General features: G+C 42.1%; 3 protein-coding genes across 5 annotated transcripts in view; 1 reads left to right on the forward strand and 2 right to left on the reverse strand.

The window, feature by feature from the left end:
* Positions 1-59,515: 59,515 nt before the first annotated feature.
* Positions 59,516-60,795, forward strand: NKX2-4 (NK2 homeobox 4). 2 transcript variants are annotated; one of them, XM_075594747.1, is made up of 3 exons: positions 59,516-59,885; positions 60,131-60,588; positions 60,655-60,795. In XM_075594747.1, exons 1-3 carry the CDS (start codon positions 59,516-59,518, stop codon positions 60,793-60,795), a joined length of 969 nt encoding a protein of 322 aa, XP_075450862.1. The 2 variants fall into 2 exon arrangements, with proteins under 2 accessions (XP_075450862.1, XP_075450861.1); XM_075594746.1 differs by having other exon boundaries at positions 60,131-60,795.
* A 3,471-nt stretch (positions 60,796-64,266) lies between these two features.
* On the reverse strand, positions 64,267-116,742 carry XRN2 (5'-3' exoribonuclease 2). Of its 2 annotated transcripts, none has more exons than XM_075596235.1 (30): positions 116,569-116,742; positions 93,483-93,610; positions 93,288-93,399; positions 92,078-92,189; positions 91,924-91,982; positions 91,748-91,837; positions 90,959-91,031; positions 90,822-90,872; positions 90,002-90,159; positions 89,561-89,635; positions 89,342-89,475; positions 89,176-89,233; positions 88,957-89,064; positions 88,541-88,585; positions 87,511-87,639; positions 86,936-87,033; positions 83,149-83,284; positions 80,733-80,840; positions 79,735-79,824; positions 79,491-79,563; positions 78,259-78,342; positions 77,625-77,722; positions 77,268-77,347; positions 76,073-76,129; positions 75,779-75,847; positions 75,533-75,667; positions 72,331-72,464; positions 69,801-69,879; positions 67,688-67,805; positions 64,267-67,166 (listed from the first exon to the last, which is right to left on the reverse strand). In XM_075596235.1, the coding sequence occupies exons 1-30, from the start codon at positions 116,641-116,643 to the stop codon at positions 67,104-67,106; spliced, it is 2,829 nt and encodes a 942-aa protein (XP_075452350.1). In that variant the 5' UTR covers positions 116,644-116,742; the 3' UTR covers positions 64,267-67,103. The 2 variants fall into 2 exon arrangements, with proteins under 2 accessions (XP_075452350.1, XP_075452351.1); XM_075596236.1 differs by having other exon boundaries at positions 69,801-69,861; positions 116,569-116,741.
* A 19,711-nt stretch (positions 116,743-136,453) lies between these two features.
* The window catches only part of KIZ (kizuna centrosomal protein), a 147,613-nt gene continuing 139,887 nt past the window's right edge, over positions 136,454-144,179 (reverse strand). The window contains exon 15 of the mRNA XM_075594941.1: positions 136,454-136,731. Within this exon, the coding sequence (XP_075451056.1) occupies positions 136,628-136,731 (104 nt within the window). The 3' untranslated portion in view covers positions 136,454-136,627. The remainder of the gene's footprint in view (positions 136,732-144,179) is intronic.

The raw sequence follows: 144,179 nt of genomic DNA on the forward strand, positions 1-144,179 counted from the left end.
GTTGCTAAGTTTAGAGAAGCTGCCATTGACTTTGCAGGCAAACATTGCATTTGGGTGTGTACCTTGATGTAATCATTGCATGTGCATATTATTCACATGCAATTATAAAAGCACCTATTTAACTGCAAACATCTTTCTTGTACGTGTACAGCAGGATTTTGTGTTAAATATTACTTACCTTTGCTGGCCATTGTAATGTTGTCCTTTAATCATTTATGTGTTCTTGTTTCAAGAACATCTCTGAATTTATACTAATATATATGTAGTATGTATGCATATATGCACACACACACACACACACACACACACACTGTGTGTGTGTGTGTGTGTGTGTGTGTGTGTGTGTGTATGTATATATAGTACTATCTAAACTGGTATAGATGTATTTACAAAAAACATACACTTCATGCTTCCTTGTGAAAACACAGTATTTAAATAATACAGGCCTAATGTTTGAGAACTATACTAAGTGTGAGCCTCTAACATTATTGGGCGCAAACAAATGTTTATTACTTAATTCACTCATGTTTATCACCATTTAAATAGGTTTTATACAAGGCCTACTTACTGCCATCAATATGTTGTGTGTACTCCTGCAATATTTAAAAAAAAAAAAAAATAATAATTTTATATATATATATATATATATATATATATATATATATATATACACATACACATACACACACACAATATACATATAGTACAATATACACTTTATATATATATATATATTTATGAGAGAGATATATTTATATATATATATAGATACACACGTATTTAAACTCATGCAGACAGGGAGTTAACCAGACTTTCAAATACACACAGAAATGTATGTGGGAAAAAAACATTTCATTTTGCAGGTGTGTGTATTTACTGATATGGCTGTCTAAGCACTATTTTCACACAGTGCTCTTTGTTATTTTTCAAGAAAACTCAATGTTACTGAATTAAAAGTGTAGTAATGTTTTCAGAAACGAGATAAAAAAAGGATACATGTTTGTCCCACATGCGGCTATCACAAACCACAAATGTTCAAGCAATTAAAACTACAAATCCAATTGGCGTTTGAAATAAGGAGTTACAGTTTATACTTTTGTTGACCTTGAAAAGGAAACACAGCAATTTGTTAGCCATTGAGCAGTTTCATTTTGATGAGCAAAGAACAGATACCTGCACACATCTTTTGTGCTAATCTGCAATGGCTGATGAATTCGTGAAAATTATGAATCCGAATTTAGGGTATAAATACATGGTGTCAGAAGCTATTTTGAGAACTTGCGGACACCAAGCGAGCACACGCCAAATCTATGATTTGATTCGAGCAAAATATCCTTATTACCAAGACCGTCGGCATGCGCGCAATTTTAATTCCTCAATAAGATTCACTTTATCAACTAATGACTTTTTTGAACGTGTGCAGGATAAGCTAGAACACAACTATGGTTTCTGGAAGATTGCCAAAGAAAAACATTTCACCGTGAAAGAAGGCACATACTGCACCGACACACTTTATTCGAGCAAATACCCAGTATGTACCTGGCAGATACCTGGAATGCGCCGCTCCTCACCTCTGACAAGCCCCGTTGCGTTTGCCTTCCCAGCCTGGGTTCATGCCTGGCTGATGGGCGGCTGATCTGTTAAATGAAAATGATTAGGATTTAATAGGCTGCAATGCTTCGCGTGTCTACCAGATGGCATAAATTCATGAATTGTAATGCAGTATATATATATACTGTGCAGTATTGCAGCCATCGGGAATAAAATGCTTCAATCCCTGCCTGGAAAATAACCCAATGCACTCGGGCAGAAAACAGTCACAAACCTCAATACACCCGGGTATACCCGAATTCGTGGGACTAGCCGAGCTCGAATAAAGTATGTCGCCAGTGTATATTGTGGTTAAAGGCATATTTATTCCTAATGCCAATAGCAATGGATCCGCTACTACTGTTCCGTGTGAATCGATACCTGCTGCAATATCTGCACCCTCCATTCCTGAAACCCACATTGTACAACAACAAAACTACTATGATTATGTACCAAGCCTTTCAGCTGAAAATGCATTGGAATGGGTACCCGAAGAAATGAACCTACCTCCCGACCAATTGTTTGAAGAAAGCAGTGGCGATTCCTATGAGCGCTTCATGGAGGAGATGTGTGTCATACTGGATTCAGCGGGTGGGTCAAGCGTGGATGAAAAAGCCTTGCATTTCTGGAGCGACCAGTTGCAGCCAGACGAAGAGTTAATTCTAGAAGAATGGTAAATATAACAACCGTTATGAGTTGACTCTTTTAAAGTATGAGTTAAATTTATTTTTTTTTTCTAACCACCATTTTCCCTTTCAATGCGTGGATACAGCGTAACATTGCAGACTGCATAACATGTAGCGATCACAAACAAATTGTTTCCGAATACAATATAGTAGAACCTGAAAGAGTAGTACACATTGCTGACGGAATAAATATACGTACTTTCCTATCACTTTAAACATATTAGCAACATTTTACCATAACTCTAACACATACCTGTTTTGTTATCATGCTACATCTACAACATTTAAAAGCGGGTCCACCACATATGACGTGGGACCCTTGTCATGGCCCAAGGCGTCCTTAAAAAGGATTACGGATGTAAGTCCCGCCCCCAAGCGACATGCGCGCCTCAAAGCCTATTGGCTGTCATGTTTTGTTATAGTAACGGTAACTGCAGTGTGTCATGTGTGCGGCTCAGTGTTTGTAGGCGTCAACTGGGCGTTAGCCGAATGTTAATTGAGTGGGAGGAGTGTTAGCGTGCGTTTCACGCTGGTTTAACATGACGTCACACGTATTGCATTTGCGCATTGTGTTATCGGCCGTCCTTTCTGTCCAAACACGTCTGTTTAAAAAGAATACAGATGTACTCGTTTAGAACGAATGTAGTTTCGTATTCATTGTATTTGAAATAAAGATTTTATGTTTAATGATATTTTCAAGATGTATTGAACGCACAACGTACGCTTTGTTTTGCGCATGCGCAAACAGTTAGTGCAGCCAAGCGTGAAGTGCGTGCGCACACTATGATGTGCGCGCACATTTTTCAGTATACAGGCAACGTTCACATCATATACATAGTTATGCCTGCTACAAATTTAAAGAAACATTACATACTGATGTACACTTGTAGTTCTAACATATAAGTGAGTGACGTGTGTATGTACACAATCATATAGAGCTGTGTAATGCGTTGTCACGGATACATATATAGTAAGGTGCCATCTTTGACCATCATGTGTTTGCTGTATTTCAGAGATGTCGGGGAAGATACAATCAGATCAATGTATGATTTCTGAAGAGTCTACCTTTATATGAGATGATTGTGAGGAGGAGCCACCGACTACTATACTACATATGGAACTAATTTTATATTGCTTGCAGCGCTTATTAACAAACAATTTAAAATGTGATACCCTTATGCCTATATTGCATAAGCACTTAATTAACATAATGATGTTGCAAAATAGTGCCTCATGAATTTTTATTGAGTGTTCTTTAATGACTACTATCATTTTATGGCATGGTGTGTTTTATATATAACAACCATTCCCACTCTGCTAACACATTTGTGTATTCTATTGTGTAATGGAACGTATGACTGTCGAAACTATGTAACAATAATAATAAGAATAATAAGAATAATTATAATATGAGCATGTTCATGTATAGCGCTGCTAGTTGTACACAGCGCTTTACAGACACATTTTTCAGGCTGAGGTCCCTGGCCCGTGGAACTTACAATTTATTTTTTGCCGCCTGAGGCACAGGGAGATAAAGTGACTTGCCCAAGGTCACAAGGAGCCGACACCGGGAATTGAACCAGACTCCCCTGCTTCAAACTCTCAGTGCCAGTGTGTGTCTTTACTCACTGAGCCACTCCTTCTCCCAATGTAAAGGACACTTACAACCAACTAGCCCTTTATTGTTAAAAATCTCTTGTTACATGGGTATGTTGATAAAATGGTTTGGGACTGTAGCAATTAATGTTATTGGCCAGATGTTGTGGTCCCCTACAATGCATGATGTTCTGAATATGACATCAACATCATGTAATGAAGTACGTTTCTGTGTATATTTCATTAACCTAACTAACTATAGTTTACTGTGTTTATTAAACGCTCTAAAAATACATAGTATAGTCAATATGATGATATAAGCTACCATAATAAAGCTGGTGTTATCATTTGTCGGTGTTATACATGGATCCTACACAAATTGATACAGACACAAACAGTTGTCTTAAAAAGTGTGTCTATGCTAATGTGCACGTGATTGACGTTACAATTGTGAGAATACTTGATAATTATCATCATGATAATGATGAAGTGACGTGATTTATATTGCAAAAATATTACCAACATTGTCATATAGGTAAATTAGAAATGCTAAATGACAGTAACATTTGCAACAAAATTGTGTTTTCTGTTAACAGTTTTACACTTGGTACATGTAGGACACATCCACACACGTGTGACTTATACATACACATGTCACAAATTTAAATTAATGTTGACTATTAATTCCTAGCATTAAAAAACACCTACATTGCTAAATATAAGATGTAGTACGCATTGTTGTGATTACAGGCATTCATGCATGGAGTGTTATGATCAGTCAATTTCATCCGTGATGAATGAGCTCCCGTAAGTAAACAAATAAGTACAGTTATCCCCTTGTCTCCAAACACCTCTATATTACATTAATGGAATTTATAAGGAAACATACATAAAATGTGATGAAATGGGAGTAATCATTTTCTAATACAATGCACATGAAAGCTCAAGAGTAGCTAAATGCATATACATGATACAGAAAGTACATATATGTTACATTTGTGTTTAAACCAATATGTTGGGTTTTTACTTCAAATAATTATAGGAAGATTGAGGTAGGCACATCTTATGATAGATGTCAGCAAATATACATACCATGATCAGTCATACTGGAGATATACCTATAATGCAAAGGAACAATATATAAATAGCAAACATTGACATGCCATCTTCAGTACCGTAAGCAACACAGCAAAGTGTGTATTTGGTGTTAAATGTGCAACACCATGTATATTTAATGACATTCAAAATGTAAATGAGCCTGGTGTACACATCATATGGATGTACATGTTACACTGCACCAATAACATTGTATGTAAGCATACTAGAAGCATGAATGAGTATGGGCATAATATGTGTATTGTCTTAGCATAAGGAACAACACAATGCTAAAATATTAGTGCTTTGTTACCCCAGTTGTATTCACATACACACAACTAAAGTACAATTGAAGAGGGATTATATAACCTGTGCAACAATAACATACCGGTGCCACATCCCTTTGTGCACACAGCAGAGAAAAGAAAGGTGTGCAACCCATATTCATCTGTGTCCTACCAGAAGGGTATATAAAAAAACATTATTGTTAAGATAACATAATGTAAGTATAAAAGTAGAACTTGGAACATATATTTTTTTACTTACAAGAAAAAAATGAATTGATGAGATTCTGACGTGTCTGGCCACCACTGGCTGTTTGTTCATTTTCAGCAGCTACATGGGTTGGATGCTCGTCTACCAAAGGCTCAGCTAGGTCTGATTGTACATTGTGCCTGAGTGCAACATTGTGCAAAATGCAACAGGCAAGTATAATATTAGACACTTTTTGAGGCTTGTATAGAAGAGCCCCACCAGTTCTGTCCAGACACCTAAATCTGGTCTTGAGTAGGCCAAATGTCCTCTCTATAACAGATCTTGTAGATATATGGGCAGCATTGTACCTCTCCTCTGCTTCAGTTTGAGGGTTTAGCACCGGAGTCAAGAGCCACGGCCTAATTCCGTATCCTGAGTCACCTATAATGAATGGAGCACACATAAGCTGACATTAGTGATCAAATTGTACAATGCCAACATTCCTAAATAAAAATGTGTTTTGTGTTATAACATGTAAATGTGTACTCACCCAGCAGCCAACCATGTTCAAAATGTCCCTCTTCGAACGCATGGAAGACTGAAGAGTTCCTCAGGATAGAGGAATCGTGACTGGAACCAGGGAATTTGGGTACCACATGCATTATCCTCATCGTCGCATCACATACCACCTGTACATTGAGTGAATGGTAGTGCTTACGATTGCGGTACACATGCTCACTCTGACTAGGTGCAATCAAAGCAACATGTGTGCAATCGATTGCACCCAGCACACATGGTATCCCTGCTATATTATAAAAGCCAGTCCTGACTTCCAGCCACTCTGTCGCCTCTGTTGGAAAATGAATATAATTCCTAGCGCGTCTATTGAGTGCATAGAGAAACTGGGTCAAGGCCCGCGAGAATGTAGATTGCGAGACCCCGCCCACTATACCCACAGTTGTCTGGTATGACGCGGAAGCAAGATAATGTAATGAGCACAGAATTTTAACAAGCCCAGGGACTGCACGACCTCTGGCTGTGAAAAAATCTAAATCTCCCCTTATCTCCTGATAAAGAGATAAGATTGCTGCTGAACTCAAACGATAGCGACTTACAATCTCCTCCTCACTCATCCCATCTAACAGGGTTCTCTCCCTGTACAGACGCGGACGAGGCACAACTTGTCTCCTCTGTCTTCTCCTCTGATCTCCTGTCCCTCTCCCTGTCCCTCGGCCTGTCCCTCTCCCTGTCCCTGTCGTATCCGCGTGACTGTCCCTGTCACTGTCCCTCGGTGTGTCCCTCCCTTGCCCTATATGATTCTCTTGATCATCAAGCATGTCATAGAAAAGAATGTTCCTCCGTCTCCTAAACAATCTCAACATTTTGAAATGAGTAGCTGTGAATGAGCAGGTAATGGGCGTCCTTTAAATAGGTATGTGATGATGTCAGGTGACATAGTAAAATGCAAGGTGTTACATTAACATAATAAAGTACTTGTGTGGCAAGCTGTGTGCAGTTGTTGTTATAAGTATTTGTTGTGTGTATTCTGCAGGGAATGATGATATTTGCCAATGATGTGACGTGAAGCTTTGTACAAACATTGCTTGCAAATAAATAGTTGCATGTGCAATGCATGTAAAACTTCTGAACGCAAGAGTCAGTCATGTAATGAGACAAAAAGGCTGAGATTGACGTGGGAAAAGTTTTGTGTAACATGTGTAATTAGCCATGTTATTGTGACATGTTGCCAACAATGAATAGTCGTGTGCATATGCATGCATTTCTGTAATGAGGATAGTTGCTATAGAATGAGTTTACAAGGTGTCCCAATGATGAATTACTGTACATGTGTGTATAAGTTAGGTTGAAGTGCTTGTAATGCAACGGTTACAATGTAAACATGCAATGTGATTGCTCGTCCAATAAGTGACGTCATGAAAATAGGGAGGACCAAACGTAGATGTAAACATGAGAATTTAGATGTACATGAACGTTTAAAGATGCGTGACACATTACAAGCATTGTGTAATGTAAAGGAACATGAATATACTGTGTATGTGTGACATGTGTGACATGTGTAACATCATGTAAATAATTGTCGATCAGTTCAGTAAAATGTGTGCTATGATGTGAGGTTCTCCTTTAAGAGTTGAGTATAGTATTTTCCCTTGACACATCATCACATGATGAGTAATGTGACACGCAAATGCTGAAAACATGTAAAAGTACAATGTTATGCAAATAATACACGTCAGCTGTGACACAATGCAGGGAATGCCCCCACACTGTAATGCAAATCCCCTTTGTATTGTGAGCAATGAAACGTAAACAGTACTATACTGTTATACGTCCCCGCTCCATTGACTCCATTGATGTACATAAGATTTTTTTTTTCTAAGTGCCGTTCCGGCAGCCTTAGCGATCGTTCTCCCCTCCAAACTGCCAACTTTAGTTGGCGGGAGAAATTGGCCATAACATCTCAATTTCGTAGTGCCGATCAGCCCCGATAAGCTGTTTTTTTTTGTTGAATCCAGCCGATTTAAAAAAGTGGCGATCAGTGGCGAAAACAGGCTTATCGGCAGCCGACTGGCCATAACAAAATAATCGGCTCCGAAACCTGGCGAAATCAAGCACTTATCGGCGCTTACTGAATCTCAAACCCAATTTTGGCTATAAAATGGTGATAATTCCCTTATCAACGCTTACTGCATGAGGCCCATAGTCTGTTGTGCCATGGCCATGGACTAAGGTGCGAATATCAAGAGTTATTTATTAAACTTTATGTTATCTCATGTTGTTCTCTTTGTTCATATCACATCTTCTCAACACAGCATCCTTCCCCCAACTACAACCCTCAGAAAACAGGGTTCTCACAATAGCATGAGCCTGTGCACAGCTCACAGTTTAGTGCATTAATGTATTACATATACAGTAGCTAACAGTAATTACCAATATGTTTCAAATGTTTACTCTTTGATATGATTGTTCACATAAAAACCCGCAGTATCTATTTTTATGGTTTTAAGAATTTTAAGTGAGTCCAAACATGAAAAAAAAAAACCTGGAAATGTGAACGATCTTAAGAGTATTGTCGGGACACTGGGACGTTTAATGAAAATCCGGGACACCCTAGGCATACAGTACATACCTTACTTGGAAAAATTACACTGGTACCCATATATGCTATATGCTGCAATACTTTATATACATTATTTCTTTCTTCTTTTTTATTTTCAATATATATATCTATCTTTTTTCTTTCTCTTTCCTTTATTAAGGTTTTTCTTTATTCCACTGCCATCTTTGCAATACCATTCCTAGTATATAATGCATATTGGTAAGTAGCTTCACGTTGCAAAAAAAAAGATAAAATAAAGAAACCTTTCGATTGCCTTCGGAAAACATCTGCTGCACAAAGTCAGGCCTAATGACAATACAGAGTTTTCTTTTGTGTGCTGATTTTCCTCCAGCTGTACCTAACTATCAAAAGGATCTATCAAAGAAAGCTTTGCCATATATATTGATTCAATACAATTCAAAAGGCAATCCTCTAACTTCTGGTAAATCTTTTTTACATGCTCTTCATTTTGAAAATTGTCATGAGATATATTAAATTAGTTTACCTCCAAACTGTTGCTCAGAAAACTGAATTAATTAAATATGCCTGTGATTAGTCATATACCCTAAACCTAGAGTAAAAATCCAATGAGTGCAAAATTACTATTTTAATTGTACTGTACTGGGGGAATCAGTAGTTATTTCGCAAATGGATGGAATACAAAGATTCAAACCTTGGAACGACCTTATTTCTCTATGTGTATACCATTGCTGACTTACTCACTGATCTAAAGGAGACAAAATAGGGATACTTTTCAAATGAGGATATTGCTAAATAATGATTAAAATAAGTAGGCCCCCTTAGGCGATTTATACCTATTGCCATCAAATCCATTTTTTTGTTGTTGCAAATAAATCATTTGGTAAGAGGCTTGTACAAACAATGAAGAAAACAACCTTTTTTTCCACCATTTATTGGCTTATATATTGTTTATGTATACAGAACATATTTGTCGCACTTTGCTTATTTGATAATGTTGATGCGATTACATATTCCTATCACATTTCACAGCACGGCACAGCTGCTATGGTGATTCCAGCACTTAGCATACTATTCACCATTATTAAACAGGCTTTCCAATAATTAGTCAGTGATACAAAAATAATAAGTGGATAAATCCATCAGCAATGCCCCCCTTCTTGTAGGATTTCAAATAATAATAGAAAGACGTGTATTTAGATGGCACACATAATAGTGGGGTGCAGATGGGATTGTGTGGCTTATGATTTGAAAATACACATAAACATATACTTGCTGTATCCATCTATTATCCATTTATTGATGAACCACAAAAAGAGATATTCATTCGGTAGGGAAATGACAGACATTGAAATAGAAACATAGTAATTGTCAGCCAGTAAGGACCATTTGACCCACCTACTAATATGTATATTCCCATTTGGCACTCATGACAATAAGAGAATTACTTTTGTCTCGAAAACCAGACAGTATACAGAAAAACTGTCAGCATAGAGGAAACATACAACAGTAATATGAACATACTGTATTTTTTTATTTTTAAACATGCAAGGCACAAATAATTATTTTTCACGTGCACAGTAAGATAGTAAAAATAGAAACTATTATTTGTCAATAGCATTGGCTATTTACGCAACACAAAAGACTAAAGAAAATCCAATTGCGCTAAAAACACAGATGTAAAAAAATTGCATAATGGAGAATGCAGGCTTATATACTAATACATAATAAATTAATTAATTAATAAAATACAGATACAAAATCAATTCAGTCCAAAAGTCCAAGGTTGGCGCTTTCTTTTCAAGTAGTATTTGCCAATGTATGGCACAAAATAGATCAATATAACATAAAAGGGTACACAACACCATTTCTCATTGTGCAGTACATTTAATAAATAATCAGATAAAAACAAAAGTATACAGTGAGAATAGGATTTCTTGCACATATGACATGGTCCAATGTTCCAATGGCCTCCTTCGGCTGATCTAAGTTGGGGCCTATACTTTCAAGGAGCACCCCTCACCGGTTCTTCTTTTTTCTACTCTAGCAGGCATTGAAGTGGCATTCGCTCACAAGGGATGTCTAATTGACGTCATGTCCAGCAGCTCACAAGAGAATGGCTTCAGCTCTGATACAACCTCTACGCAATTCGTGAGACTCTTCTAACTTTCTAATGGGCAACGGGCATGGCTATGTGGGACCTAAAGGACCCATAAAAAGATTTTAAAAAGCCTGAATAGATTACTGAAAGTAATCTCTGAATTGTAATAGGAAATCGCTGCACAATAGCTAGTACTTAATAGTTAGAGGATGGGTAATAATTGCATGCACTGTATAAATGAATGTATCAAATAAAAATGTTTATACCAAAGAAGGAAATGGAATTGGTTAGCAAATCAAATATATTTGGGGAAAAAGAGAACAAAAGGGGAAAAAAAGAAAAAAAGAAATATTGGGAATATTTAAATCTGGGTTGATTATCTCCTGTAGGAAACGTATTTAAAAAAAGCTAAGCAGGCTAAGGAAAAAGTATATGGGAGATATGCATGAAAAGTAAAACATCGGGAAAAAAAATAGATAAAAAAATATTAATATTCCTCCAATAGATGTTGGAGAGGATGGGAGCAAGTTGGATCAATGTCTCATATATGGTGTGATGCCCTAAAATTTCCCAAACTTGGTCTCAGATTTGTTATATTAATGAAGAATTTACTGGATGTGTAGTACCAATGGATCCGTTCCATGCATCATTCAATAAAAGAATCAAATCACAGTCCCAAATACTGACTTCATAGGTATTATCGACCACTAAATGCATTATGGTGAGCTACTAGAATCAAGTGGAACCTCCTCCTGTGGCTATGATTTTGCCTAAATTGAGTGATGTTACCTTATGGAATGTCTCACAAGCTTACTCAATCAAACTCAGTCACATTATGCTACTGCCTGAATGTAAATATAATTTTACTGAAGAGGTGAGAGAGACTGACTGACTAATGGCTCTCCAAAGTATGTTTCAATGAGTCCCATCCCACACTTTCAAAAAGGATTTCCATACCGACTACATACTGTAGAGTTGATAAGACAAAGGTAATGGCACCAACCTATTGATTGGAATAGTGTCACACCCAACAGGACTGGGACCTCCCACCATTACTTTTCTAGGTCACAGGTCCAGCAGTGTGAGCTAAACCAGCTGATAGGTAGTACCACTGTCACATCCTGCTTTTGAGCTGCTCACTGCTTACACATGTCACTAATCTAGCTATTAGCGCATCTCACAGGTATCTCAGGTGTGCTCCGCAAGGAACATTAAACTGTCAACCACAGAGTTGAAGTGGTCTGCTTTAAAGGAAGCCAGGGGTGGGAGCTACTACAAATATATGCACTCATTTTGATGATACAGTGGGGATAAGACGTATCTTTCCTCTGTCTGGAAACATCTCCAGTCTGTTAAAACCTCACATATTTATGTGATGTGACGGTGAGGGAGTATCCAGGCTTTATAATAAAGGTTAAGCCCACTTGGTTGCCCCTGAACTGTGTTTTGGGGCCCTAGAGTGTCAGCTCTTGGACCCGTGTATTGGGCATGCATTACTGTACCATGTAATAAAATATGAGACAATTGCAATGTGTTATGTTTTACCCTTTCCAGGAGTGCTAGCAAGTGGAGAAGACCAGGCTGTGAGTTTCAGGGTAGGTTTGACGGAGAAACCTTTTTTCAAATTGAGTCTATTTAGCGAGGTTCCAAAGTTACTAGAGACCCCAAAAATGTACCTGAGATTCAGGTTAGATTCCCGGCTAAGTTGAAGCACAGTGCTCCGGTCAAAACTCTACTATGAAAGCGTTCTTGTGACTCACCACTCACCACTAGGAGGTCCTGCTTCAGCATAGACCAGAAGGTAAAAGGAGGCACAGGAATGAAAAGGGTCCCTGAAACAATCAAGGGGTCCCTAATATAACAGATGGGGCTTCCCAGTTCTTGCACAGGTTACCCTAACTCTGGTATTAGGAGTTTAGGGGATACTCCAGCCAAGGATAAGGCTGAGAGAATTTTATTAAAATAAGAAGTCTGTTTGCAGAGTGTCAGGGATGTGGCTGGGGAAGAAAAACTGTTTGGTTTCCCCTCCATCCCTCCCACCAAAAGGAATTAGGATATTTTTAATAAAGTGTATCAAGCATGTTAGTATGGTTGCCTGGCTCTGGTATAGGGGTTTAGGGATGCTACAGTCATTTATAAAACTGAGCAGGAATTTATTAAGATAAGGCTGTGAGAGTTTTAGAAGTAAAGTTAAAATGTTTAAAGGTCCAGTTTGCTGTGTGTACCGGATACAGGCAAGTGTAAAGGGAATAGTTAGAATTACCCTGTATGTCATACACCAAAGGACTGTAACACATTTTAGCAGCAGAATGTATAAGAGTATATTTTATTAAGCAGCAATGTTTTAAAATATGTTTGACTTTATACATGAAACATAAGGCAGGGTCGTTCATCTCAGGGACAAAGGGGGGCTTATGGCTACCACAGCTTTGGTGCCAGTGAGTCTAATCCTAGGTCAATAGATAAAATTACACTAGCTGCCAGGGTAGTGAAAGCCACCTAAACAGGATAACTGAGTTAAGTGTTCAAGTCCTGGCCAGTTGTCACCTTCCTAGACTTGGAGGCACTGAGTCTGCAGGGGCCTTTGAATAGTAAGTGAGCAAAATGGCGGTTTGTGCACATACTCACTCACTTTTCTGAAGCTATAGGTGCCAGCTTTCACAAACCTGGCAAAGTTTGTGTGTGGCTAGAGATAAAGTTCCCGCGCTGCGGATTGGCTGCAATACTGCAGGGATGACTTTGAAAAGGTTATAAAAAAGTGAGCAGCCAGCCCAGAGATTGTGATTCAATGTTTTTTCCAAGATTCCCCAGAAGGGAGATTCCTAAGATTCCAGATTGCTAAGGTGATTCAATGTGTGTTCCAAGATTTCCAAGGTCCAAAGTGTGTAACCTTCACAGCGGGGTCGGACTGACCCAAAAAAGCCTTGCGGAGACAGCAAGGAAACAGCTACATGACTTTAAGCAGAAAAACTTCTAAGTCACACTTTCAGTACCATTTGGAATGGACTATTTAAAGACTTTATTTCAACTAGGAAAGTCAGTTTGTTAACCCCAGACCCCCAGTAAGTGTATTTTTCTTCTGCCTATTGTAATCCATTGTGTGTTTGCCTGTTTCTATGAAATAAATCACAATTTATTTTACTTATTGGCTTTGCTTAGTGATATGATCCCGGTATAAATGTGTAAGTACCTGGTCCCCCGTGACAGTGGACAACGTGTCTCTGTAGGTGAATGATTGGACCTGTGTTCGGTGTCAAAACTTCTAGGTGAATTGAATCTCTCTTGACGTGGATTATTCCCAAATCTTCACCTCCATGGGTGATGTGGAGTGGTGTCTGCCATATTTGATCTATTTATATATGTATCTCCATTTCTAAAATTATATCTATTTTTCCCCCAATCTTTATAACACCCTCTAGAGTAATCTTCTTCATCTCTCATGAATTTCTTACGTTTCCCTAAAATAATGTTTCTTTCCAGTCCATCTATCCTTCTTTGTAAATCTGTGTCATTATTTTTTAAATGGTTAATTGTTTCAAATGGTTCTAGGTTTTCTCTTATCATATTAATTTCCTCATCTAGTTTACTGAGATTTCTAGTGTGCTGAAATATAATCAGGCGCATAAGATCATTTGAACAATTGTTTAAGATTTTATGCCAGGCCTGTGTAAATTCTTGATCTTCTACACCAGATCTAGGATTTTTAATAAACCTTAAACCTCTTGGTATTTTCCAATTTTTTTAAATACTTCTTTAGAAATACTAGGTCCCACCATTTTCCAGTGTTTTTTATTAAAAGTTTCTCTAATTTCATGAATTCTAAATCTATATTTTCTTCTCCCCTCAATTTTGGAGCCATATTATCCAGGGAATTCATCATCAAAGAATAAGGATACTAGATTACTTCTTTTAGATAACCTTCTAATGAAAATATTAGGTGTATTGCCTTCTTCCATAGGTGCAGCCTCTAAACCAGAAACCCAAAACGTGCCGAAATTTTTTTCTGAAGACCATTCTACAAGGAGATATTTGGACCCATACGGGTTTGAGCTGCAATTTTTGTTACACATTCTATTATGTTTGGTACCAATTTTGACTGTAGCACGTTTAGCATCAATAATTATCTCACTTTATTATCACTTTTATTATCAAAACTCTGTGATTTTGTCGATTTTCACTTATTTGTTTGAGTGACACATATTTGGCACTTAATATAGGAGCGACATTCACATCTTTTTTTCTGAACCTTTCTATATAACAGTACACTTTCATCAACCTTAGCCAAGACAGCTCCTGCCACTACACATCGCCCCAGACAACTTAGGCACGTTCTAAAGTGCCGTGCTCGCGCTACGCCGTGCGCGCGCAGAATTTCTATAGAAGGGTCGCGCGCGCACGGCAGGGAGAGGGGAGCCGGCAGGCAGCGGCAAAGATGAAGAAATTAATCTTTTCGCGCCGCTACCTGCACTCAAATGTATGTATATGTGTATATGTGTGCATGTATGTATCCATGTATGCGTGTGTGTGTGTGTGTGTGTGTGTGTGTGTGTGTGTGTGTGTGTGTGTGTGTGTGTGTGTGTGTGTGTGTGTGTGTGTGTGTGTGTGTGTGTGTGTGTGTGTGTGTGTGTGTGTGTGTGTGTGTGTGTGTGTGTGTGTGTGTGTGTGTGTGTGTGGTTCAAAGATTGTAAAACAAAAAAAACATATTTATTAAACTTTTTTTTTTTTCGTTAAAAAATCTATCTAGGACTTACTTTCACTCACACAACCATGAACACACATACACTCACACATACACACACATAAACACACATAAACACACATATACACATATACACCAACCTGCAGCTCCTGGCTCTATATACATGAAAAGAATGCGGCACGTGCACACGCGTTCGCATAGGAACGCACGGCCGCATGCTGTATAGAACAGCCATTACATCACAACCATGCCAAACAAGTTCTACCCACTATCACCAAAAGTGCTTACTCACTGCTGAACGTTACTGGAGGAAATCACACTCTAAAGCTAATTCCCTTCACTATAAATTCCTACTCTCATCCTGTGCCACTGCCCTTTACCTTACCAAGCAAACCAACTTTTCTTCTCTATTACTAACTCTGTCCTCTAACCCATCAACACTATTTGCCACCTTTAACTCCCTTCTCTGCCAAACTACCCCTTGGCTCCCTTCCACTCTGATGGTCAAGACCTTGCCACCTACTTCACATGTAAGATTGAGTCCATCAGACATGACATCTCTTCCTATGATGTTCCACACACAACACATACCTCCCTTCACACACCTAAACCCACCCTCAGCAAATTTCCCCCTGTGACCGTAGGGGAGTTCCCCATGCTCCTCTCATCACCTCAACCTAAAACCTGCCGCCGTGATCTTATTACCTCACATCTCCTCTTCTCCCTCTCTGGCACACTAAACCAAACCCTAACTCACCTTTTTACCCTCTCTCTCATCACTCGCCATTCCCATCTTCCTTTAAACATGAACTCATCACACCCATTCTAAAGAAGCCCTTTCTTGAACCAATCTCTGTCTAACTGCTGCCCTCTCTCTCACCCCTCCCCTTTGCATCCAAGCTACTTGAGCAGCTTTTATATGTAACGGATTTTCTGGCCTGTCTGACCCACCCAATCTCACATTGGCCCCTGTGGTCTAACCAGTCCCCATTACATGGTTGTGTCTGGTGGTGCACCTGTTGGCAACAGGACTCCTGAGTCTCCCGCATGATGTTGTGTGGGGATTGCCAACCCAGACAGGTATCTGAGGTAGTGTGCGTGAGTCCAGTGCAGCGCCTCCACCTCATCAGGATCCCTGCGTCTGCGTGGGAATGCTTCTGATGAGGAACGCCTCCGTGGTGGTGCTTTCCCCTGGTGAGTAATTCCAGACTCACACAGTGAAGTGTCTTTATTCAAGGTCATTCTTTATTGTTTCTTGGTATGGGCCAACTGCCCCTTGCAGCGATTTACTCAGCCGCACATTTCGCCGTGTGATCCTTTCAAAGGTACAACCTCCCAATGGAGTGGGATCCCCTCTCCCCTCAGGGAGATCACCCCTGTGCCAGGTCCCTGGACACAGTATGGCGTTGACAGCTTTATGCTGATTGATATAGAATGGGGTCACTAGTTACAGCACTAGTGGGCCTCTTTCTCCCAGGTCTCAACGCAGACCTGCTCCTTACTCCAACACATTAACTTTGAACAGTGCTGTGCCTTATAACTTCAGGGGGCAGGCACATCTCTGATGTCACTAACGGTGGACTCAGAGTATGTAGCTCCTCCCATCCACACATAGGGCACCTCACCAGGGTGTGAGGGCAAACCTCCATGATTACTGCTGGCATCCCTGTAACTTACCAGGCCTTACTGCCAGCAGGAGGGATAACTGCAGACCATTTTACAGCATGGCTACATATACAATCGCTTGAATCACTTTCTCCCCTCCAAGTCCCTGCTACATCTAAGGCCCGTTCTATACTGCATGCGGCCGTGCGCACGCGCATGCCTGTGCGAACGCGCGTGCACGTGCTGCATGCTTTTTCCTGTTATAGAGCCGGGAGCTACAGGTACTGTGTATATGTGTGTATGTGTGTGTGTGAGTATATGTGTGTGCATGGGTTGTGTGTGCATGGGTTGTGTGTGCATGGGTTGTGTGTGCATGGGTTGTGTGTGCATGGGTTGTGTGTGCATGGGTTGTGTGTGCATGGGTTGTGTGAGTGAAGAAAGTCCTAAATAAGATTTTTTAAAGAAAAAAAAAAGTTTCATAAATATTTTTTTTTATTTGTGCATTCATTCATACACACACAAATCCATACAAACACACATCCACACATACATACATACACACACACATACATACACACACATACATACAAACACATATCCACACATACATACATACATCAAACACACATACATACACTTGAGCACTGATAGCGGCGCAAAATCATCCTTCCCAATGTCTTTGCCGCTGTCTGTCGGCTCCCCGCTCCCTGCCATGCGTGCACAGCGCAGCTCAGCCATCTATAACTGCCATGCGCGCGTACGGCGTAGCACGCCCCTGCACTATAGAACCAGCCTAAGAACTACTCCCAGCTAAATGTAAGGGTCATTTCTCCTTACTATTTCTCCTGGATTTCTCTGCTGCCTTAGACACTGTTGATCTCACACTTGTCCTGCACATCCTATACTCCATTGGCCTCTGTGATTCAGCCCTCTCCTAGTTCAAATCCTACCTATCCAACCACTCTTTTAGTGTTTCCTTCTCTAATGTCTCCTCCTCTTCCCTCCATCTTTCTGTCGAGGTTCCACAAGGCCCTGTCCTTGGCCCTCTGCAGTTTTCACACTATACCTCTTCGCTTGGGGAACTAATAAAAATCTTTTGGCTTTCAGTATCATCACAATGCAGAGGACACACAAATATACCTCTCCCTCTCCTTTCAGGTTATAGATAAACACATTGAACATCAATGTGTATGTAACACCTTTTGCCCCCCCCTATCGCAGATGGGGAACATGTGGGGAAATCTACACTTGTGTTACCGGGTGTGGTGCGTCACCTGATAGGCTCACAGAAGGCCTGAACCTCCGCCACTGGGAGCCTGGGGTCACCTGATCCGTCGTCGAACACAGCGCCTCCACCTGTAAGGGTTCCCACCTGAGTGGGATGGTCCTCTTACAGGAACCACAATAATAAAACACGCACACAGTGTATGCTAATAACTGTTTACTATTGTAACTACTAATAATAACTCCGGTACCGGTACCACACAGAATAATGTGTATACACACACACATGGACGTGCACTGGGTGCACACATCAACATAGGTATTCCCCAAAGTACCTTATGTCCAAACCCCACCCACGTGTGTTGGAGATAGCGCTATCCCTGGACGTGTTGGTGCACGCTTTATAGATACCTGCCCGGGCTCCAGCCACGGGTGCCGCTATACACTGAAGTGGATCCGCCTGGTCCGACGTGATGTCCTCCTACGCGTGGGGTGACTTCCAGCGTGGATAATATCACCGCAGCTCCGCACCGTCTGTACTTTGACGGGGATCCGTCTGCAACCGGCCGGCCGCAGTTACTGCTTGTCAGGGCCTCCGAGAAGATAGTCTCTATATAACTCGGCGGGGTCTGAGCCCAGACCCAGTAATCAGGCTGCGCACTCCTGAGTGGCTTCTAACTTAACCAAATAGCTAAAAGGGCAGAACTCCTCAAGTAGGGCCTGTCCCTGAAGCAACCACAAACTGGGGCAATGGTAACTTATCTGGGGCCTCTGGGGGTAACTAGGCCTAGTGCCAGGGGCTACTGCTCCCTGCACACAAACCCTAACTCACCCAGCTCCCAGCTCCAACTGACACTCTTTTTAAAAGCTGTCTAAACTGTCATCTCTCACAGCTTCACTGGTTGCCTAGCAACATGTAACTGCAGCCTCTCTTAACTGTCTCTATTCAGAACTGTCAGCGCAGGCTCCCTTGCACTGAAAAGGCCTTAATTGCAAATGCAGCCGCCCTATTGACTAAGCCGCAGCATGTAACAATCCCCTGAGGGATACGGGGGCTATACACTCCCCATGGTAAAATCCCAATGGCCTCGCTTGGGTAGCAGACATATAACAGAGAGTTATATAATGAAAAATGCATTGCATAGGATACACAACAAATCACGTTGATACCCGAGGCCCTCATAGTGGGGTACCCCTAACTGATTGAGTGATTGACTCCTGGGAGTCTTTTGGAGCTCATGATCGGGGGCTAGTGTCTCTGATACCAAACCATCTCCTCCCCCTGGTAGAAGGAATAGTAAGGGGTCTTGGTGCCAAACTTTTACCCGGCCATCCGTGACATGGATGAGGTGGGCAAGGAGATCTTGCCCTTTGCCTCGGTCCACCACATGGTGAATGAAGCGCTCCAGCGTGCGCATGAAGGAGTCAATAATTACCAGAGCGGTCACAGCACAGTCTTTGTTCACTCCAGCAATCTCTTTTGTGGTGACATCTTCTGGGGACATCACAATATCTACATGCAGGTCCTTGTTTTGAGACGAGAAGGATTGAAGGTTCCTCTTGTAGGTGTAAGTGCCGCGCATAGCCGCTGTACTGGATATCTTGATGGGGTCAAATCGGTTCTCTGGTCTGCAGAGATCTTCTAGGGGAGATACCTCCACCAGGATGCGATGACGGGGTGAGCCCATCGCCCGGGTGACCCTACCTTTGGAGCCACCATGCTCCACGATCGCCGGGGCGCTCACACCCAACACCCCTGGGGCAGTCAACTCACCCCTGTCATCATTGGCAGGTACTGATCCCAAGCCTGGGACCGATGGTACCATCGTTGAAGGCCGGACAGGCCGTGGCAGGGCACACGGGCCCACAGCAAAGTCCGCAGTAGGTGAGTCAATCAGCCCGTTGACCTCAGCGTCACTTGAGTGGTCCGCCGGCAGGTGCATCACCACGGCTGATTGGATACTGTTGTCAGTAGAAGAGAATGGGGGTAGGGACGCCTTACCCTTCGTTGGTTCGAACATCTGTGGTTTCGTCATTGGAACCGAATCTGGAACCGAATCTGGAACCGATTCTGGAGTTGAGTCATGAACCGCTGTTAGGGCACCTGTGCCCTCCAAAACCTCTGCTCTTGAGGTAGGTAGATTGGCAGCATTGACCGACCCAGTAGAGGGGTCTGTCGCATATTTCTCTGCGGTTTCCGTGGGCTGCAGCAGCATGGGTTGCAGGAACTGTGCTCCACAGCAAGCACTCTTGGGTCCCCAAGTCAGTTCTCCATCTGGAAAATCACATTTGCTGCAGAAACATCGTACGCACCCCTGCCTGTCCACTTTTGCCACCAGAAGTTCTACTGGTATGTGATAAGGGTCAAAGTCCATACCGCCATACTTATTCAACTCCTTTTGTAAGCACGGGCACAAAAGATAGGGTGCTTTCACTCCTTTTACTCGCCAACCTCTGTATAACTGAGGGTGCAGTTCGCTGCATCCTGTTTCTCCCTGCCGGGGAACAGAAGTGGTGGACTGAGACTCACTTACGTCACGGGGGTGGAGCTCTTGTTCTCGCGCCAGACCCGGGCTGGTTACTGTAACGCATTGTGGTGCAGCCTGGCCGCCATTAGTACGTGCGCTCTCCTGACTTGGCGGGAGACGCCATTTTAGGTGGGACTCGTGATTAGCCTCCCCAGATGAGGGAGCCAAAGAAACTGCTAGGTAAGGGTAGATAATTGGGCACCCATTGGTCGGACCCTCAGGCAGAGTTAGGAATTGGGGACCATCTTCCTCGCATATGGCATGGCCTACCTTTAGTATCATGGCACTCCATTGACGGAGGGAATCATACTTTCGCCCTATGACCCATGCTTGCGCTAGTCCAGGGAGTTTGCGAACATGCTCCTGGATGTCTGATGCTAATGTGTGAGCACGAACTCCACCCATAACGACCAAGCGGTTCGGGGTCGGGCTACGCTTTGTGGCCCATGCGTGGACCTCATGCCTTGAGGGCACCCACATAGTGGAAAATTAAATTGGACAAATTTGGATGAAAAATAGGACAGGGCACCCCAGGTTTGCGATCTCAGCAGCGCCCTATCGCAGATGGGGGCCATGTGGGGAAATCTACACTTGTATTAACGGGTGTGGTGCATCACCTGATAGGCTCACAGAAGGCCTGAACCTCCGCCACTGGGAGCCTGGGGTTACTTGATCCGTCGTCGAACACAGCGCCTCCACCTGTAAGGGTTCCCACCTGAGTGGGATGGTCCTCTTACCGGAACCACAATAATAAAACACGCACACAGTGTATGCTAATAACTGTTTACTATTGTAACTACTAATAATAACTCTGGTACCTGTACCACACAGAATAATGTGTATACACACACACATGGACGTGCACTGGGTGCACACATCAACATAGGTATTCCCCAAAGTACCTTATGTCCAAACCCCACCCACGTGTGTTGGAGATAGCGCTATCCCTGGACGTGTTGGTGCACGCTTTATAGATACCTGCCCGGGCTCCAGCCATGGGTGCCGCTATACACTGAAGTGGATCCGCCTGGTCCGACGTGATGTCCTCATACGCGTGGGGTGACTTCCAGCAACAGGCCGGCCGCAGTTACTGCTTGGCAGGGCCTCTGAGAAGATAGTCTCTATATAACTCGGGGGGCGGGTCTGAGCCCAGACCCAGTAATCAGGCTGCGCACTTCTGAGTGGCTTCTAACTTAACCAAATTGCTAAAAGGACAGAACTCCTCAAGTAGGGCCTGTCCCTGAAGCAACCACAAACTGGGGCAATGGTAACTTATCTGGGGCCTCTGGGGGTAACTAGGCCTAGTGCCAGGGGCTACTGCTCCCTGCACACACCCTAACTCACCCAGCTCCCAGCTCCAACTGACACTCTTTTTAAAAGCTGTCTAAACTGTCATCTCTCACAGCTTCACTGTTTGCCTAGCAACATGTAACTGCAGCCTCTCTTAACTGTCTCTATTCAGAACTGCCAGCGCAGGCTCCCTTGCACTGAAAAGGCCTTAATTGCAAATGCAGCCGCCCTATGGACTAAGCCGCAGCATGTAACAATCCCCTGAGGGATACGGGGGCTATATGTATTTTGGCAAATGTTTGTTTTTATTAAACCACTGCTTCAATACTGTGTTAATAAAATAAAAGCAGTGCGATCGCCTGTTAGAGGTGCGCTGCTCTGTTTAGCACCAACCTGATGTTGGTGATAAAAAGTAGAGCTACTTTAATACAAGTTTAAATAGTGTTTCTAAAAATATAGAAATTTGATGAATACTATTTTTTACTTAAACTTGCTAAATTCTCTCAGTTTATCGAAATCAATAATGTTTCCATAAACGTGCAAGATTCTCTCTATCTCCAAAAGACGGCGCCATATTGTTCGCGATACAACGTTGATGTATTGCACCATAAAAATAACTCACGTTTTTGGAGATAAACTCGTATTTTTAGGTTATCGACATTTGATTAATCCGGTTCTTAGACGGTTATGTTCCAGTGAAGAATCTTTCCTGGAACAATCGAGAGACTTGGCCTCTAGATTCTACGCCAGTGATTATAATGACACTGACATATAATGATTGTGCCTTCTGGAAGGATAGATTGGATTTCTTTTCAACTATTGAAATCAAGGTTAGACACACTTCTAAGTGGGTCCACTCTGAAGACACTAAAACATTGACTCCTTTGTTAATCACTAGATATAGTAAGCAGGCATTTTGCCCACTACTGTATTGTATGTTTTGTTGGGGGAGGGTTGTTGGGGGTTATCCCATTCATTGCTGTTGGGGTTATCTTTTCTCCCATTGAGGGCATAGGTAACCACAAAGGTTGAGTTATGTATTTATCTATATGTTTATTTATATAGCACCACCAATCTATGCAGCACGAGAGAGAGAGAGAGAGAGAGAGAGAGAGAGAGAGAGAGAGAGAGAGAGAGAGAGAGAGAGAGAGAGAGAGAGAGAGAGAGAGAGAGAGAGAGAGAGAGAGAGAGAGAGAGAGAGAGAGAGAGAGAGAGAGTTCCAGGTGAGTTAGCTTTTGGGCAGAGTAACATTGTCTTGTTGCCTTGAACTGTATTTGCAAAATGTAATAAAAAAAATTTTTTTGTGTTTTTCCCTTTCCGGGCATGCAATCAAGCAGGGATTGATAGTGGGTGAGTTTCAAGGTTTTTTTTGCAGAGGAACCGTTGACAGAATGTGTCTAGAAAGTTGGGGTCCAGAGTTACCGGGTCCCCAATAAATGTACCGGGAATCATGCCTGATTCTCGGATACATGTAGGCACATTGTTCCAGCAATACTTCCCCTATAAAACATAAGCACGTCTCACCACTAGGGTACCCTACTTCAGCACAGCCCAGAAATGAGAATGAGGCACAGGGATAAATATGTATTCCACTAGCTGAGGGAATTCCTGGGTAAAGGGGGGTACCCCAGCTAGTGCCAAGGTGACCCACAACCAGTATAAGGTTTCTGGGTACCCAACCATATATAAGGTTGGGGAGACTCTGAGAGTCCAAACTGAGTCAGAGGGAAAGTGTGTGGGGAATAAGGCAAGCAGAAATAAAACTACAACATTTTTCCTTTTCTCTTCCGTGTACCCCCAAGACCTTCACCTAAATTCCCACATAGCTGAAGGGGTTCCCCGAGACTCAGTGTGTATTAAAATATAGTTTTAATATGTTTAAAAATTCAGAACCGATGTCCAAACAGGCAACCCGTGCAAACCCATAGGCGCCGGTATGTCTGCTGGACATCGGAGTTCAAAGCAGCCAGAGGATGCCCAGAGGTGCGAACAGCATTTGGTTAGCGGGGAAAGGCAGTGTACTAGGTCCAGAGATCAATGGCAATCCTCCAGTATGCTGGACCTAGGGGCGCCTGCCCAGCAGGTGGCATTGGGATAGCTAGGGGGAGATGTGGCAGACTTGCACATGTCCCTTAGCTATTTCAAATTTCCCGCTGACCCGGCTTTTCTACCCGGCTTGGCTCTGATTGGTTGCTTAAGAAAGTTCCCACGCGCTGATTGATTGTCCGCTCTGCTTCTATTTTATGAATGAAGCAGGGAATACTATAAGAAGCTGTGAGCCAATCAGATGTTGTGTTCGCATTGAGTCAGAGCCGAAAGAGCGCGGACGGGCTTTTCAAAAATGCTTTGTTTGTAATAGCAAAGCAACCGGCTTCGATTTCAAGCCTGAAAAGCCTGCCCGCTAGAGACTAAGGCCAGGATTTTCGGACCAGCTCTCAGAAACTAACGTAGCGGTCGCAGCTGGAATTTTATGCTGATTTGAGTTGCAGGAGATTTGGGCTGACACGTGGTCAGGAGGGATCATGTTCTCAAAAGAGAACGTAGTGGAGACATATGGATTTTTATGCTGATTAGGGTTCCAGGAAATTCCGGGCTAAGTCCCGGTCAGGGTAAAACTCTCCCAAAGCGTTCCCTGCACCTAGGAAAGTCTAGTTTTTAACCCCAGCCTCAAAGTAAGTGTGTCTTTTCATCTGTATTTTGTGTTTCATTGTGTATAAACTAATTTATGCCGAATAAATTACAATTTATTTCTCTACCTTGTTTTGCTCAATGAATGATCCCGGTAAAAAGGTGTAAATAACCTGGTCTCCAGTGACAGTGATGTGATGTGCATGGGGGGTAATGTGATGTGCAGGAGGGGTGATGTGATGGGCAGGGGGGGGGTGATGTGATGGGCAGGGGGGGGTGATGTGATGGGCAGGGGGGGGTGGTGTGATGGGCGGGGTGATGTGATGGGCAGGGGTGGGTGATGTGCAGGGCGGGTGATGTGGGTGATGTGCAGGGGGGGGTAATGTGGGTTATGTGCATGGGGGGTGATTTGGGTGATGTGCAAGGGGGTTCCCAGTTGAAACTGTAGTCCAGGTATCCAGAAAAGCCGACTGTGGCCCTGCCTGCAGCTATACTGGTACCAAAGTTCTTTTGTGAAGCACAGGCCTGCAACATACTCTAAACACTATCCTATGAGCTCCAGTGGTTGTGCTGGCACGTCTAACCTATAGGCCAGTACCCCCAGGACTGGGAGGCGTGACAGTGATAGACTCTATAATTTACTCACGCAGCAATCATAGTTACTGTACCTTTTATATGTGTAGTGGTGTGTATATATATATATATATATATATATACACATATATATATATATATATATATGTGTATATATATATATATATATAAAATATATATATATATATCCTGTTATAATTCAGTACAGCTGTGTCCAGTTGCTCTGGCCCCACACCACATGTATGGTACACTATAAAATCTATACATACATCCATAGGACTCAGGCCCCCACCTCAGTGATATATCCTATAGTATGAGGCAAAAGAGGGGTTACACTTACAGAATACTATAGGTGCAAGTGCAGTAGATAACATATTTCAGGGGGCAAGTCGGTGCATCCACTGTGTGAGGAGTAGCCTCAGGTCTACATTGATCAAGTGCTTTGCTGAGGAGGTGAGATTTTAGACGTGACATGAAGATGGGGAGGGAAGTGAATTGGCGAATGCTGGGCGATAGAGAGGGAGCCAAAAGTGAAACAGGTTTGATTTACAAACATTTCCAGAATTATTTTAAAATGCGGCCTGATTTAAAAAGCACCAAAAGGCAACAGGATTTCAGTCATTAAACTTATTATTACGATTCATCTTACTTATGTGACTATACCTTTATTTGAACAGAAATTCTATCTCTCTTATAGTTTTGCATGAACCACTGTCCAGAGTTCTGAAAAAAAATGTCATGAGGTTATGAGAACTGGTATATACCAATCCTTCCTGCAATTGTTGCCATCATTGTATAGTTAAGTAAATGGAATCATATCCATTGTCTGTGATGTACTATTTTGAAAAACCTTTCTGTAAAGATTTTTATTCTATGTACTATGATTATTCCCTTTCTTTCTATAATGTGGAACTCCATATAGATATTTAGATTATTGTAACTGACATTTACTCGGATACTGTCAAATGATTCAGGGCATACAACATGTTTACCAAAAATACAATAAATGTTTTGTTTTCCTGTCTCTTTTTTTTTTTTGGAGTGATTGCATGTTTTATATCCGTGCTGTGCGCTTTGTATCTCTTGATGAAAAAAACATTGATCCAATTTCGGAAACATGTTCCACGGTGGAGCTATATGACAACTCAGGGGTTCTCAACTCCAGTCCTCAAGACCCCCAAAGGTCAGGTTTTCAGGATATCCCTTCTTCAACGCAGGTGGCTTAATCAGTCCCTGCTTCAGCACAGGTTTTTCAGTCTTTGACTGAGCCAGTGATTGAGCCACCTGTGCTGAAGCAGTGATATTCTTAAAATCTGACCTGTTGGGGGGGGGTCTTGAGGACTGGAGTTGAGAACCCCTTTGATAACTAATTATTTGATACCTGTTTTCACATTTCTGTCGAGTTCCTCTTGTGTGTAAGATGAAGAAAAGACAAACTGGTTATTTCCCATGTCTTATATTCAGATCAAGATAAAGAAATGCTTTTTTTTTTCACGAATGCCAGGAGCCTTTCAATTTGCAAAGTATAGTAATGGCTTTCAAATCAGCAATTATGATCCATTTAGGTGCTTGCCATCGGATGACTGTTTCTTTAAAGTAATAGGTAGCACATTTTTCTTTGTCTAATGAAGATAATTTTTTACAATACGTTTCCCCTTGTATCTCTGCATACCTGCAATTTCAGATTATTGCTTTGAGTCTTAGAAAATCGCAGCTCTTCCTTCTACGAGTGCTTAATTGTGGTCAATGCTTTTCAAAGTATTCCAGCAGTTAGTTTAAGTTCCACTTTAGACACCCTGTTAACAACATCTTTATCAGCTGTTACAATTTCCTTGCCTCAAATGCTTTTTGAAGTATACTTGGTAAGTCTTGATCACCTCACTATTTGATACTGTATTGAGTGGTGAGTCGCATGACCCTAACGCTAGAGAACGGTGGATGGTCCTTCATTGATAAGATTCCAGAGACGTGTTTTCAACTTAGAGACCAAGCAACGTCTGTGATTGTGAATAAAGACTTTGCAGGCACATTGGAATAGCCATAATGAATAACTAGTTCCACTACCAGTTGAACATATCCCAAAGCATCCTTTGTTAGACCCACACATGTGCTACAGTGTAGACAGGGGAGATGCATTCTTCCTCATTCACGAAACAATGAAAGACATCTCTAGGCAGACATTTCTATCAAAACTAGAAGGCAGAGGCTTTACCATCAGCACGTGTCATTTTTAGAATATATTTTGACACCTAGAAAAATATATGTTTAGAAGGAAAGAATATATTTTTTGAAGTCTATTAATTATCAGCATGTAGCACGCTTTCATTTTCAGGACTTGGAAATGGTCCAAAATCATAGTGTTACAGAGTAATACAAACCTTCATAAAGAGACACAAAATTAATCGTTTTATATGAATTTTTGATGTATCGCATCATAAATAATACTTTATTACTACAATTTAAATAAAAACATAATTATGTGTATATTGTATTTATAACTAGCATTAATAAATATACATTATTATTATTGTAATATTATTTATACTAGCCATACTGTGAAAATAATACATTTTAGTAACCTACAGTGTATAATGAACGCGTGCTGCATAAAATAAATTTTTGGTTTTATACATAGCATCTTTAGTCTATGCTTACACTTTTAACAGGTTTTTGGGGGGTTTACTCCAAGTTTCCAAATAATTTTGATGCACTTTCTGCTTTTGGTGCACCAACACGTTATTTTTGTGTACATACTATTAGCATGTGTATGCCTAGTGCCGTCCATTTCTTTGCACCAAAAAAGAAAGAATAAAAATCAGTTTTGACGCCGATAGCGCAGAATGATAGATGTCATGTTAGTACACAGGTGCACACAAGCGCAATTTAAAATGACATTTTCCTGCTCCAATTGTGTGCCAAAAAAAGCCATTCGTGACACTTACTACATAAGCCCCTATATCTTATTTGTGCAGAGATATAGGGCCATTTTTACTAAGCAGTGCTACTCCATAAGATACATTCCAGCACGGCTCGACAAGGGAAGGGCTGTAAAGTTTCTCCCAGCATCGATGGGGTCTTATGAAGTGGTGCTGCTTAGTAAATATGGCTAATAGTTCTGAAATACTACCTCAGTTGTAATAACATTGTCTATATTACTGGTAAACATGATTTAAATCCTTGCATGCTTGCAAGTCACGTTTGTTTAACATCTAGTAGTTAAATACTTATCTGTTTTTCTTCCGGTCTAGGACGTTTGGTCGCGGTCATTTTGCCGTCTGTATGCCATTCCCTTTTTCTTCATGTGAGGGTCATTTTGTTAAATTCTTGTGCCAAAACATATCAGGATTGCAGACCACGCCAAGGTGTGCCCTCTTTTGTAAGTCGTAACACTACTGCACCCGCAAAAATCTATCCTAACATCCCTAAGGCCAGGTCCCCGTTGGCTACTGCAGCGCCCACTGTGGAGGATGCTGCTGGGACAAGAGCTGCCCCACCATGGGGCCGGGCTCGCTGCGAGGGGGGGCGCTGTGCCGACAGAAACTCCTGCTCTCAAGAAAATTGAGAGCAGGACTCACGACGGAGTAGTAGGCCATGCCCCCCAGCGGTTCAGCCAATGAGGGTGAACCTGCCGGGTGACATCATGGCTGCGCCCCCGTCATGCCCCCGTCACACACCCCTGTCTTTCCCCTGCAGCTCACTGCAGACCGAGGAATGCAGCTGCACGCGCCGCCAGCCTTGCAGGTGCGCGTGCAGTGCAGGCACTGGGGCTGTTGACTGCTGCATGCGTGCCTGGCATCCTGGCGGCACATGCACAGATAAGCCACGATCTGCAGTCTGCAGGGGAGCGATGGGCTGCACGGGGCAGAGCCATGATGGGGGTCACGGCCATTGCCGGCCAGCGCGTAGCGGCCCGGGAAGACAACATTCTTGCCTTCCCTGCCAGCATATGCATCATCGCACTTTGCGTACCCACACACACGCCCACTGGGGCCTGCCCCATAGAGGACTGTGCTGTGGTGTGTGGTCCGCACGCCGCAGCGTCCATTGGGGACCTGGCCTTATGGATGGAGAACTGTCCTAATAGACTGGTCATTCACAGGTGCTGAACAAGATCTGCTATTTACAAAGTGGGATGAGTGAACTTACAACCAGGAACAATTGTTTACCTATGGAAAGTAACAAACCCACACAATCTTTTGTACTCCACAATATGGCTGCTGATTGTATAAAAAAAGGTTGTCTCTCATTCAGATGCTTTTCTGCTTTATAACCCCACAAAAGGTAATTGCAGAGTATAGGTTAATCTATTTGGATGTGTATATACTGTAAGTCAATAGTCATTTTCATAAATCTCGCAATCTTTCCCCTCTTCCTCTCTCAAGCAAAAGCTCAAAATCCATGTGTTTCCAGCCAGTACTGTAGCAAATCAGACAAAAAGTGCAAGCAAATGTCATGTCAAAATCTGTATTTTTACATAGATCAATCTTAATATATACAGCGAAAACTACACATTTTTATTGTATGCCATTCTCTGATTCGTTTAGCATTGAAAATATCAGGGCCCCATTGACTGATATGGGAGAACAAACATCTTGGGCTCTATTTTTTTATAAATACAGTTATAGCTGCTACATATTGGGTAGAAAAGTTGTGCCACCAAATGAACTCGCTGCATACTAAAACATTATCCACAGTATGTACTTTACTATGTTTTAACATAGTTTAATAGTAAAAAAAACAGTGTTCCACAAACTGTGACATCTTTATATAAAAGGGTTTAAGTCAGCTGCCCAAGAACATTTCAGGTTGTATTGCTGCTTGCACGGAAATGTGCTTTATTTTGATACTTGAGATGTAAAGACAAGATTACAATATACTCTCCTACTGTACCTCTCACTGCAACATCCATTTCCTGATTGTCACATATATTTCCAAAGAATCGTAGGAAGCCTTTAGAAAAGAAGAAAATAGATTTATTTGAAAGGTACTATGAGGTATATTCTATTCACTCAAGAGCTGTTGCTAAGGGACGATCTTCATAAAGAACAAGAGCGCTTTATAGGAAGAAATGCTGTAGCAATCCTCTTTAGATCAATATAGAGTACAACAGACACATGCGCACAACCATTATAGATGATAGTTAATATTCTATAGTCTTTATTTCAACAGGAATATATGTGTAACAGATATATTTCCTGTTGTTGAAACGCTTATTTTCAATTGTAATTTTTTTAAATAAAAAGGGTAGGTTCAAATTAACCTAATCTAGCTGTTGTGTCTTTCTGACAGAAAGGACGGGTTAATCCGTAGATTTAACATGGGATAATATTAAGTATTAGGTAGAATACATCATTACATTAATTATTTTCTGCAAATCTTGAAATCTCTCATCCCCAAGATAAACATAGAAAAAGTTACTGGTAAATAAGATTACACTGTAGCAAACTAAAAAGGACTTTAACACATTCAATAGAGACGATGTATGTTTGTGGTCGAAACAAATGTAAACAGGGGATTATTAAAGTTTCTATATATAAAGGGAGATTTATGCCACTTCAGACAAGATTCACTTTTTGTGATGCTTTCACAGGGGAAAAAAGATGACGGACAAATGTAGATTGTGTTATACTGTATCCAAGAATGTGTATTGTTTACCACACTCCTCACTCATTCCTGTTGATACTCTGCACATTGCAAGCTTATCCACACAGGTAAAATTCGGATCCTTAGTACATTCACACAAGTGGTTGTGAAACAGCTAAACTCTGTGTAATGTTTTAGAGCAGGGTTCTTAAAAGCAGTCTCTGAGCCAAATGCAGCCTGCAAAGTGCTTTGATGTGGTCCCCAAAGACTTTGTTCTTGCTAATTTCATACTAGTTGCTTATGAGCATATTCAAATCAGAATCAGTCAAAGTGGCCAGTCAAGCTGGTTTTAGATTAAATTCCCTATTGATTTCAATGAGGTATTTCAGCTGAAAACAGCCTAATTAGCCATTTGGGCTGTCTCAGGAAGTGAAGAGGTTAAAATCCCTCACTGTTCTAAGCATTGTTCCAGCCACACCCTAGCTTCAGGTCTGCTAGGCTGGTCCAATTAACACTTTATTGGAAATTGGAGTTTAAAATAAAGGCAGTTGACTCCCTGACCAGTGTATGAAGTTAGACAAAATCCTTTCCGGGTTTTCATATTCCGGTTCGGGATCTTGCTCTTGCTTGCCCTCTGTGGCTGGATCGTCCATTTTTGCTCCTGCCAACTTCCTTTAAAAGGACAGCCCTGTTAGCAGGAAGTTGCCGAGCAAAGTTCCAGTTTCTTGCTGTGTTCATGCAACGCGTTTATGCTTTTTGTCTCTCACGTTACCAGACCCGGCTCACGTACCTCAACTACCCTTGTCTTCAGCCCGCCCGATCATTGCAAGTACCTCGACTAACCTTTGATTTCATCCTGTCTCAACCTCTGCATCCACACCGACTACACAACTCTGCTGCCAGCCCTGACCTTCGGTTTATGACTCACTACTCTATCAGGACTCTGTCCCTCGGCTCAGTTCTTTCACCTTCCTACCTCAACCCTGCGGGTCCGTTTCCTGCTTGAGACAAGCATCGTTACACAATGCTACACAAGCCTGCAAGGAAGTAGGTTCCCAGAGGGCTTAACAAAACACAAAACCCCAGCGAGCTCTTTTTGTAAACCCCTGAGCCCCCACAAAATATATATATGTTTTTAAGTGTCAAAATGGAGTGCTATTGAGCGGGGCATATGTATACAACAGACGACAGAGAAGCCCAATGCTACATTCAACATGACAGAAATACACAGTAAAATACTTATATATTCTCTTGAAAAAGGTTCATTACGTTTAACCCTTTGGCCAAAGCATTGTAAGCTTGCGAGCCACGACAAGGCAGACACCCGTTAACAAGTCCTAACACTACCAGATAAAATACTATAAATATACCTCTATTAGGATTAAAATTCTCATTTACCTCTATTAGGAGGTAGAAAGACCACATTGGATCTATATCCAGTAGAATGAATGCGGGTCCATTTCCTGCTTGAGACGAGCATCGTTACACAGTGCTACACACGCCTGCAAGGAAGTAGGTTCCCAGAGGGCTTGCCTGGGAATAGCTGGGACTCTCACCCAGCACCAAAACTAGAGCGCTTCACTACCTTCAAGTGAACAGGCTCACAGAAGACTGATCTGTGGAATAGCTGGGACTCTCCCCATGCACCAAACCCAAGAACATGTTGTTTTGTTTGCAAACCTATGCTGTTTTTTTTGTACTTTTGAACTACTGACCAAAGTTAATTGTTACCTTTTTTGGCAGATCAACGAGAAGTGCTGGAAAGGGAGCGTAGATCTTCAATGGCACTAGAGAAGAAATCTGCTGAGCTCCAAAATATAATACAGTAACAAAATAAGCTGTGGAAGAACTGCGCACCATCCTGAAAGAGGATAAGGCATTAAAGAGATTTTAAACTACCGACAAGCCACTTGTCATGAATCCTGAGGCTTGGAAACAGAACGGCTATCTTGAGAAAGTCAAAATGTATGAACATTTTCAGTTGTGTTTTCTGAGTTCACGCACATGGGTTCCAGGAACTATGATGATATCCTCAGGTAAAATGAAAAGAGGAGAATATAGTGCAATAATGTATGGTACAAAATTGGATATGAATAGAAAATGGGGATAATCCCACTCACATTTTATCTAAATTAATCAGGCAATTTGGGGGAAGACCCCTCTGTAACCAAAAACAACAACACCTCCTCCAACCGCAGATAAATGGATCTGATTTTCCTCAAACAAATGAAGAGAGATAAATATAGTGCAAACGAGTTTACTATATAATGCTGAAAGTGAAAATACACCTACACACAGCAAGTAAAAACAGGCGTTTTGACCACTTTAGGTTCGTACGCGATGCAGGAACCATCTTGGAATCCTCACCCTCCACTCCTCTCCTTCTTCTACACGTGTGCCAGCGACATCACTTCCAGAAAATGGCTGCCACTGGCGTGATGCACGAAGGTAATGTTCTGCAAGCTGTAAGTTTGAAAGGGGTCGGTTTAACCGTTTCGTTAAGGCGAACTTCCTCAGGCCCCTTGAATGGTTCCCCATGGGAAAAAATGTATGCACATTTTGCACTTCATTTATGTTGTTGGAGCAATAGGAATTTACAATTACATTTATTAACATTGCCATGAAAACAGAGGAATTATACAAGTACTAGTACGTATAACGTTTGGATCTTAAAAGGTTTTTAATTTCAGTTTCTACGCTGTGTTACAGGAAATGTAGGGTTATAATTAAGACACCTTATGGCCCATACATTTGAATGGGCTGTAAGGAATCTTCTGGCACCAGAAGATGTCTTCTGAAATTGCCCCACTTACTATATATGGCCCATAGGGGCCTATGCAGTAAGCATTCATAAAAAAAATCGCCAGGCCATTTATATCGCCGTATTTTGGAGCGTTGCTATCATGGTATTCAGAAAGCCTTGATTGCCTGTCATAGCAAAATTCCCAAAACGGGCGAGTTGCAGGCGGCGATAGGATTGACCCTCTGAAAAGGCTTAACCCGGCAATTCATTTCTGCTGCAGTGAGAGCCGCCTCTCCCAGAGAAAATCTCACCCGAAATTTATGTTTTTTAATATACATTTTATTCCTAGTGTAGATGATCAGGGGGTCTCCGGAGCAGAGCCACATTGGTTTGACGTCGGGGACCCCCTGCTTCCTGAGATACAGGCCCCGTTATGGGATGCCGCAATCTCCTATGCATTGGATTCCCGCATCACATGATCGAGACATTTCCTTGGACAGGAGATACCGGCACCCCATAACGGGGCCTGTATCTCGGGAAGCAGGAGTACACCACCCCCACCCCCCCCCCCCATATTGTAAAACCATGATTTATTTTTTAACATACAGGATTAATACCCCAGGCCGATGGGCGACCCCAGTGGGCCCGACGGGTAGTCAGCAGGCCCCCCAGTGCACCCCTCGGGGTGCCCACGGGTGTCTGCGGGTCTCCGTGTGGTCCCCGCTAGGTGGTGTGGCCTCAATGTGGTACCTGCGGGTCCCCAAGGGCCCCAATGGGGTGTTCCCCACAGTTGTGGGGCCCCCGGTTCTTCCCCGCAGGTGTCTCCTGTGGGTCTGCAGGTGGTACCTGTGGGCATACAGGGGTCCTTGGGTGGTACCCATGGGCATCCAGGGGTCCTCAGGTGGTCTCCATGGGTCCCCGCAGCCCTGCAGTACCAATCCTGTATTGAAAAAAATAAAACATGGCCTACATTTAAATCAATACCCCCCCACCCCCACCAAACACATACAGTGCCCATTATTTAACACAACATTAGCCAGCATAAATAAAATTAATAATTACAGTTCTACTTACCACATCTAATATGAAGGGATTCATCTTCAGGAATCTGCAGGTCCCTGTCCTACATTAGACGACAGAGAAGCCCAATGCTACATCCAACATGACAGAAATACACAGTAAAATACTTATATATTCTCTTGAAATAGGGTCATTTAGTTTAACCCTTTGGCCAAAGCGTTGTAAGCTTGCGAGCCACGTCAAGGCAGACACCTGTTCGCAAGTCCTAACACTACCAGATAAAATACTAATATACCTCTATTAGGATTAAAATTCTCATTTACCTCTATTAGGAGGGAGAAAGACCACAGTGGGTCTATATCCAGCAGAATAAGGAACTTGCAAACTAGGGAAGTGGGGAGGGTGGGCTTAAAACCTGGGAAGGAGGAGCCACTAACCTCCACCAGCTGGAACAGCTGAGAATGGGTTAACAAAAACAAACTAAATGACCCTATTTCAAGAGAATATATAAGTATTTTACTGTGTATTTCTGTCATGTTGGATGTAGCATTGGGCTTCTCTGTCGTCTGTTGTATACATATGCCACGCTCAATAGCACTCCATTTTGACACATATACATATATATATTTTGTGGGGGCTCAGGGCTTTCCAAAAAGAGCTTGCTGGGGTTCTGTGTTTTGTTAACCCTGTCCTACATTGCCAGAAAGCATACATACATAATATATACATTCTAATGGCCCCTAACCCCTTCATCACCTTATCGGTTAATATCCGCTATAGTAATTAAGGGGTTAACCCACCCTGCCCCGCTACCTACCCGGGAGGCCTAACCACCCACCCTGGACCCACTATACCCACCCTGTACCCATTGAGTAGTATAGTGGTACATCATACCCATATAATAATATGAGCATGATAAGCCACTATAGCACTCAATTGGCACCCTAATCAAAATACATTAATGCACAAAAGACACAATAATAGAACATTAAAAACCACCAAAAAAAAACAATTCAATAAATAAAAACACTAGCCAGCTAATGCAATTAATAAAAGCACTAACCAGCTCAACAAGGGATTAATTAAACCATTAACCAATCAAAGCAATGAATTACTAAAACAACAATTAATTAATTATAACAGTAACCAACAAAGAAATGAATTATGAAAAAATATTGGCAACACAACCATTAAAAGCATTACCCAACACAAGACATTATTAATTAAAAACGAAAATGAATCGGCAATTTTTTTTAAAAATAAAGCCGCAAAATGACAAAAAATTACATCCACATAGTAAGGAAACAGAACTACTTGTCTGTGTCTGACTCTTTGCTTCCCGAGTACTCGTGCTGTTGGTGGTCAGGAGTCTGTGTGTAACCAGTGCTGTGAAAGTTTCCCTGGGTTGAGTAATAGATGTTGTGCCTACCATAGACGAAATTGGAACCTTTCATTTGGTGGCAGTTGTGGGATCTCCACTGGGTTGGTGAGTAGACTCTGATTTATTGTTTCTCGCCCTCCCTCTGGGGATCCCAACTGGTAGGAAAATCGAGGGTTTAAGTCCCTGATTTATAAATGGGTTAAAGTCCCTAAAATAGTTTTATGTTCTAAAAAAGACTGGTTGACATTTTCCCCCGTTTTCTTTTTGTGTCACTATTTCATTTTTATATAAACTTATTATGGGTACTAACAATAGTAAAACCTCTGGAGGTAAGCCAGAAGTCATTAAATATAAAACTAACAAAAAGAATGACAAAAAGAAAAGTAATGTTAAACAGCAATACAAAGGAGATTATAGGTGGCACACCACTGTTTTAAAGAATTTTTTTTTAAGAAGTTTACATTTGGTGCTCACCTTCCGTTGATCCTGGCGTCCCAAAGCTGGATCCAAAGTAATAGCAAGATAGGAAAAAGGAAGAGGCACACAAATTGTAGTGGAATCAAATGATTTCAAATGTATTGATGCATCAGAGCTAACAATAGTAAAGTTTCAGGACAAGCAGTCCCTTCCTCAGACCAAACACCTCAGACTAAACAGGTCGTCCCTTGTAAACGTAGACCAGATCAAAGTCCTAAAGATTTTGTAGTACAAACAGCTCGAGATTATTATTGCGACCCGTTTGTGGACAACTTGACAGGAACGTAAGAGAAATTAAGGTCAAGTAATCCATTTCCTAGGGACGGGGCTTTCGACGACTTTCATATACTTATGATCAAGGGAACTTGTTTAAGGGACCCCGAATGGGTTTGGTTTCGTCCTGACCCAGATTGGATATGAAATACATGAAAAAATGTGCCGTAGTTTTGGTCAAAATTGCCCCTTTTGGGTGTGAAATAGAATGTAGGGGACACTATTAACTGCACCCCCTATCCCGCCATATCCCACAGCCATCTCTCTTTACCCTACATTGTCCACACAACCAGCGTTCTCAGACAAAGATATAATCATGGCATTAAGTCATCAACACCAGATGGTGTATCAAAGTCCATGTCCTCCTACTCTTTATAAGGCTTAGTCATCATGATGTGCCAAATGTCATGAAAGGCATATTGAACACGGGCATCTGGGCTAATAATACCACTAAGACATGCACGATTCATTCCCCCACGCTGTATGAATGGTTTAAAACCCAGAACCAAACTTTAAAGTCTTGGATGAACACGGGACCCGCTAGTCAATCTTGGGGTATTGGTTGTCGTTGCAGTAACTCTTCATGTGACCACAGTTGCACCTATTTGATATCACAAAAGGTCAAAAGATCAAATATAACAGGCCCACCCAGAATCAAACTTCCCTACGGGTACTACTGGTTATGTGGTACATGGGCAACCAAGCATGTGCCTTGTAATCACTCAGCCCCATGCTATCTAGGTTTTGTTCTACCCATCTTCCAGGTGAAACTCAAACTACCTGAGGGTCGGTTAAGAAATAAGAGGGAACTAATTGTTAAAACTGGTCCAGGGGAAGCTTTTGCTGGTGCTCTATTTCCTTTTTATGGCACTCTTGATTTATATTCCAAATTAGGACTGCTAGTGGACGATTAATGCTACAAGTAACGCTATAATCAAGCTTACCAATGAACAAGAGCAGATGAGAACTGTAGTCTTGCAGAATCGTATGGCATTAGATTATCTTTTAGCAGCACAAGGGGGGGTTTGTATGTTAGTGGGCAAGGAATGTTGTACTTACATTGAAGATCAGTCAAAAAATATACACCATGATATGGATACACTAGCAGAAGTTCAATCCAGAATGCAACAAGAACTAACAGGGTTTGACTGGACCTTCGGACTAGGAGAATGGCTAGGTGCATTAGGAATGAAAATTTTATATGGATTTATAATAGTGATGGCTATATTGCTTGCTGTTCACGTTATTTTTCAATGTACAACATGCCTTATTATCTCTATGTGTAAACATTCATCTGTATCAGCTTCCAGCTCTGTTTCTATGTATATGTCCACCTCCACGGTTGAAAAGGATGCTAGTATTTTATGCACCTTTAAACCACTCACCTATTCTGATCTCTAATTATAGAACGAGATACCTAGTAAGAGATAGGTCCTCTATAACCACCATGGTCCCAGAGGTTTCTCCTTTGGAGTTTTTCCTCTCCTGAGAGGGGAATGGAGGGAATAAAGTGGACCGGAGTAAAAGTTGTTCTTTTAGAACAAAAGGAGGACGGAAAGGGTTAAAACTCCAACTACAATACATTCTGTGTTTCTCACAATGTCTATAGATTTCCATCTATGTACCATTTCTTATTTATTCTCAGAACAATAGCCACAGGCCAACTATAAGCAGAAGATACACTAGCCAACGCCTTGTTAAAAGACACGTGCACATGTTTCCAGCTGTAACCATTGTGTTCTTGTTATGCTTTGATGTATGTTATCTCATGTCACGCCCCTTATGAACTGTATAAAACTGTCGCTCGTGCTACAATAAATGAAAGTAAGGAAACAGAACTACTTCTCTGTGTCTGACTTAAATATGGCTTGTGATGTCAAATTTGGGCAGGAACTGATTCAACAGCCATCTGATTGGCTGTTAAAACCATGTGCCGATTGTAATTTTTTTTTAATTACGTCATTTAAAGGGAATGATGCCAGCTAATCAGAATGGCTATGCTTCATTTCCCTTTAACATGACGTCACTAAATCCAAGATAGCCGGCGTCATGTGGTATTTCAGATCATGGGTACTAATTCCCCAATCTGATTGGTTGTTGTACACCATGTGAGTCATTTTAAGTCAAGTATGTGACATCATCCAAAGGGAGTCTAAGGAATCGGGGATCACGTCCCCCGCTGCGTGTTCCCTCCTTACCTGGTGCTCCACAAATCTCCACGCTTCTTACAGAGCACGCGTGCCTGCTCACGGAGAAATTTCAATGTTTCCACGGAGCTTGGCTCTGCCTCCCACTTGCGACACACGTCTTCCACGCACGGTGCACACAAGTGACACGCGTGCACCGCTCCCCAGCTGCGGGTCAACCTTCATTATCACTCACACCTGTCTCCTGCACCTCCAAACCTATCCCTGCCTCTGCAGAGGCCGCTCCTCTGCTCCACCCACCTGTCTCCTTGGCCGCATCCCTTCATTTATGCTTAGCCATTCCCTTAATTCTTTGGCTGAGCATAGTTCATGTTAGCCTTGTGTTTCCACGTCCCTCTTCCTGCTGCGTTTGTGTTGTACATTGCCTTACCTTGCTTTACTGTCTGATCTCCTTGGTACTGACCCGGCTTGAATTAGGACCCTTCTCTGGATAGTGACCCAGCTTGACAGCGGACCCTTCTCTGGATACTGACCCCGGCTTACCTCTGACCTTCCGTACATCTCCATCCCTGACCATTGCACTCGAACAAACTACTATCCTAGTGGCCGAAGTGTACCTGTTCCGGTGAGGAGAGGCAATTCAGCGGGCACCACAATGCAGAAGAAAAAAGTTGCTGAAGCTGGACTGTGCTGTATAACAAATCCTTTATTGAAGCATGGTTAAAAAGAGGGGGGACGCATACCCCTGCGCCTCTAACGCGTTTCACCCGCAAATTGGGCCAATGCGTCCCCCTCTTTTTAACCATGCTTCATTAAAGGATTTGTTATACAGCACAGTCCAGCTTCAGCAACTTTTTTCTTCTGCATTGTGGTGCCCGCTGAATTGCCTCTCCTCACCGGAACAGGTACACTTCGTCTGCTTGTCACATCAGCTTGGAGCACACAGAACCGGTGGTTTCACATATACGTGAGTACTATTGCTGCCCCATGAGAGCTGCCCCAGGCATATAGGCTCATTCAGTTCAGAGAGACTGGAGAGGTCAGGGGGGGGGTTTCAAGACTCCCCCCTTACAACTCTGCATATCTCTGCTACCTTGTGCCATCTAGGGGATTCATGCATACAGCCTCAAGCACGCATTTTCACATCAAGTGACCCGGTTCAAAAGCAGTTAGACATACTCATTTTTTATTATTGTGGGTTAATACAAAGCTCTGTAGCACTGGGTGACTGGGGTCCTCTACCCCATATTTTTATTTTACTATCCTAGTGGCTCCTACCTTTGACCACGGCACCCCGGACACAGACTACTCTCCTGGCTCCGACCTCCGACCCCGGCAAGTATCAAGACTAATCTACCTTCTCCAATCCCGAACTGGCGACCTTGACTGTCCACTCTCCAGCCGTGCCTCTGCTGCTGTGGGTGGCACAGTATATACTTTCCCACCTCATTACCAGGTCCCGCCTTGTTCATGGTGAGCGCAAGCGTTGCAGGGAGTCACATGGTGTACTACAACCAATCAGATTATGTTTTCTGTATCTACAAGTTGAAGACTCTGACCCCACAAGGCCTCAATGTGGATATTGACATTGGGGCCTTTATATAGATTCCCTATGTTCCGTTTGATTCTGCAAACCTTTGCGATTTTTTCGTTACAGGGTATAGCAACAGTACATCGATTGTCTCTTTAGATCACCTCCCACACAGCCACCCCCTCATGTTTTTATTCTTTTTGCGGGTGGTCCAACTTTGGTTGCTCCTATTTCCCCTAAGTCCACTCAGTTATCCCCTTATCCCTGCCCCTACTTTTTTTTTCTCCCTCCATCTAGGTGAGGATTCCTTACTCCTGGGCTGGTTTAAGGCAATTCGAGAATGTAGGATGGGACCTTAATCATTCTTTGGATTTTTATATTCTCTGTTTATTGGTTCGTTATCTGTGGTAGCGATGTATTTTTGAGTCCCTCCAAGCATGGGGACTGACTACATCTTTTATATTAGATGTTTGATTTTATATTGCTAATGAATATCGAGGTGCCATCAAGACACAGAGAGCCTGAGGAAGCTGTACCAGCGAAACGCGTTGCTCAAATTCACCAAGGTTTTTTTTCCCCCGGAGGCCACTGTAGTGAAGGAGTGTGGGTGCATTTCAGCTGTGCGTTCCAGCAACTTCTGACCAGACGCAGAAGCAGGGAGTGACCAGCCCCATGGACTTTTCTACACTGAACGGGAGTTTTTAGATGTAAGTGTTTACTATTATCTATGTGTTAATAAATTCTATGTGGTTTACTTCCACTCTCTCTGCACTTTTACTGGCATTCGGGGGAAGTATCCAATAGGACGAGAAGCAGAGACTTCAGGATTCCAGATGAACAGGAAAAGATACCTCTGATGATACCATACTCACACAAGGCCATGTGAGTAACTGTATTATTGCTTCTTTCTATATAGATGTTTCGCTGACTGCGATACCCAGAGTCATCATTGGTGGCTAAAACAGGGTCTGTGCAGAGTTGAAGACCTTACAGAAAGAGGTATGGTCAAGACTTTCACCCAGATGCAGGAGAGACATATTCCAACTCGGACCTATTCAGATATATGCAGTTGAGACATTTTGTCACACAACAAGCAAATAAAAATCTGGCCACTAGTAGAACCACATTTGAGAAGATTTGTCTCTCAAATCTATTTGAAAAAGGCAAGATAACTGCAATTTACCAAACAACTGTCCCACCTTCACCAGAACAGGATAAAGTTTATATTAGATAATGGGTTGAGGATTTGGGAGATCCCCAGAACCCTTCTATTTGGGAGGATGTATGAGAAGCGACATCCTCTATATCCATAAATTATAATATAAAATAAAACATGTATAACGTGTTATACCGATGGTATCTGACCCCAGACGGATTACACAAAATGTATGGGAGCGTCTCCCCAAACTGTTTTGGGGGCTGTGGTTAGAGAGGAACGATAGCACATATCAGGTGGAACTGACCATTAATAGCTGGTCTTTGGACAGACATTGCTTGCCCAATAAATAGAGTCCTAAACAAAACATTAAAAATAAGTCCATGGTCAGCCCTGCTATATGAGCCCCTAGTCTAGTAGCTTCGATAACTAACTCAACAAGCTTTTTGAGCAGTTCCTGAATGATTTGGTCAGTTTGCTATTCAGAAAGTTTCGATAAGCTGTCAAACCCCTTCAGGAAGTGAGACTTCTCGAACGGTAGCGCTCAAACACACAAAGCGGGAACTGAAAAAAGCTCCTGATCACCATTTTTATAAGATCATGCTATTCTAGTAGCCCTGATAATCTCATCGGGGTCTGATCTGGCGAGTTTATCACAGATCTCATCCCGGAATTTGCAAGTAGGACTTAGAAAAAAAATATGTATTTTTCCTGCATCGGATTGATGCTGGGAGTCTCTGGAGCCGATACACATTAATATCAGCTCTGTAGACCCCCAGCTTCCATCCAATGCAATAAAAATACATTTACAGGCAGCTTTGTTACCTTAGCGGCTAACCGCTAAGGCAATGAAGGGGTTCAACTACCCCCTTCATTGACCTCTTGTATCCCCCCAAAAATGGGTACTCATGTTTAACCCCTTCATTGCCATAGCGACTAGCTGCTAAGGTAATGAAATTGTTTTTATTTAAATTTTAATACTAGTGTATGGAAGGATTGGATCTCCGGAGCTGAACTGCATTGATTTCAGCCCCGGGGACCCCTTGCTTCCCGAGTTACAGGCCCAGTGCCAGTATCCCCCTGCAATGCTTAAATCTCTTGCGTCATGTGTCGGGACATTTAAACACATAGGAGATACCGGCACCCCATATCGTGGCCTGTAACTCGGGTAGCAGGGGGTTCCCAGGGCTGAAATCAATGTGGTTCTGCTCTGGAGACCCCTACTCCTGTACACTAATACTTAAATTTAAATAAAAACACTGCAATCACCCTGGCATATGAGGAGTGGAGTGCTATATACCTGGCCACTGCAAAAAGCTCCATATGCACCACACTAAAGGAGAACGCATATAAGGTTCTAATGCGGTGGTACCTCACCCCATTGAAACTATCCAAGTTCGTGCCGGGATCCTCCCCGCTGTGCCCTAGGCAGTGCGGGGGATCGGCCGATCTGTTACATATGCTGTGTTCCTGCACCGCGGATCTCCCCATTATGGGAAGAAATTAGAAATTGGATACAGAGGATCTTTGACCTCACTATTCCCCCAGACCCTTGGCTGTTCCTCTTGAACAGACCATTAACGGGTCTATCCAAAGCAAAAAATAAATTAATAGCACATTTTGCAATAGCAACGCGGAGCGAGATTGCAGCATTATGGAAACGCCCCGATATCCCAAGCATCCCAAAGATTCGGAATCGCATGTGGTTTATTTGTCAGATGGAAAAGTTAATGAGTCTAGTTAACGACACTGGCACCAACTTTCTAAAAGTCTGGACGCCTTGGTTGGCCCAGACAGATATCCCTGGGGTTGAGAGTAACACAATCTGGCTATGATAGGTATAGATGCGTTCTCCTTTGGGAGTGGAAACCCAAGTTGGGGTGGGTATACAGTTACTCAGGCAGGAATACTTCAGAGGCGGTCTGACTAAGACGCTATGGGACATTTTTTTTTTATTATTAGTATTAGTATTATTACTATTGTTTCGGTTATTATTGTGCCGTTGCCCATCTTCCAATTATTCCACCCGGAATAGCTCGGCTGAGTAGGGCCCGAAAGAACAGGTGTTCTCACAATTATTGTCTCATTGCCTACAGTTGAAATTACTTTCAGGATTGTACGTATTGTGTATTGTATCTTATGTTTGAAATACTCAATAAAATTCAAGTTTAAAAAAAAAAAAAAAAAACACTGCAATCGCCTGTGAGAGCGGTGCATGGAGAGACAGCTCTCTCTGTGCAGCTCTTACAGACTGCAGGCCAGATTGTACAGGGGAGAACTTTGAGAGAGGCTGAGATCACATCGCTGCTGTCCCGTGCGATATTGGCATTCTCCTACCTCGGTTTGAGACTTGTGCAAATGGCTTCAGATTCTTTCTGAATACCATGATAACACAAATGACAAACCATTCAGTGGGAACATGCCAAACCGTTCAAGATGGCAGCAGAGTTATGAAACCTACTAGAGTAGGCCCCTATGTGCGTAAGCTCATTTTGCATATTATGGCAGCAACCAGGTACACTATAGCTGCCTCCTGGAAGAGTCCTATGCCAAATATAGCCAAAATAATCATCAGAGTCCAGCTGACACTTCGCTACGAAAAAATTACAGCATATTTTACAGACTATGCACAAATTCAGAAATATCTAGGGACCTTGGCCAGACAGAATGGCAGAACCAGGGTTTGTAGGGCAGGATCTGGAACTCTAGACTATGTTTGTTTGTGGATGGCAGCCCCGGGAAGGTTATCAGCATCTGTGTGTTGTAATGAATGTTGTAATGTAAATAGCAGCTCCGATGATGGTTTGTGATGTTGTTATAGAAGAGGTGATCTAATTAATGTCGTATTGAATAATAATATTGAAAAATAAACAAATACTAAACAACAAAAAAAAGAGATACTAGAAGAATATGTCACAGATTTTGTATTTATAACCATGCAGCTGTCGTGCCATGTCCCTAACCACCCCTCCCCCTTTTACCTCCCTTCCCACTTTCACTTTTTATCTGTATCCTACAATTCCCCTTCATCCCCCCTTCCCCAATGTTAGAGGAATATTTCAAAATTCTGTAATGTTATCTGTTATCTATTGTATTACAAAAGAAATAAAAATACAAGTTCTCATTACCATATGATTTGCATATGAAGAAGCCTACGGTCCATGAAAATGTAAGGTTCCCTTATTTTTAAGGAAAATGGCTGATGAACATAGCATTAGGCATGTTTGGGGATATGCTTTACGGAAATTGTTACATTAAAATGAGATAACAGAACCTGAAAATTAGCGACCTTCTCAGTGTCTACCCCATAGTTCTCAAGGTAGAATGTTTCAAACCTAGTATATGTGACATACTGTTACGTATCTCTTTGGGATCATAACCCTTTTCCTAAAAACGATCCCCTATTACTTTGATCTCCACCTGGAATTGTGTATTATCGCTTACCATTCCGTGTAGCATTTGAGAAAATAGCCATCCTCGTTTGAGTGATGGAGGGTAGTAGATAGTAGTAAAAGAGTTTCTCTCTGTAGGCTTTCTATACAGTGTTGTACGCAATCGGTAACCAAGGTTGACTATGGTCACATCAAGAAAATCAATGGTAGGAGGATCACTATTGAGTGTAAGTTTAATGGGCATACTAGAAGTGTTAATGTCATTGATGTGTTCTTTCAGACTATCAGTATCACCCTTCCAAATCATAAAAATATACTCTATAAAGAGTCAGTAAAAATGCTAGTCATAGTTACATAGTTACATAGTAGATAAGGCTGAAAAAAGACGTACGTCCATCAAGTTCAACCTATGCTAAATTTAGACAACAGATATTTTATCTTATATCTATACTTACTTATTGATCCAGAGGAAGGCAAACAAAAAACCCCAGAGTCATATCATCCAATGATATCTCATAACGGGAAAAATAAATTCCTTCCTGACTCCAAGAATTGGCAATCGGATTAATCCCTGGATCAGCATCCTTTCCATGTATACTTATTTGGTATATCCCTGTATACCTTTCCCATCTAAAAAGATGTCCAACCTTTTTTTGAACAAATCTATTGTATCTGCCATCACAGTCTCCATGGGTAATGAATTCCACATTTTAACTGCACTTACTGTAAATAACCCTTTCCTTTGTTGCTGGTGAAATCTCCTTTCCTCCAACCTTAAGAGATGGCCCCGAGTCATTTGTACTGCCTGTAGGATGATAGTTCTTTTGAAAGCTCCTTGTATTGTCCCCGAATATATTTGTATATAGTTATCATATCCCCTCTTAGACGCCTCTTTTCTAATGTAAATAAATCTAATTTAGCTAGCCTCTCCTCATAGGTTAGATTGTCCATCCCCTTTATTAATTTGGTGGCAATCTCTGCACTCTCTCTAGTTCCATAATGTCTTTTCTTAGGATTGGTGCCCAAAATTGTACTCCATATTCAAGGTGTGGTCTTACTAATGCTTTGTAAAGGGGCATAATTATGTTTACTTCCCTTCCATCCATTGCCCGTTTGATGCAAGATAAGATCTTGTTTGCCTTGACAGCTACTGCATGACTTTGGGCACTATTGCTAAGCCTGCTGTCTACATGCACTCCTAAATCCTTCTCCATCAAGGATTCCCCCAATGTATCCCCATTTAATTTGTAATTCACCTTTTATTCTTGCATTCCAAATGCATAATCTTACATTTATCTGTATTAAACCTCATCTGCCATTTACCTGCCCACGTTTCCAGTCTCTCCAAGTCCTTCTGAAGAGAAATAACACCCTGCTCTGATTCTACTAACTTACACAATTTAGTATCATCAGCAAAGATGGAGACTTTGCTCTCGATGCCAACCTCAAGATCATTAATAAACAAGTTAAAAAGCAGATGTTAGTCAGATGTTAGAATTATTTAAAAAAATGCCTGGTCTCAAAAACTGCATTTATACATATTGACATTTGCCGGGGCCATATTTGAACCATGGCACATTAAAGATGGAATTAATTGCCAAACGTGAAATAGTTGTGACTCAACGTAAATTCCAATAAGGATAGAAAAAAAATCAATGAGAAGTCCAGTGTTGAGTGGATTGTCCAGAATTAATTGTTTAATACCTTTAATTCCCTCATCATGGGGTATAACTGTGTATATGGAGGTGACATCCAGTGTGGCCAACAGAACAGATCTGGGAAGGTGTGTTATAGTCGTGCAGGTTTCTTTAAAAAGTCAGCTTATCTTTAAGGTAAGCAGCAAGTGATTATATGCAGGGGTGGATGAAAAAGTGCAAGTATTTCTCTACAAGGTGTAATAAAGTTATGTGTGGGGTCATTAGGTAAGCAATTGTATGTGCTAATAGCAGAGTTGGCACAAAATATTGAAAGCAAGAGAGTAGGAGAAAAACAGAGCACTATCCTGAGCAAAAAAGATCCAGAGGGGGCTCACTCATAAAACAAAAGGCGACTTTAATGGATCATACAACAGCCCCCTATAGAGGCAGCAATAACACACTATCATATGATCCATTAAATACACTTTTGTTTTATGAGTGAGCCCCTTCTGGATCTTTTTTGCTCAGGATAGTGCCCCGTTTTTCTCCTACTCTCTTGCTTTCAATATTTACTCAACGGATCAAAGGGCCTCCAAGGACTGATGGAAGATTTCCACATAAGTGAGTTCTTATCTCTTTGTTATCCATTTATCTCTGTTATTGTGCTTTAAGAGGGGAGATTATCCTATATAGCAGTCGCTATATGTGGTATACCGACAGGATACACTAGACACTATTCTCCCATTATTTGTTATGGATATAATTAATCAACATGACGGAGGTACCTTATCTCATTACCTTCAAAAGTTTTACTTATTGGACGGATGTTTGTTTATGAGCACCAGATCCCTGCTTCTATTGGCACAAAATGTCTCTGATATATTGGTCAAGGTACTGAAGGATGATGGTTATCCCTTTTTCCGCAGTGATAGATCAGATTCACTGGCTGCGCCACTTACCGTATATATGTTGGCTGGCAAAACCTTTAAACATCCAAACAAAGGATCAGTTATCAAAATAAGAAAACATCTTACATGCCTCAGCCAACTCAGCAAACAAGTATATTTCATTGTGTGCCCGTGCAGATTATTCTATGTTGGAAAGAGAGAGCTCACATTTAGTGAAAGAATGCACAACATCGCCCAGTAATAAGGGCTGTCTTTAAGGAACAGAAAAATTAACAACCTGTTGCACTACCTGTTGGTCAGGTAGATGAGACAAGGAGGAACGGCAGAAGATAAAACATAGTACTGTGGGTAGAGGCTCACTCGATCTTTTTCTTGAATTTGGTAGCACCCAGGGGACAAAATGAAAGCCTCCAGTTGGGATGGTTTATTGGCGAGTAGACAGGAAATTGATTGGAAGATGTTTTATGCCCATGTCTTGAGCAATTGAGTGTGCATATTCTTCCTACATGGTATATATCTGTGCTTTGCACTTATCTATCTGCCTTCCTTAAGGGAACCCCAAGATGTTTACTGTTTGTCAATAAAAGGAAGTACCAGGGAAAGGCCCTTGGGAACATAAACTGTGCACTCATCTATATGTGCTATATCTATCAAGACATTTCCATGACATACAATACTGTGTTGACTTTGTACCATATTGTGAAGAGACCATTTCAACATGTATATGAACACTTCAGTGTGCGTTTGTTTATATACGGTATATCATGATTTACTCAGGAGTATACGCTAACACAGGGGTGCGCAAGCTTCCTGTGCTGCTCCGCCCTGCCTGCTCTCCCCGTGTCGCACCCCCCTTATCTTTAATGCAGCGTAAAATTACGCAGCGGAGTCATGTGACATGACGTCACGAGACCCCGCGGCGTGATTTGACGCGGCGTTGCCATGGCGACACGTGCCCTGAAGCCGGCTCAATTCAGGTGAGTTACAGAGGCCTCGCGCTGAAGAGCGCGGGGTCTCTGTAACCACCGCGTCCCCCAAAAAAATCTCACGCACCCCAGATTGCGCACCTTTGCTCTAACATGCCCGATACACATATACGTGGACACTAATGTGTGCACAACATATTGTCTCTCTTATATCTACTTCATCTCCAAAGAGATCTGGGAGTTGTATTTATTTATTTTTTTGCTTCTGGATTTATTATATTTAATCTCACTAAACTCACATCACTTTGTGTATATTGGTCATTCTGACATCTATTTTTTGGCTTTGCTTGTTTCGTGATGGTGGGCATTTTATATCTATGCTATTGATACGGTTCACATATCCATAATGTAATATAGCTTTGCAGTGTGAGCTGTCTGTAGCTCAAGGAATCACACGCTGTGAGCGGTATCTGCTCTAAACATAATAGCATAAACGGAGAATGTAGGGATATAACCTGGTCAGACGCTTTGTCCGTGAGGGGAGTGACTTAAGGCAGACCCGTTTTATGTGGGGTATGACTGCAATGACCAGTATAACAGTATGGAGTTGCAAGTACTCACTATGATAACCATAGTTCCCCTTCCTCTCTCTGGCATAGCGAAGCACCTCAGCCGGTGACCGTATCCCTTGGCGTGGCCAAAATCCGGAAGTAGAATAGAAGAACAGATGATCGATACCGCCGCCGCCACTCCTAACTACACAGACTCACCAGGAAGTGGTTGAAGATTAAAAAAACTTTATTCGGCTACATAAAACGGATATCTTGACAGACAGACTAGAGCCCTCCTGGAGGATAGCCAGAAAATGAAAAAAATGGAGTGTAGAAATCCTCAATGTTTATACTCACATACATGTATTCACATATAAAGGCAGAACCCAATCAGTGGCGCTGCATACAAAGGTGTAGGGAAAGCTAGGGAAACCAAGCGAAACACGTTGAGTCCTGCTACATCCAAGAGGGAACTCCTATGAGACATCTGATGTTTCCGGGCGGCCGCTACCGGAAGCTACACCAGCCGGCACCTCATAGTGATCATCTAAGTGCTATAGGGGCGGTGACATTGCCGTCCTGCATACAGGTATACCCCGGTTTAAGGACACTCACTTTAAGTACACTCGCGAGTAAGGACATATTTTCAATAGCACCAGACCCCTGTGTCCATACACTCACTTCGCGAGTAGACACTTATTCTGCCCTACTGACCACCGTAGTAGTGAAGCGCTGATTCCCCTCCCCCAATAGGCAAACGGCAGCTCGCGCATGCGCCTATCAGCACATCCTGAACAGCAATACCGGCTCCCTACCTGTAACGAAGCATCGATAAGTGGGGGAAAAGGTAGTGCTTCAATTTAAGTACATTTTCGCTTTACATACATGCTCTGGACCCATTGCGTACGTTCATGCGGGGTATGCCTGTATGACGGTTCTTGTGATTGTTTTTACTGCCTAAAAGAGTGACCTTCTAGTAAGAGTGCACTCTATAAGCCAGGTTTATGTTTTATGTTTAGATAAAGTTTTAGAATATATATCAGCGCTATGGTGGTCTTTTTTCTTTCCCTCTGGAGGTGAACCCACACACCTATTTACACCTTTGTATGCAGCGCCACTGATCGGATTCTGCCTTTATATACTCAAGTATGTGAGTATAAACATTGAGGATTTCTACACTTCATTTTTTTTCATTTTCTGGATATATTACACTATTGGTGTTTTGATATTTTTATTTTTCATATGTGGTGTAATATCCTGCGCTCCCTCATCCTGCGCCAATTGCATTACCTGAAAAGATGTGGAAAGAATCTATTTTTGAAGGTTGAGTGCAGGTTCACAATTAAATATTAGAACACACATCACCGTCATTAATTGTCAACAAGTTGATACCTTAACTAGTCACTTTATATCACAGCACTTTTATTGTTAAGTGCACTTGTATGGTTTACACTCTTAAATAGTGTGATTCACTGTCACTTCTGCCATTAGAGAGCGCCATCCTATACACCCCTTTTTTTCATATATCCGTATTGCCATGCTTATTCAGAGTGGTTTACAATATTATAACATAAGTCATCTACCATCATCTACTTTATGTGATATCCTGTAATGGTTGATATCCTCGATTGGCTGTATTCTAGGAGTTGTTAATCATGCACAATAGATTTTATAGCCAATTTGCAACATTTTGGTTACTATCACCCACTGTATCATTAGGGTGTTTGATTACATTCTTTACTTTTATATAGTTACTGCATTATACGTGTATTTATTAAGGCTTTCTCCTCTTCGATTTAGCACACTAGTTTGTTATCCGCATTAATTGTCTTTTTCTTTTCTTTTTTTTTTTTCAACTTTATATTTTTATTTATTTTATAAAACAACAAAAAATAACATTACAGAATTTTGAAATAAGCATATAACATTGGGGGGAGGGGGAATTGAGGGATACAAAAGCGAAAAAGGGGGGGAGATGAGGGTTGATAGGGACATGGCACAACAGTAAATGGTTTCAATTTATTCGGTTCAGTACTTGTTTATTTTCCAATATTATTATTCAATACAACACTATTTTACAGCCTTTTCTTTTATAACCTTATATCTGCTGTAGCAATACATTACCCGATTATTTTGTTTATTTATCAAATGTTTAACAAGGAAGTAATACATTGAGCGTTACCTCTCATTTTCAAGAATGTCCTGGGCACAGTTACGATAACCTTACATGGTTACATGAAATAAACAGGGTTATACATTATAGATAAAGACATTTTATGAACAGTTAAAGATAACATATGTTATGTGCTTATGTAACAGTTACAGACAAGATTAAAATGTGAGACAGTTGAAGTCTTCAAATTACTTAAACTGGAGGCGGCTTGGAGAGTCTCCGGTAGATTGTTCTAGTTGTGAGGTGCACTGTAGGAGGAGGAGGAGGAGTGACCAGATTCCTTGTTGAACCTTGGAACTGCGAACAGTCTTTTGGAGTCAGATCACAGGTGATAAGTGCTGCATGTGGTAGGGGTTTGTTCAGATATTATGCTATTTTGATCCTTAGAGATATAGGATTTAGCCTTATGTCCACCCCAATTGCGCCTTTTTTTTAGCTTTACTTTTTCACCAAGCCAACACTATGTTTCTGCCACTAGGTAACTTACTGTTTGCAAGTGGTTGTTTAGCAACCAACCAGGTGTACACATCTGCACTAGGTTTTTTCCGAGTGCTTCCACCAGTGGTATTTATTGCAGTTGTGTTTGTTTGTTACACTGTTGTCTTATCGTCTTAACAAATGGTGTGTGTGTGTGTGTGTGTGTGTGTGTGTGTGTGTGTGTGTGTGTGTGTGTGTGTGTGTGTGTGTGTGTGTGTGTGTGTGTGTGTGTGTGATTACTTGAATTATTGATTTACTTTAGTTTGTGCACATTGTCTTTGTATCTCCTATCACATTATATTTACTTAATCCTTATAAATGAAATGCACCCAGTGCTGCAGTTGTTAGCGGCTCACACTGTTATGTTCCGCTCTGTCCTCTTTATCAGTGGCACTTGAAAGTGACATCTCACCAAGGTCAAAGCAGCTCAAGACTACCTGCTGTCCATGGCATTGCTGAGGTGTATGCACTTTGGGATAGATGATAGAAATTGCTGAACCTAAGTGGTTTTATGTCAATACTGAAGATCGCATCATTCACTCTGATGAAGCCCTGGAAAGAAAAGAAAATATGAAAATAAGACAGTGAACTATCCCAAAATAATACAAAACAAATAATTAAAGAAAATAAAAATATCCCAGAGTAATATTCAATTGAAAAAAACTTTTTGAAAACAGAAAACAAATGTCTGCAATAAGATGGATGAATAACATACTTTACCACCAAGGCAGATGGTAAAAGAGACGACAGCACTCAGATGTAGAGCAAAGAAACTTGTATTCCAAAGGTAAGACACAAACCTTTTTGTATATGCTACTGTATATATATAGAGAGAGAGAGAGAGAGAGAGAGAGAGAGAGAGAGAGAGAGAGAGAGAGAGAGAGAGAGAGAGAGAGAGAGAGAGAGAAACCCTGTCTTCCCATAAGAGAAGGCACAAAAGCAACAACACTCAGATATAGCAAAAAGACATGTATTAACAGTGACAAAACAGCACACTATAAACCCAATATTTCGGTCCTGGCAGGACCTTCCTCAGGGAAAGGAGATTTATGGCTAGAGGTGTTAAATGGTTCCTGAAAGTGAGTGATGTAAGGGTGTGTGTAATCTTAAAACACCGAAAGAGAGACGGTTGCATGAATACAAATTTATGCAACTGTTCGGGACACTTAGCGGTGGCCTAAACAGAGATCGAAATTTTATGAGTCATTACTGACACAAGTGAACTCTCTTCCCATGAGCGCTAAAGACCATGTCTGTACATACTGTGCTATAGGTATGCACACACAGCTGTCTCTTACACATACCAATACTCCTTGTTTTTCCATCCCTATACATCAATAGGGACCACATATTATCCACACACACTTTTAGTTATGCCACTATCTCCCACATTTCCACACCTACCCACACCATTTATATTAACTCCCACTCCACACACCCCTTTTGTAAAGCACTGTATAAACTGTGGGCTCTGCATTCATTTATATTCACACAGATACACACACTCTTACATCACTCACTTTCAGGAACCATTTAACACCTCTAGCCATAAATCTCATCCACACCGGGGGGAAGGACAAGCACAGATAACATTCCAATAGACACTGTTGTTAAGTATTCCCTTTGCTTGCTTCAATCATTGTAACATCGCCGGAAGAAGAGATCAGTGTATCTCCAAAGCTCGCACAAATAAAAGCATTTCGTTAGCCACAGAACGGTATCATCTATTTATTTTTTGATTATTGAAGCTCGGCTAACACGGTAGTGTGTGTGTGTGTGTGTGTGTGTGTGTGTGTGTGTGTGTGTGTGTGTGTGTGTGTGTGTGTGTGTGTGTGTGTGTGTGTGTGTGTGTGTGTGTGTTTCAAGAGTAAATATTTGCACAATGGCAACAAGAAATATTCACATTCTGACTTCTTACTTAATATTTTGCCTTATACCAACCACACAAACATCACACGCAAACCCACCCAAATGTTTTAGACAGATACACACAAACACTTCACAAAGCTCCAAATAAACAAATTAAACTTGGAGATAAGGTAAGAGAAACATTCAAGAAGGAAAAAGACTCCTCTCCCACTAGGGCCTATTAGTGAAGTAATGGTTATGGGTATATTGAATGGGTTAAATGTAGGGATTTGCATCTTTTAAAAAAAAAACTTAAAAAAAAAAAAACCATGTGGGATGTTTTCATGGTCATTCAATGCTTTTGTTGCCATCTTTAGTTAATCTATTTGGTGTTAACACTATTTTCCAGTCCAAAACAGTTAAATGTGGCAGACTATAAGAATGTAATAGGAATTTCACAGGACCCAGTGACAATATCTATTAGTTTTACATTGGACACAAGTAAAATTACTAATTTCAAAGTTATTGAATATTTCTAACGAATCCAATTACATGAATCGATTAATATTTGCCCAGAGGTTTATTCGCCATTTAACCCCTATAATAAATCAGCACAGTATATGCGATTTGTGGAAAAGACAAGCAAAGCTTTCATGCCATTTTAATACCCCACTGTTCTGTCTAATAGTACATTTGGACATAATTTCCCTTGGAGTAATGACACACTTTTGTGGATACCTCTATCTCAAAATGTCGTCGGGCTCTACATTCTAAATTCAGAAGCCCACAAAGTCATCTACAAACTGATCTTATCTACATTTCCCATGGGAGACCTTGTCACAAATTCCCCACTAATTTAAATGTCTTTGACCAAGAAACTTCATTGCCTATCTTCATGGAGAATCCGCATCAAATCTGAGGGACTCTTGCTCTATCACACTTCTGAGGAACACTGACGTATTGCTCAATGTGAAATAGATCCCATTAAAATATTTCTTCATTGATGATTACTTCTCATGTCTCACACAAAAAAACATAAATAACCAATTATTAAATGTACATAAAATATGAATCTTCATTCGCAAATTCATTGCTGACTGGCACTCCCACTGATGTCCGCAGAGGTATTTTTGCTGCTCTCATTATTCTGCTCGGGCTGGAACTCAAGGTCATATATTCAAACCAAATACTGCAGCTATTTCTATGCCTTCTACCTTACTTTAAAATGATCCACCTAGTAGAATGTCGTGTTTGACTATATGGGAAGCTCTAATCTGATACCTATTTAAAGGATTGTCACCTACTGTACCTTCTTCTACGTTTTCTAAAGAAATGTCACCTTATCTCTGTTCTCCTGTTCTATAATGCAATATTGGCAAATCATGTGCTGGTCAGATTATTCCTTCAGAAATTAGACCCTCTTGGTGTCCAAGAGGCAGAGAATGATGTGATAGAGATAGAGAGGACAGAAAAGTTTGAAGTCAGCATACTTACTTCCTGGTATATTGGGGTTGGACCAATAGGGTTCAGTAGACTCAACATACCTCCGAAAACCCTGATCTCGATTCCAAGTGGAAGAACAGTAATTACAGCTTCTCCCCTTATGTCCGCAGGACTTGAAAATACATGTATCGGTTGCGTCAGATTCAACCTGACATTGACAAGTGTGGTGTATATATGGTCACTTGAAGTGCCAATTCAAAGTGAGACTCTGGGGTAGGCCAGTAGTACAGAACCAGATTAGAAATGTCCCAGACGATGAGCTAAAGAGGTCTACACTTTGGACCTCCACATTAACTAAACAAGATCGCATCTGGATAATCAAATGAGATTTCAGTATGCTTTACTTGGAGCTACCATATTTGAGCTACAGCAAAGCGTAAATTCATGGTCCCAAAGCTCATGGACCATTAAAGAGCGCACAATAGCTTATGTCGGATCGAATCTAAGAGGTGAGAAATTGGTTAACTAAAAGGAGACAATAGAAGATCGTGTATGGAACAGACTGTGCTCAAGAGGGAATTAGCAGAGTTAAAAGTATGTCATAAAGGAAATTATTACCGTGCATATTAAATGTTTTACATGTATCTCCAATGGGATTTAAAGCTGTAATCTGGATAGGTTTGCATACTGTTCACCCAGACCTGTTTATCTCTTTCTGTTTGAGTGTTTTGCCTTATTGAGAAAAGAAGATGCTACAAGGCTGTACCAAACTGCTCTGGCATGAGATAAAGGTGTAAAACAGACTTTTCACACAGAGCTAAAAATGGTTGAAGACCCCCAACATAAACAATATTAGCATGTAAGATGTGGTGGTGGGTGTGTGACTAATGGTTCAACTTTCTTTTTAATTAAAAAGAAACAAGATTTATCTTATGACGTTTCTCTCCGTTTCTGTTGTCTAATTATAAATAGTTTAATGTATTTTGTTAATATGGTCAAAAAAGCTTTCACAGTGCTACATATATATTTTTAAAGTCAGACATTGTACTACTGTTTTTTTTAAGACACTTCGATCACTGCTTATAATTTTGCTTTTATCAATGGAGCTAATTTGACTGACTGTACATTTCAATACAAATTATAAATAATTATAAGAAGCCTCCATGAAAAACATGTAAGTAAGCCAAAAGTACATGCAAAAAGACATAGTTACACTGATTGCAATGCAAAAAAAATGTGATCTGCAATGACTCGTAATGCTACATAAATTAAATGTTTGGCCCCTCAAAATGTACAATCTAATAAAAGCCAACGCTATTAAAAAAAAACAGCAGACAGAATCTTCTCTGTGTTTCCTAGAGGGTTCTGCAGAGAAAATATATCTATTAGACCCTTAAATCCTTAATGAGTCCAACCAATGAGCTCCCTTACTAGAACATGTTAAAGTACCTCTCACGATTACTCAGCACTCAGTGATCCTCTTACAGATACGTGCAGGATTCCACGCAAATACTTCCAGTATCACTCACAAATAATCATAGCAATACACGTTTTATTTTCAGACACAAAACAAAAATATTTCAGGACAAATCCCAATTGTACACTCACAAGAAACCATTCACAATTTCTCAGGGATGTCACGTAAACACAAACAATTAGCTAAAGTGCAGTAGCATATGGATCTTGTTACCCACACCAATAATTTGCAAACAAGTCAACTTATCTTCATTTAATATTCCCAAGCTTTGATTTTAGCTTTCATGATGCAGAAATAGTTTCCTATTTGCAGATCTCTGGATCCTACCCCACAGAACACCGTTTGGGAGCATATAGCATATAGTATAAAAAATAATAGACAGCATAAACATCCAAGGACGTAAACTGAACTCCAAGAGTTAGTCATTCTTCCCATAAACAAATCCTGCTGCAGCAATTCTTTTTCTCTGGATAGATCCTCCATGATGCTGCCTTACCTTTTTCAGTCCATTCTGCCCTTTAGTGTCACACTAACAAATAAATCAGCACCCGTAGCTTCTTCTTCTTTCTTTCTTTCTTTCTTTCTGTTGCATACAAGTCTTACATGGTCCAAATACACATTGATTATCAATATGATGAACTGCACAAGAACAGAAGAATGGTCTATTCTGACCAGAAAAGCGTGAATGTTATAATACTTTTAGGTACAAAAAACAATATTTCACCTACTATTTTTACAGAATTAGGTTATAATATATACACACATATTATCATAGGTAAATAGAAACATAATCCAAGTTCGTCAATTGCAATGCGAATGTACATAAATCACAATTTATATTACAATATTTGTGGATTTCATTTTTTTTAATTATTATTATTATTACATTTATTGTATCGTAATTGCTAATCGCAATCCCTTTGTGTTATGCAATTAAAAAGATGTGATAACGGTCTTCTCAAATGTGGACAAATTAAATACACTGTTGTTATGAGTGTGCTCTGCCCTTAACTTTAAACAACGTGGATGCTACGCATTTGTCACAATCTGTGATAAAGTAATCCAGTGTGGTGTGTTTTAGCTCTTGCATTAATAAAATATGTTAACACAAATGTGCATTTGCTAGAAAAATAAGAGATACAGAAAATAAATAACTGGCATATTACAGGATAAACAGAAAATAGGACAAAGTCATTTAATCTCAAACGTTTCATGCAGAATAAAATTTCTCGCTTTATATGCAAAGATAGCAAAGGCAATAAGACATGTATACAGTTTAAAAAAAATACAATTCAATCCAGAGTAATAAGTATCATATATCGCATGTATGGTTGACAACCCCACCTGTTAATTTCAATTTTATTATTTTTCTTTTCAGAAAGCGTGCCAATGAAAACGTGTATTTTATTCTTTCTTATTTAAGGAAAACTACCTTTCTTAATAATATTTGCTGACTTTACCATAAACGAAAAGAAGTTAATAGCAACAATACAAAAGAAGAGCTTTCAGTTTTCAGGAACAATGTGAAATAAAGCCATGCAATAGAATGCACGGAGCATTGGGGCAATCAATAGATGGATAATGTATTTGAGTAAATGAAACGATCATAGCGAAGGTGAGATTTATTGCGCATCTCTGAAGCATAATCCTTCTTTTATGGCTCTCACAATGTACTGTGACTCTGTATGTGTGTATGGCGCAGAATAGGAAGAGTAAAACCTTTAGAGATGAGATGTAAGCAATAATTAAGGTTTTCTGGAGTGTCAAGCCAAGGTGCTGGAATTTTAATTGATACAGCAGTATCTGATACACGGCTGCTCTGTTTTCTTTTGTCCCGGTGACATGTAAACCTGAAGCCTAAACTGTGTCTGAAAATGAAGCCTTAACTGTTTCGGAAAATGTCTTTTTTTTTTTTTCTTTTTCTCCATTTGCAGAAATCTGCGGAATTTGCCCTAACAGTTATAGATTAAGGTAATTAGCCAGGCATTGGCCAACAAAATGTTTTAGTGAAACGACAATTTATAGAAAGTATGTGATCTCTTTCGAGGTGGATGGAGTCTAAGAGAAAAGGACGCTTAAAGATGCAAGAGGTTCACCATCATTATCATCATCATCAAACATACAAGATGGATATAGAAGGCTTTCAAAATGACATATTTGCCGTTTTCTAAGTAGACCTTAAGAGTAAAAGTTTACATTACTGGTTGAATCTTTAAAAATGCCATAGAAAATGTAATAGCTAATTTGTATGTCTATTATTAAGTGAGGGGTACAAAAAAAATTGTTACCTCCAACATATGATCATTAATCGTACATTTTCTCGTTTCATTACAAGAATAAATAAGCCTACCTTCCACCAACAACAACAAAAAACAACTATTATCGTGATGATGTGTTTGATACATTAGGCAATGACATCGGTGCCACACGAGATGGGGAAATACTTACTATTTGGAGTTGCTTTGCGTTTCGTTCCCTAGGCTTTGCTACTTTACGCTGATCTGTAAGTGACCCCTGTGCTCCCTTGCAAGATGATGGCACCAATGAGACATGGCTGTGAAATAAAAGATAGCAGTCAGTGTACTTCTTCACAGCTCTCCTTCCCTTCTGTCCCTTTCATGGGAAGCTCCTCTACTGTCCTTTATATCTGGATTGTAGTTAAAAACCAATGTCTGGCTAACTTTGAAAACTGTGCTCTCTCTTGAAGTCTTAAGACTGAGTGAGGTGTCAGGTTGATACAAATGACTCAGTGGCTCGGGCTAACTTTGATTGATATCCCTGAGACCCTGGCTCTATATCAAACCCAGAAAAAAACTGTTTTCCAAGCATTTATGGGTTGGCTACATTATGGTTTCCAATGGGAAACTAACTGCATCTTTACTCAATGATGTTTGAAACATGTGAATGACTATTGTTTGCTGGTTTCATGTTGCTCCTCCCAGGTCTCCTTTTCCCTCCCACTTCGGTGTCTGCTGTAAACCTGGCGACATGCTAAAATAAACCCGAGATAAGAGAGCTTAGGGCTCGCCTACTTCTCTAAGGCGATCAATCGGATCTCAGGCGCCCTCCAATCACCCTCTTACGTAGACATCCACAAGGAGAAAGAACTGACACTACGCAAGGCTGATCAGTTCATCATTTTTTCACCTGCTTGGTTGCTGAACCATGTCGTTGAGCCCAAAGCATACTACACCTTTTTCAGTGACTGACATTCTGAGTCCAATTGAAGAGACCTACAAGAAATTTGGTGGCATGGACAACACTGGAAACCTCAGCACTCCTCTGGGAGCATACCGACAGACACATGTCTCCCAGGCAGGTATGCAGCAGCACACCATGGGCCACAATGCCACTGTTACCACCACCTACCACATGCCACACAGCGTATCGCAGTTCTCACATGGTTCAATGGGAGGATACTGCAATGGGAGCATTGGCAACATGGGAGATATACCTTCTTATCAAGACACCATGAGGAATAGCGCTGCAGCCACAGGCTGGTATGGTGCCAACCCAGACCCCAGGTATTCATCAAGTAAGTATGTCATCTTGGGTGTACTATATAACTCAGACTATGTTGTTTGAACTACTTAATATATGTGGATTTTATATGAACCTATATTGGTAAAGATAAAGTCAGCTGTCATAATGTTGGGTACACCACGTGACTTGGAATATGTATTGTTGATGGAGTCCTCTGAAACGAATTCTCAACTTATGTTAAGTGTAATGTTGGATAAACATCTTGAAGTGTCAACAAGCTAATTGCGTGTTTGTCAGTTTCTAGATTTATGGGACCGTCGACTGGCATGAATATGGCTGGCATGGGCACTTTGCAAGGTATAGCAGAAGCTGCTAAATCCATGGCACCTCTTCATGCTGCCCCTAGAAGAAAAAGAAGAGTTCTTTTCTCTCAAGCTCAAGTTTATGAACTGGAAAGGAGGTTCAAGCAACAGAAGTATCTGTCTGCCCCTGAGAGGGAGCACCTTGCTAGCATGATCCACCTCACTCCCACCCAAGTGAAGATCTGGTTTCAAAATCACAGGTACAAAATGAAAAGACAGGCTAAGGATAAAGTCACCCAGCAGCTGCAGCAAGAAAGCAATTTGTGCCAACAGCAATCCCCTCGCCGTGTTGCAGTACCAGTGTTGGTAAAAGATGGAAAGCCCTGCCAAAACAGTTCCAACACATCAACACCTAATCAACAAGTACCACAACAGCAGAGTGGCACCAATGGGGTACTTTCTTCTTCTAATAACGCTGTCCATCCACATCAGAATCAACAGGTTAACTCGTTAAGCCAGGCTCCAGATCTAGAAGAAATGTCACCAAGTCCCCAGTCGCTCCACAGTCAAGTTGCCAGCATGGCTCAGATGGACACTTCAAGTGTAGATTACAGCAACGGGATGGTCAACCCTAACATGCTCTATGGCAGAACGTGGTAGAGAGCATCTTTGGATCTGTACTCATGTGCAGGTCAAAATCAGCTGAACATACAGCATGATATTTCCACTGGAGGTTCACACAGCATTGAGGGGGGGGGGGGGGGGGGGAGTTGTGGGGGTTAGGAAGAGACCTTTACTATAAGATTTGATTTCTTTACTTAGACTGCAAAAAATGACAAGAGGTCTGGAAGTGGTGCAGCCACAGTAAAAGATTTTTGGACAACTGTACTTCTGGACGATTCCAATGTGTTTCACATACCCACGGTTACCTGCAGATGTTGCAACATTAGACGGCGGAACTTAAGAACACTAATTTTTAACATAAGAACTGGATAACTCTCAAAGCGACCTTATATTTTTGTTTGTTTATTTAGGTGATGTATAAATATTTAACAAAATTAACAACGTGAATCTACTGAACTGACAGCTCAGTTTTCAAGAGACTGCCAGCTACATAAACAATTTTAGACGGATTCCAAATTCTGTTGTTGTTTTGTGTTTAATAGTCAATGAATATTGTATTTTTTTATTTTTTAGAAATGCAATTACTCTTTGCAGTATTTTACTGAGGTTCTCGTCGTCATTTTTTGATTGATTGGAAAACAATCAGAACGTGACAATTTAAATAATATACAGGAAACTGGTTTTAACAAAAAAAAAAGCCACTGGTTTGTGTAAAGAGAGTTTACAAAAGGAAAAAGGCATCTTTACATGGAAGTCAAGGTTTTTTTTACCCCCCCCCAAGAGATGACTGACCATGTTTTGTTAGTATGCTGTCCTTATTCCCTAAGTGTTTATATAAATGAGCACAACAGCTAGTACTATGCTTTACAATATATAGCTTAAACAAAAGACATACTCTAATAATTTAAGTGTAAAACAAAACCCTAATTTTATTTAACAAATACATGATGCAGGTGCCATCTCCATGCAAACAGTAGCTCGAACGGAAAGCTTGTAATAGAGGTTTGTATTTCATGCAAGACATTGATCAGAAATATGATGCACCGCCAGAAGTTATTTGTTGTCTTACAAAATATAAAGATTAAAGTCCAGTTTCCAAAAGTAGCTTTTTATAAACTGTTAAAAACTGTGCAACAAATGTATGTTACCTTTACTGTGTACTCGACTACCAACCACATTAATCCGCCCTTTATCTCAACAGATTTAACATTTGTTGTATTTTAATTTTTTGGAAAAACCATGTTGATTTTAGGTTTAAAATCATATAGATCATTTTATTTAAATTCGTATACGTTTGGTACTTAGTTAAAAAAACAAACTACCTAGGGAAAAACACGGAAGTCAATACTGAACAGTATTCATATATAAACTATTGTACAATTTAATGAACTAAAATAAAGTAAGTCAACAAGGTTCTCTTTAAAAATGGTTAACATTTGTCTATCCATTTTTTATACATTTTTAGGGTTTTAAAATTGGAAACATTTCATTACAAAGAAGAGCATCGATCTGGTTTAAGTTAATGTTTAACTTATTTTTGTCTTGTTAATCTATTTAAGTCTGCGTTCACATATAGATATTTTTCATGCAAACTTTGTTAGTTTCATAAGCACAAGCAGTTTGCGACAGTAACTTTAAGTTTGGAGACAAATTGTATTTTAATTCTCACTTCAGTGATTTTTGTTACACTACCATCTTTAAAATAATTTTAACAAGTACAGCCGCGCAAAGGAATCCCAATGCACTCTCCCAATATAAGATACAGTAATAAGAAGTCTTGCACATAATAATAATTAAAAACAAACATTTTGACATTAGGAAAAAATGTACACATTCAAGATAAACACTTTTTATAGGATATATACACGTCTTCGATTGCAACTCCCCCCACAACATTTGAATGTAACAAGAAATAAAAGGAGTACCATTTTGTTGACCTGTAAATTAAATTGTTAGATTTTACGAATCATGCTTTAAGGTGAATGCTAGTTATGTTTGGGATACAGAAAGCTTGTTCTTGGCATTATTGATGTAAACTAATAATGCATGCAAACACATTCCTGTGTTACAATCTGAACGTTGTATTAGATGCATTGAAGTAGTGGACCTTTGTTGCTTTTGAGAAGAAACATTTCTATAAGCTTTGCAGTTCAAATCTGCAATAAGCATACGAATGTGCAGACTAGGTGAAACTCATTAACTGAAGAGGAGGATAAGTGTCCCTACATTGAACAAGCCAGAAAGAGTACTTGGGCCGGGGGGGAATGGGGGGAGGACAAAGCCACCTTAAAGTTCAGCAGCATCTCAGAGCTCCCACTAATAACCTAAGTCTGAGGATATTACAATGTCCAGAAGACCAAGGGACTTCATTGTCACTTGTTTATTTTTTAATTCAACTAAGCTGTGGGAGCCACACAAAAAGGACAGGGGATGAACAGGTACATTTCTCCCATTTCGTTAATTAAAATACAATCATAGGCATCATTTTACTGAATATCTTCACTTATATGTCAAAACAAAAATGGCATCAATCTGAATTTAACTGGGGCACATAAAAAGCACCCGGCGTCATTACTAAGTTTCATACATAAAAAACTTATTGAAATGACTTGCATTGCAGGTATAATGAAGTGCTGACCTTCTGCTAAACGAGCATATGTTTTAGGGAAGACCAATATTCTGCATTTCAGATACTCGGCTTTGAGACAATTTTACATTTGGAACCTGTGATCTTCCCCAATTTCATTATATTTTGTTTTCAATAAATCCACTGCAATATACTACCTTCATTTCTATCCTTTTGAGTTTTGATTTCCATCTACAAAATGTATTAATCTGACAGGTAAATCTGTCATTTTACCTTTAACGTGCACGCGATTCGCTTAATGATGGCAATGTGCATGGATTTGCTACATAAATAGCCTACAAATTGTAAATGAATAAAACTATTAATATCTCAATGTACAAGGGTTAACGTGAAAAATAAATTACAATAAATTAATCTAGAAGCTTGTGCCGTTTTAAATCTACACTGAAAATCGAGCCCATGGATAAGAGTATTATTTGCCAGCGTTGTAGACACCAAAATCCAGGTTTGTGGGAAGGGAACAGGACCACCTTCAAAATCTAGCGCCTCCGTTGAATTGGGGGGGGGGGGGGGGGGGGGAATTGTATTGTTGTAAAACGTTTCAAGCAGAAACACAATTAATAAAAGTTCTTGTGACCAGTTTTATATATAAAATGTCAAGATCTCAGACTAATTGATGCACACATTTGTATTGCAGATATTGATCGTGTATTTACCATAAACACCAACCCCCTCACCTCTTCCACATGGATTTTAATAAGGGTCGGTTTATATAAGATGCACTTTTCAACTTGTGCAAACCGATCCATAATACTATGGCTATAATAGGCATAGCGTTTCTTTAAATGCGTTAAGAATAATGCTATACCATTGCAGACAGTGGGGATTGAAACACAAAGAATAACTACAATTATGTCCTGTAACCTTAACAACTATTTTATTTTGGAAGAAATACATTGCTGGAAAAAGTGACATGACATCCAGTACAGTTTCGTTTTAGATGCGTCTTATCTATAAAAACAAAAAAAACTACTGCCGATGGATATAAAAAGATATAGTGTAACAAAGTATGTAAGCTTTCAATTTATTTGCATGACACGCTATAAAGGGGGTACATTTATTGTAAAAGCTGGGAGATGTGCTTAAAATACACATTTACATACATATAGACATGTATACAAAGTCACACCCTTTAATACATCTATGCATGTTTCTGTATATTTCACATCGGCAAAAAAAAAAACCCCCACAAGCTATCCCCTAAAACAGTTAATTAGTTCAGCATTAATACAACATTTAGCCATAAAACATGTTTGCTTGTATACATTGAGGCCATTTATACACAACGACCTATTGGGGTAGTTTGCCTTCTTATGGTGGGGCATCCAACCCTGTAGAGAAGTGCTGATCTGGGGCAGAAAATGAAATAAATGTTCCAGCGGTTTGTCTATTCCCCTCAAATAAACTAGATCATAGGTTTGTTGATATTCCAAGGGAAAATATATCTGTGCTGTACAGCCATGTGTATTAAGTGATCCAGCAGATCTGGTTAATTTCTCATCGATTAAAAGTGAAAAATATCTCCTGCCTTTGATCCATTATTTTATTTAAAATCGAAGTTTTAAAACACCTATATAGACCAACAGGGAATTTCGATTAGAGCCGGTGAATGTTTAATCCATAACCAATTCAGTACAGCATGAATTGTATATTCTATCCGACATGATTCAGAAACAGAATAGGTTTTACTCTAAGGAAAGCACAAGAAAATCATTTATTGTTCTGCTTCAACAGGTTCCATTTAATCTTGGTAATTGTGATACTTCCTATAGGTGTAGAGACTACTTTATTTTCAAATGAACGTGGGCATTTCCTGAAAACGAGCCTTTTAGCAAAAGATTGTACAAATACCTAGGTGATTTTGTGAAAACACAAATGCAAAATATAACATACACTACATAAAAACCATGCATCCCTAAATGTTATTTAGATTTAATGATGGAAACAGACAGTAGTTATCATAGTTTAGACTGCTGTGTTTAACATTTGGATTACTGGAGAGCCATTCAGAGCAATTTTGGTCTTTTTTCTCCACTATTGGTGACTAAGATGAAACTACAAATACATAACACACTTTGGGAATCTACAACAGCGCTGACTTCTACTTAACACAGCAGCCCTACAAAAGTGTAGGCTTGTTACAGGTTTCAATCCCTTTTATTCAGTGATGTAGTTCTGTAGGAGCCTCAGGGATCTCTGTGGATGTTGCATCATATTACTATCTAGTCATCATTTACTCTAAGCTAGATAAAACAAAAAGGAAAATAAAACAAACTATCAATGATCCCTATACTATTGGGGTCATTTACTTTTTTTAAGCTAGATCTACTTTAAGGGTAACATTGTAGGGGGATTGACTGAACATCTTCAGAAGATCCTGACTTGCATTGTTTTGTAGATATCTGAAATAACAAATACTACTTTTTCCCTTTTTTGTCAAAGATTAGTTGAGTTGACTAGCAAAAAAATAAAGCAACAATTCTAAGTTGCAGTAATAAGTGCTGGCACCTTTAAAGGTTTTAGGGGTTTTTTCCCCCAGAAAGAAAAAAGTTTAGGACACCCAGTCACAGAGAAAAATTCTGGATAATGTGGTGATAAAAACGAAATGACCAATGCAGTTTATAAAAATACTCACAGCCAACATACTGTTAAAGAGGCAGAGAAAAGTGAACTAAAGACAGTTCAATGTGTAATAGCTTAAATATAGCAGACACTGAAAAAGTGAATTGTTTTTGTTTTGTCCATGGTTTGACACTTGAGTACTTTATAATTACTATATAAACAGATGAACATAAATCTGATATTCCTGAATTCAGCAGACCCCAGACACAGGATATTCCTTTCATTTTTAACAGGATGCAAGTAAAACCATGTATGAGTGTTTAAATATTTCTAAGAAACCAGTTGTGAAATTAAAAAAAAAAAAAAAAAATTCTGCAACGCCATAAAAGCTGGAAGTTAGGAAAAATAAACACACAAGAGCAATGCGTGGTATAATGTCGAGATCTCTTTATAAAACAATTCCTGGAGAAAAAAAAAATACAATAGACAACAATGAAACTGCCTTCAAAGAATAAAGATGCATCTTTTCCCAAAATATTGCAGACATCAGAGGCTTTAAAACTTCTAAAAGTTGACCCTTTCACTTCCATTTTGACATACCCAGTTAATCGTGAGGGTCTGCATGCCAGGGACCCTTATGACATACTGGGTACATCGCTTTCTAGGGGCTGATGGGGCCCCAAGCGCTGGATGTCCCTTCCACTTCCACTTCCATTCCAGTCACTGGGACTAGGAGGGTCGTTACATTAAGTGATCATTACTGAAGTGATCATATGGTCGCAATCCCGAAAGTCCAGTGGCACTTAGGTGCTACTGGACATCCGGCATCAGAAAGTTTAATTCATTAGCAATCTATTTTCAAACACTAGCAGGCAGCTTGTGCCACTAAAAATGTGGAACAAATGCAAGTGTTGTATAGAAGTTGAATGACAACCAAATATCAACTTACAAAATAACCATTTGCAACAGAAATGCATTCTACAATCACAAGTTTTTTTTTTTTGTTAAAAAAAAGCACATTTGTATACTGCTATAAATGAAAGGGATTAAAACAAAATTTAAAAACCAGATACATTCTCTGGCATAACATATCCACCGGCATGTGTTTTATAAAGATGTTTCCATTAAAAACAGTTTATTTCCAGTTGTATCTTCCAGAGGGAGGTGGCAGTTGAAAAGACCTTCCGGAGTTGTATCCCTGTAAACACACAAAATTAGAGTTTGTTTATTGGATTAGGTATGGAAAGAAGACCGCCACTTTATTCAGACTAGCTGAACTGTAACAATGCTCCCATAACAAAAGCTACTACCCTGGAATAAACTAATCACAAGTTAATGTTTACAGATGTACTGAACATACTTTAGGTTAAAGAAACACAGCAATTTGGATAACATCTCAATGTTGTTTTCTAATAAATACTTTTAGACTTGGTAAGAGACAAAGAAAACCATCATCCAAAACAGGTGCAAAATGATCTGCTCTGGGGTGGTTTAAAACTGCTGGTTAAGAATGATCATTTTATCACAGTCATATCAGACTTGTAAAGCGTTAGCTGAATTGTTTTAATTGTTTAACTGGGATATATAATGTTTTAATTTTAACATGCAAGAAAAACGGCTCAAAGGCTCTTTTCGCCCTATATTAGAAACACACAATATTTCACAACAATTAACATCAATTGCAGACATATGATGCAGAAGTAAGCACTTCCTATTTACCTGTCTACTCTGGTCTGAACGGGTATCACGTCTTTGATAATAGTTACTCGGTCCTCCCTGTCCAAGTTGCTGGTTCTGTAGGAACGCAGGATTTGGGGTCGGAATCAGTCCAAAATTTCTGTTGAAAATAAGAAGTATGCAATGGAATCAGGAGCAAAAAAAATAAAAAATTCACCCGAATTGATGCAAGCAATACTAAAAGTCATGTATGGCTCCAGAGTGATACTGTGACATCTGTAGATTGAGATTTGTTTGAAATAAACCGTTCAAACAAAAACTAAGATAAAAGCTTTCAATTTCTAGTGAACAAAAATATAGGTTTGGAAATAGTGGAAAAAGCCAGTGCTAGTCAAATACGTTATCCACAGAGTAAACCTATGCAACACGGGAGAATGCTTTCTTTGCTGAAAGTCCAGACTTCTTAGGCTCACTATTCTTTCTAGTTAATTGCAGATTGCAATTTAATTCTTGCAGAAAAGAATTTTGAATCTAGGGTAGGGGCCTTGTCTTTTTTCCCATCCATTATCCTGTGCAATATGTCAGAAGGTCTGATCAGGAAGAAACCTTTTCAAGTTCTATTGATGCCGTTTTCAATTGACCGTGGTGACCTAGCAACATCAGCACTAATTGGCGTAGACTGATATTTGGTATACAGTTTATATGGGAACACAAATTCAACATCTATTATAATCTAGATTGCCATTCCATATTACCAACAGCAACAAATGTTTTAATTGCCTCAATATATCAATTCAATTCTAATATCCTAAACAAACATGAACCAGCAACAGTGCGCTAAATTGCCTCCTAAGCATACAGGTGTGTGTATGTACATGTATTTTCTATGCAGTAAATAATGATTAGCAATTAAAGTGCAACATTTTCAGATTAGCACCTGCTTTTTCACATCACCGTACGTTCATATGTATGCACCATATTTCACATCTTTTATTGCGCTTTTTGCGGAAATTTTCCCTTCGAGAAGCACATTTTAAAAAGTAATAAAACACACTACTTGCTAGAGTATATTAAACCCTCGAACCAGTGTGAATTCTCAAATGCCCAACGCCTTCCAAATTTATAGGAAGGGAAAAGAACCTGTAGATAAAGGTTAGTGAAATTTCCTCAGCTTGGAAAAAAGCCTGTTTATATTGGAGACATTTAACCTACACTGTTGAATAAACACATGTAGAGACACTTAAATATGCGTCAGTATTAACAATTTTCGTTATACAGACTGACGACCGATTCCAACTACAGCCATTGAATACTCAAGATAAAGCAGAGTATAAAATCAAGGTCTGGTCAAAGATTGAAACCAGCTATGGTTTTATAGAATATAATGTGATGAACAGTGCGAAAACATGTAATTTTATCATCTCCCGCTCCCTACAACCAAATCTGTCACTGCTTAAATGCCTAATCATATCTAGCAAATGCAACAAACTTGTAAACTTTGGAAACTTCTGTGTTTTGTTAGTGAACATATGTATAACATCCCTTATTACTAAACCATGTCACATTCTTTCTATAGCATGGTACTTATTAGTCTGTGGATTCCATAATCCCACTCAAAGTCCCTTCTGCTTTTAATTCAGTTCAGTCTGAAGTAGTTAAAGAAACGGTTTTCAGTGGCATTTAATAACTACTGCCCTACAGTGACACTGCCCTACAATAGGCTTGTCAGGCCTGAAAAAGTTGTACCAAAGAAGCTGATTAGGACTTCAAGAGGTTTGTAGCAAGAATCAATGGCTGGTCTGTGCTAAAGCTGCAGTTCCAGCATAAATGTGAGAATAGTGGAACTTTATTAGTTATGCCTCATTAAGCTTCACAACAGACCTAAAAAGAAAATGGGTTTAGCATGTCCTAAAACTGAATGCAGAAACACACATCTTGCCCAGTTTTATAGTGTAAATATAATCTTGAGGCAAAGGTGAAGGAAATGGGGATGTAATTGCAGGAATTGAAAAGTAAATTTAAAAAGTAATTTTAAAGAGAAACATGTTTAACAGATTCTTAGGCTTCAAACATCAAATGTCATATTAGGTAGCCACATTCAAACAACAAACTGCTTAGAAATAAACAAACTCTTTAATGCAGATCAATATCTTACCGTTGTGGTGGCTGACTAAAGAGAGGGGGACGATTTTGCCACTGGTTTTGTGGCCTCAAATCTACAGGAATTAAGAAACCTTGTTAAAAAAATAAAAAAATAGCAACATGAAGCCTTCAACATGAAATTAATAGATGAAAGTATTGTGTATTATATATTCAGGGTATGCTCACAAGGTGTCTGACTGACCAATGTGTAAAAAAACAATAAAAACACCTGTGCAAATGTGTTTACCTGAAAACATTAAATAGGGGACATTTAAGGTTAACATTGTCATTCAGAAAGTACACAAAGCTTCACAATACTCATCAACTGCAGCTCAGAGCTAGTTGTATCAACTTAAAATGAACTTCCACACAACGGAAATGTTATGTTATCAACCGCAATGTAGATAATTTCAAGTTTTGTACCTTATGAAAAATGGAATTACATGGCCTAACAATTTAAGAAACACAGGACGTAGGAATATCTGATTCAGAAGCAGCCTCTACCTCCAGAAGAAAGTGTGCGATAAATGACCACCCACTCGCTCCTTTGTTTCCTACAAAGCTACATTAGCAACACTGCAATAACAAAAACAAGCAATTAGATGGATGCTGTTCTTCTAAACAAGATTGACCAGTACACAGCATGAAAGGCTTCTAATCAATAGATACCCATTCAGTACACAACACTCAAATGGTGTACCGTACCATTCTTTGGGCTCCTGCGAGATCATCAACACTGCTTAAGTGAGACCTAATTATAAAAAGCAGGTCTGAGAGTGGTTTCTTCTCCCCTTTCTAAATGATCTATTGAGTTTTGGACCTAAATAACAGACTGCAAAAATTGAAATCCAAAAGTACAGAGCACAACAACATCTCCACAAGTCCTTTTTACACAAAGGGCATTACAGCTTGTTCCAGGAACGTGAACCGAGGCTTCTGGGTACATGCACGCAATATAAAATATGATGTGCAGCAGAAGCATTAAATGGGATGTGATATAATGATCCTAATTATTCACATCATACAAAATAACAAATGATACAAAGTAAACGAAAGACCATTTAAATACCAAAGTAATCAGCAGTTTTGTTGCCAAAAATGAAGTCCAAGATGTACAGAGACTGGAGTGCATACCATTACATATAGATTACTTTGGACACGCTGTACACTTAAATATTCAGGAGTAGAAATACTTACATACTATTAATACTGCAATAAACCTCAACATGATCTCATTGTGATGTATTTACCAAGGTCTGGCACAAGATCAAAACGCACCTGATGAAACTGAATGGCACTTAGAAAAAAAAAAAATGTATAGAAATGTAAAAAAATATATACAAATCTGTACTTTGATTTTAAAGCCGACCGCATAAAACCATAAACTAAATGCTCGAATAGCTACTTAAGTGACTATTTACCTAATCAGTCAGGCAATCAAAGACAAGACCTCGTGTTTACTGATTGCACTAATCAAAATCACTTTCCGACTCAGCTAATTGACAAGTTTACTGACTGCAATGGGAGAAAGTCATAAATCAGATACACTGCGTGAATGGCATATTTGGTTTATGCAAGCCAGAGTGCTGCCAGACTGTACTTGACTCCTTCAAGTTATCAGCATATAGACAATTATTCATCAACTGAAAATTGGTACATCAATGTCAAATCAAGGAAAAGCAGAAACACCCACAACAGACACTTGAAAGAGGTGGCAGTGTGATTGACCGCATCGCCCTTTTCCATAGAAATGTTACTTTGCGCATGTATTACAGTGTTTTCTGTAAACATCCAAAATCCATTTTTTGTGCGTCTTCCCTTCAAGGCTCCGCTATTCTGCAATCTAGTTGTCATTCTGGACAGCTGCCAGAGCAATGCAATTTCCATTAATATGTCTATTTGCAGGCATATGCAGCTGTCCTATGAGCTCAAATCCTTGTAGCTCCACAAAAAGTGAACCAATAATGCACTGGATACTCTAATACAGCGCCGACAAATTCCAACCCATAACAGCTTCATTGCTGAAGTGGCTTACAATACATTACTTGGACTGAGAGGAGGAAATTAAGCATGAATGGTTATATTTTAAGATGCAGTCATACAATATCCAAGATGCAAATAAAGCCCTCCTGGTTGTCATGCTTTCATAAGTCAAGGTATTTTTTAAGGGCTTTAAAATGAAAAAAGTCAAATCCCAAATAGTACCACACAAAATATCTGATTCAATACACATGCTCCAAGGTTACCTGGGGGCCAGTTTCTAACCGAGCAAAAAGTGCTGAAACTACTTTCAAGTCCCAGTAATTAGGGACCAAGCCACTTGCTATTATAGCCACGGTGGCAGCGTGAAAAAAACAAAAATTATCTAGCCATATATTGCTCTTTACAATTAGTGCAAGAACAAAAAAAAAAAAAAACTACAGAACGTTTGTCAGAAAAGGCATGAATGCACTTTTAAAATATAGAGCAATATAAAGCTCAAGCTCTCAATATCAGACGTACAATATGTCGAAACTATTAAACAAAAAACAGGAACAACTTACTTGACAGCAGATTTGGGATCTGGGGCTGCCTGACAGGCATTCTGTATGCATTTACAGGGTTGTAGGACCCAGGTGGGGGAGCGTTCCCATAAAGTCCACTTCTAGAAGAGCCTCTGTTCTGTGACATGGCATGGCTGAAAAAGGAACAATCAATATAACCCGCAGCACTCAAACAAAGTGACACTATCACATGTTAGAAAGGAAAGCGCAACAAAACTATCCTCGGTGAAACAGAATATTAATATACAGAAAGTTCACGTCTTATTTCTATATATTAAAACCAAGATTACGCTTAAACCGTTGTGCTGAGACTGGGCGAGTTATTTTACAGTTACTTTGAGTAATTATTTGTTCCAACAATTATTTCCAATTTACATATTAGGAGATGGCCATAAATACTTAACAGAACTAGACACAGAAGTATGTTTATTAAAGGTAAAACAAGGTGATTGATGCTGTACTCAAAATAATGACATTTCTATTTAGTTGTCCTAGCGGTTCCAAAAACACTGAAAGCTAGGGTTGTTTGGTTATTTTTTCCCACCCGTGTACTTTTGGTCATATGGCATGTGCTGAAATCTGACAACCTAATCATTGAATGAGGGGGTGTTCATCAGTGTTGGCTCTACCCCATAGTCCCCAAATGTGAAATAAAAACAATTCAGATATTAAAATCTAAAAAATAATTTGTTGGATGTATGTTACATTCACGTTTTTAATACACCTACAATTAGTGCACCAGCTTAAATGCTAAAAATTTGAACGATGCATTATTCAAAACTTTCAAATCCCAAATATAGCGCCATTAAAAACAGTGCATCACTAATTTGCATAAAGATTAATTTGCATATTGTTAACCAGTAAAAGTGGTTTTCAGTTGACACAAATGGGTTAAAACATGCAAAATAAACCAATACAAATATAGGGGGCAAAAAAATAAATAAAATGTCTTCCTTGTATTTGTACTGTAAAAGCTGAAGACACAACCAGCATGTAATAACCAATTCTGTACCTGTGTGCAATTCTTAAACAAAACAACCATTTATAATAAAATGGTATCCACAGCACTCTAAATTTGTACCTTTTACCCAAGTGTACAGAGAAAAAAAAATGATTTGCAAACACACTCCGATAGAAGATAAATACTTCTGGTGAAACGCTGGAAACAGTCCCATAACCTCATCTCTGAGCCAACCCAGTGGGAAATACAATGTTTCATCTTTTAAGGGTTCTCTGTTGCTAAGGGCTGTTCTATGCCCTGAGGTTAGTCAGCCTTTCCATAATGGTGGCACGCGCAGGCAGTGTGCGTGGAACCGGCCGACAGGGGGAAGATGAAGAAAATAAAGAATTTGCGCTGCTACCGCCGCTGAAATATGTGAGCGAGCGACTGTGTATACAATGTTAATAAACAATTTATTAAAGACACACACACACGGCCCTGAGGGTCATCAGCTCAAAACACCGCTACAAACCTCAAAATAAACAAATGCCAGGACACATACAAATCATATGGGAAAACAAATGTACAATAAAGGGAGCTATGTTTTGGGCACTAAGGCCCTTCGTACCTGTTCCAACCTCTTCTGTACTTCCCAAGAGCATTCTTTGGCTCATCCCAAAAGCAAATGCTCAATCAGAGCGTCTACCCGAGTCCAGTACTCCTGGTAAGTGGGTCACTTTACATGGATCACTGGACCCCGACGGACGCTCGTGGCGATTTCCACAGATACGTTTCAGATGCAGTGTATGCCTTAGGCCGCGTCCATGCTTGGTGCGACTGCGTACATGGCGTTAACAAAAGGTTGTGCCTCTGAGGCAGGCCATAGAGTGCACGGCCGCGCAGCAGACAAAATGATTGTCGCCAGACGGCAGGGTCACGTAAGCAGTTCAGCCAATGAGGGCTAACCAGCGCTGTGATGTCACAGCCATGCCTCCGTGTCGCGTCTCCCCATAGGCCACAAACAGCCTCTGCGGCAGGCACTAGTGACACCACCCGCACCTAGATAGCCTCACTCAAATACCGTGAGCTGCTGGAATTGAGCATTTGCTTTTTGGATGAGCCAGAGGACTCTTATGAGGGACGTACCACAGAGGTGTGGGAACAGGGACATTGCCTGAAACATAGCGTGCCCCCCAATAGCACCCCCCACCCATTACTTAACATTTGATTTCCCATATGATTGGATAAATCCTGGCATTTAATTTGTGTTTGTTTTGAGATTTGTGGCAGCGTTTCTGCTTGAGACTCAATATAGGTTTTATCTCTTAAGTCTTCCCTGTTCCATAATATATACTATTTTCCACGGTGTTGGCTAAGAGATAAGATGGGGATATGGGACATGGTATCCGCAGTATCACCAGAAGTATTGTTTATCTTGTTGGAGTGTATTTTCATTTTACTGGCAAATAGATTCTCAGAACACATCTGTGAAAGTTATTTCTCTTATTCTTACTCACGTGCAACGCTTCTAGTATAGCGATAGTGGTTCTCTAGTGCCATCTTATTTTAGACATAACATGTGAATAACTAGCTTCATTCACTCATTCACCATGCAAACCTGGATAAATCGGTCACTAAAATCAATGTTCAGTCAATGGAACCTGCTCAATCAAAAATATAGGACATCTCTACCATTAAAACAAGACAAAAATAGCCAATATGCCAAAAAATAAGAAAGGGTAATTTAGTTAAACCCTTTCGCCAAAGCGTTCTTAGCCTGCAGCCACGTCACAGCATGACCACTATGCAGGTCCTAACAGTACCTGTGAGTATTCTCACTTCCCTAATATATCTGGTAAATGAGAATACTCACAAGTGGTGTTAAGACCTGCATAGTGGTCATGCAGTGACCATTCAAGTATTTAACTGTATTTTGTTGTCATATTAGATGTAGCATTGGGTATTTGTATTTTGTTGTATACATATGGTCACACCCCGTAGCACTCCTTTTGACATATATAGAGATATGATGTGGTGGGTGCAGGGGTTAGAGCATGCAGGGATATATGTGCCCATTACCACAACACGTAGTTGGTCAGATCAATTATTTTTCTTAAATTGCCTTCACTTTCCATTTTGACCACATGCCTAATACAAAACGGCTATTAAATGGTTGTATCAAGTTTCAGTTGGGGATGCCCTTAATACAAGACTGAGAAAATATGAAAGGAATTAACTGAAATGAATTGAAGTGTCACGTACCCTAATGTTCTGAAGGCGGAGGAATCCAGGTGAACCTGTTTTCTGTTCTGATTGAAGCCAGGCTGTGGCCTCCATGGTCTTCCATTGTTGTTCGTTCTCTCAAAGTCCCCAGGTTTTAATGTTATTGCTGGCTTTCTACATAAAACAAAAAAGTATGGTCAATTCTTATCCATAACACACCCTTGAATTGCCCTTTAAAATCACAGATGCATCGAACAGTGAATGATAATATAAAGGCAGACTTACTTTGCACCTGCTAAAAGCACTGCTTTAAAAACATAACCCTCTTCATGCTGTGGATCTCTAAACTTTATGCTAAAAAGACAGAAATTAAGAAACAAGATTAAGAATCTGACAGTATACAAAACCGTTTTAAGATGGCTCCTATAATGAATTTATTAAGGCTTATAATGGCGTGAATTATTTATGGACACCCTGTATAAACAAAAAAATATGGCCACAATGTTAGACAATGAACTTTACCTCAACAATAAAATGGTAAAATCAAAATACAGTTACACTACACTGAAAAATACTTACCTAATAGCATAATTCTGTGACAGATCCCGTAACATTGGAACAGGAGAATACACAATCCTAAAAAAAAAAAAAAAAAAAAGCTTAATTAAAAAAAATGATCATTTGAATATCGAAAAGAAAATGTATTGCAAATCTTAAGGAAATTGCCAGCGTTTCTAATGCACAATTCTTGTTTTAAGACACACTTAGGTTTGAAAGAGAGCACACAAACAAGGAAAAGGGAAAAAAATATCTTAATAATAAGTGCAACATGTTGATACAATGCTTACTCTAGAGCAGGGGTGCGTGGCGATTACAGAGGCCCCACACTCTTCCCCACGGCATTTAAATTAAATGCCGGGGGAGGCGTGAGGCCTCCAACTTCATTACCTGCTCTCTGCCAGGTCTTCGGCAACGCGGCGGGGGTCATGTGATGTGACGCGCCATGGCAACGAGTGTCAAATGACACGGTGGGGTCACGTGACATGACCCGCAACTTCATTTGACGCAGTCATTGGAGAGGAGGGGGGGGTGGGGCACGTACGGTGCGGCTGCCGGGTAGGGGGGGCGCAGCTCAAGAAGTTTGCGCACCCCTGCTTTACAGTGCTTGGATGGGATGCACATGAAAAGGACTACAAAGTTAACAAAAACCGTAGTAATGTCAGCAAGCCTTTAAATCATTTATAACCAAATTAAGCATTTATGAACATTGTAACTGGAGGGCTTGCCACTGCTTGTTGAGTTGGACCTTCACTCAACTTGCCCCCCATTCTTCAGTTTGGTTCTGAAAGGGAGGAGATGTGCACCAACTGTGTGATCAATGGGGTGAGGCAAAACAGCCTAGTTGGAACTTTGGGAATATCTGACTATCTTAAATGCATTTAGAGCATGGGTATTTGCCACTATGGACCATAACTGAGGAAGAGGAACAGAGATCATTTAATTGCTTTTATCCTAATACTTTCAATGAACAGGCATGCTCCTTACCCTTATTTTTGTTATTGGTCACATCTTTCAGAGCTAAAGAATGCTGGGTGTTTAACCATGAATGGCAGTTAACACAGCGATACCCGTACTGGAGGTTACTACATCTTTCCCCAGTCAGACATTAGCAGAAACTGCAGCCTAGTTTTGTAGCAAAATATTTATGACCAATCTAATTCACAGTTAAGGTCACAGGTCAAACTTAGACAAAGCATTAACAATGTTTACTTACTGGTTAGGAATAACAGCTCCCTCATTAGTTTGAAGTTTCCCCTGGATTCCATGGCACAACTCCGGGGGAATATCCATTTGCTGCAAAAAGAAGTTACTTTATTTTAAGCAATGCACGCTTATACCAACACCTTTCCCAAAAAGCACGTCAATTCTTACAAGGGAAGGCTTTATTCACTGATGCAACACAGGCTGTAGAGAGGCTGAGGCAGATTAAATCAAGCTCGCCGCATGCAATGTATCGCACCACGATCTGACGTAACTGCCATTCAAGCTTATGGAAGGTAACTTGGTTACCTACCCTGGGGCAGATTCATGAAGCTCTGATGCAAAGTAAGAAAATGCGTCAATGACGTACCTCTGTAGTATCTGTCTTGTAAAGTTCGTGTATGAAGTCGGTTAGGGGATGATGTTTCCCAACAAATAAATGATCCCCTCCGAGACTATTTCTTCTTGCTAGTACAGAAAGTATAGAAAGGAGAGAGACCTTTTAATACAAACCCAGAAATAGCCCACCTGAAAAGCCCACCTGTTTAACAGCTGCCATCTATTTCATCCAGGCATAATCCAAACAACCGTATCCATTACTTATGCTTTCATAAAGCATTTATACTTTTACAATCACCACTATTTGTATTTGGCATTCCGCTTTATCAGGCGCAAAGAAAGAAAGGCTTCCTTGTACAAAACGATCATTTAATTTTCACAATAAATCCACCAATGAGATTTCAACTAACAAGTTTTTAGCCACAGTAGTTCTATTCTACTTTCTGCTAGCAACAGCTCAATTTTTGTATCAAGGATCATTCAATTTACTGCAATTAAATCATCTACAAAGCAAAAGGGTTACAGATTTGTTCAAAGGCAATGAATAGCGGCCAACCATTATATCTTGTTAATTTGCAGCATAGCAGAGCATGAGCTATGAGTAGGCTAATGGTAAAAACCAAGTGATTAAGCAGACAACACGGACGACAATCATAATTTTTTACCTTCATCAGGAGTAAGGTCAGGGTAAACCTCTTCCAAAGCAGCTCTTAGACGTCGCTCATCAACAAATGGCAACAGAGCAACACCTGAAAGGGAAAGGAAGCATTCAAATAATTAGGGGACAAAAAGGAAAGCAGCAGACTGATCAAGTTTTTTTACAGAGCAGGGCAACTTTACAAAGTCTTAAATTAAAGTAATACTTTATTGCTACAACTAAAGTACTTTCAGAGAGGATATTAAAAAACAAGCCCTCTTTCTCCCCCCTCCCCCCAAAAATGTCCTCTAAGGCCGAGTCCAGGGTCAGCGCTTAGCTGCTGACCCGTGCTGAGGCGCGCTGACACTTTCTAGTGAGCCCCTGCAGCCGCAATGAGAGCGGCTTTAGCAGGGGCTCGCGTACGTGTGCGGAGGCGTATCTGTTAACACTTTTTTTTCGTTTGAGCGCTCACGGGAGCGCAGTGCCGGTCACGTGAGTGGTTCGCCCAATGAGGGTGAACCAGCTCCATGACGTCACTGGCCCGCCCCCCGACGGCGCGGGAACTAAGGCCAGGGAAAGCACCTGCTTTCCCTCAGCGCGCCTCGGCACGGCTGCAGTCACCATGGACTCAGCCTAATTCTGGTACAGGCCGCAGGGTCTGTTGTAAAATGCATTGCAGGCATTATTATTAAAGATCTAGCATGGAACACAATTAAGTTAACAAATAAAGATCTAAGATGTATGGGGACAAAGCTCTAAAAAAATACATTGCCAGTGTAAATTCATAGCCATACATCAAAACATACCTACACAGAACATAAAATGTAACCCTTTTCGTTGCCAGAGGAGCTTGCAAGGCCACTCCTCCCCACTCTCTCTCTCTCCTCCACCCCTCCCCCCCCCCAAAAAAGGCAACCATCAGTAAAGGTCTGTCCCTTGGTTTACATAGAATCATAACCATGATCAGGGTGAAGCTTGCAATCATTTTGAATCATAGCAACAGGGACTCTGTATGTACGGGAGTGACTTTCTCCATTACGACAGGTAGTTTATAAATATGCGTAGGATCTGGTGAAAAGGGATGTGTTCTGGTTACCAGCAATTATGAACAGAAACACCGGACCAAAGTCTGTTTGTGAAAGGTGCAATAATGTGGCTTTGATTCAGGTCCAATCAAATGTAAAACATTCAGGCAACAAGAAATTGATGAATACATGAACCGTTACATTTTGCACAAGCAAAACAAAGCTTTATCTTTACCTTGCCAAGCAAATTTCTTCCCATTTAAGTCAAGAGCAAAATCATCAGGGTAGAAGTCAATTATACTGGAGTCCTATATTAGGGGGGGGGGGGGGGGGGGGGGAGAAAAAACAGGAATGGTCAAATTTGGTCATTCCAATCAGATGATCCGCTGCAAACTCAATTTTTTTTTAAATTAAGTTTTATACCAATATATTTAGGTCTTTGAAAATTCTACAAAAGTATATTTTAAAAAAAAACGTACCGGATCAGACATAAGTGTTCTCCATGAAGGAGGGAGAAAGTTGCCACTAGCAGCTGGAAACACTCCCATGAGTTGTTCAAGTGGTTTAAACTGAGAAAGGAAACAAAGATGTTTATATTGAACACAGGAGCAAAATCTAAGATTCACAGCGCGTTTCAATTATTCAGCTTACGTACAATACAGCAAAATAAATTCACATGTATACATACAGTATACTTTTTTTGCAGCAATACATCAATTTGTGCAAAATAGAACTTGAAAATAAAGGTGCATTTGCTCCTTGGACCGATTGAGCCAATGACCATTACATGTTTACAAAAGTTATATTTTTATTTCCAAAGAAACAAAATAGCACCCCAATCTTTTATTGAAGCATGGTTGTATTTGTTTAAGAAAGCCAGGTAGGTGGTTCTACAAAGTGTCTATCAGCTAAGAGGGATGGCTCCTTTAATACCCAAGAAACTACTTTGCCAGAGTATACATGCTGGACCATACTTCCGCCCTAATCTCTCTCACAATGAAAGCAAAAGAAAGCAGACTGCCAAGCAGTAAAGCCTGCAGTGCCAGAGGGGCCAGAACGCATTGCGAAGCCATGGGATGGCTCAACTAGAGAAAATTAGTATGATCTACTGTTTAGAAACAGGGCTCGCTCGACTTAATATAAAACATGCAATTCCGCTTTAATCTTTTGGATTGAAATGAGATGAACCCTTGCCGAGTGCCGGAGGGGTTGCGGTGCCCGAGTGGCATAGCCCCCCCACCCCCCCCCCGACAGCCACTTTGCAGGAAACGGAAAAGTAATCCTCATCCGCTTCCTCACTCAATGGAAATGGAGGACACGATCTAGCCCAGACAAAACAAGCCCTTTGAGCATGATTTACTCACTGGGTCATGGGGCCCCCGGAGGGCCAGACCCCATAACGTAGTGGCCAAGTTTTCGGGCACTCAAAGGGTTATAATCAGCAAGGAATGGAAGTCAAAAAAAATAGCTTACTTACCGGTTTTGTGCCCAGTTCAAACTCTGTAAAAAGTTCAGTAATATTTTCAAAATCAGAAGCGAAAGGCGCATAATGGAACGGGAAGAACCACTTCCACGAAGCACAGCCCTATTAATATAAAACCACGCACATTATTTTTACATTATTAAAACAAAGTCCTTCAGAAAACATTTGTATGCAAGTTTTTTTAAAGGCTAGTTTAATGTATTTGAAACTTTCAGTGTGTGTTCAAGATGAGACTATCATTCTGTACAATGTCCAATGGTTTTGTCCATAACCAAGCTCAGACAATCATGAAACTAGCATTATTATTTTTTTCAAACCAAAAAAAAAAAAAACCCCAGCTTTAAAGAAGTGGCACAATGGCAAAGCATTACACTGCACACTACTGTAACAATTCAATTTCTAAGGGACAATCAGGAATTTGTAACTTATACCCTGATTTAGCTGGGTGAAAGGAAATATATTGCAACATACACAAACACCAGATACCTTCTGCTTAATATATTGTAACACTGTTGATACAAGCAGTTTTTAATGAAATGCGCTTTGTGATCGTTTTCAGAAACGCAACAGGATCTTCAACTGCATTTACCAATGCCCACTACTAAATTATATTGGCGATCTGTGACTGGAAAGCAAAGACACCAAATCAGTAAGGCTAAGGCCCCGGTCACGGCGCTGTAATGCGCGCCCGCGCTTTTGGCTGCGCGTTCCGGCGATTCCCCGGTCTGCAGCTCACTGCAGGAGCAGAGACCGGGCGGGGGGGCGTGGCGGAGGAGTGACGGGGGCGCGGCCATGACGTCACCCGGCAGGTTCGCCCTCATTGGCTGAACCGCCGGGGGGCGTGCCTAGCCGCTCGACGCGAGTTCCTGCTCTCAATTCTATTGAGAGCAGGAGTAGCTCTCGCGCGAGCGCTGCGGCCCCCCCCCCCCCTCGCAGCGGGCCCAGCGCCATTGCGGGGAGGGCTCTCGTGAGCGCAGCATTCGCCACAGCGGACGCTGTAGCAGGCAGCGGGGGCAAGGCCTAACATGCCGCAGATAATCTTACCCATCCAAAAATATGCTGCAACACAATGGAACTGAGCACCTAGAGCACAGTCCTATACAACGCCTTAGAAGCTTGATTAAATAGTAATAAAAGTTATTCTGCATAGTATCGATTACTCCAGAGGAATATAAAGGAAATTAGATTGCTTTTTGGGTACACAGTGAGGAATATCATGTTTAATTCTTTTAAAATGTTTTTATTTTGTATAAGTTCTGTCAATAATAGCAATTCTTTTGTTTAGTTCTACTTGGTATTTCCAATCCCAACCCCCCCCCCCCCCCCCCCCCCCCACAACACACCCCATGGTACCATCACACATAGCAGGAAATAGGGGCATTATACCATTTGCATTTACTTTTTTCATCCTGACCTCTTTGTGGAATCGTCCAGTCATTTTTTATTTTGCTAAGATACTGGTGAAGGAAACCACTTTTTGGAAACCTTGCAAAAAAGCCTTCATTTGCTTTCACTTTCCTTCCCCAGGCGGGTACAGGGCCTACTTTGTTGTATTTCAATACATCAACTAAAGCTACTCATAGATTCACTAGTATGCACAGAGCTGGCAAAACATACATTTTTAAATTCTTCAAATTTTAGACCGACAAGGTTTTTGAAAGATCTGTGAACATTGTTACCTCTAGGAAGAGCTTTGCCCACTTAAGGTATCACAAACTACAACATAGACTTCCCAAAAGGAACAAAAGAACTACCACAACGTTGCACACACAAAACCAAGAAGTACGTAAGAAATGTAGCATATCGTGTAACTTCTAAATCACTTGTTATTCTGCTTCCCACAGTGGAGATTTCAACCTCAATTGTAAACATTCTATTACTACACCTATGTTAACGTGGAACTGCACCATTAACATGTAGAAAGAATATACACCGGAAAAGCTACTGTGCCACTGGTTACTTCATGTATGAAAGGACTTCCCAAACCAGATACAGTCAAATGCACTATTCTCTCCAAACACAAAAAGGTTTAGCCTTCAGCGGTACAATCACGCCGTGTGTGTAACTAATCTCTTGCCAGTCTGGCATCTCAATTATCAAAAGATTTATTAGACAGATCACTTCATGTAACGTCACAATATTGTGGGACAAGGATTGACCGTTCATTTGGCAGCCTGACAAAACGTCATTAAATCATTTCAGTTCTGCTTTTTACATTCCTCTCACATGAGGCAAATGGCTTCAAGCAAATATTCAGGGACATGAATGCAGCACTAACAAAACTGGGTTCACAAGCTGAATATTTCACCAGTCTGCATATCCTAAGCAGTTAAACATAATAGGTGGGACACTGGTGCCATGGAACGTTTAGTCAGCAAACAGGAACACATTAGCAATGCAAGTTGTGTACCTGGTAATAATATCTTAGAACCCAGCAAAGACCTTCAACATACGACTGTACAACTTTACGACGGAATTTTTCATCTGAGGCATCAACATCGAATTTGTTCTTATAATACCGTTGTTTCCAACCATCTTCCCATAACCTACAGTGAGAAAGAAACAAATCACAAACTCCTTTAGTACTTAGTGGCAATCCATGGCAGCAGATTTGTTTTTGAAAATTGTTCTATGGCATTTAAGAAAAGGGTTTCTGGAGCTGAACCCCATTAATTTCAACTCTGGGGACCCCCTGCTTCCTGAGATACTTACCTCCAAAGTGGGAGCCGGTAGCCACTCTCCTCAGCTACCAGGGTTCACAATATGTCCACTATTTAAAGATTTTGCCCCTGCGGACCAAAAGGAAGCAGTGACGTTATCGGTGCACCTTCCCATTGGTTCGTGTGATGTAGGCACTTTAAACTAACGCCCTGCATGCTCAGCCGGAGCAGCTACCGGCACAGACTCTGGAGGCAAGTATCTCCGGAAGAAGGGGGTCCTCAGAGTTGAAATCAATGGGGCTCAGCTGTGGAGATTTTACATTCCTATTTGCATCTTTATTATATACTTCATTGTTAAATCCTCCAAGTTTTCAGTTTCAGAGATATATCAATGTGAGTATGTTTGTTGCAGTTAATTCTAACTTGCAGCATTGCTGCAGGACTTGAACCTAATCACCACATATTTGCACCAGCTGCAACATTGCTTCTTCAGCTATACATGACGCCCCTTTAAATAATGTATCAGTAAATATGTCATTGTATGCATCAATTCATAAACGTCAGTGAACAAGCTATTTGCCAGATTTATTTCACTTTATTGAAATGCAAATATGTTGTGAGAGACTGGAACTAAATAGACAAATACAATTATTATTTTTTTTACCAATTCTACTTACAATAGTTCAGGTCATTAAGAGAAAGACTTCAAAATGATAGAACAGAGATCCTGTAGTCTAAATGTGGTATACTGGCCAAGATGATTAATTTATGTTATGCTACAAAATGCTCAAGAGCTAAGTCATCTATTAATTAGAGCAATATGTTTCAACTCTCTCCTTGAGGGGAATCCCAGCTGGGCCATGTTTTGGGGATAACCAAGCAACTGCTTATAAGCAATTTGCGCTCATGTTTGTTAATGCCTTAGTCATTGCTAAAATCTGGTTTGCCTGGTGTTCCCTGAAGAGACATGAATACAGCTGCCTTAAGGAAACTACACAGCCATTCATTCAACAAGTTTTCAATACATTGAGATTATATATAGAGATAATAGATATAGAGATTATATATAGAGATAGAGAGATAGAGATAGAGATCTCTATCTCTCTATCTATATATACAGTGTATCCACTGGGGAGAATAAAGTATTTGATGTTTGCAAGCCACACTTGTATCCAGTCAATGAGTATGACAAGTTTTAGTGAGAAAGCAGAAAGCGTTCTGAACACTTCCTACTGCTAAAAAAAAAAACAACAATTTTCAAGCTTTATTTCTCCAATATCCCAAGTCATTACATGAAACAATCTAATATGCGGAACACCTTAAAATGCCAGAACAGTAAGACTGCACTTATCACTTTTACACATTAACCCTTACGCTGCTAGGGGGCCTTCAAACAATTGGTTTTGGATTCTAATTGAGTCGGTGTTCCTCAACTATACTAGTGCTGTTAAAAAGGAGCAATCCAGGCAGTATTTTATTTTTAATTTATAGAGGATGGGGGATCTCTGGAGCTAAACCCCATTAATTGCAGCCTCCAGGAACCCCCTGCTTCCAGAGATAGTTGCCTCTGAAGGGTGTGCCGTATCTTTGCAGTTTAAAGCTCCTATTGGCCCACAGTGACATGGGCCAATAAGAACCCGTACTGGGTGACGTCACTGCTTCCGATTGGCTTGCAGGACACGGGGGCTTTGAAACTTAGCCATATAGTGAACCCTGGAGTGGCTACCGGCACACCCTTCAGGGGGTAAGTATCTCTGGAAGAAGGGGGTCCCAGAGGTTGCAATCAATGGGGTTCAGCATCAGAGAGCTATTAATTCAAATAAGTGTGTATGTATGTATGTAAATATATATAAATATAAATATATATATATATATATATATATATATATATATATATATATATAAAATCAAAAAATAAATAGATGATACCGTTCTGTGGCTAACGAAATGCTTTTATTTGTACGAGCTTTCAAGATACACTGATCTCTTCTGTAGACACACACACCTAGTGTAGAGCACTGTTTATACTGTGGGCTCTCCATTCATTTTTATTCACACTGATACACATACACACTCTTTCTTCACTTGCTTTCAGTTACCCTTTGACACCTCCAGCCATAAATCTCATCCACACCGGGGGAAGGACCAACACAGATAACATTCCAAGAGACACTGTTTTTAAGTAATCCTTGGTCATTCATTGTAACATCGCCGGAAGAAGAGATCAGTGTATCTCGAAAGCTCGCACAAATAAAAGCATTTCGTTAGGCACAGAACGGTATCATCTATTTATTTTTTGATTATTGAAGCTCGGCTAACACGGTACTGATACACACACACACACACACACACACACACACACACACACACACACACACACAACTGTGTGATAATGGTGAAAGGAGGGGATGCAGACCTGTCTAAGACATGCAAATGAGCACACAGTAATATTTCCATTTGCTATATATATATATATATATATATATATATATTGAGAAAGGACCGTGAGGTCCGAAACATCGCTTCTTTTTCCTGTGGTTACCCCCTGATGCTTGTGTTGCTTTATTAAATTTAATCTTTGATATTTGTGAGTGCTGCGGATTTTTTGTGTTAGGTATCTATTTTTGCTGATGGATGGTGATCCTGGCTGCACCGCAAGTACCACAACTGATCAGATAAGTTTATTTCCTTTTATTTTCCCTTCTGAGTGCCCTAAACATTCCTGATATCATAAAATATACACACCCCCCCAAAATGGCTTGTATTGCCTCTAACTGCCGTTGTTTAACAGATTACAGTCCCATTTCTAACAAGCTGTTAGTATCCTAAGCACAGAACCCATTCCAGAACACTGCTGTTGGTTCCACTAGCTTTGATTAAGCCTTTCCCTACAAGACTGAAGTGAAACGGTAGACCGCAAAAACATTTACCAGCTCGTAAGTACCAGTGCTAATGTTTTCATGTATTTGCTTTACTTTTTGTTCTCATCAAAAAGCAAAAATGACTATGCCCCTTTTCTATAAATATAATTAAAAACTCAAATTAGGCCATGAGGTGTAAATGGGACACCTGCACAATTATATTTTAAGTATGATTTTACAGTCTATAGATCAAAGTAGTACAATCGGGCATGCTAAATAGATGTCCCATTCAAATCGGATAATGCGGCACACTTACATTGACTAAAGTTTAAGGGTTAAATATTCATCAGCAATACACTGGCATTCAGATCACATAATCAAATCAAAGACACTGAATGTCTAGCCAATGTAGTGTTAGGTCTCAAAGGGAAAAGTGGCTGGGAGAAAGAAAACCAGTACGCATACTAATCTAGATACTTGGATTTAACAGCTCTAGCTTACTCATCTCGCAGGAATTTAGCGAATATTGTAACCCTCCACATTAATTACTGGTGGATAAAAAGATCACAGAAAATTATCTGAAGGCACTGCTGCTATAAGCTAAATGGCATTAATTAAGCTCAACCTAATTCTGCAATTTGCTAACAAAGTGCTACAGAAAGAAAAATGGCTTCACCTGATATTATCTTCCGGCTCGGGTTCACTGTCACTATCTTCAGCTTTTCGTTTCATTCCAGCAGCAGAGGATGCTTTATTGCCAGAATTCGAAGAGGACTGTAAAAGCCATCCCAATATCAAAATGAATTAAAAAAAAAAAAATTTGGGGGGGACATTTCAGTTTATCATTTCAAATTATAGCAAACTATGCACTATAGAGTTTTTAAAAAAAGGCCAGATTAAAAGTGCTCAAAAGACAAGCTCCACATTGTTTGTTTGTACTTCATTTAGGATTTCCTATGTTATAGCTTCACCTTGCTCGACTTCTATGATGACAGTATATAACATTTAAGATAACAAAATGATCTATTTACGTATGCTAAACAACTATGTCAAATGGAAGCCCACACAAATGTAAATGTCCAAAGTACATAAATGAGCCATTTTCGATATGACCCATAGAAAAAACATTTCAAAGCAAACGCAACTTTAAGTACAGTGATTCAGCTACACTAATGAACAGAGGTATAATATACATATATCCGAGAATGTAACTCCAAATAATCATTTATTGCCGTTAAATTGATCACTTACTGCATTCTGCATTCTCATTTCGTAGGCAGTTTGCCTCGGGTTGCTCACTGCATTTGGGCCAGACCTGTTTCCCTGACCTAATGCCTGAGGTGCATATTGTCCAGATGTAATAAAGGAAGGCTGTTCTCTCTAAGGGGAAGGGGGGGAGAAAAAGAGAGAATAAATACACACATACGAAGAGACACAAAAACAGCTACCGCATACACACCTATGATAACTTGGTATCAGAAAGATTGGTTAGTAAATTCCTCTATAATAAGAGATGCTAATCAATGCTCAGGGACAATGCATAAGAATCACACAAACAAAGAAAAAAAAAATATATATATATTTAAAAACCAACAAAAACGCATACGGGACCCGAAGGTAGCGTCTAAAGCCAATGCTAAGCCTCAGGCTTGTAATCAGGGCTGGAACAGCAAGCTTAAACTACAGGACAAGTAATAACCAAGGGATAAAAAGCTATATGGCAGTTTAAAGACCGGCCTGTCACACAATATGCATAATGCAATATCTAGGAAACTACACTCTAAATATCCTAGGTCTATATAACTCTATATGATAGCCTCCTGTATAGTCAGAGAACGAATATATACCTGAAGATAGAGTATAGATACATATATAACATGATGCACTCTCATACAAAGATAATATAAAGTGGTGAGCACAAAGTACAAAAAAAATGCTTGCATGATTCCAATGCTGCTGAAAGGGATAAACTAATGTTCAAAACTGTGCACTTATTTTTTGAATATCATCAGTGCTCTCTATGGGACTTCTTTCTTTGTTTGTGTGACACACACAAAAGATTAATGTAGTAGAAAAGGCCCTTTTTATATGAACACTAAACCAAATATCCCTTTAACAATTACAAATGTTTAAACCAACCCAAAAAACAAACGTAAAACAAAAATAGGTTTAATACTAAAAGGTGGTGCAAAATGAATGCTTTAAATAATAATTAATACCATTTTATATCCGCATGAACAAGCATGGCTTTTTAGAAAAATAAACAATGCATGAGATTTACCTTCATTCGCTTTTTCTTTTCTTTTAGTCTTCTTTTATAGCCCTCCTAGAAAAATCGCATGTGAAAGATTAAATGACCCCAAACCACAAGCAGCACCATATTCCACATTTGTTAACTGGTTAAATAAGCACAGCACTCCTCAAACGCAAATCCCTGGCATCTAGCAAGCTGAGTGTCAAACACATTGATGTTATCTGCCGTCACCTCTACACAAAGAACCAAGGCAAACGCCACTATACTTGGTTCACCACCTTGGTATAAAAAGCCCTTCTCTCAACGGCATAAAATAGTTCAGAGTTTAAAATGGGACTGCTATTTATTGTGTACTTCACTTATAACAGTCAATGCAAAAGCCCTGGTCCTAAGAGAGGTCAACTAGTAGAGCGTAAATCCACAAATTTTTACTAGTGACATACATCATCTTCCTTTCTCTTTTTGAAAATGCCATCTTCAACTTCACCAACTGCTAGCATGATCATCTGTACTCTTTCAAGGTTCACAAACCCGCTCTCAGTAAGGTAGCCCTGCAAACAAAATAAGGAAAGCATAATTAAGGAATTTATTCAATTTTAAATACTGTGCATTTAGTCCCTGGAGAAACACGAGGATCAAATAAAGCCGAAGCGAAGACTTACCCCAGTCTTATGCACAACAGTCTTGTAAATGGTGACAAGACGATCTATAGCATTCTCCCTGGCAGAGAGAGACAAAAAAAATTATGAATTACAATCCACACCAATAACTAAACTGCGGGTTCTTTTTTAATCTTGGGTATAAATTCAACATGGTTTTAAGACACACCTGATTTCGAGAGACGGCAGATGAGGTAAAAAGTCATTCCCCACAAAAAAGCACATGAAAACCCAATCGTCAACGCATCTCTCAAAGTCATATTGGAAGGGTAAGCTGGCCATAGCCAGTTCTTTCTCCAAATACTGGAAGAAAACCATAAAATTTTGGATTAATGCCAGAGAAACCGATCCAACTTGGCAACTGTTCAGAAAATATTATGCTTCATACCTCACGTAATACATTCAGTCGAATGAAAATGAACTCCTGCTCACAGCCTGGAGGAGAATCGGCAAATTCGTCATGCTGTAAAAAAGAAACCCAATTTGTATTTAACTCCATTACCCTGAAAACTGGATAACATGTATTGGTCAACATAGAGAACACCTTTATATTGGTCATCATTTGTAAAGGTAAGTTTCAGATCCCAATCTAAAAACATGTGCTTGAATGAAGGAGCACAAGTTAGCATCCCCTGATGCAGCATTAACATTAAAATCAATGGAAGTTCATGCTGGACAGGGTGCGCTAACCAACACTGGCAGCACTTGATGAATATTCCCCCAAGTATCTTGCGTGGAGTTTTTTGCTCTATGCATAGCAATTATGGGGGGGGGGGGGGGGGGGGGGAGGAGAACACATTGGTGAATAGCTTTGCTGAATGCATCTTACCTCTCCCTTCTTCTCTCTGGCTATTCCCTGACATTCTTTGATCTCGTGGCCAAACTGACCACACAAACCACATGGTCTTGGTTTGTTTGGCTTAAACTCTTCTCTGATGATTGTAAAATTTGACTCATGAGTAGCAAGTCCTAGCATGATAAGATCAGCTGTGAACAAAAATAGTAAATCAATCAACTATCGGTATTAGTACTAAACATATTTGTTAACTCAAATGCATTTATTTTGAAGGCCTTCATGCATGCATTTTATTTATGCACAATATTTACGCTTTTAGCCATCGAAAACCAATGTGAGACATAGTGGTTTATTAGGGAGGGGTAATGGGTATAACACTCCCCTGAGGTTAATGCAGGTGTTCTGTTTTTATGATGAGCTAAATCCAAGTACAAGAGCCTGCCCAGGATTGTAAATTCAGAGCAAGGAAATTTAATTGGTCAACCTGAAAGCAAAAAAGTTGTTATACTGATGACAGCACACTACAGTTTGACAGTTTTGTAGTGACCACACTGGCTTTACCCAGGGCAAAATGGTAGCTATGATGCAAAAGGAAACCAGCACATCTTAATGAAAAAAAATATTTTTCTTTATTTGCAGAGGACACTAAATTAAATGACAAAGTTGCCATCTATTCCAAGTTTGCATTGTCTCACATTTACAAAGAGCGCACAGCAACTTTTAAATAGAAAGTGCTTGATTGTTTAATTTATGATGCTGACCTATAAACTGTGTGGAATGCTGTAATTAATAATCAAGCAATAAAATTACATTAATCTCTACATTATTCAGAAAGTCACAAGCTAGTGCTTACCATCAGCACCGCATAAGCAATGATGAGTGTTTGGGTCGTGATGGGGCTGAGCTGTAAAGGGGAAAAAAAAAAAAAAGTGTTAGTTATCTAGAAGTATTCTACAGAGATTAATTAAATAAACGTTCAACGCGTCATACCTCTTTGCCGTCTGATGTAATCCATAATTTTATGTTCACCTTCACCAGGAGCACTAGCATCTGATAAAATGACCTACAAAAAAAAAAATCCAACATGTCCAAACAGCGCACAGAATAGGAAATTCATCCAAACCCGTTATAAAACTGGTCTTTTTGAATTGCTAGACTGGCTTCCCCAATTAAAACCCCAGTCTTGAAGGCCCTACATCTTTTGCTGGAACTCGCTCTCTATCGGTTCCCTGATCCTACTGTAAGTAAGCCCAAATCTTTGATTATTTTGATAATGTCCCCGACTGATAATGAATGCACACACGTGACTAACGCAACAAAATAATCCTGTTTCTCAACACAAAATTTAGACTAGAAGTGCATCAGGACAGGGACCTTTTCCTTTTAGATTTCGCAACTGGTAATAAAATGTTCCCACTAGGTTTCCAAACGATCATATATGTGATAAGAAACATTTACAATCTGTATTAGGAGACAAAACGTAACCAGGTAAAAAAAGAAATCCGATCTTTGAGCTACCACATATATACAGAGTCACCGCAGATCAACGGACGTCTTCACTAATGTCATAAGGTTTAAAACTTAAGACTGGAGCAAAATGGTTTAGTGACAATGTATTCAATTCAAATCATAGGAATTCTGCGAGGTTAACGGGACAGAAAAATTAAGTAAACCATCCAAAAATGTTTTTAACCAGGTTTATATCAGATATTCAGCATTTAAGTTTTTTTTTTTTACATTACACAATATTCTTACGTAAAATACCTAAAAATAACTTACTGTAAGGTTTTTCCAGCCAGGGTCATTATTCAAACGATCCGCAACATAATATCGCAGGCATTTTGCTAGGTTGTCCATAAACTCTGTACCCTATAATACAGAAAACAAATTATACAAATAAACCAACAATGGGAATGGCTAGAAATAGAAATGGTGACTCTGGCTCTGTTACTTACTGGTGTAATACAGTTACTATCAAATCTTTCTTTCATTTCTTCAGGAGGGAGATAGCCACCTGACAAAAGCAACACATTTGGTTTACAGTTAGTGAGAGAGGGGAGAGAAAAAAAACAAAAAAAACTACCATCACTAAAGTACAATTGACTTTACCGTTGGATATCACTTCCTCACGCACACGATTTTTCTCTTCTATGAGCTCCACACCCTCTTTGGATGCTCGAAACCTTCTAGAGCGCTGTTGATTCATTTTAGCTCGTGGGGCCTAGAAACATGTCAAATCATTCAAGATCATTGTTTTTGCAATCTGTTTAGAACTGCATGCCCCATTTACAATGTAATGTGGCCCCATGGAAACCCTTAATCTATTGCGACTTTGCCGAGCCCTGCTCATTTCACCTTTGCACATAAAAGTGCCATTGCTGTGGTAGGGCTATTATATTATTATCAATTTAACAGCCTGTGTGTCAGTCAGATCCATAGCTCCAAGACCATGAAAACTAGACACCTGAAATTTTGCATGCACACTAAGGGAACCCTAGGGTTGTGCACATGGATTATTTTTTATTTTGGAATTTTCTCTCCCTACTGTTGCAATTGATCGCTGAGCAAACGGACTTCCAAATATTCCTTGGGGGGAGAGCGCAAGACACAGGGGTAGAGCTGTAAGAGGGCAGGGGGGCCAGAAGGGGAGGAAGAGAGAGAGGGGTGAGAGAAATACATGGGGGGGGGGGGGGGAGGGAGAAGATTAAGGGGGTTTGAGAGGTGGGAGTGGAAGAGAGAAAGGTCACAGATGGGGTGTAAATGTCACTGAGGGGGAAGGTCACTAAGGGAGTGTGTCGGTAAAGAGGGTGGATGTCACTATAATTTGGGATGCGAGTGTGACTGAGGGTTGGGGTGCAACCTCTCTCACTGGAAGGCAGAACTATTGATGGGGTTAAAGAGGACACCTTTATCAACTGATTCACACTTTCAAGTCTGCAATGGAAAAGATGACTCCAGAATACTGCAACTCGTGCAAAGCCAGGTACTTTAGCTAGTCTATTTATAAAAAGTTTGCTGCTGATAGAGAAATAAGAGACATAAATAAATGAAATAAATAGGGCGATATATAGATATATAAAGCAGCAAACTTTTTATAAAACAAATTCTGACGACATCCAATGATCCTTTAATGATTTTGGAATTATATTGAAAAAAATTTACAAATACAGCAATTTGAGCCTTGACAAATAAAAGATGCATTATTTAAAAAAAAAAATTTTTTTTCAGGAATACGAGTGTTCAACAGAATATGGGTTGAAACCCTTTGTAGATTACGACTAAAGATACTAAATTCTGCATGAATGGGCTTTATACTTACCACACCATCTATAGCCATGTAAAGCAGTCTCCTAGGTCTCACAATATTAAAAAGTCTATCCATATACTCAAATATTGCAACCATCATTTCATCTTCATTTTTGGGTGCTGCCCTGAAAATGTAAAAGAAAAGTGGTCAGTGATATTTAGCAACTTACACTTCCAGAATCCCAAGAGTTCCAATAAAGCCAATTACTTGTCTTCCGGGTGTGTACATGGATGAATGATGCCATTCATGTCCAAATAAAGGTTATCAAATTCAACTTCATTTGGGTTTGGTTTACTGGTATCCACTGGTATCTTGATGCCATTGCATTCTTTAGGCTGAAGAAAAAAGAAAGAAAAAATTATATATAGATATAGATAGAGAGAGAGAGGGGGTTGTAGACCTGCCTAAGACATGCAAATGAGCATACAGGAATATTTCCATTTGAGAGAGAGATAGATATAGATATAGATATTTAGGGTTCAGTCTTGCATTGAAAATTAATCAAGCTCCAAATTATTCTATATTTGAGATCTCTAAACCAGGGGTGGACAAATAGTAAAAATACATTTTAAGAGACAGAATTTTATGGTATTGAGGTGTGTGCAAAAGCCGACATCTCCCGTGACACTGGACGGCAGATTTCTTCGTTAAACCTTATCGTGGATGTGATGGGATGCACAGTGCTGAAGCTAAAAGGAAGGATCGGCTAACCTGCACTTTGTCCTGTTGCATATTGAAAAACTAAAAAAAAAATAATATATAAAATATTCTGCATTGGCCATTTTTTTAAAATTATGCCTTGTTCACTGTCTCCGTCTTTTCCCCCCTCTCCGTTCTACCTCACCCCCTACATAGTAGCCCGGCCACATATTGGTGTATTATACGTTAGTCTGCAGCCTTGTTAGATATTACTACTTTATTTAACCTATGTTACTACTACTGACTTTGGGACACAGCTGTGGGGTCCTTATGGTGATTGTTATGTGGCTTTAGCTCAATTGTATTAACTTTATAGCTCCTTAAACCTTACTACATGTTCACGTGACACTGTGGAAGTCATTGGGGGTGTGCATGGTATTTTTTGTGGGGACTCTGGGTAGGGTTAGGGCAGAGGTGCGCTAAACTTCCTGAGCTGCGCCCCCCTGCCTGACAGCGTATTTCGACTAATGATTTCTCAGTGTGAATCAACCGAGGAAGGATAACCCTTACGAAACGCGTAGGCGAAAACTGACAGAAGATGCAGTTGCCACACCTAATGAAGGAACGGATGCTAAGAGAGCAAAGGAGTTATACACCATGTGTTGCCATAGCAACCGGAAGTGCGGGAGAATGCACGCCAGCCGATGGCTCTGGAGGCAGCGTTACCAGCGAGAAACATGCAGGGACTCCCACAACAGATCAGATAAAATTACTTTTTTCATTGTACAGCATTATCTATTGTTACAATTTGCAGCTAAAACGGCTGGGAATATTCGCAACAAATCATCACAAAACAGGAAAGTGTTACAAATATCTTCCACTGCTGGGAGGTGTGCTAAAGCCTGCTACTGTATAGGGAAGAGTGAAACAGTCACTATTCTCTAATACAACAGAAGCCATTTATATAAAACCACCATAAGATTTCACACGTTTTGCTGCTTTAAGGGCATCTGTGCGCACTTTTCATCTATAGATTGCCAACGTCACACACCTGGAGTTTAGGAACTTCTCCTACATACTAGCATCAGAACACCTCTCTATAGCTCCAAATCAACCCCCCCATACACGTTACCAATTATCACAAATTGACTTGGACTATACTATATGTTGTACGCTGTTCCACTGTCATTACCAGAGTTTCACATGCAATGCAATCCATCTTTTGTTTGTGTATACAGTGCATATGTATATCGAGGACACTGGTTTCTGACTGCAAATTTACAATAGCTGCAGTATTTTAGTGTTAATTACATTGTAACGTGAATTCTAGCCAAAAGCTGATCAGGTAATACCGTGAGGCAGCGATGTATGGGAGGAAGGGGTGTGGTTACCAATGCTCTGCACGGATTGGCCGATTCCTGGGTGATGTGGCATTTTACTCAAAGGCTTTGGGACTTGGTTCATCCACCTGTAAATATTATACAATTGGAAGAGTTGCAGTACTACAACTCAGAAATCCCATGCAGAGAAGGGAGATCACAAGCAGCAGCACGAAAAAGGCACCAGGAGTGGATTTTTAAGCAACCAAGCACCACAGATTTCCTAACCTTATTCTAAACAGTGAGTTATATAACCAAAAGCAGACAGAAAACAATTCCAACAAGAAATGGGTAGTTCGCAATCCAGAAAAACCATAACAAAAAAAAAAAAAAAAATTCTCTCCTAATGACCTATATAATAAGGCTTCAGCAAACAAAGCCCCAATGCACATCAAATATGACACATTTAGCTATCCAAGTGTGTATATTTATTTTACATAGGCCTAGTGCAAGAAAATAAAAAAATCGTCAGATATTTTTAGTCACCAATTAAAATAACTGCTGTAAAATCTCCAACTATGTTGTCCTGTAGACTAGTTTAACACTAAAAAATAATAATGCGAACTGTAAAAAAAAAAAAAGTCAACATATTTCCAGTGTTAACTTTGTACAACTCTGAATAAAACTAAACGTCCGCTCATTGTATATGAAAAATATAAACAAAATCCCTGGTGCATTTACCCTGTATAATTTCTAATTCCATCATTGTGACTACGGAGAGCTATGGACTATAAACAGTTAAAAAACAAAAGTCAAGGAATAGGCCTTTCTTTAACCGTTTAAGTGTGATTAACGCTGGTCAAGTCTCAAAGAGAACCTATATTTAATAGAAATACAAATTGATAAAAAATAAAAAAAAAAACACATTTGCACTACAAAACTAGACAGACTACTGCCAGTACAGAATAAGTGCCCAAATCCTGGAAATAGAAAGAGGCACACACAGAGACCTGGAAGCCCCGGGAGATGAGATTGTGCCAGCGGTGTGAGCTAGGAGAGGTAGAAGATGAAACACTTCCTGCTGTGCTGCACACAATACTCTGAAGTGAGGAGTGCCCACTTGGAGAAACTCACTGCTCTTATCCATAACTTGAATATAGAAAAGAAACAAAAAGATTGTGATCCTCCTAGGAGAAGATGAAACCACAGCAGAACTGGCTGCGCATTATATCAGCACCTGTCACAGGCTGAGAGACACCCACTAACCCCCACATCCCGTGGGTAACTTATTCATGTACTGTGTAATTATACCTTATCCAGTGTTATTCATGTTTTGGCGATACGGAAATATTTTCTGTCATGCCAATAAAGCAGATTTGATTGACCGACTTCTAGGACCACCACGCATGTTGAAATTACTCCACAGGAATAGCAAATGTAGAAATCTGACACCCGAGGGTTGGTACATCACCCCAACAATGTCAGGTAAAAAAAAAAAAAAGTGCTAAAAAGTTTGAGGCATTTCTTCTAAGAGACTTAACATTGAGACAACTAGAGCGGTATACCTCATCTCCAGCCCTCGTCAAGCCACTGCTGGATGAAGACCTCCCCAAATGATCTTTTAGGTATTGCAATGGCAAACCTCCCCTTTTCATGTTGCTACAGCACATTTTGTGGTCTCATCCTCTAATCTTACTTTTGGAATACAGTTTAGTACTATCTTTGATCAACGATCATTATTTCTTGTGATATTCGGTTCACTGCCATTTTAATTTCTTCACCCGTGTGATGTCACAGACCTGTTGGGTTTCAAACCCATTCTTTTCCCGGTCTCTTCGGTTAATAATCAGCATTCATCTCTCCATACTTAGGAGTTGTTTAAAGCTTCTGAATTATTTTCACATTTGGTGGTGGAAGTCTCATATCCATGTGAGCACAGAGGATAAACTGGCCAAAAACGTACTTCTTGAAGAAGATTGTTTTGTTTTTTTTCCCTAATGTGCTCCATCCCATCGTCATTCTCCTATTTAATCCACAGGTTCCCATCCATGGTCACTTGCTGGCCAAGGTAGAGTCTGGACTAGTTCTATTCCATTTATTGCGATCTTTGCAGAATTAACAGTTGTTGATCACTTTGGTCTTGTAGAGATTCATATGGAGGTCCACTTCGGGAAATTTTCCATTTGTTGCTGCAGGTCTTCTGGACCCGTGGAATACACTACAAAGGCAGCTGCAAATCGTAGGCGACTCAGACATTCACCGTTGATTTTAGATTCCTTTTTTCTCCTAATTAAATGTCTTGAACAAATCTTCAAGGGTTGTGGTGAAAAGCTTTGGTTATGGTGTCTAAACAAAACTCCCTTGCCACTCTTGATCATGCTTGTATCTTCATGTAATCCAATTGTTGATGTTGCATTCTCGTAAATATTCCTTATAATAATGTACGCTACAACACAATCTCAATGCATTTAAAACCGCAAGTTGTAAACGGAATCAAATGCTTTTGCAGAATCTACGAATCCTACGCCAAGTGGTAGATTGTATTCATAACTTTAGGAAATCATGACTTGTATGACTTGGATTAGGTGCATTGTGTTGTAGTCTCTGCAAAATCTGTCTGGCTCTGGCAAAGTCCATGGTCTATTGTAGGGGGCGCAAACTTTTTCCCCTGCGCCCCCCTGCCGGCGGTCCCCTCACCTCCACGCCGGCGTCCTGACGTCAAGTTGCCATGGCGACACGCGTGAAGCCGCCGGATCCAAGGTAAGTTAGGTTTCCAGAGGCCCTGCATCTCCCCCGGCACTTAATTTAAGTGCCTTCGGGAAGAGCGCGGGGCCTCTGTAAACCCTGTGCCTCCCAGTTTGCACACCGCTGGTCTATTGTGATAGCTTCAAAATCTTGCAAATGGTTGGTCTGTAGTTCTTACGCTCTGTCTTCTTTCTTGTGGATGAGGATAACTATGGCATTTGTTCATTTAACCAGCCTCACACTGAAGAGATACAGGACCCCTATAAGCTCATATTGAACCCCCAAAATAACCACAACATATACATATATATGTTGTGGTTATTTTGGGGGTTCAATATGAGCTTATAGGGGTCCTGAATGTTTTGCAATTCTTGTTCAGCTGGTCCTAGCCGATTTGGAGGGTGGCTCCTCCTTCCCTAGTTTGAAGCTCACCCCCTCCCACTTTTAAAAGGTTTTATTCCCCTAGCTACTTTTGAAAGGACGCATGGTACATCAGTGGTTTCTTCTTGCTCTGCTGGAATATGCCCGGTGCCACCTGTGTTCTTGTACAAGTTCTGAACTCCTAAGTGCACAGTCTTTTGTTGTTTATTCATTGTCTTGCAATGATTTGCTTCTTCCCAATCATATGTCAAAGCCTCATCTTCTTTAAGCGTTTGTTTGATAGTCCCTTACCATATCACAGTTTATACACAAATTGTATATACACCGCAGTCTGAAAATTAGAATGTAATCCTACTCAACTTTTTCTTCAAGGTTAGATAAACATTTAAGTTTGTGAAGAATCACTGATTTTTTGGTATGCTAGTCGATGACCATTTACCATATTCAGGGCGATTGATACATCTACAAATAATCTAAGCAGATGGAATTCATAGTTTAAAGTGTTCATGATCTATACAACTTACAAATTGACAAAAATAGCCATTTTACAGAAGAAAAAAAAGTGTAATTTCAATTCTATAAAAGATTCAAATATAACTTATAAGCGTTAACGGTCTATTTCGTTACTGCTTTCTCATTGGTTTGCACTCTCCACCCTTCCACTAATCACTTTGGTAGATAATCCTGTTGGTGACTAATCCGGTTAGTGAACGGAAGTGGAGGATCTCCACAATCTCCCCGGAATACTAGCAAACTATTGGCTGTAATCATTAAATTATTTTTTTTAAGCTACAAAAAATAAATAAAAGTATGATGTAATAAACACTTAGAAAGGAAGGACATGGTCAGTCACCTGTCAAGGTCAGTCAGTCACCCACCTAGGTCAGTCACAAACAAAGAATTCAATTAGTATAAATATAGAAGTGCAAATAGCTAAAATGTGGTGTGTGCAGAGCACGCGCGTTCAAATGCCTTTGCTTTGTCAATGAAATTGTGTTTTGACTTTTAATGAAAAATAGCACCATAACAAACAATTTTTGTGACAAAACCGTTACAGAAGACAAAGAAGTTTCACTTCAAATGCGCGTGCTCGGCAAACACCCTTTTTTCTGCAGCACTGATACTGGACTTTCTGCTCTAGGATTTTCTACACACATACAAGTCACGTGATCACTGGTGTGCCGTTCATGATAATCTTGTATATCGCAATTAGAAAAGCAAATTAAAATCATGAATGTTCCCCCATTTAAGCAATGTATGGTCGACCAGTCGAAAGACCAGGATGCTGTGTCTAACTTGTTACTATGCAGACAGCGTTTTCCTTAGCAACCATTCATGCAATCTTTTCACCTGCACACAAGGTGTGCCCTCAATTTCACACACTTCTGCATCACAAATTGCCAGAATGGTTGATTGTTATGGACCACTGGGACTTTTGCATATATTAGGCCACCTGCTTCTGCACCTGGTGCACTACAGGCGATCTTCCTTCCTCTTTAGTAAAGACTGACAAAAACTTGCAGTGCGTTAAGAATGTGAACCACAGCCCTTTCTACTGCTCAGTAAAAGGTTTATTGAATCACCTGTTCCAACATTTTTTTTACATGGTCAAATAACTGCCATGGGTCTGACATAAAAAAAGGTCACATCATATATATATATATATATACACACACACACACACGCACGCACACGCACCATTATAACCTTTTTATTGGCAGCCTGTAGCACAATACAAAACAAATGACTCCTTGGTTCTCAATTAAAACTTTATTTAAAACCATTTCGCACATAAAAGATGCAAAGAGAACTGCTTATTAGAACCATAAAAAAAAATAGTACATAATCTTGGAGCTCTGGGTATTCTTCAAAGCCATTAATAGGACAGAACAACTTTTAGTCTTATCTGAAGTCTCAAATTCTTGATACAAACGTATTTGCACCAGTTCTCTTACCTCAAGGTACTCAAATGTGCACATTTACAGCATTTAGCACGAAACCTAAAATTATATTACAGACACTCCACAATTCTAGAACCACTTGAAACCTTTAAGAACCCCTTACTAAAAAAAAAAAATTCCAGTCACTGTTTGCATTACATCACAGGTGGTAACCTAAATCTGATTTTAAGGAAAAAAGAAATAAACAAACATTGTAGTACTAGACTCCACTTTGGACACTATAACATACAGAGTAGAAACACACAGTATAAGCTTTTGGCGGGTTTCCAACAACTTCCTTGTTATTAACAAACATCTAGCCCGTTGTGAACAGTATTTCGCACAAATTATATATATAAAAATGTAAGCTCCATATGCAAAGCAACTTCTAAATATGATGTTTTTTTACCTACTTCTGCATATGCAACGTGAGAATTGACTTGAAAAAAGTAGTGTTCTGTCATCAAATAATGCAGAAGCTCCCATTACCAGCATTAACTGCCTATATGGAGAGGAAGAACATACTCCCGCCCTTTAGAGGTTGGGATTCACAACCTATAAAACATGTCACCATCACAGGTGCTGCTAATAGGGGAAACAATTGTTTATTTTTTTAAACCACTAACAAGCAATGGGCGTGCAACACCATCAAGTTTAGAGACAGTCACAGAGTTTATGGATGTGCCTTTAAGAAAGTCACTTTGAAGGTACCAGACCTGAGTGTTAAAGCCGCAGACCAAGCAATATCCTACATTTCTTTTTCAATAAGTCAGCTATGTACTATGAGAAAATACCTTTTTTTTTTAAACTCCACTGTGAATTACAATTTTTCTGTATTATAATGTAACAAGAATTTTTTGTTTCTCTAGCAACCCTTTACAAAGTCACATCCCTTTCCTTTTCTGAAACAGGCCCTGACACATCCCTCTAGCAGTGCACCAATTGTATCTAGTGACTGCGTGGTCACATCTTCCCCACAGAACTTTGCATCTTTAGTCCTCTTCTGCTGCATTTAGTGAACCCCCGAGAAACAAACCTCACCAATTGATCAGCAATTTAGCTAAATTACTTTGTGTGGATTGTATTGATGCACAAAAAAAAAAAAAAGTCAGCAAAATGTTGTATAGTCTTGGGCACCACTCCATAAAAAAAAAAATATTAAGTAACTATAGTGCAGAGAAGAGCCACCAAATTAATAAAGGGGATGAATCTGATTTAGGTGGGGTTAGCTATGGGGTAGGCAACCTGTGGCTCTTTCCGATCCTACTTGCGACTGTGCAGGTTGCCGACCCCCAGCTGCTGCCTCTCTCCCTCACTATCTTGGCGGTGGTTATGGGGCGTCTCCCCCAGCTGCTTGCCTGCCTCTCCCCTGTACTGTCCCACGCCGGTGCGCACCGGAAGTGCGTAACGCAACTTCCGGCGCAAGCCAACGACCGAGCCCGGCGTGGAAAAGTACACGAGAGAGATATATAGAAAACCGAGTATAAGCGCAAGGAGAGCAGACAATACTCATATGAGGGCTAGATATAGTCCTCACTTGGATGTTTGTACTCTAGCCTAAACCCCGTGTCGGCAGTATGCCCAGTGTGGAGTAACCACTACTCCCAATGATTCAGTTAATTAAATTTACTTCTGAATTATGTAAAATGGGTGATGGCAGGTGATACATCCAGTACAACACCTAATATATACCTAGAATATAATAGAAAACATCAGCACTAAATCAGAATGATAAAAGATAGCGCAGAAACTCCAGAATTGAAAGAAACCCCGACCTTACATTGAACCTCTTTAGAAAATAAGAATCTTGCCCAAAAGGTTAACTTGGAACGGTGGTGTCAATAATGTACTGTATTCAATTGTATATGTATTCACCCAAATAAAGAATATATTTCTAAAAAAAATAAAAAAAATTACAGTAAGGGCAGTTAAAATGTGGAATTTCATTACCCATGGAAACTGATGGATGGTAGATGAAAGGAACTGTATACAGGGATATACCAAATAAGTAAAACAGGGGAAGGATGTTGATCCGCGGAGAAATCAGATTGCCATTATTTGAAGTTAAGAAATTTATTTTTCCACCTATGAGATTAGATATTTCACTGGGGGTTATTTTTTGCCTCCCTGTGGATCAATATACTGTAAATACAAATATAGGATAAGAATCTATTGTCTAAATTTATCATAGGTTGAACTTGGACATATGTCTTTTTTCAACCTCATCTATGCAACTATAATCTGGGGGGTGGGGGGGAAGTGAGTGACTATTCCCCCAAAAGATAAGGGGCCTTATGCAGAGAGCATCGTTATTTCGAAATTCGCCATTTTTTGTACAATTTCGCGCAGAAACCGGCAGAAAATGGCGAGTTCCGAAAAACGCGCCATTTTGTTTTTTCAATTGCTAAAACTCGCCTCGCGGCTGGCGAGAACTTCCATCTCGCCATTTTTAAAACTCTCCGAATGCAGAGAGGTGCGAACGGCATAAAGCGGCTGTTCGCGCCAAAAAATGGCGCGATTCTCGCATTTTTGCCGCGCCAGGAAAAGATGGCAAGATGGCGCTCGCCGCCTATAGTAAAGGGGGAAAAAAGGCGCAAATTTGTTTTTACACGTTTCTGAAGCGCGCATCTCGCCAATTTAAACTCGCCACACGCATCCATGTTAAACATAGCAGAATTCGCACTTTTCTGCATATGGAGAATAAAACTCTCCAAAAAAGCTACTTTGTATGAAATTCGCCAATTTTAAAATTCTATGCTCTCTGCATAAGGCCCAAGATGTCTGCGTAAAGCAGCAATACGAAATGTCCTATGTTTTTTTTAATTCATCAGTTCTGTATATTAAATAGCCTACAGTCTGCATTATTTATTATTTTGTTAACTCCTGCCATTTTAAATGATTTATTTAAAATGTACGGAACATACATTGGTTGCTATAGCAAGCATTTAAACATTCATAAGATCGGACACCTTTGAGCTCTGCCCTTTGATACTTTGTTCCAAAATACAGATCTGTTGCTGTGTTCCAGACTGTATATTGCTCTGAAAGCTGTAACAATAGTGTTACACTTTGTGAAATGCTGCAGCTGATATGAAACATATTACCCACTGCAGCAGAAAGTTAGAAGGCAGCCATTTCATTAGACACACAATCAGGATTGTTACAGATTTATAAGAGCACCAAACGATTGCCATCTTAGGTAATAATGTAAGAATGCAGAATTACACATTGTCACGTGCTTACAAAAAAAACAAAAAACCAGGAGGGGGGGGTTCATAGTACTGTTGCGTTAAATCTGTCTTTTACACATTAAATAACATGATGCTGTCAGTTGCAACAAAAATTTGGCACAGAGCACAACTTCTTTGGATGCATTAGGCCTCGGTCCCGCTGCGCTCGTTGGCGCGGGCGGCCATGTCGCGAGTTCCCCACCAGCAGGGGAATCCTCGCGAGCCGGTCCCGGTCCCCCCTGGCGGCACAGCTGACTACACGCTGTGGCGCGTCAGCCGCTAGGAGACACAAGAGAATGGTGTTTCCTAGCGTTGATGCGTCACGTGGTGTGGCTGTGAGCCAATGGGGAGGGGAGGCTTCGGGGAGCGGGGAGGAGTGTGGAGTGAAAGCAGGTGAGTGCCTGTCTGTGTGTGTGTGTGTGCCTGAGTGCCTGCCTGTGTGTGAGCGCGTGTGTGTATGAGTGCGTGAGTGCCTGCCTGCGTGTGTGTGTGTGTGTGTATGAGTGCCTGCGTGTGTGTATTTAAACTTACCCTCAGCAGCTCCAGCTCCAGCCCGAGTCCGTGGAGGGAGGGGGGGGAGAGTAGCGGGTCCCTCCCCTCCGCTCAAGCCACGCCCCCCTCCCTGTCAAGCCTCCCACTCCCGCCCACCTCCGGCTCCCGCTCCCTACAGACCGCATATCGCAGTCTGTGTATGTCAGCGCACCGCCTGTCTGCAGTGCGGGTGCCCTGACTCTGGGAGCGGGGCCTTAGCCTTAAGGAGCCCCAGTAGCATGCAAGAGCACAACTTCCGCTAAACTTTTGAAGCTTGTGTTGAAAACCTCGCCCTTCTTTGTATCCAGATTGATACTCAAGGTAATCTCCTGTGAAAAAGTGCAGATAACCATTTAGGTAATTTATGATGCATTAAAAGATGTATTAAGATCCACCTGTTGTAAAAGAGGGACAAAACACATCCAAATTTTTTTAAAAGCCACATTCAAATAATACAATTCTTTTGGAGTCTTTGCCCCAGTTTTGCAGCTGTAAGACTTTAGTAAATAAGGCTTGGTCCCCACTGGCTACTGCAGCGCCCGCTCCGGGGACAAGGGCCCCCCCTCAATGGAGCCGGGCCCGCTGCAAGGGGGGGGCGGGTACTGCGGTGCGTTTTTCAGACTCACATTAAAATTGTGATTAGACCTAGCGATGGAGCGCTAGGCCACGCCCCCGGCAGTTCAGCCAACGAGGGCGAACCTACCGGGTGACGTGGCCGCGCCCCTTTTTTCCCACTGCAGATCTGGGAATTCGGCTGCATGTGCCGCCAGGCTCGCAGGCACTGGGGCCGTAGCCTAAGGCCGCGCTTATAGTGCGCACGACAGCGACGTCACCCGTTGCTGTCGCCAGTAGCGAAAGTTATACGTTAACTTTCAGCTACGTCGCTGGCGACAGGGTGATTGATTGGTTCAGAGGCTGTCACGTGGCAACAGCCTATGAAAAATCAAATTTAAAAAAAATAGAGATTGCTTCCGAGGTTCACAGCACCTTCACTCAGCCAGTTGTATGAATATAAAAAAGGTTATTAGTAACCAGCAATGTACAACAGCATTGAAAAAGTCCTGGCTTGGACGAAACGCGTAAGAGTGTTTATGCTGTTGTACATTGCTGGTTACTAATAAACTTTTTTATATTCATACAACTGGCTGAGTGAAGGTGCTGTGAACCTCGGAAGCAATCTCTATTTTTTTCATCTGTGACGTCATATCCGGTTGGGACACGCAGACGCCAGCAAGCAGAATCCCAGCACACAGAGCCTCCAGGATCAAGCTTGCAGCCGCAAACAGGAACGGCTTTCAAGGGACCTCCAGGATCAAGCTTGCAGCCGCAAACAGGAACGGCTTTCAAGGGACCTCCACGCGATACACAGGGGAGACAGGTGAGGATATATTGGTAGCCGGGCCGTGATTTACTTGGGGGCGCCCCCTTGGGAGGTGTCCCCTTGTACCTCTAACCGGTTTTCCAGTACCCCACTCCCCCTTGTTAGTATCGGAGATACCCATATATTGCCTTATTACCTGCATCACCTATATACCGGCGTCAAACCTTCTTTCCTAAACACACTCCATAGTCCCTGGTAGTGGCCTCGATAATTGGGGTTACCCTATTTTTTCCAAAAATCAAATTTAAACCGCTACCAATTTTCCAGACGTTTCATCGCACTCACTATAAGCGCTGGTGACAGAGTCAATTGTTTTGTTTTTCGGCGATGTTGCATCGCCGGCACTACAAGCGCAGCCTAAGGCCTCGTTCAGGGTGCCAGAGGCAGGAGTTGGAGGGCGGGCGTTCGCGTGTGCGAGCGGCAGTCTGCTGGGCGATGTGTGTACATCCTCCCCAGCAGACTTTTTCAAGAGTTGAGGAGGCGGGGCTACAGACCTCAGCTTAGGGATCGAAGTTGCAGTCTTGAAATCACTCAAGAATGATTTCATTGGCTGCCGAGGTCGCAGTGACGCTGCTGCAGCTTCAAAAAATGACTTAGGTTGTTTATTGAAACTGTAGCCAGCGTCAACTCCGTACTTCGGAGACAGGGCAGCTGCTACCCTGACAACCACAAGTCACTTTAAATACATTGTGTCGGACGGCCGCACGCACGTCAGCACGCCCTCCCTCCGAAGCCTGCAGCCTGAACGAGGCCTAAGGCCGAGTCCATAGGACAGGCCGTGCCGAGTGGACGCTCCGCGCTGAGCCCCTGCATACTCAATGAGGATGCCTTGAGGGGGCTCACGCGAGAGTCCGCAGGCGTGCTGAGGCGCTGGATTTTTCAGCCGACAGCCAAGCTGTTTTTCAGAGCACTGTCGGCTGAAAACATCCAATCAGCGCGGAGCAGCGTCAACGTCACGGCGCCGTGACATCGGCGCCGTGACGTTGACGTTGGTGTGTCGCGGGCGATTGGCCCAGCGACGTCACTGCCCCGACTCCCTCAGTCTCCCCCCCGCTTCAGATCGCGCCCGCTGGCATGAAATTGCGCAATTTCAGCAGGCGAGCCTCAGCGTCAGCGCGGTCCAGCCCTGATTCCCCTTCTATGGCCCCAGCCTAACACTGTCAAAGCTGCAGCTACATGCTTGTATGCCTCTTCTAGAGACAAAGCATCCTTGTCCTTCTGCTAAGCAGCACCGAACCGGGTTACTTTCTTGTTTTTATTGATGCAGGTAAGACCGTAGAGCTTCCCACCTCCCAGTGAAGTACAACAAAAACATCTGAAGCAGGAAGGGGTATGGTCCGACTTATACCTGACCAGAAGACTTTTGTCCTTGCATTTTAATTGGGTAATCCCTACGTTTTGTAAAAGTAGGTTTCCAAGACCAAATATATATATATTTTTTTTCATTGACTATCTATATATATATATATATATATATATAGATATATATATATATATATATATATATATATATATATATATAGTCAATGAAAAAATCAAATGAAGGCAGGTGCTCGTCCCATACAGGGTACAGGGTAACCAAAGAAATCCAGGTAAAAAAAAAAAAAAACAGCACACCGCAATAATGAAGTAAATAAAGTGTATTAACAACACAGGGCAGCCAACGTTTACCATACAGGGGAAATATGACAGTTATAGTGCAATAACGAATTCCAATGTCATATGTATAGACACATCAATCCCAAGATTCATCTGGTAAAGGAGTCTTCATTTCTCCTTTCCTAGGGAACTTCAAGAATAAAATGTACTCACTATTATTCCCCTGCAGGTCCTCAGGCGTGCAACCACATCCATGATCCAAGAGTATCCAAAAAGTATTGTGTAAGGTGCACAGAGGCAAGAATCAGGTCAAGTGGCAATAAAAACTATTTATTCAGGCTGCATTAAAAAACGGCAAAGTACAGCTCTCCTACGCGTTTCGTGCCGTTAGGCACTTTATCAAGGAGTTACCTCTGGAGAGGAGTAACTGTAAGGAGAGCTGTACTCTGCCGTTTTTTAATGCAGCCTGAATAAATAGTTTTTATTGCCACTTGACCTGATTCTTGCCGCTGTGCACCTTACACAATACTTTTTGGATACAAATAGAAGCTTCAACCTGTGAGCAAGAGCTTTCTTTGGTAAATTAAGTTAGAGAAAATCTAAAAATCAGATGCTCCAGTTCCATCAGTCACAGTGAGATACTCCTACATCCTTGTCAAAAGGATAGATTCATGTAAATTTCCTTGAAATTAATACCTTTTTACCAGGCTGGGTCCACTCTTAATGATATCCTTGTGCACCATGAAAGGTTTTAGCACCTCTTTGCAATCTTTTGAACACACGATCCTTAGGGTCAGGAGCCCAACATGGATCCTCGATCTCCGAAACATCTCAAATAACTTTGATCATACGTTTGACTAGTGTCAAAGGATGTAGGATTCTCTGTTACACATTTTCAATGAATGAGGATCCGTCTCGAGCATCTTACACAGCTCCTGCTCTGAAGATACCAACGGTCTATCCAGGCTAAACCATCTGCTTGTGAGCTTTACGTTCAGACTGGGATGAGGCAGTTTCAATGTCCTGTGTAACTAAATCCTTCAGCCAGGATAGAAAATCCCCATTGGCACAACCGCCCCATTTAAATAGTCTCTGCACAGAGCTTTCTATTTTCAGGTGCAGTTTTGTCCCATGCTGACCAATCTTGCAGTCTTGGTGCAGTCTTTCTTGTAGCCTTTCTTCTCTTAGTAGACTTGACAGGTATTGAAACCCCTTCATTTGAATACCTGGTGTAATGAACACAGATCATGAGCAGGTCTGCTCTTTTACACACACACACACACACACATATATATATATATATCATCATCAACCACCCAACTCCCAAGACATTACCTTAGGTTTTTGGGTACAGCACTTTTAGAGGCAAACTCCATGTTCAAGTAGATTTAGTCACTTCCATGCAGCTGCAAATTCTTCCCGGGCATTAGTAAGGCAGGGCAGCTGCGACAGCTCCATATTGGCAGTAAATATACTTCCTGGTTCAGACGACGTGACTGCACACCATCCGTGTGTCTCTGGAGTTAAAGCATGTGAATACCAGGGGCGGCACAGGAAGGGAGACGTAGAGACCATTATTTCCCATGCAGTAGTGTTGTACTTGGTCCTAACACGTGCTGGGTACCCAGGGAATAATAGAAAATTTGCTGGGCCGGGTATTTTTGACTTGCTGCAGCCGGTGACAGAGGGTGAGGAGGACATCATTGTTCAGCCAGTGGGAGCAGCGGAACATGTGACCAGAGCAGGAGCGTTTCTATTGGACAGCCGGGGAGGAGCTGGCTGTCCAATAGTAATGCTCCTACTCCGGTCACATGTTCCTCTGCTCCCACTGACCAGCTGTGAAAGATGTGTTCCGCTGCTCCCACTGGCTGAACAATGATGTCTGCCGCTGCTCCCACCACCACCAGGATGTCACAGCTGTCCTCCTCACCCTTTGCAGCGGGCTGCAGATGAGTCTTCTGCTGCTCTGGTCCTGCCGTTCTCCAAGGAGGAGGACCGTGGGAGCAGAGCAGAACGAAAATTACCCGGCACCATGTTCCAGGATGCAAGTAATTTCCGTGTACAGTACCGGATAATTTCCGGGTACATCACTGCAATGCGAATGGGCGTTTTGAGCTGCAACCGTGGTGCTATTGGCTGCATAGCCTCTGTGGATAGACTGCCTTTCTTGCAATCAGGCAAGCCCAAATATAGAACAGCAGGACACACACAAAAAAAAAAAACAACCACAACCACCTAGAAAGGAAGTATAGCTATTTATAATTCTTCTACACAGAATTATTTTCTATCCTCAGCTAGAGGGTGGGACCTAATCCATTTGTGCCCACTACAATGGGATGACCAGAAAAACACCTTTTTGTTTGTTCTTAATATAAATATGATGCATTCCCAACAACAAAATACAAGCCCCTAAATAACGCTTCCTCAAATGAACAATTAATTAAAAATATTACGTTCAAAGATTCTCTAGCAAACACTAAGGCTTTAGTAGGGGCTCGCCTACGCTTCCGCAAGCGTGCGGAAGCGTAGGTCTTATACAAAATTTAGGTTTGGCGCTCGCCGGAGCGTAGGGCCGGTCACGTGAGCGGTTCGCCCAATGAGGGCGAACCAGCTCCGTGACGTCACTGGCCCGCCTCCGGACGGCACGCGGACCAAGGCCAGGGAAAGCACCCGCTTTCCCTCAGCCTCCGCGCGCCTCAGCACGGGAGAAGGCACCATGGACGCAGCCTTAAGAGGAACTCCATTCCTTATCACAGGGTTGAAGTAGCAGCTCATTCAATGTTACTGCCTTAAAGCAAGTGAATCTGGCTCAGCTCTTTATGACCTTGGGCAAGGCAATATCTACCTATGATCCAGGCATCAACATCGTTAAAGCTGTAAGGGGCAGGGACTCGATATGCCTGCAACATTTTATGTACAGCTCCATACAAATTATCAGCACTATATACTAAATATTATGCAAGCAGAGAACATTCCCTCTAATGGAAATGTATCCCACTGCAGAACCCTGCCAATGTCAAAGACTTGAAGTTCAGCTAATACAATGTTGACCAACTGACAATCGCACACCAACTACATCAAATAGACAACCTCTATTATATCAACTGTGCAAAATTGTTCTGTTGTAGTACGGAAATAAATCCATAAGATACTTAATTATGCAGTTCATACTATTTTAGCAGTAAACAAACCAATAAAGTTGTTAGCTGTTATATAAAGACCAAGCTGCAGCATTACTAGCTGCAGGTTAAAATAAAAATGTTGTTTATAATACATACAGCATTTCAGGACTTTAGATACACAGGGGGTAGATAGAAGACATCCTTGAGCAGAACACAAGCATTGGGATGGCACATAGCGAGAAATTAGGGTCGAGATGTAACGAGGGGCAGAAGAATGAAAAGTTTTAAAAAAAAAGTGAGGAGGAGAATTGAATGCGAGATACGTGATTTGATAGGAAGCCAGGAGAGTGATTTCAGCAGGGGAGACGCCGAGACAGATTTAGGAAAGAGTAGATTGATTCTGGCAGCAGCATTAAAGATAGATTGCAGGGGAGACAGGTGAGAGAAAGAAAGGCCAGACAGCAGGAGGTTACAGTAATCGAGACGGGAGAGAATGAGGGCCCGAGTCAGAGTTTTAGCAGTCAAGTAAGGCCCCGTTCACACTGGGCGCTCACTCGTCACCGACCCCTGGCGGCCAATGGTAGTGTTCACTCTTGAAACTACCATTGGCTGCAAAATACGACGTCCACGCTGCTGCAGTCGCGGGAGTCTTTTGAAAGTAAGATTCATGGCTGCAGCAGCGTGACGGCAGTTTCAGCAGCCAAACACGCTTTTCTTTTATGGTTATACAGCCCCCCCCCCCCCACCCGGTCTCCGAAGTATAATATATAAAAAAAAAAAAAAAATTAAAAAAAAAGGAACGGGACACCGGGGGAAGGCCCCCTTAACTGTCTGCCACGAAAACGCATCCTCCCCCCGCATCAATTCATCTGCTGGGGATGATCACACATCACCCAGCAGACGGAGGCGCGCACACAGCGTTGCGAAGTGCGCTGTGTGAACGGGGCCTTACAGAGGAAAGGGCGTATCTTTGTAATATTGCGGAGGGAAAAGCGACAGGTTGATTGTGAAGGGAGAATGAGCGAGGAGTCGAGTGTGACCCCTAGGCAGCGTGCTTGGGCTACTGGGTGAATGTTAGTACTTCCAACAGTAATGTGGAAGGAGGTAGTAGGGTCAGGAGGAAGTAGGAGCTCTGTTTTGCCATGTTAAGTTTAAGTCAGCAGAGGGCCATCCAGGATTATATCGCAGAGAGACATTCAGAAACTTTGGTCTGTACAGCAGGCGTAATGTCAGAGGTTGAAAAGTAAATGTGTGTCGTCAGCATAGAGGTGATATTTAAACCCAAGAGATGTGATTGGGTCACCTAGAGAGTGTACAGAGAAAATAAAAGAGGTCCCAGGACAGAGCCCTGGGGTACCCCCACAAAGATCGATAGAGGAGGTTTCTGCAGAAACGAGGGGTAGATGGAGATGAAGGGGAGAAGCAAGAGAGAGAAAATTAGGTGATGGTCAAAGAGGAAAACGGGAAATGGAGAAATCGGAGAGAGAAAAGTTATTAGTGAAAACCAGGTCTAGGTAGTGGCTGCAGTCCACTGTTGAAGGCCAAAAGAAGATGTTAGAGAGAGAAAGCGGGAAGCCCAAGGGAGAGAGGTGTCATCAATGTGGCAGTTGAAGTCCCCAAGGAGAAGAACAGGGGAGTCTGAGGAGAGAAAGAAAGAGAGCCAGGATTCAAAATTAGAGAGGCAGAAGGAGGATGAGTAGAGGTAGGTGGGCGATAGATGACCGCCATGTGGACAGGGAGAGGAGAGAAGATCTGGACAGTATGAGCCATAAAAGTTGGGAAAAGCAAAAGAGGGAGGAATATGAAGGGTTAAGTAACGGAAAGTAGAGGATGAGGCCCACTCCTCCACCCCTGCCATCAGGTCGCGGGGTGTGAGAGAAAAAAAGAGAACAAGGAAGGGGGAGGAGAAAGGGAAAAGTTCTCGCATCAGCTTGAAGTGATGAAATAATAAATAAGGTCATCAGAAATACCATCCAGTGCAAAAAGGGATAAGGGGGCAATGAACAAAAACAAACAGAAAGGTTCCCTCATGAATGCACTCAGATTGATATAGTGGAAATAGTGAGGTATAATTAAATCCACTTTAATGAATAATAAAAACAAGTTTGTAGAGGGGCGTGGCAAGAAGGTCCAAGACCACCCCCTAATAACATACCAAAAGAGACTTCCACATAAAGTCAATAGGGAAGGGGATCTAAGGAAACACTAGATATAGCCAAATGGTATATAGGCTGGAGTATGTAAAGATTAATTCTAACAGAATAAGTACCTGCATGCAGTAAAGCAGTACTATTTTCTAAAAAACCGGCAGAGTAATAGGATAATCTCTACCGGTACTAAGTCTAGAGGAATATATGACACTAGTTCTGTACTTTAGATTGGCCATTTTCTGGTATTTACTTTGTGCTATTTGATTATATTCCTCTAGACTTGGTACCGGTAGAGATTATCCTTTTAGTCTGCTGTTTTTTTAGAAAATAGTACTGCTTTACTGCATGCAGGTACTTATTCTGTTGGAATTAATCTTTACATACTCCAGCCTATATACCATTTGGCTATATCTAGTGTTTCCTTAGGTCCCTTTCCCTATTGACTTTATGTGGAAGTCTCTTTTGGTATGTCATTAGGGGGTGGTCTTGGACCTTCTTGCCACGCCCCTCTGTACAAACATTTTTATTATTCATTAAATTGATTTTAATTATACCTCACTATTTTCACTATATCAATCTGAGTGCATTCATGAGGGAACCTTTGTTTGTTTTTGAGAAAAAGAGAGGGCAGCTTCCAGAGCAGAGTCAGACTGATTGAGCCAGGTCTGTTATAGCAAATAGGATTAGAGAGTGAGAGAGAAAGAAGTCATGCACAGAGAGGAACTTGTTAGAAAGGGAGCGAGCATTCCAAAGGGCAAAGGAGAAAGGGAGAGAGGATGGGTATCAGGTTGGGGGGGTTGACACCAGATGGAGTATAAATTGCATTTGGCAGGCGAGGACGAGAGCATGTAGAAATAAGGCAGGGACCAGAATTGGGAGAGATCCCCAGAAGCAAGGAGGAGAAGCATGGATAGAAAGAGAATGTGTGAGGATGATTTGTAGGGGTATGTTTTAGTGCATGGGATATAGCTGTATAGTGTCAGAGGGCGCAGGTAAGAAAGTAGTTCATTTGAAATGAGAAGTGGCAAAGAGGAGAAGAGATGGAGATAGATGAATAGAGTTGGAGACATAACGAGGCTGGTAGTAAGAAGTGCATGATTTGAAAATAAGTGAGGCCATAGCAAATATAAATAGTAAATGCGGCATCACAGCAATAGTAAAGTGCTGAGATATGCAGTCTGGGGTAGATAATAACCTCCTTTCAAGCGTAGATCAAATCCAGGATTTAGGGACAAAATCGGATTCAGGGCCAGTAGGTGTTGTCCACACCTTCTGAACTCCCTTTTAAACACCACTTTGCTCGCTACTTAAAATGTGCTACTTGAGCATGGGCTGCAGACAGCATGGGCTGCCGTATGTGGTTATACAGCTCTAAAATGTCACCTGACTGAATTCAGATCAGCCCAAGCAACTTAATTAGCACACAAGGGACATTAAAACAGATTGTTCTTCTAAACAGGGTGTTGTCCAAGTAGATGTTAATAAAAGATCAATCGTAGATGTGCTTAATTTAAGAGAGGGGTTCCAATCAAAGAAACATACCAGGTAGATGTTAATAAAAGATCAGTTGCATGGGTAAAGATCCTGCTTATCCAGGTTCACATAATGACTGACTTTCAACATCAATCCATCAGTGTAAGGCTTCGTCCATGGTTCTTGCTGGCGTGCGGAGGCGCGCTGAGGCTGAGGGAAAGCGGGTGCTTTCCCTGGCCTTAGACAGCGCGCCGTCCGTGGGCGTGTCGGCGGGTGGGCCAGTGACGTCACGGAGCTGGTTCGCCCTCATTGGGCGAACCGCTCACGTGACCGGCCCTGCGCTCCGGCAAGCAGGAAAATTTTTAATTTTCCTAAGACCTACGCTTCCGCAAGCGCGCGGCAGCGTAGGCGAGCCCCTACTAAAGCCGGTCTCATTGCGGCTGTAGGGGCTTAGTGCCGAGCGGAAGCGCGCCTCAGCCCGCAAGCACTAAACATGGACGCGGCCTAACTCAGCAGATACAACGTATCCTTATATTATATTACTAAAGTAACATTGTGTAACGATAGACAGTTTGCAGCTCCAACTGCAGGGAAAATTGGCAACACAAACAGAAAAGTGATGTATTGCAGGGGCGCGCAAACTGTTTACCCATGCGCACCCCTCTCTTCGGCGCCTCGCCCCGCCAAATGACGCATGGGGTCATGTGACGTCACGTTGCCATGGTCATGTGATGCCAGGTTACCATGACGACGCATCGCTGGAAGGGAAGTGTGTTATAGAGGTAACGCACTGTCCCCCGGCATTTAATTTAAATGCCTGGGGGGAGTGCGCAGGACCTCTATAACTGCTGCGCCGCCCCCCCCCCCCCCCCAAGAAAATCTAGTGCTCCCAGTTTGCGCACCCCTGTTGTATTGTACAGTTGGGGAAATGGGCTAAACCTGCTTTAGAAATCAAAGAATGCTCTGTATAATAAAACTCATTAAAAATGGCATTAAGTGTAGACTCTCTCAATGCATTAAGTATTATTTAATAGCATAGAACGGATATAAATATACATAAAATAAAAAAATGTATGTTTAAAATTACAAATGTCTAAAAATGCATCGGTATAATTTCACACAACCTTTATCACCGGAACATACAGGAAATACATTAGCGTGCAACATAGTTGACCACAACTGGTGATAAATCATATTAAAATCACTCTTTCACTAACTAGCTACTGCTGTTCTTTATGGTCTCTCACAGGCAGAGTCATAAATGATATCACAGGGTGACTGCAGGCAGCAGAAAGAACAAACATAGAAACATAGAAAATGTAGTCGCTATTAAACACATAACAGATAAATTCTGGGAGGAAATTCAATGAGCTTCATAGCTTTAAGTGACATGCATATTGTAGGACATGGAGGGGCCCCTGGGACACCGGAGGGTAATATATTACTTGGGTTACTACATATAAGAAAACCAAGGGATACTAAACCTTTTTGTAGAGTTGGGTTTAAAAAATGTAAAGCTCAAATATTTAGTCCCTAGCATACTTGACCCGAAATGATAGATGAAAATTATTACTATATTGGAATATAATCTCTACAAAGTCACTTAGAATCTCATTAAACCTTAGTGTTTATGTTTTCTATTCTTCCAAATAACATTGGATAAATTCTTGTTTATTAGAGAAATATCAGAAGTTCATAAAATGGCAATAACTAATGATTATATAATCTTGGGCCGAGGCATTCGACGTTTAATAAATTGCTGACAATACCTTTCTGACATTCCCGATAAGATTCTTCCCCCAAGACTAAACCAGTATAAAACAGCATGTTAGGAGGATAAATTTTTAGACTGTTTGCCAATATTCTGGTAAATCTATACTAAAAGAAATGGGCCAAATTATACCACTTGGCTCGTCTTTGCAATACAGATATAGCAATTGCTCACATGCACCTAGAGAACAAAAGATTTCCTTTGTGGCACAGCAATATCTTGTTAACCCTACACAATGTTCAAAAACAGACAAGAGTATACATACAGGGGAAAAACACTGCTCTAAATCTCACATTTTGCAAAGGCCTGAAGGCAAGCGGTTCCACAAGCACCTCACACTACAACAGCTTGGCTGGCACTACACATTTAGCCCTGAAGGGCCCAACCACACGCAAATTTAGAAGGAAGACTCACTGTATCCTTCGACCCACCCCGTTTGTTGGGAGGCATTGTAGCCCAAACAAGCTGTTAGGCAGCAGCACCACCACCACCGTGCCCATTGCACACTACACAGGCCTGCAGATGGACAACATACACCAACCAACACGTGACACTATCGGAAATATTGTTCAGTATTAAATGAAATGTGTTAAAAAAAAAATTAAAAAAACACCATAGATTTAAATCTATGTAATGCATGGAAAAAATTATATATAGTGCATCTTTCTATATCATGCATTTAATTCATTCGAAAATATTTGTTTCGTGATTTTTTTATTTCATGTGATATACACCAATAACTGGCGTTTACCCTGGTGCACATAATGAAATATTATTTGTTTCCTATTTTAATGGACCTCTTGCCGAAAGATTAACCCATCATGTGTCATTCACTTGTATGAGAGCAAGAAAACAAGTGCACATAAAACCGATGTGTCCAGGTAACAGACACAAGGCAGAGGCCTCCAAATCCCCACCCCCTGCCGGTCCATCTCGCACAGCCTGCGTATGACTGGGCCTTGCAGCAAAGAGCCGGCCTGGAGACCCACCCCTGCCAGCGCCCCTCTCTTACCTTCTCCTCCGTCGAGTGCACGACTATGGACGGATATTTTCGGCTCAACCAGCGGAAAAAGGCCGGGACTCCCATGCTCGGTACGGAAAGAAAGCACAGGCCGCGGCACGCACACACAATGTACGCAGCAAGGAACAGGAACACGCGGGGCACCACGGGAAAACTGGTCTCTGTGCAAACACTGTGACGTGAGGGGCGGAGTCACGACGATATGTTATGACTCGGACGTCGAGTGACGCTACCCTAAGGGGCGGGGCCAGGACGTTTCGTGGCCATGTTTGATGAGGGCAATATGCCTGAACAGTAGGTGAGACCTGTATGTGTTTTACTTTCTGGAATGCTATTTGTGCGAATTCAGATTTTTTTCCCCCAGCGCAGTGAGTTGCAATCAAAATGATTGAGGTGGAAATGTAATGAATTCAGACCCACCAATACTGGACCACATGGCAATAAGCACACTTTAGTTTAACTCTTTTGTTAATAGGGAATACCAATGTTTACAAGCAAGTGCAGTATGGACCTCCTATGAAGGCGCCATAACACTAAGGGGCCTATGCAGAGAGCAGCGCTATTTGAAAATTCGCCATTTTTTGGAGAAAATCGCGCAGAAAACAGCAGAAAATGGCGAGTTGCGAAAAACGCGCCAATTTTTTTTTTCTATTTCTAAAACTCGCCTCGCGGCTGGCGAGAACCTCCATCTCGCCAGTTTTAAAAATATCCTTATGCAGAGAGGCGTGAACGGCATCTAGCGGCTGTTCGCGCCAATAAAATGGCGCGATTGTCTCCTTTTTGCCTCGCCAGAAAAAGTTGGCAAGAAGCTGCCGCTCGCGGCCATAGCAAAGGGAAAAAAAAGGCGCGAATTTTTTTTAACACATTTCTGCAGCGCGCATCTCGCCAATTTAAACTCGCCAGACGCATTCATGTTAAACATAGCAGAATTCGCACATTTCTGCATATGGAGAATAAAATTCTCCAAAAAAGCTACTTTTTATTAAACTCGCCAATTTTAAAATTCACTGCTCTCTGCATAGGCCCCTTAGTATACACAAAGATCATTCCATAACTACAATACTTTTTTTGATTTATTTGTATATACTGATATAGATGTAGCCAGGTCCCTTCCGGTCCTTCGTTCCCCCCCCCTCCCCCTTACCTCCGCTGCTGTGGGGGGTGTTGCGGGGAGGCGACGGGCTTGCCGGCGGCTCCCTCCGCAGAGCGTCGCTATGTCCTGGTGCTCACGCATGCGCAGAGCAGTTGTGGCGGCCATATTGGGGTTGGCGCGAGAGGTCGCGCTTCAGCCGGAGGTCGCGCGTGCGCAGTGGAGTGGCAGAGAAGCGACGGTGGCCATTGCAGCATCGCGCATGCGCAGTGAGGATCGCGCACGCAGCCCCAATAGGAAAGAGCTTCATAGGGGACTACAAGACCCAGCAGCCTCTGGGGCTGCTTTACCACCTGACGCCAGAGAGCCAATAGGGCTGCAGGATTCCCTGAGAGGAGAGAAACATTTGGCGCGCTTAGGAGAGGAAGTAGGAGCTGGGACACAGATAGGGGAGGTTGTGTGTGCAGGGGTCAGGGACCCATTGCACTAGGCCCGGTAATCCCCTAGGCCCTGAGACATATTATGAGATTGTGGCTGCTGTAGGGACAGGCCCTAGGATAGGGAACCTGCCCCATTAGTGCTGCCAATAGAGTTCAGGGACCCAGCTGCAGTGCTGCACGGCCCTGTTGGTTGTGGTCTGAGACCAAACCCCTAAGAAGAGAGAGATTGCTGGAGAGTGGGATCCCCCAGCGGACAGCTCTCGCGTGCAGATCACGTCGCTGAGATCGCGGATCGGCGGATCCTTTGCGAAGATTTCAGCGGGCCCAGGTGCTGGCGCACTGGGCAGGTATCGTAACTAAGTGCACCAACAAATACATACACATTGTGGGCAGCGCTGTCTCAAATACCAAGGAGGTTGGGTGTGGGACTTTGGGGTGCTGTGGACACGGTGTGGGGTACATGGTGTGGGGTTATAGCCCTGCGAGGCGACCGGGTAGTTGTACTATTAGGGGTACAGAGTGATATCGTTGCTAATGTTATTATCTGTGTTGCCCATACAGTAACTGTTATATTGTGGGTCTGTTACAGTAAAGCCTTTCTATTTTATCACTGTGTGAGTAATGTTATTTTTTCCTGTGAGGGGCTGCTTCCACTCTGCTGGGATCTCTCATAGGTGGAGGCGCTGCACCATTTATAAGAGTAATTCACCCCAGGCTCCCAGCGATGGAGGCTTAGGCTCCTGCGAGCCAAACAGGTAAAAGGGCAGCACCAGTAGCTATTTACAGCCACCCCCCTGATCTCACTTAGGGGTGGGGGAAGCAGGGCTACATTTGGAGACGCTGCTGAGATCCAGACCTAGGGTGCCCGAATTCAGTTAAATTATGTCGCTCACGCTATCATTACCGTCATGCCAAGAGGTTTACAAATGGGCACTGGAGATGCAAGTACCGCCTCTCCACACACTGGTTGTGGGGCAGGTTCCTGCCCCATCCCGTTATATATACTTGATCCTGAGTCAGTATCCACAACTAAGGGGTGCAGTAAAGGTTCTAGGCCGCCGCATAGACGCGGACGGACTATGGTGCTCCGTGTTAGTGAGTGTAGGACACGAGGTACCAGAAGGGGGAGGTCCATCCACCCTATTCGAATATGCATAGCCCATTCCAGGAAGTCCCATTATTTACCCCGAGTTAGCAGTTTCTTCATGCACAAAGAGTCATAGTGTAGTTAAAGGGACTGTGATCAAAATGGAGACTCCCTCACCCGGGAATGCTAACAGTGAGTCACACCTAAAATGGCGTCTCCCGCCAAGTCTGGATGGCGCACGTGCTGCCTGCAAACAGGCGGCATGAGAATTGATTACCAAAATCTGTCCAGGTCTGGCGTGAAAACCAGAGCCCCGCCCCTGTCCTGTGGGTGGCTCAGCGCAGAGTCAGAACCACTCCTTGAAAGAGGGTGCTCCTCCTCTGGAGTCCACCAGGGGGAGCAAGCACAGTGAGTCTCAATCAGTAACTGCTGTCTCCACTGAGGAAAGTACAGGATGCAGCGAACCACATCCTCAGTTGTATGGTGTTTGGCCAGCAGAAGGAATGTATGTAACGTTTCTTTTGTGCCCGTGCTTACAGAAAGACCTTTATCTCTCGGGTGGTATGAACTTTGATACCTATCAGCGACCAAGAGGGGTTCAGGTAGTGAACGTGGAAGGAAGAAGATACGTCAGATGCCTGTGCCCCAAGTGTGATTTTCCAGATGGCGAATTGAGCTGGGGACCCAAGTGTGCCTGCTGCGGAGCACAGTTCCTGAAGCCAGTGCTGCTGTGGCCGGCGGAACCCGCAGAGAAAGATGCGGCAAACCAATCTACCTTGCTCACGGAAGTTTCGGAGGGCCCGTATGCTCTGTCCGCGGTTCCAGACTCAGCTCCAGAAACAGTTCCCATGCCGGAACCACAGATAAGTGAAGCTGAGGATAAAGAGCTGATTGCCTCCTCTACTGCGGACCTTGCTGTGGGCCAGTGTGCCTTCCAACGGCCGGCCCGGTCTACGATGATGGTACCGTCGGTCCCAGGTTTGGGACCAATACCTACCGACAAGAAGGGTGAGTTGACTGCCCCAGGGGTGTCTGGTGTGAGCTCCCAGGTGACCGCAGAGCACGGTAGCTCCTTAAGCATGGTTACCAGGGCGATTGGCTCACCTCGGCATCGCGTCCTGGCAGAGGTGTCTGTCACGGTAGCTTACAGGGTTATAATATACGCCAAATAACTGGGTTGAATTGAATACGACTGTGATATAATAAAGAGATTTTATTCCTTAAGACAGGTGGACACACAATATTGGACAAATAACAAACGGAATATATACACTTAGGAAGGGGACAATGAAATAACCCAGGATTCAGGTTAGCAGTTCATCAGGCATCAGGTATAAGAATGAAGACATGAAAGACAATGGGCAAAGAGCTTGCAATTGGTTATATGTGATTTGGGCTCTATCCCTAACATTGGGACTCAGGTATTGGATGACAATTACCCGAGTCCAATTACCTTTTGCCAACTCACGTGGGAAGCAAGATAGTACCTGCCCACAGGGGGTTCGCCTTCCTCTAGTCAGAGAACCATTTCCTTAGCCCCACTCTAAAAAGCTGGCGCCTCCAAGTCTGCCAGATGACGATCTGGACAGGGAAATTCTAACTTTAAGTGTGACGTCCTGCTCTTCCCCGCCCTAGAATACTTAATCAGGGTGGGGGAGCCTTTGATCAGGGTATTCCCTGTAGACACACTGTCGCCCCCTGGCCATTAACATACCTCATGGGCCAGTAACTTTCGTGGGCTTTACAGTAGGCATGAATATACATTATATATTTCACAATCTTTATACCTAAATATCCGTTCGGTGGGTCCGAGTTGGCCGAAATTTGCCATGGCCTCATGCCGGAGGTGACTTTACATGGTGGCCAAATCTCAGCTTCGTACGACCCACCGAACCGGAGTTACAACTTTCACCTTTAATTCCCCATAGGGAACAATGGGGTTTTCTCCGCCATTGGAGTCAATGGGAAATTAGTGCATTTCACTCTGACATTGGAGTCAATGGCAGCAACCAAACTTTACACAGTTAACCATACTCCGTTCGGTTGATCAGAGAGGGCTGGAAATTGACATGCAATCATGCCGGAGCTATGACTGCAGGGTGGCCAAATCCCAGTCTTCTAGCCCTTACCGAACCGGAGATAATGGTTTCAGGTTTATACACTTTTACACTTCGCATTTTAAAACCTAGCGGCTTTCTCCCTCATGGCGGCCAATGTCGATGACCGCAACTTTACAAATGAAATACTCTCCGTTCGGTTAGTCTGAGAGGGCTGGAAATTGCCATGCAATCATGCTGGAAGCATGACTACCCGGTGGCCAAATTCAGCTCTCCAGCTATCACCGAACCGGAGATAAGCACATCAGGTTATGACAATTTTATACTTAGCCGTTTTAACCTAGCGGCTTTTCTCCGCCAATGTGGTCAATGGCGGCGACCCTTGTGGCGGGCGCGACCCTTTCTCGCGGCCATTGCCTGTCGGACCCTGTTGGGGTCGAGTGAGGGGGTCCCCACGAGCTAGGGGCAAAAATAATTTTATTGCTAGCTGCCCCAGAACCGGAGTTACCAACTTTAATTGATGGTGAACTTGGCCGTGACCGAGTTCCCATGGCAATTTACAATCAAAGCTCTTTCTTTGAGGTTGTAACTATTTTCGGATACTGTGGTTTGGCCGGCAGCCAACTCAGTTCCTGGAGAGCGGACTCGAGGTATTCCCATTAAAATGCATTGCGCCATTCATTTCAATGGGGAAGCTCCGCTCGTCCTCTTGGGCTCCACCTGCTGGTCTTCTTAGGTATCGGGCCAAAAACTTTGAAATCTCCATAGACTTCTATGGAGCTCCAATGGCGACCTATGAGACAGTGTTGCAAATGGGGGATGAAAAGGTGGGAAGGGGAACAAAGGGTCATAAACATACCAACACAGTTAACCCTTTCCCTCCCAACCTTATCCCAGTGTATGTGCTTGGTGTACATACTGTAAGGGTCAAAACACATGTAATCAGCGAAATACATTCAACCAAAAGGGGGAAACACATATTGTACTGAGGCAGGGGAATAAAAACACATTTAACCATTTTTATAGTTAACCCCTCGCCTCCCACACGGTGATAGGGGTGGCCAGCTGGGGGGTAACCCCTTTATTACCGGGCCAGCCACCTCCTCTCGTGACAGTGTCCCCCGTAGAAGTTTGCTGCCCGGTGGTACGTGTGGATCTGTACCCACCGCAGGGCGCCGCAATGTCCAGGTGCTCGCGGAGGCTTGCGCAGAACAGTCGCGGTCGCCATATTGAGGTTGGCGCGAGAGGTCGTGCATCAGCAGGAGGTCGAGCGTGCGCAGTGGAGTGGCAGAGAAGCGGCGGCCATTACAGCATTGCGCATGCGCAGTGAGGATCGCGCACGCAGCCCCAATAGGAAAGAGCTTCATAGGGGACTTCAAGACCCAGCAGCCTCACTTCTGCGGTAGTCGGGCTGACTGACCACTAGGTCTTTACTTTATTTTGCCCCCCCTTAAATCTATATTATCCATATGAGCTTATGGACAGATCATAGTGTTCCTATTTTGAATTATCTTCTCAATTATCAAAGATGATTTTGTGTACACACGGATATTGAGCGTCATTCTCTACATTACTCCTCTTGGGGCTGCTTTACCACCTGACGCCAGAGAGCCAATAGGGCTGCAGGATTCCCTGAGAGGAAAGATAAATTTGGCGCGCTTAGGAGAGGAAGGAAGAGTAGGAGTTGGGACACAGATAGGGGAGGTTGTGTGTGCAGGGGTCAGGGACCCACTGCACTAGGCCCGGTAATCCCCTAGGCCCCAGCTAGGCCCTGAGACATATTATGAGATTGTGGCTGCTGTAGGGACAGGCCCTAGGATAGGGAAACGTGAAATATAATTGTGCGCAACTAATACAACCTCACAGTGGTAAGACACAAATCGTGACTAAATATAACCAAAAGTGCATACCCACATACCCAGTATAGGGAATAATATATATATATATAACCGTAATAGGTGAATGAAATACTAGCGTCTGCATTTGTATCAATAGAGTGTCTCATCCTCTGCACTAGAGAAACAAAAACAAAAGAAAACAGGGCAAAAACGCACATAGTGAAGTACATAAAGATGTATTCTATCAATAAAAAGGTAAGTAATCTGCGTACATCAGATAAGTAGGGTAAAAGCATTGACTGTGATAAACACAGAGGTTACCAATCAGCAGAAATGTACACAAAAGGAGATCATCTAGTCTCGATGGTACCAGGGGGTCGTCTCGGCTCGTCAGTGGCGGTGGCCTCTCTCATTAGTGGCACTATGGATCCGTCTCGGAGCTGGCGTCCCTTCTATCAGGATGGTTTCGTTTCGGTAAGATGAATTCCAAAAATTAGAAGATTGTATCTCCTTGTGGTGTAGTGATCACATCCCAGTGATGGTCACAAATTCGAAATGTCCATGAATACTGATTGTCCGTGTATCACAGGTTAGTAGAAAGCCCAAGTAGATACCTGGTATGCAGTGAACCGGTCAATGACATCACTGTTAGTCGCGCACGGTCCATCACGGTGCGTCGCGTGTGAAGAGTGTCAGACTCGATACACAAACACACTGTGTGCTACAAGGGGATCACAAGCTAAGAAGAATAATAAAAAAGTGACAATCCTACGCGTTTCGTAGCGGCAATGCTACTTCCTCAGGGATAATCGCTCAATGGTTCAGAAGATGTTAAATACCCCGCGAGGCTCACACATTGGTTGGCACAGGGCATAGACATCCAATCGGATGAGCATCAATGGCAATCACATCAGGTGAAACATAATCACCAATTACATACATAATACATGAAAATGAAAAAAAAAAGGAACAAACTACGTAATACATATACAAAGACAATAAAAATCTAATAAAAAACTTACAAATCTGAAACTATTAAAAATCTGAAATGACAGAAAAAACCATGATTAGAATGGATACAGAACATAATTAAAATTTGACAAATAATATATTGACGGATATGTGCACAGCTTAATAAAGAGTCCACACATCAATGTCTTCATTCAGCCCCTTGGGCGACATTGTATCTAACCTATGTATCCAGAAGGATTCTTGGGTAGAAAGAGTTTTAACCCTATCTCCTCAACGCCTACTACAAGGGAAATGTTGAATGCCTTTAAAAGTGAGGAAAGAAGGATCCTTATTGTGATATTGTAAAAAATGACGAGATACACTATGCTAAGTGAAACCACTTCTGATATTGCGAATATGTTCTTGTATGAATATCTTCAATACGCGTTTAGTTCTACCGACATATTGAAAGTCGCAGGAACATTCAAGGAGATATACTATATAGGAAGAAGTACATAAAATGAAGTCTTCAATAGTGAAGACTTCCTTAGTTGTTTTAGAAATTATGTGTTTTTTATCGGAATGGAGGAATCTGCAAATTGAGCATCTACCACAGGTATGGTTACCTACAGGTTTGGTAGTAAGCCACCATTTATCAGCAGTTGGATTCATCTCATGTCCAATATCGCTAGGGGCCAATAGATTTGTAAAATTCTTGGCTTTCCTGTATATAAAACTAGGTCTCTTGACAAGCTGGGTCCCTAAGATGGGGTCATTACAAAGAATATTCCAATATTTAGAAATAATATTTTCTATGCTTTTATTTGCTGAGTTGAAATTCGTAATAAATGCTACGTCAATCTGTTGGTCATTTATTATATGCTTTTTCTTAGTACTTGGAACAAGTAATGTGTCGCGATCCATGAGCCTCACTCTCGTTAGTTCTTTTGCAAGTAGATCCATAGGGTTGCCTCTTTCAATGAACCTCTGTACTAGTCTGTCTGCCTGTTTATCAAAAACTTCTGTGTTACTACTGTTCCTTCTCAATCTCATAAATTGTCCTCCTGAAATATTTTGAATCCAGGAGGGTTTATGATTGCTAGTTGCCATTAGGAGGTTGTTCATATCAACCTCCTTAAAAAGGTCTCCGTCTCAACGCCACCGTTAGCTGACGCTATTAATCTGAGATCCAAAAAAATCTATTACTGTTGAATCAGTGGTATGCGTAAATATCAAGTTATAACTATTGTTATTGATATAGCGCATAAACTCATTAACAGACTCCACGCCCCCGTTCCACACACATAGAACGTCATCTATATAGCGATGCCATGCTATAATGTTCCCCCTAAAGGGGTTATTACCCCAAATAAACAGATTTTCCCATTCTCCCACGTACAGGTTTGCGAAACTGGGGGCAAATCGTGTCCCCATTGCTGTTCCGCAAATCTGCAAGTAGAAGTCTGAGAGAAACATGAAGTAGTTGTGCTTTAATATGAAACCAATTGACTGGAGAATGAATTCTGTTTAGAGGATGCAGTGAGGGATCACTTTCAAGAAAGGCACTCACAGCTTCTACCCCTTTCAGATGTGGGATATGTGTGTATAAAGCCTGTATATCACAGGTCACCCATCTGTAGGTGTCTTTCCATTTAAGGTCACAGCACAGATTCAGAACCGCAGTGGAATCTTTAAGATATGACGGTAACTTACCAACAAGGGATTGGAGAAAGAAATCAACGTATTGCGACAGGTTCGCAGTTAAAGACTGTATCCCCGATATAATGGGTCTTCCTGGGGGGTCAATACTTGCTTTATGCATTTTGGGTAGGTGGTAAAATATTGGTATTCTAGGATTGTCTGAATACAAAAAAGAAAACTCGGCAGGTGAAATAACAGACTTAGATAGTGCATCATCCAACATTAATTTGAAAAGAATTAAGAATTCCTTCGTAGGATCTTTTCCCAATATTTTATAGAAATAGGCATCTTGTAATAGTCTATGGGCTTCTTTTTCGTAGTCACTGCGATTCTGCAGCACTACGCCTCCACCCTTATCTGCTTGCTTTATAATTATATCCTTATTTTCTTTCAAAGTTTTCAAGGCCACATTTTCTTTAATATTCAAATTCTGTTTGATATCTCCTATTTTAAAATCTTTGACTAGCAAATTAAACTAATTATTGACCATATTGAAAAAGGTATCCGAATGATGACCCTTAGAATGAGCTGGATAGAACTTGGATTGAGCTTTAAATGGTATATGTTTACAACCATCCTGAACAGTGTTAAAAACATTAGATACATCCGCAACATCAGAAGTGGAATCAAATTGTGATTTATGTAGATCCTATGATAGGGAGCCTGCCCCATTAGTGCTGCCAATAGAGTTCAGGAAACAGCTGCAGTGCTGCGCGGCCCTGTTGGTTGTGGTCTGAGACCAGACCCCTAAGAAGAGAGAGATTGCTAGAGAGTGGGATCCCCCAGCGGACAGCTCTTGCATGGAGATCACATCGCTGAGGAGATCACGGATCGCGGATCCTTTGCGAAGATATCAGTGGGCCCAGGTGCTGGCGCACTGGGCAGATAGTGTAACTAAGTGCACCAACAAATACATACACATTGTGACCACCCTCTTTGATAGGCTGTTGGATCGCGCAGGTGCGTCCTATTACACAGCCGATTGAGACAGAGGTGGAGCTTCCAGGGAGTGCACGCAACCCGCTGGCGACCCGGTCGCACGCCATCAGTGTGCGCCACGACACCCTCATCAGTACGTGGGCGGAGACCGGAGGCGGGACCCGCGGGGACAGAGAAGCGTGGGGTACCGTTGTGCCGTGTAGCTCTGACGTCGGGGCGGGAACAAGAGGCAGAGACCGCAGACCGCCGGGGAGACCTCGCACCATGCATCAATGCTAGAGGCAAGAGAGTGTACCCTGGACCCAGGAATCGTGGAGACCGACGGAGCCCGCGCACTGCTCATGAGCACCACCGTTAGACTGCCTTTCTTGAGTGCCACTGGATCCAGACGAGCGGGTGAGGGTTAAGGGGACAGAACCGCCAGAATGGCGAATCCTCACAGTACCCCCCTCCCCCACCTTTAGGAGCGACGTCCGGGCGACTCCATGAAGGCTTTTCCGTAAAATTTAGATGAAACCTCCTAACCATTCTTGCCGCATGAACCCGATGACTGGGAATCCAAGATCTCTCCTCAGGGCCGAAACCCTTCCAATGAATGAGATAATACAAAGAACCTCGAGAAAATTTGGAATCCAGGATAGATTGGATTTCGTAATCGGGCTGACCCTGTACCAACATGGAGGTGGTGGGTAGAACGGGAATGGAATGTGCGTTCTGGATCACTGGTTTGAGTAACGACACATGGAAAACTGAGGGAATTCTCATGGATGAAGGTAAGGACAGACGATAAATTACCGGATTGGTCTTTTCGGAAATAGAGAACAGACCGAGGAATCTAGGCGCGAACTTCATTGACGGAAACCTTCAGCCTAATATTTTCATAAGACATCCAGACTTTATCGCTAGGTTTGAATTTAGGAGCTGGTCTGCGATGGCGATCAGCCTGACGTTTCTGTCTCTCAACGTCTGATTTGATGTTCCTTTGGGTCCTTTTCCACAGATTTTGAAGTTCCCTGATCCTGTCGTCGGCGGCTGAGACCCCTGAGGTAGAAACTGTAAGAGGAAGAGTAGCGGGATGGAACCCGTAATTAATGAAAAAAGGAGATTCAGTGGTCGATTCACTACGAAGATTATTGTGTGCGAATTCCGCCCAAGGAAGAAGCTCCAACCAATCGTCCTGGGAATCGGACACAAAGTCCGAATGAATTTTTTAAAGACTGGTTAGTCCTCTCCGTCTGCCCATTAGTCTGCGGGTGGTACCCAGAAGAAAAGTGAAGAGATATGCCTAACTGAAGACAAAAAGAGCGCCAAAATTTAGATACGAACTGCGATCCCCTATCAAATACAATCCCTGTTGGAACCCCGTGAAGACGAAAGATCTCCTTGATGAATATCTCAGCAAGTTTGGGAGAGCTAGGTAGGCCTTTGAGCGGTACAAAATGTGATTGCTTGGAGAACCGATCTACTACTAGAACTACAAGGATAGTGTTCATACCCTCAGAATTGGGTAAATCCATCACGAAATCCATGGATAAGTGTGTCCATGGCCGAACCGGAACAGGTAATGGCTGAAGTAACCCAGCAGGGAGGTTTCTGGAAGTCTTAGTTCTGGCACAAGTTGGGCACGCAAGTACAAAGTCTTAACATCCTTCTGCATCCGAGACCACCAGAATGTCCGGGAGATGAGATCCAATGTCCTTTTTGCCCCGATTTGGAAGAATGTCCCCACTCCAAGAACTGTTTGGGCAAAGGAGGAGAAGTAAACAGATGACCCTCAGGGACCAAAAGGTTATCAGGAATCTGGTTTTGTTGAAGAACGATATCCTTTAAAGCCAAAGCCTCAAAGTTAGTGGAAGAAAGAATAAGTTTAGAAGGAAGAATAGACTCGAGTTGATCCTCTGAATTGTCCTCAAGAGAAAACTGACGAGAGAGAGCATCTGCTTTGACGTTTTTCGTCTCAGGAAGGTAGGAGATAACAAAGTTGAACCTTGAAAAGAAGAGTGATTGTCACGGTAGCTTATGAAAAGATATAATGAACACCAAATATCTGGGTTGAACTGAACGAGGCTTAGATATAATAAAATATAATTTATTCCTTAAATAAGGTGAACACAGCAATATAGTACAATCAACAGGCAAGAAGATAACACTTACTTAGGGTTGGGGAATGGAGAAGTATGCAATAGCAATTCTCCAGCAGTCCAGTGACATTCAAGATGGAATCAGAAGCACAACTCCAGCAATCCAGTGACATTCAAGATGGTATCAGAAGCACAACTCCAGCACAACTAAAAACTGTAGGGTTGACACAGTTTATATACCTGTGCAACCCTATTCTTAACATTGAACACAGCCTATTAGTGAACAATTATCTGTATCCACTCTCTAATGTGTAGACACAGACTAACAGACTAACCCATGCCCTCAGGTAACAATCAGACTGGCAGAGTTTGTTGATTGACTAATACTTAATCCCTAGACATTGGGTAACAATCAAGGCAGTTACTTTTTGATCACCGTGCTTAGGCTACTCAGCCATCTGCCCTTCATGACTTATTAGCCTAGCAAATGGCGTCTGCATTTTCAGAACAGATCCAAAATAAAATACATATACACTTTAATATCTACACATATTAATAAGTTCCATTCTGGTGGGCTCAGTGGGTCGACCTTTGCCAGTTTTTAATGCCTACAGTGACTCCACATATTGGCCAAATATGAACTCTCTGCGACCTCCAGAACTGGAGATACAGAAATGCACTTTAAAACATTAATATACATGCTTATAACGGATCCTGGGAACAGGGGAACATACATTTTCAAGGTATAAATAAGGTGCAAACCTCATCCCTGGACCGCAGTCCAGTTAACCCCTTGTCTCTCTGGTGAGGTCAGGGGATGGCCATATGGGGTGCAACCCCTTTAATACCGGGCCACCCCCTTTCTCCCTCTACAGTGATCATCTTGCTTGGCGTGCTCCCAGGCGACGAGCTCCCTCATTGTACAACAAATTCTTCTGATCCGTAAGAATTGTTATAGGCATCTCAGTTCCTTCTAGAAGGTTTCTTTATTCTTCCAAGGCAAGTTTCATGGCCAAGAGTTCACGATTACCAATATCATAGTTACGTTCAGTTGCAGAAATTTTTTTGGAGAAAAAAGCACAAGGATGCAACCTGGCCTGAGGATTTTTCCTCTGGGAAAGAACAGCGCCCACACCGATGGCAGATACATCCACCTCGAGGGTAAAGGGGAGCTTAGGATCAGGATGAACCAGAACCGGGGCGGATACGAATGCTTTTTTTAAGAGATCAAAAGACTTGACTGCAGCAGTAGACCAAGACGAGGGATCCGCTCCTTTTTTGGTAAGAGCCGTCAGGGGAGCTACTAGAAAAGAGAAATTCTGAATGAATCTGCGATAATAATTGGAAAACCCCAGGAAGCGCTTGTACAGCCTTGAGCGTGGTGGGTTGAGGCCAGTCCAGAACCGCTATGATCTTGGCAGGATCCATCGTAAGGCCGGTATCCGAAATGATGTATTCTAAAAAACCTGTAGAAGATTGATGAAAATTACACTTTTCAAGTTTTGCACATAAATGATTCTCGTAGATGAAGCAGAACTTGTTTGACGTGTCCTAAATGTTCCTGCACAGACTTAGAAAAACTCAGGATATTGTCCAAGTAAACAACTACAAACGAGTTGAGAAGATCCCTGAATATCTCATTGACAAAATCTTGGAACACAGCTGGGGCATTACAGAGGCTGAAAGGCATGACCAGGTACTCGTAATGTCCGTCTCGGGTATTGAATGCAGTTTTCCACTCGTCGCCTTGACGGATTCTGATGTTATACGCACCCCGTAGATCCAATTTGGAAAAGATTTTAGCTCCTTGAAGACGATCAAAAAGTTCGGATAGGAGAGGAAGAGGATAGCGATTTTTGATAGTAATTTTGTTGAGACCACGATAGTCGATGCAAGGTTGCAGGGTCCCATCTCTTTTCTTTACAAAGAAAAACCCGGCTCCAGCTGGAGATGTGGATTTGCGGATGAACTCCCTCTGAAGATTCTCAGCAATATATATTCTTTTATGGCTTTAGTTTCAGGCATAGACAGAGGGTAAGAGGCTCCTGGAGGCGGTGAGGTAAATTTGACAGGACAATCGTAGGGACGATGTGGAGGAAGTATTTCAGACTTGACTTTGTCAAAGACATCCTTGAAGTCGATGTATTCCTCCGGCAATTGTACCCTTTCTTTGTCTTTGCACAAACGCTACTTGAGCCCTCAAGACAATTTTGAACGCAGTGTGGACTCCACTGAATAGGTTTCTTGTTCAACCAATCAATCCGATGATTATGGACTTGTAGCCAGGGTTGTCCCAAGATTACTGCAATAGGAATGTGAATGGCATTCAAAGAGATATCTCCACATGATTATTTACAGACCTTAGCTGAAGAATCTGAGTCTCCAAAGAGATTAACGCAGGCTGAAGCGGTCTACCATCAATAGCCTTCAAGGCAATAGGATCTTTCTTGCACACAGAGGGATGTTATGGTTCTCTGCAAAGCTCTGATCAATAAAGTTGCCCCCGGAATCCGAATCAAGAAAGGCCAATGTGGATAAAGAAAATCTCTTACCCGACAAGGAGATAGGCACAAGGATCCTTGTGGGATTGGAAGTAGCTATAAGGGATAAAGATATCATTTCCAATGAGACTCCCCTAGGCCTCATGGGAACCTTGCGTTTCCCGCCTTGTTGGGGCAAGAAAATGCGAAATGTCCAGGACCCCCACAATACAGACAAAGTCCAGCGTCTATGCAGCGTTGCTTCTCTGAGCGTGAGAGCGTAGTGACTCCCAACTGCATAGGTTCAGATGAGTCTGGAACAGGTAACTCAAACTGACCCACCTGGTTGGGGCTTATCCTGGTAGGGGTCGTGCGATGAAGTCGTCTCAGTCCTTCTCTCCTGAAGCCGATGGTCCACCTTGATGCAGATTGCAATGAGATCTTCCAGATCGGTAGGCCGGTCGTGAGTCGCAAGTTCATCCTTCACGGTTTCAGACAATCCCTGCCAGAAGGCAGCAGACAATGATTCCCCGTTCCAGTCCGTTTCTGTGGCATTGGTCCTAAACGTGAGTGCATAACGAGCGACTGGGCGGTTACCCTGAGAAATAAAGAATAGAGCAAAAGCTGCAGATACCTTTCGACCCGGTGTATCGAACACCCTGTGGAATTCCTTGGTAAAGGCTCCAATACTTTGGGTGAGGTCAGATCTTCGCTCCCAGATGGGAGAAGCCCAGGCAAGGGCATCATCAATGAGGAGAGAGATTATGTAGGCTACCTTGGAACGAGAAGAAGAGAAGCGGGATGAATTCATCTCAAACTGAATGAAGCATTGGTTAAGGAAACCCCGACACTCGTGAGGATTTCCCCCATACCGATTGGCGTGGGGAGCCGGGGTTCGGACAGATAAGAAGGCATGAGAGGGGTACTAGTGACCAAGTGCGCGGGGTCCGTGCGTGGCCCTTGTAGATGGAGGGATAAGGTTCTAAAGTCCTCCTGGAGGGTTCTCAGGTTTTGGTCATTAGATTCCCATTTATCTTCAAGAGTTGACAGGGCGTTGGCGTGCGTGCTCAGGACTCTTCCTACCTCAGTGGGGTCGAAGTTTGTGTGGCCGAGCATACTGTAACACGTAGCTCCCCAATAAACGAGGGGCGACCGTGGGGGTGAGGTAGAGATTGGTATAGAACGCCGACCACAACCGCGAGGGAGCGTCTAGAGTGTAGGATAATCTTGCAAGCCGGGTCAGGGTTATAGAGGACAGCGTAAACGTGGTACTTGCCGGGTCTAGGAGTGGAGAGTAGCGGATCGTTGGGGTACGTAGCCGGAGTCAGGATTGGAGAGAGCAGACTCGTCGTAGAGCCAAAGCCTGGGTCAGTGCAGGATAGAGCAGCGTCGTTGTAATCCAATGCCAGGGTCAGTGCAGGAGAGAGCAGAGTCGTCGTAACCAAAGCCAGGGTCAGTGCAGGAGAGTATCACAAAGTCCAAGGTACTAGGCAGGGTCAGGCAGCAAGGTAAGAGGCAGACAGGCTAGAAGCAGTGAGGTTCAGCATCACAAACAGAAGTTATGCTCGGCAAAGAATGAGAGTTCCGACAGCATATTTAAAGGACCTCCCACCAATGGGAGGCATCCAGGAAGTAGAACCGCCCTCTTTGATAGGCTGCTGGATCGCGCAGGTGTGTCCTATTACATATTGAGACAGAGGTGGAGCTTCCAGGAAGTGCGCACAACCCGCGCATCACTCTGGCAACCCGGTCGTGCGACGTCAGTGCACGCCACCCACGTCAGTATGGGGGTGGAGACTGGAGGCGGGACCCGCGGGGACAGAGGAGCACAGGGGTACTGTTGTGCCGTGTAGCTCTGACGTCAGGGTGGGGGCGGGAATGAGAGGTAGACCGCAGACCGCTGGGGAGACCGCGCACCGCGCATGCGTCCTGCATCAATGCCAGAGGCAAGAGAGTGCACCCTGGACCCAGGAATCGCGGAGACCGAAGGAGCCCGCGCATGAGCACCACCATTAGACTGCCTTTCTTGAGTGCCACTGGATCCAGATGAGCGGGCGAGGGTTAAGGGGACAGAGCCACCAAAATGGTGAATCTTCACACTTTCATTTAAACACATTATCCTGGCGAGTCCTTGATTACCTTATATGTTAGTTTCTAGTATTTCCTCCCAGATTTTCCTATTGAATTGGGTTTTTGTCAAAAACTGTTTCCAGTGCTCAATCATCCTATTTTTTTGATAATAGCCCTTCTAACCCTGCAACCAACCTGTCCAGTTTGAACAGCTCCAGCATTTTGGGCTCTACTAGGTCCAAAGTTGGGTGTTCTTTGTCTATCCACTTTAGAGCAAAGCATCTCTTGGCTATCAACAGAATTGTTTGAATAAGCCTAGAATATCTGGTTTTGTCAGCTTGCTCCCCCTGTTATGCTCCCAATAGCAGGCATATATGAACTCTGCTATATTTTATTTGGTATATATTGTCTATAAATTCAACTATCCTGTTCCAGAAATCTTGAATTTGAGGGCATGTCCAAAACATGTGGAAAAAGCGGGCATCTTCCCAGAAGACCTTGGACAGTCTCCCTCACACTTATCCGAAAACTTAACTTGTATTCCAGGTGCAATAAATGCATGGTGTATTATTTTGTCTTTTGTTTCTCTCCAATATAGGGATTGGGTGCTTTTAAAGATATTTTTCAATCCCTTGATTATTATTTAGTGATTTCCTATTTCTGGAACATCTTTTTTCCATTGGGCCCACGTCCCTACCATGATAGGATCCCCTGCCTTTGGAGTTGTTAATCTGTAGATACTGTATTATTAATATTAAATGTTTTGTTTTTTGTCATTTTTAATGTTGAGTCCAGGACATTATCATCAAATCCACGTTGATTCAGTGTAGTTATCCCGTTAACACAATGCCTAACTTGAAGGTAAGCAAAGAACTCTCTATTGTCTAAACTGAGTTCGTTCCTTAGCTCCTGGAAGGATTTACAATGTTTTTCTTTTTTTTTCAACTAGTTGTTTTATTTCCGTTAATTCCTGCTCCCTCCAATTAAAAAAAGGTTGACTCGTGGAGCTTTCCGGGAATTCTGGGTTCCCCTGTATTGGGATATTTTGCTATCTAGCGCTATCTGTTTCCTTATCATTCTCCATGCCTTTTTTGTATGGTGTATTAGTAGGGAGTTGTTTATATAGGTTAGGAGTTTTGATTCTTTTGTGTGTAGTATTGCTATCCGGTTGTGTCCCTCCATATATACATTTTACATTTCTGGGATGACAAACATATATGTGTGGTTAACCCAATCTCTTATATATCTAAATAGGCAGGCCTGCCCATAATTCTTCACATCTGGCATGGATATTCCTCCCTCCAACTTATCCATTTGTAGTTTTCTGCCGCTTATTCTTTTTCTTTCCTCCCCATATAAACCCTGTGAACACACCATGTACTTTCTTAACATCTTTGTTGCTTATTGTGATAGGGAGCATCATCATTGGGTAGAGTAACTTGGGGAATATTGACATTTTAATCACATTTCCCTAGAAGATGCAGAAAGTGAAAAGGAGCACACGATCCAACGGAGCAAGGAGAGGACCCAATACCAAAAAGATATAAACTTTATTGGGTCATAAAAATCCAACGCGTTTCGAACGCTGCTGCGTTCTTTATCAAGGATAATAAACACTGCTAAAAACATCCTATAAATACCCCTCTTACCTGTAGTCCGTTCGCGCCAAAAAGAACCGCATGATGACGTCATGATACCCCAAATTAACCTCAGCAAATTATACATTCTTTATAACTTAATATGCTATTTTGTCTTTGTATGTAACTTCAACATTGTATTGTATTGTATGTCTTTATTTATATAGCGCCATTACTGTACATAGCGCTTCACATCCACCATTGTTATATGTTAACTGTACTAGGTTGGCTATCCCTTGAGTCTAGATACAATTTACATGTTTCCTGTCTTACCCGCAAATACTTTCTGGTCAAGTTACCCAGTTATCTAAGCTGGCTTCTCACACCTACTATACACAGCAATTATCTCCTTATACCTGCTTATAGTCCCATTGTTCAATAAGTAATTTGGTCACTCTTCCTTCTTGTACCGATCACCCCACTGCTGGAACAATTTACCTAAGTCCCTAAAATCCGCTTCCTCTCTAAAGTTCCTTCAAGACTTTGGCTGTTTCCCATTTTAAGCATGTTTGTAATTGTAAATTGTAATATTGTTAACTTTACTTTGTGCCCAGGACATAACTGAAAACGAGAGGTAGCTCCCTGTGGCCCGGATACATCATACTCCATTAAAGTGGAGTTAACTCCCTTCACAAGGCAGGAAACTACACAGAAGGTGTCAGGTATCCTACCTGAGCTTGCCTGAGGTGTGTGAAATGAACTAATTAAACAGGGTTTACAAGGCAGGAAGTGACCACCTGTCAGAGTCCCTGTTGGAGTTCCTGTTCCTGCTTTGCAAGAGAGGAGGGTCACATATGATTGCCTGTGATCCAGCTGGGATTCACACCTAACAACAACGGAGCTCCAGCCTGCAGGGATCCAGGCTTCTTGTTCACCAAAGGGATTTGCCTGGGAAATGTGGGGAACCCAAAGCCCCACACTGCAGAGAAGTCTGCACAGAAATAGGGCAACAGACTTCCTGGGAGCAGCAGGACAGCAACGCCTGCATCTGAAGTTAACCTAATTTAATTTGAGGTTGCCAGGGAGGATGGGCAAAAAGTTTTGATCTGAATCAATGTGCACCTACAGCACATGCATGAAGCTATTATTAAAATTGTTAATCTGGTTTCTTACATTTGGCGTAGGACTCTGGAGCAGAGATTACACCACCACTACCGACCTGAGAATGTCTGTAATTCACAGAAGACAAACAATACTGACTTAAAGGATGCTGGTAGGGTATATAAGGTATGCACGCGCAAGAAAAAAACCACAAATTAGATAAATGAGCAAAATAAATTATACACACCACACACAAATATTGATAAGAAATGTTGCATAAATGTATAAATTGAAGTCCATATAAAAAATGCTTTTAACAGCCACAAAAAAACCCTCATCTGTACCAACATGATATAAATAGTTTCCCAATTAGCAGAGATAGAGAAACAATGTTTTGGTGCATTACTGGTCACTTGGGCCAGATTGACTATAATGGGGAAGAAAATGAACAAGTGCAACAAAACTCTGTTGACAGCATGTTAGTATTTAATGTTTATTATTTTGCTAAATACATCTTGGACATGTCAAAGAGGGGAGAGGAAAAAAAAACAACCTTTTCAATTCTCTTTATAATGAGTATAAAGGTCCCTTCTTGGTTGTTTCCATGAAAAAACACATTGTTCATACGTGATGTTCTCCTAATCAAAGAAGTCATCAAAATCATCTCCACCATGATTTTGAACTTGTTGTCTCAGCATGGCTTCAATTTCTGAGCTACTGTCATCCGATTCACCCCAGAAAGCTGGAAAAAAATAATTAAAAAAACATGAATTTGTGTTGCTTGAAAATGAGTAGAAATTAATAAAATAAAAGGCATAGATAGAAATATGGCAGTGCTTCTGAGGTATGGTCGTTATCGTGCAAAGTCGTAACTGAGGTGAAACTGAGAATAAGCAGACTAGGTGAGCCAAGTACCTCTTACATGTTATTAGACTCTAGTACAGGGGCGCGCAAACTTCTGATGCTGTGCCTCCCTGCATCCACTCCCCCGGTGTTCCCACCCCCCTTACTTGCCTGTCGGCGTCAGCGGGGTCATGTGACGTCACGGCAACGGGAGTCAACACGGGCTCATGTGACATCACATGACCCCACAGCGTCATTTGACGCCACGTTGCCATGTTAACGCGTTATCTCAAGCCGGTTGAACCATGGTAAGTTCAGTTGCAGAGGCCTCACGTGATCCCCTGGCATTTAATTTAAATGCTTTGGGGAACAGCGCGGGGCATCTGCAACCGCCCACGCCCCCCCCCAAGAAAATCCAACATGCCCCCCAGTTAACGCACCCCTGCTCTAGTACATATTTATTAAGTTGTGCTCAGACATACTGTAAGAAAGGGGTGTGCAAGATTTTTCAGGGGGGGGGGGGGTGGTGCAGCGGTTGCAAAGGCCCCGTGCTCTTACCCCAAGATATTTAAATTAATGCCGGGGGATTGCGTGAGGCCTCTGCAACGTCCCTTGTCTTTGGCAACGCGGCATGTCAAAGTCAAGGTAAGGAGGGGGGCGCGAGCAAGGAGGGAGAGCAGGTAGGGGGGGCGCAGCGGGGAAAGTTTGCACCCCACTGCTGTAAAACATCATCCAGCACTGGAAGATACCTTACAGACCATTGACTTAACCATAAATCATAAAGTGTCTTTCAGCACGAAACAGTGTCTTATAGCATAGCACTAAAGTGATATAACAAAGAGTAAATGCTGCACACCACAATATGATTAAGAGTGATACAATTACCGGTGCTCCCATCAATGTACGATCAGCTGCATCCAATCCACGGCATAAGGAAAAAACAGCCTCTAGGGAGGAAAGTGGAGCACAGCGCAGGGACAAATAGCAGGAACCAGCACACCATAGGTTAAAAACTACTTTATTGGTCGACAAGGAGAGACACCATAAAAGGAGCAACCACCCACTCTGACGCGTTTCGGGCTAAGCTCCTTTGTCGTTCCTTTGTCTCGCGAGACTTGCCCGTCTAGCCGGAGCCCCAGGAGACAAATCAAGTAGAGCATACTGCGCCACCTAGCCTGGAGGACACGTCCACACAAGCAACAACACATGGATCTGTCTCAATTGTATATTGTGTGTTGTTGCTTGTGTGGACGTGTCCTCCAGGCTAGGTGGAGCAGTATGCTCTACTTGATTTGTCTCCTGGGGCTCTGGCTAGACGGGCAAGTCTCGTGAGATTTTCGGCTGGTTCCGCTGACGTCACCGATGCCTGAGGATGCGATCGATTTAGGTAATTAGACTATGTGTATATAAGTATGTGTGTTTTGTAACTGGGGCATACTCTTTGACAAAGGGCTTAGCCCGAAACGCGTCAGAGTGGGTGGTTGCTCCTTTTATGGTGTCTCCCCTTGTCGACCAATAAAGTAGTTTTTAACCTATGGTGTGCTGGTTCCTGCTATTTGTCCCTGCGCTGTGCTCCACTTTCCTCCCCAGGGGCTGTTTTTTCCTGATCTTCAATCAAGCTGGATGCACGCTTACACGGAGTTCCTGCTGTTCGTTATCACTCTACATTAACAGTGAGTGGACTGTGGTATTATTTGGCTGGCTTCTGACTGTGTCATCTATATGTTCTGTGACCTTATCTGAGTGTGGTTGGCTAAAAGGGGACCGTCTGCCATTGGTATTTGTGTCCCCCTAGTACCCTATACAGTAAATCCCACTCTAGGATTTAAGCCACCATTGGCAGTCACGTGTTTGTGAAATATAGATTGGGATGACAATTTATGTCAATTCTTCTGGAGCAGTTTAGTTAAAATCTATATACACAGGATCAAGAATATTGATGTCCGTTACCTATGGGACTTATTATATGATATACCTGCGGAATATTTCTGTTGCACCATGATTGGACTCCATGTCCTGTTTTTGTCAATCCACGGCATACAAAAAGAAATGAAGATGGGGCACACGGATTTCCAAAATAAAGAGGTTTATTAAAGCATACACAACGTTTCGACCCTAAGGTCTTTGTCAAGTGCAAAAAGACCTTAGGGTCGAAACATTGTGTATGCTTTAATAAATCTCTTTATTTTGGAAATCCATGTGCTCCATCTTCATTCCTTTTTATAGCATAGCACACCTTAGTAAATATGGCCCTTGGTGTTTTCAAAATATATGCTATATACTGTACCCGAAGCTCTTAAAACTTTTCCCATCACAAACCAATTCAATGGTAGTAGTTGTTTTGAGGACCACAATACTTATACCAATCAATATGCATATTTTAGATACATTTGTAAAAGTTTAAACCTGTATCTAAAAAACAGTCCTTTATAGTGATATAAAGTTTTTAGGGACCTGTGGCAGGACGGCCTGTAGCCGAGGTCAGGGAACAGCCCACACGTGTAGTTTCAGGATAATAAAAACGTTCAGTGGCTTTATTTCTCCACAGCATAACATAAGGGGACACTGTCCCTTTAAACACCAAAACAAATCCTGCTCCACATTTGGGAGAACTGACTAACACTCCAGGCCTATCTAGCAGGCTGGCTGGCTAAACCATTTACCAAACCATAAGTGTATATTAAGCAGTCAGAAAAACAAATGAACAATTCTTACTTTGGTTGAAAGAGTAAGTTTGGTGAATCCGTCTGGCTAGCAGCTCACATAGCAGAGTTGTCTGGTCTAAGGCAGGCAGCTACTGCCAGTAACAACATCCTTTTATACCTTGCTGGCTATCAGGTGTCAGCTTACATCCTGATTACCTAGCTTCTTCCTGAGTTAACATTCTGAGTGCTGGATGAAGCACTCAGACATATGTTTCCCAGGCATAACTGATAGGGGTTGACTTCACTCGGTCACAGGACCACTAAAGGCTTCATGCCACCAATGGTCAATGAACCAACGATTGAGAACCACTGCCATACCCAGCACTAGAACTGATTGGTCTAAATTCCAAGCGTTACGTTTGGTGAAAGCTCAACACTGCACATCATCCCAACTGTCAAGCATGGTGGTGGTAACATCATGTTATGGAGATGCTTCTCTTCAGCAGGGACTGGGGAGCTTATCAGGATAGTGGGGATAATGGATGGTGCAAAGTACAGGCGAATGTATTAGTGTCTATCCATCACACTTTATTTCCTACCACCTTCATGATAGAAGGGGAGGGGAGATGGGGGAGGAGGGAGAAGGGGGGAGAGCAAGAGAGGGAAGGGGAGGAGTATTTCAACGTGTACAATTTTAAACAGATATTTAAATCACTAATACATCCTGAGGGGGAAGGAGAGAGAGAGATGGGGGGAGAGAGAGAGAGAGAGATGAGAGAGAGATGAGAGATGAGAGAGAGAGAGAGATGAGAGTGAGAGATGAGTGAGAGAGAGAGATGGAGATGGAGAGAGTGGGAGAGAGGGAAAAGGGGGGAGAGCAAGAGGGGGAAGGGGAGGAATATTTCAACGTGTACAATTTTAAACATATTTAATCACTAATACATCCTGAGGGGGGAGAAGAGAGAAAGATGAAGAGAGAGAGAAAGAGATGGAGAGAGAGAGAGAGAGAGAGAGAGAGAGAGAGAGAGATATGAGATATATGAGAGATGAGAGAGAGATGAGTGAGAGAGAGAGATAGAGAGAGAGGGAGAAGGGGGAGAGCAAGAGGGGGAGGGGGAAGGGGAGGAGTATTTCAACGTGTACAATTTTAAACAGATATTTAATCACTAATACATCCTGAGGGGGGAGGAGAGAGATGAAGAGAGAGAGAGATGAAGAGAGAGAGAGATGAAGAGAGAGAGAGAGAGAGATATGAGAGAGAGAGAGATGAAGAGAGAGAGGAGAGAGCGATATGAGAGATGAGAGAGAGATGAAGAGAGAGAGAGAGAGAGAGAGAGAGATGAGAGCTGAGAGAGAGAGAGATGAGAAATGAGTGAGAGATGGAGAGAGATGGAGATGGAGAGAGTGGGAGAGAGGGAGAAGGGGGGAGAGCAAACAGATATTTAATCACTAATACATCCTGAGGGGGGAGAAGAGAGAGAGAGATGAAGAGAGAGAGATGAAGAGAGAGAGAGAGAGATGAAGAGAAAGAAAGAGAGAGAGATATGATAGAGAGATGAGAGATGAGAGAGAGAGATAGATGAGAGGATAGAGAGATGAGTGAGAGAGAGAGATGAGTGAGAGCGAGAGATGGAGATGGGGAGAGTGGCAGAGAGGGAGAGAGAGATGAAGGGAGAGAGAGATGAAGAGATAGAGAGATGAAGAGAAAGAGAGATGGAGAGAGAGATGAAGAAAGAGGAAGAGGAATGAGGAGGGGGGGAAAGAGGAACGAGGAGGGGGGGAAAGAGGAATGAGGGGGTGGGGAACGAGGAGGGGGGAAAGAATAGGAATGAGGAACGAGGAGGGAGGGGGGAACGAGGAGGGGGGAACGAGGAGGGGGGGAAAAGAGGAACGAGGGGGGGGGGGGGAAAGAGGAACGAGGAGGGGGGGAAAGAGGAACGAGGAGGGGGGGGAGAAAAGAGGAACGAGGAGGGAGAAAAGAGGAACGAGGAGGGAGAAAACAGGAACGAGGAGGGGGGGAAGAGGAATGAGGAGGGGGGGAAAGAGGAACGAGGAGGGGGGGAACGAGGAGGGGGGGGAAAGAGGAACGAGGAGAGGGAAAGAGGAACGAGGAGGGGGGGAAAGAGGAACGAGGAGGGGGGGAAAGAGGAACGAGGAGGGGGGGAAAGAGGAACGAGGAGGGGGGGAAAGAGGAACGAGGAGGGGGGGGAAAGAGGAACGAGGAGGGGGGAGAAAAGAGGAACGAGGAGGGGGGGAGAAAAGAGGAACGAGGAGGGGGGGAAGAGGAACGAGGAGGGGGGGAAGAGGAACGAGGAGGGGGGGGAAAGAGGAACGAGGAGGGGGGGGGAAAGAGGAACGAGGAGAGGGAAAGAGGAACGAGGAGAGGGAAAGAGGAACGAGGAGGGGGGGAAAGAGGAACGAGGAGGGGGGGAAAGAGGAACGAGGAGGGGGGGGAAAGAGGAACGAGGAGGGGGGGGAAAGAGGAACGAGAAGGGGGGGAAAGAGGAACGAGAGGGAGGGGGGAAAGAGGAACGAGGAGGGGGGGGAAAGAGGAACGCGGAGGGGGGGAAGAAAGAGGAACGAGGAGGGGGGGAAAGAGGAACGAGGAAGGGGGGAAAAGAGAACGAGGAGGGGGGGAAGAGGAACGAGGAGGGGGGGAAAGAGGAACGAGGAGGGGGTGGGGAACGAGGAGGGGGGAACGAGGAGGGGGGGAAAGAGGAACGAGGGGGGGGGGAAGATGAACGAGGGGGGGGGGGGGAAGAAGAGGAACGAGGGAGGGGGGGAAGAGGAACGAGGAGGGGGGGAAAGAGGAACGAGGAGGGGGGGAAAGAGGAACGAGGAGAAGGGGAAAGAGGAACGAGGAGGGGGGGGAAAGAGGAACGAGGAGGGGGGGACAAGAGGAACGAGGAGGGGGGGAAAGAGGAACGAGAAGGGGGGGAAAGAGGAACGAGGAGGGGGGGGAAAGAGGAACGAGGAGGGGGGGGAAAGAGGAACGAGAAGGGGGGGAGAAGAGGAACGAGCAGGGGGGGAAGAGGAACGAGGAGGGGGGAAAGAGGAACGAGGAGGGGGGGAAAGAGGAACGAGGAGGGGGGGAAAGAGAGGAACGAAGAGGGGGGGAAAGAGGAACGAGGAGGGGGGGAAAGAGGAACGAGGAGGGGGGGAAAGAGGAACGAGGAGGGGGGGAAAGAGGAACGAGGAGGGGGGGAAAGAGGAACGAGGAGGGGGGGGGAAAGAGGAACGAGGAGGGGGGGAAAAGAGGAACGAGGAGGGGGGGGGGAAAGAGGAACGAGGAGAGGGGGGGGGAAAGAGGAACGAGGAGGGGGGGAAGAGGAATGAGGAGGTGGGGGGGAAAGAGGAATGAGGAGGTGGGGGGGGAAAGAGGAACAAGGAGGGGGGGGGGGAAAAAAGGAACGAGGAGGGGAAGAGGAACGAGGAGGGGGGGAAGAGGAACGGGGAGAGAGTGGGGGAAAGAGGAACGAGGAGGGGGAAAGAGGAACGAAAAGGGGGAAAGAGGAATGAGGGGGTGGGGAACGAGGAGGGGGGAAAGAAGAGGAATGAGGAACGAGGAGGGGAGGGGGAACGAGGAGGGGGGAACGAGGAGGGTGGGAAAAGAGGAACGAGGGGGGGGAAAAGAGGAATGAGGAGGTGGGGGGGAAAGAGGAACAAGGAGGGGGGGAAAAGGAACGAGGAGGGGGAAGAGGAACGAGGAGGGGGGGAAGAGGAACGGGGAGAGAGTGGGGGAAAGAGGAACGAGGAGGGGGAAAAGAGGAGAACGAAAAGGGGGAAAGAGGAATGAGGGGGTGGGGGAACGAGGAGGGGGGAAAGAAGAGGAATGAGGAACGAGGAGGGAGGGGGGAACGAGGAGGGGGGAACGAGGAGGGGGGGAAAAGAGGAACGAGGGGGGGGAAGAGGAACGAGGAGGGGGGGGAAAGAGGAACGAGGAGGGGGGAAGAGGAACGAGGAAGGGGGGGAGAGAAAAGAGGAACGAGGAGGGGGGGAAGAGGAACGAGGAGGGGGGGGAAAGAGGAACGAGGAGGGGGGAAAGAGGAACGAGGAGGGGGGGAAAGAGGAACGAGAAGGGGAAAGAGGAACGATGGAGGGGGGGAAAGAGGAACGAGGAGGGGGGGAAAGAGGAACCGAGGAGGGGGGAAAGAGGAACGAGGAGGGGGGGAGAAAGAGGAACGAGAAGGGGGGGAAAGAGGAACAAGGAGGGGGGGGGAAAGAGGAACGAGGAGGGGGGAAAGAGGAACGAGGAGGGGGGGGAAAGAGGAACGAAGAGGGGGGGAAAGAGGAACGAGGAGGGGGGGAAAGGGGAAAGAGGAACGAGGAGGGGGGGAAAGAGGAACGAGGAGAAGGGGAAAGAGGAACGAGGAGGGGGGGAAAGAGGAACGAGGAGGGGGGGAAAGAGGAACGAGGAGGGGGGGAAAGAGGAACGAGGAGGGGGGGAAAGAGGAACGAGAAGGGGGGGAAAGAGGAACGAGGACGGGGGGGAAAGAGGAACGAGGAGGGGGGGAAAGAGGAACGAGGAGGGGGGGAAAGAGGAACGAAGAGGGGGGGAAAGAGGAACGAGGAGGGGGGGGAAGGGGAAAGAGGAACGAGGAGGGGGGGGAAAGAGGAACGAGGAGGGGGGGAAAGAGGAACGAGGAGGGGGGGGGGAAAGAGGAACGAGGAGGGGGGAAAGAGGAACGAGGAGGGGGGGGAA

Source organism: Ascaphus truei, chromosome 4 (assembly GCF_040206685.1).
Source record: "Ascaphus truei isolate aAscTru1 chromosome 4, aAscTru1.hap1, whole genome shotgun sequence".
NCBI lineage: Eukaryota > Metazoa > Chordata > Amphibia > Anura > Ascaphidae > Ascaphus > Ascaphus truei.

Bases quoted from the DNA above. Each gene is read 5' to 3' on its own strand.
- NKX2-4 (XM_075594746.1), top strand. From the start codon at position 59,516: ATGTCGTTGAGCCCAAAGCATACTACACCTTTTTCAGTGACTGACATT. The intron at 59,886-60,130 runs GTAAGTATGTCA...CGTGTTTGTCAG, and splicing joins AGACCCCAGGTATTCATCAA to TTTCTAGATTTATGGGACCG.
- XRN2 (XM_075596235.1), bottom strand. From the start codon at position 116,643: ATGGGAGTCCCGGCCTTTTTCCGCTGGTTGAGCCGAAAATATCCGTCC. The intron at 67,806-69,800 runs GTAAGATATTGA...TATTTTCAACAG, and splicing joins TTTAGTCAGCCACCACAACG to AAATTTTGGACTGATTCCGA. The intron at 67,167-67,687 runs GTAAATAGGAAG...GTGTGTTTACAG, and splicing joins GTTCAGACCAGAGTAGACAG to GGATACAACTCCGGAAGGTC.